The sequence below is a fragment of the Scophthalmus maximus genome, chromosome 5 (assembly GCF_022379125.1).
Source record: "Scophthalmus maximus strain ysfricsl-2021 chromosome 5, ASM2237912v1, whole genome shotgun sequence".
Classification (NCBI taxonomy): Eukaryota; Metazoa; Chordata; class Actinopteri; order Pleuronectiformes; family Scophthalmidae; genus Scophthalmus; species Scophthalmus maximus.
In genome coordinates, this window is record NC_061519.1 from 22,985,001 (window position 1) to 23,118,295 (window position 133,295).

The window sequence follows — 133,295 nt, forward strand, 5'->3', positions numbered from 1 at the left end:
CGTCCTCTGGCCTGCGGAGGCGCCACCAGCAGCATGTTCAAGGCAACACAGTCCAATCACACGCGCTCACTGACAAGTGTTATTGATCAATATGTCTGAGTGTGATTCAGAGGGGGTCTGCGTCTGAGGTCGCTCGACTCTCTCGTCTCCTGCGGCAACCGCGCTCGTCTATCACCGCGTCTTATCTGCCCGTTCATCTCGTCGGCGACTCTTTGTGCCCTTATCCATCTCTTGTCCCACTTGTCGCCGTCGAGGCTTAGCTTTGCCCCGCATCCCCACAGTCTGATTGTATCTCTGCACAGCGGCGATTAACCCCCCTGTGTGTGTGTTAACCTGGGATAACTGTGTGTGTGTGTGTCCCCCCCCCCCCCCCCCCCCCCCCCCCCAGCCTCAGGACGGCTACCGGATGGTGCAGCAGTTCCAGTTCCTGGGCTGGCCCATGTACAGGGACACGCCCATGTCCAAGCGCTCCTTCCTCAAGCTGATCCGACAGGTGGACAAGTGGCAGGAGGAGTACGACGGGGGCGAGGGACGCACCGTGGTCCACTGTCTGTAAGTTGCCCTGGCACTCGGGAGCAGGAGACGTTCCAGTCAGCGGTGGCTTTAAAGATGAAACATCTCCACCTACTGACCGAAGAGCTTTACTGCAACGAAATTTTGAAAAAAAATAAAGCATTATTTTTCTATACATTTATTTCATCTCGGCCTTTTTTCTAACGCTCGACTCACCTGTCACAATTCAAGGAACGGAGGTGGCCGCAGTGGGACGTTCTGTGCCATCAGCATTGTGTGCGAGATGCTGCAGCACCAGCACTCCGTGGACGTCTTCCACGCCGTCAAAACACTGAGGAACAATAAACCCAACATGGTGGACCTGCTGGTGAGGAGTGTTTTCAGAAGTCAGACGCTTTTACGGGATCTGAAAATAGAGAAAATACTGTTAGAGTTTGTCGTAACTTCCACAGAGAACTAAATGGGGGTACTCCACCACTTTATGATGTGGTATTCTTGTTATGAAATGGTGTTATGAGTTGTGTCTTGTGACTGGACTACAGTTTTACATCTTCATTTCAAGTCTGGCGATGGACCTTTGTTCCTAAAAAGCTCTCTGCCAATTTCCATAATTTGCTTCTTCTTCTTCTTCTTTTTTTTAAGATTATGTTTATTAAACTTTACATCCCCATGTCTGGATTAACAAAAAAGGGGAAAGCGGACAACTAGCCCCGGGGCCCTAAAAGCCAGAGCTTCACATTCATGCAAATATTTTGCGGTAATCTGATCAAGTGTATTTTTGACATCATGGTAAATGTGCACGACTAAAGCACAATATCAGCTGACGTGATATTTGTTGAAGAGGTGTCCTCTCTCAAAATGACCATTGTTTCAGTTCGGCTTATGCATGTATGATTCATTTTGCTCAAATATTCTATGCATTTAATCAAATTACCATGCAGCGAGCCTTGGGCCAGATACTGTTCTAGTATAGAAAGGAGGAGGTTAATGGGCGAGCCGCTGCTCTTTTCATTTTCTCTAATGCTTCTTCTATCTTCTACATTTTTTGTCTTCCAGGACCAGTACAAGTTTTGCTACGAAGTGGCACTGGAGTACTTGAACTCTGGGTAACTCGGAGCTTCTGAAGCCACAAGAGACTTTCAAAGTTTGGGACGTTACAGACGACTGCAGCTCACGTGTGTGCATTGTGCTAAGAGCGTGCGTGTGTGTGTGTGTGTGTGTGTGTGTGTGTGTTCCCGACCCATCAGGAGCCAGGTACACACACGACCACACATGCAGCTCCTTTGACCAACCAGCTCTTTTCTTCTTCTTCTGCTCTTCAGTTGGTGTTGATGGGAAAGCTAGCAGAGTTGTACACTGTTTAAATCGCGGCTTGTTTATTCGACTCAAGGAGCCAAGCAGGAGCACAATGAGGTTTTTTTTTGGGGGGGGGGGGGGGGGGGGGGGGGGGGTTTGGGGTTCCTCTGCAGTGAGTCGCCTCTTCTCTGGATCCCCCTCTTCCTCTCTGTCTCTATCTCGCTCAGCCGCCTGTAGTCCCGTGGATGTTGCCTTGATCCTCATCAGACGACGAGCAATGAATCCAGTTTTCTGTGGAATGCGATACACTGTACATAATGAAAAATGTGTTCATTTGATTCTCTCTGATTTCTGTTTTTTCTTTTTTCTTTTGCTCAGCTCATTATTAAAGAGTCATTAAATGCAGGCGCTCAAAAGCCTAAATGTTACTAAATGTCCTGTAAATGAATGACTTCTAGATGATTATTGCTTCATACTGTGCGTTGGGGGACGGCTGGCTCAGTCTACATCCGCTTACCCTTTTTCCTGTGCAGGGATCCAAAGCTTTATTTGCACTTCCATTGAATTTCTTGTTGTGCATATTGTACATATTTCTGTAGATTATTTATTCACGGTATGTACTTTTTTTGTGACTCGCAGTAAGTGACAATCATGTGTTCTATAGGTTTTGTTTTATGGATTGTATTGTGCTCTCTCTCTCTTTTTGTTTTTGTTTTTGGTCATCTCGTATGACGGATCGAGTTCCATTGTAAAGAAAAATGATATTATATAAATGTATCTACATTATAAACATTGGATTATGTATTTCTGCCTCTTTTCTGAGTGGAACTGGGGAATGGATGGCGTTAGGGCGACATCTGCTGGAGAGATGAGGAAAAACACACTCGCCCTCCATGTTTACGACGTTGAAAGGAGCCACAGTATTATCACTTTTCAGGAATTCGTCTTATGATTACGATTATACAAAATAGATTTTGGTTTGATGCATAGTTTTTGAATGAATGTGATGTGCTTACAGGAAGAGGAGTCATAATGCTGGACCACGATTCGACGACAACAGTTCAGAGGTAAACCGTCTGACCGCAGTCTTCGCAGCTCAAATCCTGCAAATGTGATAAAGTTGGTAGATTTCAGCAGAGGAAGCAACGCTAACAACTAATTCACTGTGATAATATTGGTGGATTTGACAGTACTTCAGTATATCATCATATACTATGTACTATATATATACAGTACATATAAACTAAGCTACTGTAACAGCCCTTTAAAGCTACAGTATAAATGCAGGGCTGCAGGGGACAGTGGCATTTTACCCAGTTTATCTTTATTTTTTAGATTAGAATTTCATTTTTCAAAGAATTGTAAAGTAAAGTGATGAAAATGGTAATGAAAACGTTGAAAATAGTCTGATCTAATTTTTGAGTTTGAGGTGATGTGATTTTTCTGCGCCTGAATGGCAAAAGACCTTCCTCAAATAAAGCTCTTTCTTACTTTCCCTGCAGGGAAGTTGAATACACGTGTAACTACAATGTCACTCATATCTCCGCCAAGGCCAAATTGTACACACTCATAGATGTCAGTCCCCTTAATATAACTTTTTCATCAATATCCATGAATTATGCCCCAATTAATCAGTGACAATCTAAGAAAGTGAAAAAGCCCCTTTGTTCCGGATCCAGGCCAAAATACAAAAGGTTCTTCTCTGGTCCATGTCCCGTTCTTTCACCAAGTTTCATGGAAATCTGTTGACACACCATTGGACAGGGGTGAAAACATTACCTCCTTGGTAGATATGATAATATAATGTTATCCAATTCAGCAGCCCAGCAACAATTACTTTCTCTTTGAGGGTTATCATAATGAATGTATAATATTTTGGTGCTGATTTAAGTCTGAAATATAATTTTTTTCGAACGTAGGGATCCATTATTTTTCTCGACTTATTTAAAAAAAAAAAAGAGATTCACAAGCAATATAACCTTGAACGCATATTTTTAATCTGACCCTCCTTTTTCAAAATGTTCTTTACAAATCCTTGTCCTCCATGTTGAGTGTGTAGTATCGTTAAAAAAAAAGTTAGAATCAAAACCGACACGGTTTCTTTTTAATTATTCAACATGAAAACTTGCTGAACAAACCGCGGCGACACCAAACTCTCCCTCTTTATTCTGACTGACAGGCTGTCATACAAAAAAACCACCTGTCAAGCACCTGAGCAGAATCAAAAAGACTTGTCTCATACACAGATGATTAATCACCAAACCAGTGGAAGGTGTTATGTATGTTCGGACGTGGATAAATATATAATGGACATGCGCTGTGGTTTTCTGGAGAATCTCTGCGTCAGACACAAAAGTTCTGCGCCCCGAAAACAACAGCTTAGAAACAAAAGCTGTGTCAGTTCACACCATTCTAAATGGGACGGAGTAGGTACAGTAGTGTAGGAGCTGACACTGTGGAAGTATAAAGATTTCCATCTGCAAACTGATGTTGGTTTACACTGTTCTCCTACAGAGCATTGCGGCGTGAGACCACTCCAGGTACTCCTGAGAAAACACATGGAAAACAGCTTGGAAACACGTTTAGTCAAAGGGGTTTGGAGTAGGGGGCTAATTCATTCATGTATAAGTGTTATGGAAGAGTATTGGGGCCACGCGTGAGCAAAGAAAGAGAGGATGAAGATCTTTTTTCCTTTCGCATTTCTGGAATAAAGTCAAATGTCGAGAACAAAGGTCAAATACATCAATAACATTGACTCCTCTGTTCCATCAAATGCAGTTAGATCAGCGACTGACCGTTGTGTTCCATCTTTCCAAGCTTGTAGTTTCTCCTTCTCAACACGCATTTCAGCACAATCTCTTCCCAAGACCCAGTTGCTGATGACCACTCTGTGGTATTTGCACAAAGAGAGTTTCCAATTTCACCAGTTCGTCCACTCAAGGCATCATGTGGAGGCAGACTTATGCTTTAATGTTGGTAGTTTGATATGTTTTTTGACTTTTATCTAATAATTTGTTGAGCTTATTTTCAACATTACAATTTTATTCGCTTAATGTACATTTTGTCTTTATTTTCAACATGGAAAGTAAAAAAAAAGAAATCTCTGATTTAGTTCAACTTTATTCTCAACATTTCAGTTTTATTCTCAAAATTTCAATTTTATTCTCAACATTTCAATTTTATTCTCAAAATTTCAATTTTATCCTCAAAATTTCAATTTTATTCTCAACATTTCAATTTCCTTCTCTCAATGTAAAATGGAAGTAAAATCTTCCTCTTCTCATTTTTTAAAGTTTTGAATAATTGCTTTTAAAAATGGCCAAATGCAGTTATTTACTTTACACTAACTGCAAAAACAGCATCTTCCAAAAAACATGTATGTAAATACTTTGTTGTATTAGAATGAAAAGTACTTGCGATAAAGCTAATATCAGTAAAAACCTGTATTTGTGCACATCTGAATTCTTGATCTATTTGGGTTTGGCTCCCCCTTGTGGCGTCCCCGAGAACCTTTCATAAACCTTCTCCTGTAATCACTGGAAGCAATACATTGTGACATGACACTTAATATTATTCATCTCCAGTTATACTGATACATGTGACATCTGGCTGTGGCCAGAATTATTGTCAAAGGGCTTCAACAACTCCCAAACTTCCCCGTTGTGTTGGACGCATAAAGGAAAATCTTATCTCTGACTGAGTAAGTAAAGAGCTGGTCATATGAAATCCAAAATATTTCATTAAGCAAAATGTGTTTTGACTAATGTTCCCTCAGGGCGCGTCAGCATCACTGATCCTTTTTTTTTGCTCAATCACCCAGATACTGCAGAGCTTTAGTCCAAACAGTGTCAGGCCCACAGACCTCTTGTCCCCCTGCCTTCGGAGCTTTACATAAATCATCACAAGCCGTGGGAAGAAACGCATGTTAAATCACATTCAAATTCAACCATTTAATAGGGAAAATAAAAACAAAGCAGAATGAGACAGGTGATAAAAGTTACAGAGTCATCATTAAATAATGAAATGTTCAAGTCCGAGACTCGTAGCTGGGCTTTAAGAACTGTGTAACATGTAATGAATTGTTTATAGATGAATTAAAACTAACAAATAATCATATGTAATATCTTTTGGGGGGGTTGAGGTGTTTATTTCTTCCTGAGGTGGTGTATGATTATAACGGTGCAACGTTCAACCACAAGAGGTCAGTAAATGATGGTTTTACATTTGATCTTATTGTTTCTCTTTTTTTAATTCTACCCTTCTGATTCAAGGTTGTTATATTCAACGCTTATATTCAATCACCTGTGTTGTCGGCACCAGAACTGCAGCACCGTGACTCACCACGTGCACATTCGGCTAACAGGATAATTCCTAAACCATGATATTCTAGCACTGTTGGTCCCTCAATTGCCCAGTTTGTCTCTGCTCGCTGCAGCATGTGCATCGAAGACGGAAGTTGGAAGGAATCGCTTGGCACATCCTCGTGGAAGCTGAAGGTCTCGTCTTTCCCCCCCCCCCTCTGCAGAATGTTCCGTCTGGTCAGGGCTACGGGCTCGGTGGCACCGGGGGACGGTCTCAAATTTCCGATGCAAGGCCGCGAGTGAATTGTTCCTCTGTTCACACACACACACACGGAGACCAGAGGAGCTGACGAGTCTCTGCTGAGGCTCGATGTGAGTCGAGGGTCCACGCCAGATGTTTGTCTGAGTTAAAAAGTCCAGAAAGCACAGGGAGGACGACATATGGACACACAAGCACGTGCACAGGCCCGTATAGTCATTTATGTCCAATGCAACATCAGCTGCTGGAGATCTGCACCACTCATCATCAGAAAATGGATGGAAGGCCAAGGAAACGACAAAGATCATTAGCTAGCTGGTTCCAGATCTGACGTTCGTCAGCGCTTGATGCATAAACACAAAAGAAGACAATCTAATTATTTTCCAACTATATTTCCAATGATCATATTTGCTGTATATGTGCCTGGAATACTTAAAAGGTCCATCTAGCCACATTTTGTGTGGTGTGCTGTAGAATTATCTAGAATAATATGTCAGCAAAACAAACAAACAGATTCAAAATAACCACAAAGACAGAAAACAACCACAATGAGATGCAAAACTTTTTTTTTTTTAAAGCAACATGACCAAATGTACCAAAATCATTTTAGCTTCTAACAGGCCACTAAGAGATGCGAAATGTTCTACAGAAAGACTCAAAACATCTACGAAAGATGCAAAAACACCTCAAAGACACTCAGAACGACCGCAATGGGATAAAGAATAACTACAACGACTTGAAAAACGATCCAACTGCTAAACACAAACACAAAGACACAGTAGGACAAAATCGAAGACTCAAAATGACCACCAAGATTTGCTAGATTTGACCAAACTACTAGAACGATACCCGAGCCTGCAAATGATGTAAAATGACAACAAGACAACAGCTACTGACTCAAATTGAGACACAAAGAGACGTTTAATGACTTCAATGTGACACAATTTCGACCACGAAGAGATTCAACATGGCTACGAACACACTCGGACAACCACACAAATCTGCAAAGGCGACTACAAATAAGCAGGAACTTTCCTTCCATGCAGCTTCATTTTTGGAAGAATCGAGATTCGCGTTTTCCCAAAATGTGAGGCAGCACATTTTGGGAATGAATTTTTCATGAGCTGCAATCGAGAAGTGCAAAGTTTGCAGTTGCAGATGCAGATGCACTGCAGGGCCTTGAGAACCGCGTCGGTGGCGTCACATGTCCAGGAGGTGGCAGTGTCGAGCAGACAGGGCCCTCTGCCGCGCTGTCTGGAGACCACTACTCACTCTGTCCCAGACTCAGTCTTCCTCTGATCCTGACCTGAGAGCTCATATTTTACCTCCGGTCATCAACATGTGATTCGCCAAAGTCAATACTTGAACAAAATGTGAAATAAGAAGAAAAAAAATAGAAGGTATTTCGTCAAAAGGGACGTGATGAATACAAGAGCCGCCCCAATGATTCAGCACTTGAACACGAAGATAGATAGAAGAGCAGTTCTCCAACCTCCACATGCAACGCTGAAGCCATTGAACACGATTTTTTTGTCTTCCTCAGACTCGGCCTCTTCTGTGCTGATGTAACAATGTAATGAATAAACCGATGAATAATTAATCGCCTCTGCAATTGCCGCTGAAAGATTAAGTGGTATGTTTTCTCATAATCAAGATGCTCGGCCGAATTACAGGCAAACAACCCTACAGCGCGCACACACACACACACACACACACACACACAGACACACACACACACACACACACACACACACTGCAGATGCCCGCACACGTGCACACGTGCAACGCAACACAAGTGCGGCTCCACACACAGGTCAAAGGGCAGCTAAAGCAACTGGAGCACAACAGCCCGTCTCCATCTCCCGCGGACTGGATGGATTATTCTCTCTCTTCTCTGCCTCTCTCTCTCCCTCTCCCTCTGCCTTCATCTCTAGACGACCGACACCTCCACCACCCTCATTTCTTTTTCGTTTTCCTGTAAATGAGAGCCGAAGTCCACATCATCTTCATTTGCCCCCATGTGGCTTTTCCGCTCTGTATGATTTAATTGGCTCGGACAGAGGAGTGTTCATGTAGAAATGTAAAAATTACCATTGCGGTCTCAAATTTGGCCAAATTTAAAAGCGTGTCGAGATTTGCCGGTGATTTCTGACGTTTTTGAAAAGCTTCTGATTGCTCCTACACCCTCGTAAATTCTTTTTGAAGCAGCTGTTTTCCAGCTGACATCCAATAATTCGGCATATTTGCTTTTCGGGTTTTGCAGCCCCCTGCCATCGAGCGTTTGCCAAGAGGGGAGCGAGTGATCAATCAATGGACCGGCTCAACATACAAAAAAAACGCCCCTGTCGAGCTCTCACATCTGCGGCAAATCAATATCTCATATTTTCATGCAGATGCACAGGGGAGATGGGAGAGAGAGAGATGTCTCCGGCCTCCTGACATTGTTCCTATCCATCCCCCCCCCGACAGTTAAGATGATGTGATTGCATTGTCAGCCTTCTGAGTCTGCTGGTGCTCTTGTGCTCTTAGTTGGAGGCAGGATGGGAGAAGCAGGATGGAGAAACGGTGTTTCTGGGCACAGACGTGACATACATTTTTCAGTAGTTTGAGGCTGCATATTTTAGAAGTTGCGAGCTTAGTGTCAACCCACCAGTGGATAGCCTACTTTGGTGAAAGGCTGGTATATTGCATCATATTTTTCTAACTGTTGTTTTTTTTTGTACGAGCATCATGCCAACACACACACACACACACAGACACATGCACATACAGTGTACGCTGCAACATTAATCCCCATCAGGTCAAAAATCTTGAAGACACGAACCGATATTGGGAATGTGCCCGAGGTCAAGTCCTCATCAAAGTCAATCCAATTTCCTGCAACTCTGGGGGGGGGGGGGAGTGACGACTTGGCCCCCACGTTGCCGTGGCAGCCAACAGCCCCTTCTCTGCATATGATCAGTCTGTTGCCATAGCAGCCCCGTGGAGCTTTAACTGCCAGTCCGTCTAGCAGAGAAGACGAGTGAACCAGCGGTGCCCCCATCCGGAGAGGCCTGCACGTCTTCATCTGTTGCCATGGCGCCATAATAGCGTTCCGGATAGACTTGGCGTGGCAGGGAGTCGGTTCCTTTACTTTCCGACACATTATATCGAGCCGAGCTCGCCTGTGTTCGCCGCTCGCAACATGGTGAGCAGACAAAGGGAGCCGAAGGGGGAGAAGGTAGATGTCAAGATCGTGTATCTATATTGAGATCTGGAGCGGCGCTGCACTTGGATGTGCGGCGCGCTCATCGGGTACTAATTAGGAGCTACACAGTGACGGTGGGTGTTAGCGAGATATGCTTGACAAGGCAACCTGGAGTGGACTCTGCAGCCGACTCATTTTCTATTAGAATGAAGCGGTGTTAGTGTGTGTGTGTGTGTGTGTGTGTGCATTTGCAATGGTGATTTACTGAGCATATTCAAACGTGTGCAAGCAACAAGGAAGTCAGAGATCCAAGCGTTTTTGCATATTCCCACTTTACAGCAACAATTATCACTGTGAAAATAACGTGAGAGTGCAAAAAGATTTGAACTCTATCACCTGAATCTGCAGCCGCCCCCCTCACCTGCACAGAACTGTATCACCAGTTGTTCAATCGGCTGAGCTACAACTTGTGCTTTGGTTCAGTTCCACTACTCTCATAGAGTCATGGCTGCTGTGTGCAGTGAAAAAATACATAATCCACATAGTCAGCACCAAACAGAAGAGAGAGCCAAGTTGGTAACGGAGTATTACTTTGCCAAATATCCCGAAAACCTTGAGAAAATGAAGCTAAATTAACAAAACATGCATTTGCACTGGGAAAATATTGCACGTAGACTTACAATGTGGATGATTAATGCTTTACCAAAGACAGGATGATAGGAGAGCCACACAATCCGTATTTTAATTAGAGATGGACAAAGCTTTCAAGGTACATTACATAATCCGGTCGAGACAGGTGTGAAATGTATGTTGTGATGTGGCGCTTTACAAATACAATTGAATTGAATTGAATTGAATTGAATAACTGTTCGCCTTGGGATGAGGGGTGTAGATCTTCGTCTCCCTCATCTCGTCACTGTGATGTACTGTCCACTGTTCACGCTCTCTGCCACGGATCCAGAGCCAGATTCGGAGGACTTGCCGGGCCTGCGCCCTGTGGTGAGATGATGGCAGTGCTGGGACCTCATCCAGAATCACTCCCACCATTTGCTAATCTGACAGTCAGGGCAAAGGGAGTAAGTGAGTCATGTTGGGCTCCTCTGACCCCGTCACAGACCAACTGTTGCTGCTGCTGCGGCGGCTGCTGCTGCTGCCTTCTCCGTCAGAGAAGACAGGCGAGAAGCAGCATCTTTGCATTTCCAAAGGATGTCTGATGAGCTTCTTCCTTCAGCTCTGCCAACGGGGGGATGTGTTTCAGAGGTTTGGATGAAGTGAGCAAACCAGTGTTCACTCTCCTGGCGTGTGCGCTTGTATCATGGCAGGAACCGCCATATTTCGAGACCCATATCTCCGTTTCTGCAGACCTCACCTTGGTGGAGGGGAAGACGGTAGTTCGGCACAGAGCTGGTCTTTCATCAGATACCCGCTTGATACCGTGAAAATGGGATACGCTTGTTTCACGGACAGACAACCTTTGGTTCTTTTAACCAAGGCATAAGCTGGTCATTTACCTAAAAGGTTATTATCACAACCATAATAACGTGTCCCAAGACCCATTTGAACACAAAAGACGGACGTAGCTAAATGTTTTAGTGTCTAAACCTAACCAGACATTCACCACAGTTGAGACCAGACCAGACGACAATTATATCTGATATTATATCTGATATTTATGTTTTTTATTTGTCGGCTTTGATGATAAGAGGATGAACAGCAGGACTAAGGTTTGCCTCCGCCCACAGTTGACATGACGCACGACGAGGGCAAAAGTTCAGCTCTCGCGCCGTCTCCTGCTTTCTCTGACAACGAGACGTGAGAGGAGAGAAATGCACATGAGAACAAAAAATGAATCCACGTCCTCTGTTTCGGCCCATGAGCACGCTTCGACCACCCCGGGGGGTCCGTGGAAAATTCTCGACGTTTTTTCTCGCCGTCAATCTGATTCTCGTTCTGCATCCACAATCCGTCCGTCATTAGAACCCCGCGGGGATGAACTCCGACACATCCTCCCATCCAACGTACGCGTCAGCTATCTGTTCTCGTCATGTCAGGCTTTTTAGAGGCCGGTCGGTCGGTCGGTCGGTCGGTCCTCGGGCCACTCTGTCTCCAGGCATTCATTTTCCTCCAATCTTAAGGGCTCCTCTCCTCCGCTCCTCAGTCGGTAGCGTGTCTTCAGCGAGGAGAGCGGCCGTTCAAATTTGAACCCCTCCGAGCAAATCCGTCACCGCTGGACGAGCCGCACCGAGCGCAAGTGACGGAACCCTGAAGATGAGAGCGATAAGGCTGCACCGGCAGCACTGATCGCCTTGACTGGACGGCGAAGTGCAAAACGTTTTGCTTGTTCGATGCGTTTGCAGTGGAGGCCGCGAGACGCTGACGGTCAGGGTCGCAATTCGCTGTTGACGGAATGAGCCGATTGATCCGTCCGCCCTTGTGTCAAACCGACGGGCTCGTGGCCCGCCGCCTAACGGGCTCCTCTTGGCGGTCGGCCTCTCGGCAAAACAACTGTGCATTGTCTGAACACGCGCAGGTTCTTTGTAAACTCGCTTGTTGACTGGAGCCTGCGATGCCTCAGTAATGCACAACGGGAACATGACAGCGACCTTCATTTCAGTGACAGCCTCAGCTCGGCGGAGATTATAGGTGCAGGACGGGGGAACAGACTCGCTTGCGTTCGGTTTTTTTCGCTGCGGGGAAAAATTTTCGGCGCTGCCTTCCAAAAAGTACCCGGGGGGGGGGGAACATTTCAATCACCGTGCAGCACCTGAAACAATTCGAGCTGTTCTGGATTTACTGGAGTGTCGACATCCATCCCCCCCCCCCCCCCCCCCCCCCGTGATGCCGTCAGTGCTATTGTGACAACGCTGCAGGGAAAATGACAAAAAGATTTCAATCTAGTGTCAAAGTTTTCAAAGTGTCGGGTTGAAATAAGATGCACAGACTAAAGTATAAAGCAGTCAGGAGAATAAATATTGATAATATATGATACAGAAATGTCACAAACTAATGAGTAAACAACATTGGGGAGTATATATTGCCAGTGTCTATCGCAAAACTATGGCAAGTGCACATTGACGGTTCATCTGTGACAGCTATCCGGAGCATTTTCCGTGAGGAAATAATTGATTTTTTTTTTTTTTTAAATAGACCGAGCATCCATTGTTTTAGTGGATAGTTGACGATGCACAAAGATGCTACGCGCATCGAAACAAAGCCAAGGGCAGAGCACCGAAGCAACTGCCAAGCTCGGCCCTGCCTGTGTCGATAACGTGGTCGAAGCAGCAGGAGTCCTCGGTCAATGCGCGTCCTGCCGCGCTCCGCCGCTCGCCGCACGTACGTTTCCAGAGACGGAGGAAAGTGATGAGTAGGCGCTGTCGCCGGACGGTTCGGTCTCCTGCCGGTGGACACCAGCCTTTGTAGTTGTGTTTCCTTCTCCCACTCGTGCTCTGCCCAGCAGCAGAAGGCGATAGTGGCAGAGCGCGCGTGGTACGTCTGAGTGATTTGTACACAACATGTTCTGCCGCCTCTGCTCATGATGTTGGGAGGCTTCTTTTTTTTTTTGGCAGTGGACTATATTTACTATAATGAGCAGTGCTGTGACGGAGCGGGCTTCTTTTTTTGGGGCCTTTGTTTCCAGGAAAATGTGATGATGAGGTTTTTCACCGAGGCCAGATACTTGGGGGGTTGTAATTGTTGACCTCGTTACTATTTGACGTAGCAAAAACACACTTTCATCACCTTAAGCAACCCACAGTGATCTCACCCACTGGTTTGTGAACGGCCATTTTGAAGCCTTGCCTTCAGTCTTTTGGCCAGCGCCATCACGGTTTGTTGAAACCAGAAGTAACCATATTTGGAGGAGCGGGGAGCCCACCCACTCGTAACCATTGCCGTCGCCCTCTGCTGGTCAGCTGAGAGAATACAGGTTTTAGGCACTTGCGCATTGGCTTCGCTTTACAGACCTCTTGGCCACGTCCATTTTCATACACGGTCTGTGAGTGAGACGCGAGTCTACAGCCACGTTCGCTGCTCTACGCGGCAGTACTTTTTAGCTAAATGCTAACATGTCATCGTGCTAACATGCTCACAATTACAACAAATTGTGAATGTACAGCTGGGACCTCCGGGTATCTCATCACTGGTATTTTGTAATAACACAAAGTATTGGACAGGTTGAATTTGAATTAGACTCTTCCAATTTATAATTTGACGTGATAGATAGATATACGTCAGTCCGAATCGATGAAAAGCTTTGGGTCACCTGCAGAAAATCCTTCAATTATCTCTGGTCCATTGTACCAATTGGAACTCGCTCTTTACTGGTCAGCCGACCGTGAATAGTAAAGAAAAAAAAAAAGGAACGGCCGAAGTACAATTAATTGAAAATGCTGGTGCCAGCATAAAAAGAGCCATTTTTTATCTCCCCCACACCTGTTCTTAGATCTCTGCGTGGTCCTGTTTAATATTAAAATTGAAAATTATAATGTAACATTTTTCTCTGTAGCACTATGGCTTTGCTCCACAGCACTTCCCCATCTTGCTCATTGAATATTAATGAGGTTTTTTCTTTTTTTACCAAGGACCAAATCAAAAAAAATGTTTTTACACCGTACGTCAGCAACATTTTTGCATTAGCTGTGCTGCAAGTCAAAGCTGCTATAATCAATAGTTTTCTATTAACAATGGATCAAATGGCACGATATTTTAAAAGGGGTCACTTGTCATTAAAACCCAGCAGCGCATTCATCACCTGACTCGTCTCCCTGCCGTTCTGCAAAGCTTTTGCTTTGTTTTCTTGGCTGCAGCCTGAAGCTGCTGTGGCTCCGTCTCACGGACTGTCATCGCTCACTGTACAGATGCAGCTCAGATAAACACGCGGCTTGTTTCTGGCCAAGCACCAGACGGCAGACGGACGAGGTTAGCAACAAGCCGGGGGAACATATAGTGGAGCATTAGAGAGGCCAGATATTTCCCCCTGGAGATGGCGCAGCAATGACGGAGGACGAGTGAATACTGGACGTACTTTCATCAGGTGGCCAGAAACTCGACTCCAAATAAAAGAGATAATTGTAGCGTTTCTGCCGGATGTGGCAAAACAAAACAAAAAAACAATTAATATGAAAAATTGAGGCTGACATTATTTCCGCCCTATAATGTTCTTTGCGAAGTACATTGTATCTCTGCTGGAATAAAAATGTCCTCCGTAAGTTCTGCTTTTTTGCTCTTTGATCAAAACTTTTCTCCGCAGCTTTTCTTTGTGTCTCTTCCTGACAATTATCGTTATTAATACAGAAGGTCAATGAGAGAACAGCGTGTGTGTCAGCGACGACTACAGCCCTTTTCTTTATGAGAAACATGAGAATAACACATTGCTGCCAGTGAGGTCTGAATCATACTTCGCTATGATCGCTTTTTTTAAGGGGTTTGTGTTGAAAAAAAGAGTCTCAATGGGTCAAATGTTGTTTAGGAATTCGACTTGCTAATCAAGATAACACAAGAATATGTTGTTGCTTAATTCGCGGCCCTCAGATGAGCTTCTCCAGTGCACGCTTGGACAGCTGGGATGTTAAACTGTCCTTCCAGCAAGTAAAGGTTAATACGCCAGATTACACAGATGAGCCCGAGCCCCCGCGAAAGCCTAATGTAATTCATGGGTACATGTTGATTAAAACATTAGCACATGAAAACGATGAATGACCTCAAAGATGATCTAGATGAAAGCGGTCAAAAGTGGCTGCGTTAGGTCGACCGCCAAGATGAAACCATTCTGATTTGGAGACAAAAAAAGGAGAGTTTTGCCGATAATCACAATGTTTGGCTGTCACATTTACACAGTCAAAGTCCAAATTATATAATTATTGTACGTCTCTCCCTTCCAGCGGTTATGTTGATAATTTTCTGATGTTTTCCCACTCTTGGCGACTCAGTGGAGCCTTTCAACACGATTAACTACCTCTATTCAGGAGTTTGCTTGTTGGTCTCCCGTCGCACCATCCAGCCTCCACAATCACCGGGTGGTCACACAAGAGTGGAGCTGTGACAAAAAAAAGATAAACTGGCCACATTGTCCTGAAACCCGCTGGAACCCGCTAGGACTGGGCTGGAAATGATGGACGACTTCTTTCGCCGTAGCCTGGATGTTTCTAAGACACTGTGTTCTGTTTTTTTTCCTCCAGACTAGTTTACATTTCTTCTTCCCAACCTGTTTGCTGGGGAACAATGGGATGGATGAATATGCAGCTTTTGCATTCCTCCATTAATCAAGCGGTGCTTTTTTTTTTTTAAGGCTGTTGAGCAAAAACCGAGAAGTGTGAAAACAGTCGGCCCCTTCTTCTGCCGAATCCTCTCGACACGGTGACGTATATGTGAAGGTCACAGAGCCTCGTGCGGCCAATGCCCAGACTCCGCATTCCTTCCGCCTGGTTCACCTGCTCAGGTAATATTGTGTGACTGCTGCCGTAGCCATGGCGATGAACACCTACAGTTGCCCTCGACCCCGGGCTGATTAGCATGCATGGATGGGGCCCGAGCCCTTCCCCTGATTGGTCCTGTCAGCTCCTGGCATGGGCTCTTGCTTACCCCTGCAGAAGGCCCAGCTGGCTCTTTGCCCGCCCCCCCCCCCCTCTCCCATCATGTTCACGCCTGCTGTATTCCACATGACTGGACTCGTCCTCCAGGACCCGGAGCCCCAATGCTCCTCTACAGCGAACGCCAGAGTGTCTCACACATGATGGCAGTCTCTCTATGTGCTTGTCACAAATGTTGCAGGCGGCAAGATTTTGACATTGCCATGAAAAAACGGACATATTCTCAAGTCCCCCCCCATCTGGTCTGTCAGGGTGAGCTCTCTGCATTATTTCACCCTTACTGTATCTGCTGCCTTTTTGCAAGTCACACCTTTTTGAGGAGGCGACTTACAAACGTGTCAAAAAATCTGATGTACAATCCCGTCAGCCGTCACTTTTGCCCTCCCGGCGCGATTCTCCGCTTGCCTCTGTCCCAGCCCTCCCGCCCAGATAAAAAGGATAACCTCTTCTGAAGGTGTTCGTTCGTTCGTGAGGCATTATAAAACGGTTGCCATGGATACCCACTCTGAACAGGCTCCGCCGAACAGGCGGCAGCGACGAGAGGGGGGGAAATGACAGATGCAATATTTCACATTTCAAAAAAAATTAAATAATAAATGTCGTCAGCACAAAAAAAAGCGAATGGGGCTCGTTGTGTTGGCAACGCAAAAAAGATCAAGACCCTCTATAAATAGGCCCGCGAGGCGGCTTGTTGTGGTCAGTCACAGGCCGCGTTCGAGGAGCCGCGTGCTTCTTGCTCCACACAGAGGTGGGGTTGAATGGTGTTTTTCCACCTCATTTGGTGTTTGTTGTTTCTCCCTGAAGAGATGACCTATATTATCTAGGATGGGAGATCAAAGAAGGCTTCCTCACTGTGATCCCATGAAGCTTGCATCTTACACACACACACACACACACACACACACACTGCGAGGATCAGCCCCCATTGCACAACTGCATGGCCGCACTGCAAAATGCGGCCATGAAGCTAAACAGCGGAAAAACTGATGCACGATCCTGCAGTTTAGGGGGAGAACGGAGCTTCTTCGGTGTTGCGGGCTGTAATTACTGTCTCCTCTTGAGATCATGCACGACTCTCCGCTCGCAGCTGTTTATTACCCGCTGCCACTGTCATACTCACAGAGAGTTGTGCTCGCAAGAAAGAGCTCGTTTTTACAATTTGTGCTTTTAGGAAAAACTTTGGCACAACTCACTTGTAGTCTGAGTTCCCCTTCCCAGGCCTGTCTTCATTTCACCGCCATACTTTACCCACGGATTCCCATTAGTGTCACGGCTGATGATACGTGAGCTAATGCTGCGTGGCCTCGATTCACGTTCGGCTCCTCGGTTGACCGTATTCATCAGCCATTTATATACTGTGCGGAAATGAAACAAGGTCGCAGGTGGGAACCGGATACCTGCTGTGAGCAAGTGTTCGCCCCGCTGCTCTCCCCTCCCACCCTCTCATGTCCTGATCCTCTGTCCTCGGCAACACAACCGCCGGTCCCACTGCCTGCTGCAACATTGTCGTCTCGATCCATCTCCCATAGAGCGCAGTGTCGTGGCTGCCGAACACAGGAAACGGATGGACCAGGCATGCCCCGTACGTCTCCGTGACCTGCACGCATCTCATTAGCCCCGCAAGCCAGAAACTGCAGATGGACCCTGGTGGTCGTTCGTCAAATAGTGGGTCTTCTTCTCCCCACAGCGCCCGGCGGACAACGGTGCAGATGATGGTGGACACGCTGGGGTGATTTATGGGGGAGGTTCCATTCCTTTCTACCGTCTGAGTCTCGACTGCGAGAGATAATGAACGCGTTGTAGCTTCAGTCTAAATGCGAAGGTCAAGAGACAGATTGATGTATTTGGATTCAATTATTAGTGATTGTATTTCAGCACATAACAATACCATGTGTTTTAACAGTCATTATGTCTCCCTCACCCTGTTTGGTTCTCCGGCGGCATCTGCACTGATTAACATATAAGGATGCTGCCGCTTGTTAGCGTGATCCTTTTGGGAATTCCGGGGAGTTTTAATGGTTATTCATGTTATAAAAGTGAAAAACCAACAACATGGGTATTGTACCTATTGTACTACACCAAAATGTATATCTTTCATGTCATCAACAAATCCCATTAAAAGACCAAAACCAAAAATGAATTGATCGAAATAAGCGAGTTCTGTGTTAATGTTAATGTTAATGTTAATGTTTACACATCCGTGTTTGGGTGGCCGTTGCATCGGGTGACATGTTTTTTTCGAGCACTCAAATGAGTTATCAATCCGCTGCTGGAAATAGACGTCAACAAATGCACAACCCTTTTTTTTGCAATGTTTGCTGAAAACAACAGCTGTTTTAGAAAAATGAATGAACCTTTTTGTCAAATAATATTCCCCCCCGATTTCCGCGGGACTTGGATATAGGGAAAACACACCAACATAAAGATATGGAATGATTCCAGGCTTGTACTCTAAGCATCGGTTGCACCTCTATCCTGGTTGTTGTAAGTATAACTGTTGACCTATCAAACCTCTCTAACGCTCTCAGCTACTGTGTCTTGGTTTTCCACGGCCCTCGGAAGGGAGCACAGCTTCTCCTTTTTCTGTTTTTTTTTTTTTATCTCTGCAGCTATAGAAGCCCTGTGACTCCTGCAGCAACCAAGGCAGTAATGATGACAACGTTTTCCTGGAGGGAGTTGATCCCTCGCTGAGCCCATATTCCAAGTTTCCACACTTCCAATTAGCCCCGCAAAGTCCAGGCTTATGAAATGAAATGAACCCCCCCCCCCGCCCCCCTCCCCCACAGCTCCTGGCGCTGCGTCAGATAGATCCCGTTGCTGTTACCCAGGGTTTTACTGAAGGAAATAATATATCTGACGAGCAAAGCCATGAGGACAAAGGGGAATAGTCTTCCTCTGTGCTGTGGCCGTGCAGATACAGTAAGAGAGATTTCAGGAGATTTCAGGAGGAGATCCACTGGAACTATTTTCGACTCCACAGTATAGCCCATGTGAGCCCTATACTGCGGTTCACTGTCTCCTGGGCCCCCGAGCCGTATCAGAAAAATGGTAAAAAGGAGCAGATCCGACACCGTTTGAATAGAACTGCGTGTAGGAGATACTGTACATTACTCACAAGCGGACAGGGTGGGCGAGGGTTGTCTTAAATAACTGACGAATGTGGTATTATATATGGAAAGAATTGAATCAGATGGATTACTGCTGCAGAGTATGAAAGCCCCTCCCGAAGATGAAACCTTACAGGAGAGAGTAACAAAAGCTCAGTCTCTCTTTTGTCCTTTCTTTCTCGGAGACAGTGAAGAAACCCACTGAACCCGTAGCTCATCAACATGCCGTAGGTGAGTTCATTCACCCGGGGATGTCTCTGTGAGATATTGTTAAGCATCCATCCATCCGTCCATCGTCTATCGCTCTATCCATTTAAGGGTCGTGGGGGGGGGCTAGAGGCGGGGTACAGGACAGGTCGCCAGCCTATCGCAGGGGCACATACAGAGACGGACAACCATTCACTCTCACATTCACACCTACGGTCAATTTATAGTCTCCAATGAACCTGACCCCATTCTGCATGTGTTTGGACTGTGGGAGGAAGCCGGAGAACCCGGAGAGAAGCCACGCATACACGGGGAGAACATTCCATCTCCACACAGAAAGGCCCTGGTTGGTTTGAGCCCAGAACCTTCTTGCTGTGAGGCGAAAGTGCTAACCACCACACCACCGTGCAGCCCCTTTTGTTAAGCGTATGAGGTCAATTTAATAGGGATGGATAGAAAGTCCGAAATAAAGTAGTCTTTCAGCTGTAGGTCATGGAAATCATACGTCCCCCATAACTGTTAGCCAATAACCGGAATATAGCCCTACGTCGTGTAAAGATGAATGAATTTCTCCTCCTTAATGACTCAAGCGGAACAGGGCCCTGGCAAGCCTTTGGCACCGGTGCACATTAGCCACTGTCAACAAAGATCCATTGGAGCGAGCTCACAGTGCGAGTCCCAGACCTTCGTGAAAACCCGACTTGGTTTTAAAATGCAGCAGGAAGTAGGACATGTGGCAGAGGGAAAGTTGTTCAATCAATCTGAGTGTGTGGGTGGCTACTCAGACTGATTGCTGATTGGAATCGAGAGTTGTTGGGGAGGAAGTCTTGGATATGGGAGATAGTAATGGGGGGAACGATGTGCCGATGACGATGTGTGTGACGTGAAAACGAGAGTTTCTTGAGTTTCTTATCCGGGTGAGATAACGGTATAAGAGCACTTCTATCTGTGCCCTTGCGAGAATGACACCAACTCCCCAACATTATCATCATGCATTATACTTCAGTCAATGATTCCGTTAGAATATCTGCTGTCTCTTTCTCTCTTGTATATCTTGGAAAAGCATGTTTGTTGGAACATTTGTTCACAGTGACAGCGTTCTGAGACACGCTAAGCCTCCGTCAGAAGCTCAGAAACATCTGTTGTGTCACTCTATCGTCCTATATTGCTACAAGCTTATAGACCTGTGCTGAAAGCTGCTCCAGACCTCCAGACCTCCAGACCTCCGCTGCACCACGGATTAAAGACATCAGCTTTACAGAAAAACCCTGCTGGATTATTTCCACACGTCCGTGCATACCCTGACTCCGACTGCAGCAATGCATGCAGGAGTTTTCTGTCTCCCCTTCCCCTTCTAATTTATGCCGTAAACAAAAACACATTTCTGGGTCACAAATTCGCAGTCAACTCTCTGGAGCATCGCAGCACAAGAGCTTTTTGTTATTCACGCGCCCCCTCTGCCCGTGAAGCTGCTGCCTCTGTGTCTCCAGTCCACCACATCACTGGAACACATCTGGACACTGTCATATTTCATTTTGTTAAACGCGGAGACGCAGCATACCAGCAATTATAGAGATGTAACCCAAGGGAGAGATGTAGCGAGAGGAAGGGGGGCATGATGCAAGAGATGAATTGGCTTCGTATGCTATATGAAATGTTGCATGCATTGTTTTGTTATGGGCATATAGTATAAATGCCATTTGTCATCGTTGGCATGAAAATTCCCTGTGTTAACAAAATGCAGATTATAGTCAAATATAATTCAGTACTATTACTGATAATTTCTGTGTCCACACGGGTATGAAAATATATGGGGGGGGGAAACGAATCTGCAAGTGTTTGGAGTATAACATGGACAATATGATAAATGTCCTGATCAGCCCTCGTTTTTTTTTTTCTTCTTCACGTTGCCCAATAATCATCACCACCAGCCAATGGAGATGCTCTTGGCCCCGCCCCTGCCGGTCTGACGAGAATCCGCGTTCGACTGGAAACCGCTCTTCCAGCGGAGGCACCCGAAGTGGCGCACCACGACCCGCGGAGCTGAGCGACAGCAGCGCGCAGCCCTTGGATGGAGACGCTCCATCGTCCAGACGCAATTTCTGGTAAGAGACGCGCTGTTATTTCTCCCCCCCCGTGTCTTTATTTTTTAACTGTAGGATACCACCAGCGTCAGTTCCTCCTCCTGCTCCCCCCCCCCCCCCCCCTTCCAGCCGAACCCAGCCGAGCTTCTTTTTGTGCATCCGATTCATCGCAGACTCCAAAAAAACAAAAAAAACCCAGGCTGTGCGTCGAAGTAACACGAGCTTCGAGAAGTCTTCATGGTTCTGTGACAGATTGATCATTATTCTTGTTTATGTGTTATTTGTGATCTTGAGTTGTGATGTCAGGGAGGACTTGGAGCATTACGCACACGCAGTCCGTTTACTTTTATCTGTGCGATTTCGCTGCAATTGTACAGGAGATCTCTGTGTTTACCAAACACATCCGGGCGTCTTATATGTAATATGTGTCAGGGACAGTAAAAAAAAAAGAAAGAAAAAGAAATAGTGAATTTGGGAACATGTAACGCATCACCATGAGATAAACTTTTTGATGACTGCACGTTGATTTTTTGGATTCTCTCTTCTAAAATAAGTTATCAGCAAATGAGAGGACCTTGTTTCGTCATGCCACAGCCAGGGCCTGTAAGTATTACAGCTCTGAGTTGTATTGTGTTAACAGATGAAGAGCATGGGCTTCGTCAGGCCGCGGACGAGGTGCGGAGGTTTGTCATCTGTGTGCGACACCCGCGAGCCCAGAATATACGCGCGCTGTTTGGCTTCGTGTTGGAGCGACGTGCGTCGCCGCGGCTCCTGGACATTTGTCAGGACACCTCTAGCAGCTCCACGGGCAGCTCGTGTTCTGCTTCACGCCCCCCCTCCTCCCCCTTTCTCCTTTTCTCCCCCCCCTCCCTGCAGAAGTGAAACAGATGCGCTGTAGTGTCAACAGTCGATTACTCACGCAACATTGCGCGAAAAATGACGCGCCCCCCGCAGCTTGGATGGACCGAGCGCTAAAAAAACCCCAAAACGCTCCCCTCCCGCCAGACGTGCCTGCTCTTTTTTTTTCGGCAGCTTCCTGTTCAGCACCGCAGACAGAGACACGGGCCGACTCGTCGTCCGCACCCACTCCACGATCCACGCCGCCGCCGCCCGCCCTTCTCTTCCCAAAACGTGGAGAGAGACGGAGAGAGGTTCCGCCCACGCGTTATCAGTTTTTAGCGCAGGTTGACGCGCGCTCACCCGGGAGGCAGTTGAGTGGTTATTGGATGTGATATACGCGCGCACACGCGCGCACACACACACACACACACACACACACTCACATACACACACACACACACACACACACACACACACACACACACAGATAGATCGTCGCTATTATAACCGCAGCTGAGCACCGGTGTGCTGTTTGCTGAAGCTCTCGGTGCACAGCTCCGTGTTCTGCTTTCCGTGGGAACTGCTCACTTGGACCATGAAGGGTTTTCAAAGTCGTCGCCCCCCCCCCCCCCCAAGACCATCATTATTTTTGACTGAGAGCAACCTCTGAAACTGTCTTATTAATTGCTGCCCTGACAGGAGTTTGTGGAATAATTTATTCATGAACCTGAGCCCTAAGTCACACACACTTAGGCGTGATTAGTCAAATTGAATAACCCATATATATATATATATATATATATATATATATATATATATATATATATATGCCAGCACAATCAAGCTGGAGCCTGTCTTAATTAATCAGCCTCATCTTTTGATTATTATTCACCACGTGGCGGAAACTCATGAGTGCCGTGTCTGCAATCAGGACAAGTGTCGGTGGCTTCATTGCCCTTTGGACCACAGCTTCTCCTATAGCGTGCGAGCAGGTGACTGGTGCGTGCTGTATAATCAGAAAACCGCGGCAGAGGAGATTGTGTTTGTGTGTAAACAAGTGGCTAATAGTTCATATTTGCCTTCGTGCAGGCGTGCTGCATCATGTGCAGGATGCTTTCATCCCGAAGGGTTGATGGTGGAGTGGATTTGGGTGGAAAGCGGGAGGGGAGAGCGTTGGAGAATCGGTGGGAGAAAAGGAGGAGGCAAGGGGGGGGGGGAGAGTCAAGGAAGCAAAGAGTGAGGTGGAGAGATACATGCCCACTGGCCTCCTGTCTGGACACATTACATTTTCATAGGCTGATATAGCACCGGCACAAGCCGAATATAGATAAATAGCAGTCCTTGTTCTCTGCTGTCAACTTGGGTATCCGTCTCCGTTTCGCTTACATCATCGTATAGATTCTGCTGCGGAAGATGGATGTTGTGTGTCGGTTTATTGTCCATCTGATGACTAATATTGCATCTGCCTTCAGCTGGGTGTTTGCACAACCTGTGGGCTTATCTCGGTTGCAGGGCAGGATTAACCCACTCGTGGGTCCTGGGGGGCAGAAATGAGCCATAGGCACCTTTTAAGTCCCCCCCTCCCCTCTTCTTCAAACCGATTTTGCATCAAAGGCCAATCAATATTCTTAAACTGGCAAATTGTAGCTTCAAATGTTATGCATTTCTCTGTAACATTGAACATTAATGGCTTTAAAAAAAAGCCACAGGATAGTAAAGAAAAAAACATCTTTAGTTATTTTTACTTAACATTTTATAAAGGGTGTCATTTGTGTGGATTTGACTGACAATGACCAAAGGCCCGATCGACTTTAATCCAAATTCTGTTTCAAAATTTCGCTTATCGCTGATATTAAATGAGATAATATTTATTCCAACTTATTGCTGACCACTTTATACATATGAAATACAGAAATCCCAAACTCGTCCAATTCTGGTTAAACGTGTACTTTTATGTTGGACTCCATCACTCATGAAGCTAATAGTAATAGTTTATTTTTGGGCCTTTAAAGGTGTAAAAAACTAGATGTTCACACTTTAAACCCCTTAACATTAATAATAATGTGCTTCAGTGGCGCATATCACAAAGCAAATTAATCATAATAGAGCAAAGTGCTTGTCACAGAGAGAACCAGGGGGCTTTGTGGTCCCGAGGGGGTTAGTTGCCGGCTTTGCCTGGCGGGTAATCCAGCCTTGTATGTATAATAAATCTGGATTACTTGTGTAATCTGTTCGTGAAATCAACATTTGCTCTGGGGCTGTTTCTATATGCCTACACTGTCTGCGTTGCCATGTATATCGTTAACGCTCGATGCCTTCTCTTATCTCGTGTCCCGCCAGGTTGAGTGACAAGCCTGCTGTCCCATCGCCGCCATGATAGCCACGGGCGGCCTGCTGCGCATGAACAGGCGCCAGGATTCCCTCCGCTCCAAGAACCGAGCGGAGAACAAGCGGAAGCGGAAATCCAAAAAGAAGAAGAAGAACGACGTGGTGGTGGTGAAGGGGAAGCTCAACCTGTGCTCCCCGGCCGGTTTCGTGGCAGCCGTTGGAGTTATGGTTCTCATGGTGGGGATTTCCATGGCCGTGCTGGGCTACTGGCCCAGCAAGAACCAGCACGAGTACCAGGAGCGCCGCCGGACAGGAGTGTACCACACCAACAGGATGGGCTACTCCAAGAGTCCACCTGTTCCCTCAAACTCGACCCGTGAGAAGTCTCCCACCGGCCAGACAAACCCAAACAACCAGAGCCATGCCAACAACAGCGCCCCCAACCCCTCCCCCAACTGTGGCTTCCTGTGTGACTTCCTGGATAATTACCTGTACTCAGACAATCTGAAAGTCTTTGGCCCGCTGGTGATGGGAATCGGCATTTTCCTCTTCATCTGCGCCAATGCCGTCCTCCACGAAAACCGAGACAAGAAAACCAAAGTCATCAACCTGAGGGATATCTACTCCACGGTGATAGATCTGCACAGCATACGCTCGAAGGAGTACACGCCCCTCAACGGTTTGGTGAACTACACTCAGTCGAGGAGTGCCGAGGCCCCGTCGGGCTCCTTGCCTGCCAGTGGGCTGCTCACCCGCAGCTCCTGGCCCTCCACCGGGATCAGTTTCCCGAGCGAGTTTGGCGGTGACGAGGTGTTTCGACGGCAGTCTTTGGCCAGCAGGCCTCGGAGCTGGTCCAGAGATGTCCAGACCTTCACAGACACTGTCTACAGCATCTACAAAGACTACAGCAATAGCAGCAAGCAGGCGCCAGAGACCCGGCAGTGGGAGACCACCTCCATCGTCACCTCCTCTGTGAACGCTTTCACCCTCCCTGTGATCAAACTGAATAACTGTGAGGTGGAGGAGTCTGAGAGGGCGGGGGCAGAGGGACACTCTGGCGAGGGGGTCGTTATCGAGGCCGCTGCTGAGAACGTGAGCGAGGAGGCACAGGCCGGCAGCAGCCGGACTGGGGAGAGGGACGCCACGGTGCGGGACGCCTCGACGACACATCAACCCCCACCCCATCATAGCCATGAGGACACAGACACAGCTGACCAGCAGGGGACGCCGCAGGCTCAGCCTCAACCACAGTGGACCCAGCTGTTTCCTCCATCACCTGTTGCCAGGGCGATGGGTTCGCGGCTGTCGCTCAACTCCCTCACGGATCAGCCCCGGTCTGCGCGGCGCTGCAGCCTGTCTGTGTCTGTGGGTAGTCAAGGCGACAGAGGCAGGCGCTTCAGCTGCCCCCGCCTGGAGCGCTCCAACAGTAAGGGCTACATCAAACTGACCGCTCTGGGGGGCGAGTCCTTCGAAGCCCCCGACACTGACACTTCTTTAGTGGACACTGAACAGGAAGTAGCAGCGGACTCAGTAGCTGCTGCAGCAGCAGCGGAGGAAGAAGCTCAGGGAGAGGACGACCTGGTGACACCCGGCACCTCTGCAGAATACTAGACGTTTCCTTCTTTTTCTTCTTTTTGCTGATGAGCCTCTTGAAACTCTTTGATGTCTTGTTCTTTGCTCCTCTCGGGTTGCTGACATGGAGCCGGCCATGTCAGAGGAAAGGACATTTGGAGAGAAAGCAGCTAAGGACTATTGAAACATAGCCATGGACACTGAAGAGCAAGGTTCTTTACAAGTACCACATCCACTACTCAATATTCAGATGTAAATTTTCTATTTTTTTCAATGTAGCAAGAGCAATACTAAAGACTTGTAAGGAGATTTAGTAAAGATTTAGAAAAGAAGAAAAATCTAATCTGATGAGTTTTGACCTTTCTTTTTTTTTATAACAGTAGGGCGAAACATTGTAGCTTGTAGAATTTGCCAAAACTGTCGCGGAGACCTGCCGTCCGACATGTTGTACTGTAGCATCAACACCTGCCGCAAGAAAAAAGGAACTAGTCTAGAAATTTATTTCTCTACATTGTTGTGTGAATATCACGTGAATAAGTGGACTGAATTGAATCTCAGGTAGACGTTTGGTTTAGGATCAGGGCCTTGAGGACAAGGTCTTCCCTATTATGTGCACACATGTTTATATGAGACATCCATGGTTGAATAAACTTGACTGTAACACCTCCCGTCGGCTCGATGAAGGGTGTCCTTGTCTGCGATTTGCAAATTGCTCTGTTTCCTTCCGAATGGTTTTGCCTGGGTTCATTTAAGGAAAAATGTAAAGAGTGAAAATGTAGAACAAGTCGGACCGAGCGCGATCAAGCTCGGGGCAAACCAACAGATATAGATTTTTGTTTTCCCTGCACTTCAGCAGCTCTATCTGCAGTGGAATCGACGTTACATTAGCTGTGCTAACTGAGCTGAGGCCAGTAATTTATAAGACACCTTTTGCAGCGGTCTTTTTAATAACTGGCTTTATACTGTGAGATGCTATGAGAAATTAGCAGAGGCCGTTATCTGCTCATTCAGATGGGTGACAAATTAAAGGGAGACTCAAGTTTTAATGATGCTAGAGGGTGAAACGCTGTAAAAAAACACGTTGATCCAAATGTTCCCATATGTCTTTAAAGGCTGTAGCATGCTCTGCATATCATGTTCATACTCCTCAATAACCTCTTCAGTGAGCCCTATAACCTCTGGGGAAGCATCTGAATATATTAGACTCATTTATGCCACATAGATTTTTTTTTTTTACCTTAAAGAGCAACTCATCTGATCAAGTATCCTTGTGAGAGTTCAACTGTGGCTACGAAAAGCTGAAGTGGTTACAGCTTATCGGTGGAGGAATGTAGTTTCATCCTTTAATGCATATTTCCAGGCTATATTATTGTCATTTTTTAAATCTATTTCTGTCTTTTACTTCAGTGTTTGTTTGACATCTAGTTATGTACTCTAGTACTCCCGCTGACATAAATTGGGTTAACAAATCACCACAAACACCTGTCAGTATAACAATGCAATTCAACACGCACCACAACCCCCCAGCCTCCAAAATGATCATAAAATTGAATCAATGCCGCCCGCCCGGAGGAAAATTAATCAAAAAACTGAACATGATAACCTTCACAAAGGTGGGATTTATTACAGTGCTTGCTGCATTAAGACTGCACTCATTTTAGCTCACTCTATACAGCAGCCTTGTTAATAGCTGAAATTAGCGGCACCTCGACAATTCTGCACCATTAAAATGCTGTTTGTACGTCGATAGAAAAAGAAATATCCCAGTGCTATAATAACAATATAACTCAGGGATCATTGTTCTGCAAAATGAGGAAGATTTCTGATACTTTGAAGTCTACTTCAACGAGAGTACCTACATAGTTTTACTTCAGTAAAACGTCATACTGAAATATTTACAGCACGTCTAAATATTTCTGTAATAAACACGAAGCATACGGCACATCAACACCACCTACAAGTTCAGGATTGTCCTCGGTTTGCAGAAAGGAATGTAACGTGGCCATCTAGTGGTCATGTGACACACAGATGTATTTATTTATTTGAGAAAAACAAAAGTTTTAAGCCCGCCTACTGCTCTTCCCGCAAGCTGCCGCCAGGTGGCGCTGGGAGAGTGCCGGTTGGCTTGTTAAGCGTGGGGCGTGCACGGTTCGTTCTTTTATGCGCCGTTTCGGAGGCGGGAGGGGCGGGGTCAACTCGCTCCGCCGCCGCCGCCGCCGCGAAGGTTTGCCAAAGCGAGCGCTCACAGGTGTCCGGTCCTTTTCCAACTCAGACGAGCCCCGCGTCGGGATTCCCGGTGCCCCGGTGTGTGTGTGTGTCTGTGTGTGCGACACGCAGTGGTCTCAGCTGGTGCTCCAGGAAGTTTCCGTGTCCCCGCATCGCAAGAACTCAGGTGAAGTGTCCGGTGTTGCGTTTCATGCGAGTCGTTGTCTCGGCGACAGTGAATTAAGTGTGTTTCGCAGAGTTTGGGGAACAAATATATGTGTGTGTGTGTGTGTGTGTGTGTGTGTGTGTGTGTGAGTGTGAGTGTGTGTGTGTGTGTGTGAGTGTGAGTGTGTGTGTGTGTGAGTGTGAGTGTGTGTGTGTGTATATATAACATCTGGCGGGGACATTTCCAGAGTGTGACACATAATGTTTCCACCCTCAGTTTTTTTTCTTCTTTTTTTTTAAAGAAGTTTAATTTATCGTTTGTCTTTCTGTTGCAACCGCCGGGCTTCCCAACTCACTGCGACCCTGCTGCTCCCTGGTGACTGGACATGTGCACTGGTGAGTACCAGCGTCCATTCACACATGAGGGGAAGTTAGTTTGACACGCGAAAGTACACACCGACAGACAGACACACCGACAGACAGACACACAGACACACAGACAGACAGACACACAGACAGACAGACACACAGACACACAGACAGACACACAGACACACAGACAGACAGACACACAGACAGACAGACACACACAGACAGACACACACACACACAGACAGACAGACAGACAGACAGACAGACAGACACAGACAGACAGACACACACACACACACACACACACACACACAGACAGACAGACAGACAGACAGACCAACAGACACACAGACACACAGACAGACACAGACAGACAGACACAGACAGACAGACACACACACACACACACACACACACAGACAGACAGACAGACAGACAGACAGACAGACACAAACACACAGACAGACAGACACAGACAGACAGACACAGACAGACAGACAGGTGAAGGAACGAATTGTCTGACACTATAATAGTCGTAGCCTCTCACATTAGGGACTCCGGGGGTCAAACAAAAGGTCAAAGTGGCACTAAGAGTTGATAGAGGTGATCACAACTCTTGCATTGCCCTACAGAGTAATGCACAAATATACATATAAAATATATATTATAACAAATAATATATATTCAATCCTCATTGTTTCTCTGTAACACTTTGGTTTCAGGGCCTTTGAATGTGCTGACCGTGTTGTCGTGGTGATGACATGCCTATTCTCTCTCTAGATCAGCATTTTTCTGTGGCTGTTTCTTAACTCAATTCTTTCCATGACTGCTGAGCAAGCACTGAGCACTGGTTTTCCTTGACGCGCACACACACACACACACACACACACACCTGAGCAAAAGTCTGCTGCGGGCAGTTCGGAAATGGGAAGTGCTCGCAGCATGTGTTTCCGCTTAGACGGCCGCCCGCAAAAATAGAAATGTGAATGAATCAAAGCAGGAGAGCTCTTTGTTTTAATACTTAGCAATGAAGTGGTCTTTCATGGACTCTTAAACACTCAACTGCAAAGTACAGTTTTGTAATTATCTAATGTCCTAAAGGACCACTTGTCTGTGATTAAGTCTTATTTGATATTTAGAGATTTACATGTATATTTTTGAAGATGGATCATAGCTTTTTGTATTTGCCACATGGCAGTTCAGTAGTTTTTTTTTACAGGTTTATGAGGTTGAATGATGAAGGTGAATGGTCAGGACCAGAGAGATAAGGTCGGGCAAAGTCCGTGGGACTCGTCATGTTCATTGGCTGTCAGTGGCGTGTGCCATCCTGCACGTTTTTATCTGTACATAGTTCATTAATGGACGATCCGAAGCAGTCCTGGCGGGGGGGGTGTCTTCAGCATGACTGAGTAACTTGTAGTGAAGAAACCCTCATATGTAAAATGTGCTTGAAGCATGTCACACCATGTATGCAGGGGAGGTATCTTTATGTCATCCCATAACCTACCTATATGATTTACAGTTTCCAGTGGATTCCCTGAAACACTTGTTTGATCACTCCTTGAAAATGTACAGAGGTACGGTTGAACTCTGACAGAGCCGCAAACCAAAACTCACATGCTGCGTTTCTAAAAACAAACATTTGCTTTCTCCAGGAAATGAAATCTTGAACCTTGAATAATTGATTTTTCTAAAGTATTTGCAGGCAACGGCAAAAAAAAAATGTGAACACAAACATTGACATATCTTCACTTTTTGAAGATAGATATGACAAAGCTTTTCACAACAAGTTGTTTATTTACACATCCAGCAGTTGTGGAGCAACGTTGTCATTCATTTGGAGCCATGTGGGAAAGTTAAGTCCAATATTCCCCACTTTTAGCTCCATTTTTGGTCACCACCAACTACTGAGGAAAATGTTTAGGTTGCTAAATGCTTCCTAACTGTGTTGATTGTGCCTGAGCATGCTGTGTACAATGTTTTTTAGAGACATTTTCTGTAACAAAGAAGATCTGTCTTCAGCAGTGAGACTGAACCAAAAGAGGGAATTTACAAACCAAACACAGTCAGGTGTAAATTTGCAGAAAATAAAAATCTCTTTTCGTGTTCTGTCACTTCAGAAGCTGACTGAGGGAAAAGAAAAAGAAAAATCAACGTGGAATTCCATTCAGGAAACCCAGGCATTATTTCCAAATAAGAGGTTTCCAAGATGGTGTCTCTTAGCACATGCAATGGCAACTCTACTTTCTTCAAATGTCATAATCCCACGATTGCAAATTCAATGGGGAAAGTTGCACTTATGCAGACTATAGCTCGTAGACACAAATTACATGATGACCAACCACAACATGGGAAAGTGTATTTAAATTTTGTGGGTGACCATGTTTCTTGCCTGTTTTTTCCAATGCCGAGCCACTGGAACACATGAAGGTTGTAATTATGGGCTGGCGGCGGGGAATTTCCAAATCCTGCCTTTAAGTGGAATGTAGCATACGTCCCAAAACATTTGTTTGTCTCATCAGGTGTAGATTCTGAAGAAGTGGTTTTGGTTGGAATCACTGTAAGGCCACTGTCGGCGACCCACAGTAGATATCACATTGTGAACTCTTTGACCTTTGCTCAGAAAGAGAAAATGATCTCCTCCAAGAGACTGGCCTTGCCCCATACATTCCTCAACCCATACTGGACGACCTAACGAGATTAAATCTAATTTCTGTGGCCAAAGGAAAGACTCATTCGCGTGGCTTCTCATTCCTCTGTGATTTCCCACTGTTGTTTTGATGGAATATTACCAGAGATAGAGCCTATCTCTGCCTGTTCATCTTAGGAATTCAAATCAATAATGCTGCTGTGATCAATAGCGCTGGCATTGTGCTGCGGGAGAACACATTACTTTACCCGCTGCTCTTTTCGATGCTGTGTGTGGCAAACATGAGGGATGTGGAAGGGCCCAGTGGGTGTGAGTGGGACAGAAGTGAGGGATTAAAGGTTACAAGAAATAGTCTGCAGATCTGTGCCATTGTCGTGATTTAGTGAGGGGACGTGCAGACGTTAAGAGTAAAGCAATATCTGCAGACATTCTTTGAAAATAAAAGGGCTGAGCCGAGTGCTGAGATATTACATTACACACCCACAACCTTCCCTCAGTGCACACAGACGCTGGAGCATTTATTGAACCCCCAGATTAAAGTGCTTTTTTGATCTCCTTAGCTACAGTAATGTCTGCCCTTTTTTTTCCTCATTATTTTTATGTATGAATCTCATGTATCTGTTTGTTAGTATGCAGCATATATAATGTTGCATACTGTTGTATATAAGAGAATATTTCAAATCAATTACAGCAGCAGCAAATAATTATTTAGGTTTTTCTCAATGTCTCTTCGAATCGGTCGCAAATGAAATGTCAGAATAAAAGTGTAACATAACCATCTTTTTTTCCCCAAACCCAAATGAACATATTCAGATATGCTGTTTCACCTAGCGCCCAAACGCAAAAAATATTAGGAATATTATCTGAAATGTCGGAACTAAATCATTGAGGTTCGGCCTTTTTTGTCTTAAGAATTGAAGGAAATATATATTGATTATCAAAAAAGTCTCTGATTAATTTACTCTTGATCAAAAGGTTTATCAGTGGCTTTATGGGTATCACCACTAAAGTCAATTGTACAATAATAGATCTTTTTTTCTTTTAATCAATTCAAAGTGACATGACCCCAAAAAATGTACAGCCAAACATCCTTATTTCTCTCTGAGACACCACGTTTGCATGCTAATGGCTCAACCTACTTGCATTAGGATATCATCTAAGATGAATTGATGAACAGAAAAATAATGATTATCTATTTTGGCAACCGATAAATCATTTCAGTCAAACAAAAATTATATGATATTAAAACGGTGAGAAGATTGAAATGAAAATGATGAGAATTCTTTAACTTGAATGTGTAATACAATCACACTTAATTTTTTACTGTAACATTAAGAACATAACATTGAAGAGAAATAAGGCTTCAGTTTTTCCCCCCCCCTCTGCTGTACAGAAGTTCACAGTCAGTCGAAGTGAGCTGACCTCCACACGTGAGTTGCCAGTGTTGCTGATCGCCAAAGTCTCCGGGGGCCTGGAGGAGATAACACGTATGACTCAATCTTGTTGAGTGGAAGGAGATAAGCTTGTTGGGAGTCGTGTTATCTCCCCGGTGATGCCTGATCACTCGGGAGCGGTGCGGGGGGCTGTCTTTGCCTTTATAGAGCCACAGCTCCTGGGATGACACCCTGAAAGTCGCAGGGTATTTATAGAGGAGTCGGAGTTGGTCTCCAAACAGTGAGGGCTCCGTTTGAAGTCCTCTTCAAATGTGCTATTGTGCAGGAACATGGGTTTGCTGCCAAAAACTCTTAAGTTCCACCCAAACTCCCCTGTGTCCCTGATTATTACTAACTAGATAACACTGAAGATGTACAGCAAACAGCAGATTTAAGGACTATATGAAGGACGTTGTAGTCTACTTTTACGGTAATATTCTTACATACTGAAATTATCAGTTTGTCTTATTTTAGGTTCACAAGATCCAATGAATAATATTGATGAAAACAGAAGCCAATTGAAAGTATTGTGTCCTTTTGATGTGAAAAAGAAAAGAGACATGATCCAATATCTTGGGACTATGCTGTCGAAATCAATCAAGCAATGTCATGAGCTTCTTCTTGGCTACTTCGTAATTGCACTCCTCTAAGCTGAAATGTCGATATCCATCGAAAAGCTCTAAAGGGGAAGAAGAGTGATTCGAAATGCCGCTGCCGTTTTTCTTTTCGACCGCGTGGATCCTTGTCTGCAGTCACTCGAAGGACACGATCATCATTCCAAAGGTTAGCAATACAGGCCTGCATTTATGATTCCTCAAGATAAGATGTGCTCCAATGCGAATAAGCTAAAATCTCGTCACACGTTAATCTTTGTACCCTTGGCTTTTACACGACAAGTGAGCCAGAGTGGAAAAGAAAGGACGTTTTTTCTAACAGGATGATGATGAAGTGTGAATAGGGTGTGTGCTCATGTTAGGGTGTTGATTTGGGAGCGTCGGTCCAGTTTGGGGGTGTCAGAATCAGACACTAATTCCGTGTGTAGTATGCTCGCTGACCCCGGCAGCCCCTTTGGGAGTGAAGGCGTTCACAGCTGAGTAGACACGGCGGTTTGGACAGCAGGGAGAAATGGCTTTGGTTAGTTAGAGGTGAATTACAAAGCAGAGAATGGTCCCTAATTCATTGCAATAACCACACAGAAATAACCATAAAGACAAACGGTTACAGATTGAAACCTCAGGTCTTAAAATGTGTTAATTAGATGCGACTTGATAGCCGCACAACACACCGCAGCCTAGGTTATTCAGCGTTATTCAGTGGAACAACGGTCTTGTAAATTCCCTGATTCTGTGTGAAAACCCGAAAGTGAAAAATGGAGTTGTTCTGCAGTTGTGCTAACACTTGGTAAAAAGTGGGAGTAAAGGCTGCGGATTCAAGGTTAATGGAGGTCAAGGTTAGGCTCGGGAGTAGATGAGCTGCCCAGGAAGTGAGTGTCTGTGTACGCAGCAGAAAAAAAGTGAAGAGTTAAGCAGCCACATAAGCATGAGTCCAGAGATCACATGTTGCCGGTCTCGTGTGGGGTTTTATCATCCTGCCGACCAAGGGGCTGTTCCTGAGGATCCGAGGAGTCATAGGTCTGAACTCTCGTTCACCTGCAGCTCGCTAAACGTACAGAGAGTAAAAAAACTCAAAGACAGCAGAAACTCGGGACGGTCAAAGATCTCTGTAAGGAGTTTGGGGCCTGACATTTCACCTGTGCAAATATTTCCCCAAGGCATCAGACATCTGCTTTTTCCATTTCATCTAAACTTTGCATAGATCATTCGACAGACGAGCGCAGAGCTTAACGTTACTTCCTGTGAGGTGGAGCATGTTTCTAAAGAAGGATGTAATCGCCAATGTACTTATTTATAGCTAACAGTTTTTTTTCATGTCAAAACAACATTCAGTGCCCTTTGTACCTGAATTAGACAGACCTATTCTGCTGACTTTGCCAGCACCACAGAGAGTCAACTAAGTCAAAGACTTATGTCTCCTGTTTGCTTCCATAGTCAACGCTTTGCAGCAGTTTTTGGGGCTTTTAATCAACTGTGTTAATTCTCCTGACTGACAAGACCAAAAACATTCAACATACAAAACTGTAGACTCCAGCATATCGGACCAGGCGGTAACACGAGCCAAAACGTTCACTAGAGCAAATGGACTTGAGTTGAAGAAAGAGAGAAATGTGGCCCAAAAACACTGGTGAATATCAGACGTGAATTCAACATGTAGACAAAAAGGACTCCCAGCAGATACCCGTGTTGTTCTGCAAACTCAATATTCATAAAAATGTGAAAACGCCAAAACAATATAAAACATATCTGCAGTGAAAATTGCCTATTTGCTTTATGGATTTTTTTTGTTGCTCCCTGGTGGTCAAAATGACTTAATGCAGCTTTAAAGGAAAATATCTAATTCATCTGGGTCTTTTCTTTCCTTTCCTTTTTTAATCTGCACTATATTGATTGTATATGCACATTGTCTGCAGGAGTCAGAAAATTGCATAAGTATATACATCTTAGCTGCGTTGTAATTTTTAACAATGCAAGCATGTACGAGTTGATATTTCCTTTGGAGACAAGTTAGTATGCAACACTTCATTTTCAAGTTTGAGGAAGATTGTTCGCTGCACTACAGGCGCACAGTCACCACCCACAGTCCAGACGGGGCCCGATGAGCAATGTCTGGGGCGATCCGTAGGGTCATCATGACAGCACTCCGCCAGACGCCATCTGCTCTAAATGTAGATAACTGTTCCCAGATCCAAGTCAGTTGTTACTGCTTTTTCGTATAGATTGTCTGCTCACGGAGCCTCGTTGTGGCGATGTACGTGGTTTATCATTACAACAGTGCTCCTGCTTTTTAAAACGACAGAGGGAGGAAGTGAAAGAGCCTCACTCTGGGGAAACGAAAGAATTACAGCATGTGAAACGTTTTAAAATGCTGAATCATTGACGTTACCAATTGTGGAATTCACAAACGTAAAAAACACAACCTTGGACTTTTTTATTGTTGATGACGGTATCACATTAAGGCTCAGGATGACGCTCGCTAAGTTATTACAGTGTCTGAGATCAGTATCCTATTGACAGCCTCCCTCAGCTAATGTGTCTCCTCCCAGCATTGAAGGTTACAGGAATATATGATTACATCTGTTGTCCTGCCGTTGTAGCTCTTTGTCTCTCTCTCTGTCTCTCTCTCTCTCTCTCTCTCTCTCTCTGCTTATTGCTGGCTGCTTCTAAGGTCTAGGAATTTAAACTTTCACATAGTGATGGGAATTATATGTCTTCAGTGTATAATGTTCATTGTTGTTGTCATTGAGCTTGTTTTTATGAGTTGTGTTACAATTAGCTCGAGGCTGAATGAGGAGCCAGCTGTCTGGCTGCTGAACACAAGAGCTGCACTGTGGTGTGTTCGGTGTGTGGGTGTATGAATGTATGTGTGTTATTACATTTACTCTCTCTACTCTGCAAAGATGCCTCCCATGTGTCTGTCACTATTTAGGGATTCCGTGAAAGAACCGCGGCAGAAGAATTCTCCGAAGACGTAACGTGCGTAACTGTGTTGCAGTATACAGTACAGTGTTGGCATGTGGTATACTACTCCTGCATGAAAGCAATTACATGAAATAAAAGTCAAACGGGTGACCGAGTTGGGTCAATTTCCCACTGGGAGGCGGGAGGCAAAAACCCACAAATCCCTCGAGGGAACAGCCCAGACACTAATTAAAACAAAGTTGCTTTTATGTCTGTGTTTGTGCGCACAGGAACAAAAGAACCCAGAGGAGGGAAGCAGATGTGTGGTAGCGGTATATTCATGTGCTTATACTGATCAACTTGTTTTAATGTCTTGAATTATGTTTTCCAATTTGCTGAACATCGTAAAAAAAGTGTCAGGAAGTATTTCTGAAATTTCAGTAGCCGCAGTTATTAGTGTTTTGTTCTGTATTCAGTTCAGTAATGGACAAAAAGTAAAATACATTTTTTTTTACAGAATTAATAACAGCCATGTCCAAAACCTAAAGAAAAAGTAGTTGTCAGTTATTATTTGTAGATCGAGCAATTGATTTAATCTACTCATCCTTTCACCTGCTGTACCTTAAGGGGTCAGGACATAGCATTTGCATGAAATAAAATAACTTCATTCATTCATATAAAGGCGGCAGCAGCATTGACGTATGTCTTTTTACTCCATGAAATCCATTCAAATAATGGACACACAAAATGGATATGGGAAATGTTTATCTGCTAAATTAAGGAAGTTAAGTACAAGGAGTAAGATAAAGACAGGAACCTAAAGCACAAGAGCCATAAGTGAAACACTAGAAAATGTGATTAAATACATTAATGAAAGTAATAATGTACAGGAGAACAATGCAGCATAATGTGGAATCATGTGGCAGCCTGTCACAAAGAGTCACAGATGTACAGCAGAGGAGAGAATATGCAAGTAATGCACTTTATTCATTCATATTATTAAAGCAGCACAAACTGGAGGTATTTAGGTGATCTTTTTTCTTTTGAACACATGGCAAATGTGCTCTGTCAAATTCCATCACTGATTCGTTTTCATATAATCCCATTTTCCCTTTAAGAGAAATTGCTTTCACTCGGTGACGCAACACAACAAACCTCGTGTCAGTGATCGGTGTGTGTGTGTGTGTGTGTGTGTGTGTGTGTGTGTGTATGTGTGTGAGAGAGAGAGTAAGTAAAGTGATGTGGGGCAGTGTGTGTGTGTGTGTGTGTGTGTGTGTGAGAGAGTAAGTAAAGTGATGCGGGGCTGTGTGCAGCTCAGATAATGCCCCGGCTGTCTCCTGATATCCCACAATCCTGCTGCGGGCCGCTCGGTGCAGTGTGATAGGCTCGCGGGCTGGCGGAGAGGGGGGGAACTGCAGCAGAGCAGCGCCGCTGTCAGGAAACACGAGCCTCGCGCCCTCTTCACGAAGCAGGCGACTCGCACAGCCGGCTGAACGAGGGACACGGTTCTTCAACCCGGTAACGAATTCATTTCTTTAATGCGTGTCTTCACAACCGACACTTTCGTGGTCGGCGGTGGTTGTGAGAGACGAGAACGCTCGCACCCCCGGTTCGGTCCACTTCCCTGTTCCGTCCGTTTCTTCTTCTTCTTCTTCTTCTTCTTCTCGGTGACAGTTACACTCGGTAGCTAACGTGCTGCTCGACCTCTGGAGAAAATGCTGCGACGGGGTGTTGTTGTGTTGTTGTGTCTGTGTGTGTGCTGTTGTTGTTTTTAGGTATTTGCTGAATGGGGGGCTGTTGTTGTTTGTGGGAGCTAAGAGTCGGAGTCAGATATTTCAAATGGAGAGAAGAAGAAGAAGAAAACCCCGCTGAAGGTACAGGGGGCTAACGTGTGCTCCCGGTCGACGCGACGCGACGCGACACGACACGAGACGCCCTTTTTTTTTTTTTTATAAATCTTTTTTTAATTCAACACTTCGACACCGAGTCACTGTCGTTACGCGGCGATGTTTGGAGACATTTTGGTGGATTTGAAAAAAAAAAAAGAAGAAGAAGAAAAACGGTTTAAACTGTCCGATCCCGAGGCGACGTACTCGGCTGTTTTTGATCTGCAGTGCGGTGGGCGTGGCCACGGCGCTGGGTCGTCTCTTTAGCATCCTCACATCCTCATCCTCCTCCTCTTCCTCCTCCTCCTCCTCCTCCTCCTCATCTTAGCAATGGCCGGAGGTCTGACTTGACAGTTTTTAATAAGGAAGACGCACAGTTAAAGCTGTTGTGGCAACATGGTGTGGGGGTGTGTGTGTGTGGGGGGGGGGTGGTCCCCTCAGCTCGCAGTTGGTTCACCCTCCAGTTTGTTGGAAAATGAAAATGAAGAAGATGGTGGTGTTTGTAGTCAACGTTACAAAAAATATGCTTTCGATATGTAGGAAGAAGCTTCTCCTGGTTTGCGTTTATTCGCCACTCTGATGATGCGGATGAGGAATAAAGGAGTAGATGGCTCTGTGGAGGTACAATGGGGTCATGCAGAAAGTAAATACAGTAGCAACAGGCCTCTTGATTAATTGGTTCTGTCCTCAAAAGGTCAACAAGGGTGACCTCTATTCTTTGGCGAATAAATGCCATATGAGTAACAAATCATCCACTGAAAAGTGTGGCTGCTCTTCCGTGGAGCAATATAGGCCCCGACAGAATGGAATAATGTTTTTGATAGTATGACATTTTAAGCAATGGAAACATAAAAACATTCATTGGCTTCTGCTGCTTTTGAACGATTTGTGCAATTGTAAAGGGAATTTGTTTGATCAGGCATGAAAAGCAACTTGATGACATCACCTCAGGCTTTTTTTTTTATTATTTAATCGAGAAGATAATAGTCAGATTGTTTGATAACGAAAACAATTGTAGCCCTGTTTTGATTAAGGAAATCTAAATAGTATATGATCACTACTGTGCACCATTAGGCAAATAGCAACAGCTTCTTTTCATTGTTTTGATTAGATTTTATACTTGTATTTCTCTTGTACAATATGCTATCATCTAAAGCACGATTGCTTTTTATAGGACTGAGCTGGCTCCAACAGAATGTAATTGTAATCTTAAGTAGTATACATGACATGTCTTCAAAAGACAAACACATAGGACTTGACCAAGCTGAGGCCAAGAGGCCAAAAGTTTCATTTTAAAAGCTAAGCTTGCGCTAGCACGAGATTTTTGAAAGCAAACTACTCTGCTCTGCCCCAAGGAGACAGTGACCTCCTCCAGCAGCCAATAATCTGTCGAAGCCTTGGTGCAAGAGGGATAATAGACAAGAAGCCCGTTCACATATTGATCCACAGCTCTGAGCTTCCTTCCTTCTCTGACTCATTGAAATATATTGTCCCTGATTGGCCGTCGACTGCACCTCTCAACGTCAAGATTTGTTTTGCAGCATATTTAATATAAAATTGACACACTGTTGCTTTGACCCTAGTTTATGCTCGCCGACAAATATAATTGGTATATCAGGTTACAGCTGATATACTGATTACCTATAGCTAATCTCATAAAAGGCTTAATCCCACACTGGTCAGCTGCAGTCGCCGCATAAGACGTTATTAGCTTCTTCATCAAGCTACCGAGAATTAGTTCTAATCTTTTACGTTAATAGGAGATTATTCCCTTTGTTAAAGGAGCAGAACAGCCAGACTTAGTGCTCGCTCCGAGCAAACATGTATATGAGAAATTGTTTTCCCCATCGGCCACATCGATGATGTTTGTGCTTTCATGAAAACGAGCCTGTCCTCAGGCAACAGCACAAGCAACAAAGACAAACCGTTGTCGCATGGGGAAGTGCAGACGAGTCGGTCAGGTTGACATGGTGGTATGTTGGCTGGTCTGTCTGCTGCTGCTGCATCTCTGGATGTCTCTCTGCAGGAGACAGTAATGTTAAGAATGTAAATGCAGCAAGCTCACAGGATTTATGAGCTCCTCAGCAAAAAAAAAAGCTCTCTGCTCGGACTCACCTTCATGTGACCTGTTTACTTTCCCCAAACTCTGTTGCTGTTGAGTCGTGAAGCGTCTTGTCCATTTTGGTCCCTACTTTGGTCCATGGTTTTATCAGTTACCAAGCTAAAAATCAATGCCGTCTGATACAGCAACAGTCCTATAATGAACTCTGCCATCCCGAAGGTTACAATGTTCAGTTTGTGCTGAAACTGTATGATACATTTGGAGGATTGTTTGTAGGATTGTTGTATCATATTGGATTAGTTTGAAGGTGTTTTATGCAGTGAAGAGATCAGTCTTGATGTTTTGCTGAGTCACTAATGTTACAATCCATCAGTGTTTCCAATTAATACCTAGTCCGTGGCAGCCCACTACATTTTTCTAATTTCTCTACCACACAGTTTCATAATGAACCACATTTGTTTTCACACTTCTCATAATAACATAAAAGATCTTTAATGTAGTTCTGCGCCATTACTTAATTTTTTAGAGCGGTGTACAGTACATTGATTTTGCTCTACACCTCTTCACTCTCCTGTAGCTCTCTCTCTCTTTCTCTCTCTCACAAACACAACCGCAACAAATCGGACCCATGAAAACGATGACATTTGTGCTCGGGAAAAGACTTTGTTCTAATAAATTCTGCATTTTATTCAAAACATAACACCACGTGTCTCCTAAGAAGTGACGCAGAGTTCTGTCATCGTCACTTTACAACTTCTAACCAGTGGTTGACACTTATGCTGGCACTCCATGCATCTAGAGGTGAATATAATGTTGCGTCTATTATAAGTTACTGCAGTAAATGGTATTCATTGAATGCCTTGAATATACTGCAAATGAAAAGTGATAATGAAAAGAAAGCCTTTCTCATCATTCGTACAAAATACAACAGGATTAAGAGTACTACTCTTGGTCGGTGGACGTATTAGTGGACAACATGTTGAAGATCAACATCATCAACCATTTTGTTTTTGTTGTTTTGACGCCCGGACTGTTAAAAAGTCTCTGGGGATCAGTGACCCCTCAGCAGAGGTGTCTCGTTTGGTTGGCCACACCAGCTCCACGGTCTCCTGTTACAGTGGCTGGGTTTCTGTGTAACAGCTGTCGGCCCCGCAGCCATGTAGAGGGGTCGCATCATGTGTACGGCAGGGCTTGTTCGGGACGGGCCCTGATGTGTCAAAAAACGCCAAACATTCCCGTCCATGAGACCTCCGTAAGCCTCCAGGCAGGGGGGTTAGGTTATGGGTGTGGGGGCAGGGCAGGGATGGGACCAGCTGTGGTGTACTTGGGGTTTAATGGCACTCAGCACAGATGGCAGCGCCCCGTCCTACAGTTTGTGTATGTGTGACTTTCCAACAGTGTGCATTACAATCACAAGTGGACCTTAAAATGGAGATTTGCATTTGCGGGGCAGCAGCACATCATTTAGTGTCAGTGATCAATTATGTAATGTAGCCACACACTGATTAGCCTCTGCTCAGCTTTTAGGATCGACAGGTACATCGACCCCAGTGGGTTTGTCTCTGCATAATGTCCTCATGTGACTCTTATCTCTGCTTTAATCAGTTTGCTCAGTGGCCGTGATAAACTGTGGTTTAGTTTTGATTCATGCCAGAAAGAAGAAATGGGTTTGTAGTATTAATTATGATGTAATGGCTCTTCTGAGGAAGGTTTGTTTCCTGCGGAAGAAGAGTAGTTCCACTCTGTGTCTCTTTCTTTCCTTAGAAGCCACATTATTTCTGAGATTATTATTTTCGATCACAGATAACAGCTGTTCAAGTGGTAATCTGAAAGACGCGTCTGATGACATTGTCGAGTGTCTTCCTGCTCTCAGCAATGTTTTAATTTGCCTCTTCAATCATAGTGGCCCTCAAGTTTTTACTTATTAATTCCTAAAATTTACTGATGCAAGAAACAAACACATAACTTCCATTGCAGGTTCCATTTTAGATCTGGTTCATGAAAATGCCCAGATTCATTACAATTAGACATAAACGGATCCTTTTTTAGTATCCTATTTTTCTATTACTAAGGGAAAATTGATAACATAGAGGCAACCACTTGTGATTTTACATTGGATATTAATCAGGATATCGCAATCTTTTTTGTTTTTGCTTTCTTTGCAAACAAAATGTGATTAGGCATCTTAAAATTGGTTTGCTTTTTTTTGGTGCAAATATTGAATTGTCAACCTGGGATATGACAGGATTTAGATTTGATAAAATTCTTTTTCTTATGTCCTCTGTGCCGCACAATTTTACTGGTAAAGACGTGAACCGTTTATGACTCTGATGAATGTAAAGGCTTTCGTGAGCCGAGAGATTGATTCTCCCTTTCGCAAGATTAATCCCACCGGCAAAGCGAGTTCATATATTGAAACTATCACCGATGATTAGGTTAAAAATTACTTTGCCTTTGTCGGTAGTGGAATCTTGCACTCAAAATGATAAAGGCTATATTTGGTGCAATCATCAACCGCTCCCTGTATGCTCAGGAGTAACCCAGGGCACTGAATGAGTTGTGAGTACAGCTTTCTGAATACATAATGTATGTGCCAGTCCATGGTGTGGGTGGCACACAAGGCCACTGTGTGGGCTGTTGTGTAGCCCTGTGAAGAGTGCCTGTCACCAGTGACTGAACGTATTCTTCCTCCATTTCTATGGTGCTAAGATGTTCCTTTCTTCCCCTCCTACCATAGTTCCTGTTTCATAGTGAGTGGGGGGGGGTTAAGAGAGGCAAAGGTTGGCTGTGCAGCCATAATCTGTCAGCTGATCACTGAACCGCTCCTCAACTCTGTTGACAGCAGGGAGGTTTTGACAGGATTTTGGTTGAGTTGGGTTCAGTGTTTTTTTTTCTTCTTAATTTCTTTTTTTTAACAGTTTGGATCTTGTCACCTCAACACACACTTCATTCACATTGCTGCCACCGACTCAGGGTTGAAGTGTAGATTTGGTAATCTTTACAGCCTCTTTATGGCGCCTGAAGTAACTCGTATTCCAAAGAGTTTGATCAGCATGTTGTGTTCAGTGACCCTTGATTCTTCGACTCACACACTTCCTGCATGATTTCTTTTGAAAGTGAAGGGAAGGAAATGCTGAAGAAACTTAAAGACTCCCAACAGTTTGGACCTTTTGAATTTAGATCATTCTCATCCACTTAAAAACTAACAACTCGCTTCTGTCATGTATTTCTGTCTTGGCAGAGATTGATTTGACTTTAATAGTGCAACCCTTTTTTACGTAATTCCGCGGGAATTCAAATGCATGCCTCATTTGCAAAGATTAATTTCCCTTTGATGTGCAAAAAGCAATTATTTTATATTTAGTCCTCTAAAAAGATTGTGTCATATTTGTTTTCTGACTAGAACATTGGATTGTGAAATATGTTGTTCCCCTCCAATTAGCTTGTGGCATTTAATAATAATTAATACCTGGTCCTTTAACTTTTTTTGGTGAGAGCCACAACTCTCCATTGTGGCGGGGGGGGGGGGTTGTCATCATGTTAGAAGTTTTGGGGATCACCTCAGCCCACAGTGTTGATGCAGAGGTTGTTGTCCTCAGTCACCGATCCTCCCAGGAATCGTCCCTACCCGGCGTAAACACGGCCCTATAAATAGTGCTAAGGGAGAATCAAGCCAACAGCAGAATGACAGGCATCTGTACTACACACCCCAGACTTTCGGCAGAGGCCCAATGTGCCCCCCACACACACACACGGACACACACACACACACACCCCAAAATCCCACACATATCAAAGCCTGTGGGTACGGTTAGCGCAGGGCCCCCAGTGGGATTTGCCCTGTCATCGTTATTTGGCAGAACTGGCCATTGGATGTTTCCTCTCATTACCCAGTTTTGTGCTTCTTGCACAGCTTCCGTTGGTGCAGGTATGCTGCTATTTACAGGGGGAGGTGAAGGTCATGCTATGAACGACGCTTACGAGCGCTGTTCAGATAGTTGGGATGGTTGTGTGTAAATACTCTACAGAGGCACCAAGGGGAGGGAGGGTTATCGTTGTGTCCTGCATCCTGCGTGTTCTACGCAGATGCCACAGAACGTTCTGCACATTTTCCTCTTGGTGTGAACGCATACCTGACTGACAATCTGCTGCTGGGTCCGTCATATGTGAAAGGCAAACCAAATTTTCAGAAAATGAAACTATCTGAAAACAGCTCAAGTTTGACTGAATTCCCCCCCAAGATTGATAATCAGTAACTTTATGTAACTTTTATGTATTAGTCGGTATTTTTCTGATATTTTACCAAATGATTCATCAAGAATATAATCGACAGATAATCCAATGATTAAAACAATCTTTAGTTGCAGCTGTAGATTAAAGCCCCAGAGTGTATGTGAATAATATGTGGCCGTCAAAGCACCAGCTGTCTAAGCACTTTCCATTATCAGCCGCTGACTCCACCGCTGAGATTATTGAAAAAGGGACTTGAGTGCACCTAAGCCACTTAAGTTAATTTCCTTTTTTTTCTGCTGTCAAACAATATCCATATGTCTGCATTTGCATCAGAGAGCAGCTTCTCATTGCAAAGGGCTGAAAAGCGACAGTAGATCAATCCATAACAAGTCAGCTGATTCATCTGTTTTTACCCTCCTCCTTTCTCCGCTGCAGCTTGATTCACCATGACGACCGAATCAGGCGCAGACTCAGAGGCCAAGCAGCCGCAGGAGAACAAGGCGGCTAACCCAGCATCCCAGCCCAGCCAGGCGGCAGCCGAGCCTGCTTCGCCTCAGAACCAGCCGGAGCAGCTTCCAGCCGCTGTCGGACACAGCACCCCGGCCAGGAAAGAACAGGTCAGCCTCTTCACGACCACATTTCACCCTATAGGCCCACCTGTGCCTTGAAAATATCCATGTATACATCTGACATTTAATGAAACATCATCCACAATAATATTCTAATAATATTAAACATGTCTTCCCACAATGAAGGATGGATTTTGAGGTTGTAAACATTGTACGTTAATTTTCTTATTTCTAATATCCATTTTCTGAAATAACAATTAAAAAAACTAAACAATACACACCATTCATCCCTCTCCTGAATGAATTATGTCTTTGTGTGAAAATTGGAAATGAACATGGCGACACGACCCTAGTGGCGCTTACAGCTCTGCATCAAAACACAGCTGCTGACAAATGGACTTTTTCCTTATCGGTGCTTTTTGCTCTGAATTTTTGGAATCGGGGGAGAAAATGCAGATTTGAGAAACCGCGGGGAGCATGTGTTTCGTTGCCAGCGTTACGTCAGCTGATTGCACTGATAAGTGCAACTACACACAGCTGCATGAAGCGAGAGTTACTGCAACTGAGCTGGATTGAAGGAATATGCAACTTTACAGTTGGCTGGCACTAAATTCTACACATGTATCTAGTTGTAAAAGGTTGTAAATGTCTTGTTTTTCCTGCACTGAAGTGATTATTATTTCCAGTTAAATTTAATGAACAATTAATATGATCCACCAGCAGGCTTGTGGACTAAAAAGGAATTCATATATTCTGCTTTGGAACAGTGGAAACCCGAGTTCAGTATTTTTTCAACCCGTATTTTCTTTTGTGTTATGAATAAAAATATAGCCTGTGGCTTGTACACGTTACATAGGCAGACAGCCCAGGTAGCTTCTGATGTTATCTGAACACTTCATTGCTTGTCTGCTGATTTCGGGCCAAACACTACTCCAGGGCTCACTATCATAACCCATCTGTGGATCGAATTCCCATCGCTTTGAAACTACTGCCTATTCCCTAATTTAGTACTTGAAATGAAAACACGTTGTCCAGCTGAACATGCACACAGATCTCGTTTTCAGTATGAGTAGTCATGGCGATCACAAATATGTTACTGGTGTAGCTCAAGGCATTATTACCCTTTAAGAACCCCATGTGTACAAGCTTTGAATCAATTCAGTTTAAGGACGTTTACTCATTACTCAAGTCATGAAACCCATTTATATCTGTATTTTTTCATCAGGCAAAAATTGCTCTGTTGATGTGAGCAGAAAGCATTTTTTAGATTCTAATGAGAAAAAGGTTGTAAGGGGTTCGACTGATGTTTGCTGTATGTAGGTTCTCAGACCAAATTAGAGTGGTTGATTATCTCTGAGCTTGCCTGTCTTATTATTGTGCCTCCGCAACAACCGTGGCCAGAGGCATTATGTTTGTCCGTTCGTCCAATTTTGATGAACATGATTTCTCAGTTACGCCGTGAGGGAATTTCCACTTTCATTTTAACTCCAAGACGAACTGGTGAAAGTCAAGTCAAGTTTATTTAATGTGCAGTAAGTAGGTCATTTCAGGCAACCAACCATGAGGCAGTAAGTCTACTTTTCACTTTTACGTGTCATCAAATGCATCTTAATGACAGTTAAACCAAACTTGTAGATGTCAATCATTTACACAAGTCAAAGTCAAGACAGCCATATTTGGAAGTGATCGAAAAAAAAGCACAGCAGATGTTGTTTTGCAAATATATTTATCTTCCTAAAACCAATATATTGGACAAATGGAAAGATGACGGTCTTGGATGGTCGGGGGATCAAACTTTTATTTTCATTTCATTTCATTCTCTGAGGAGCACAGATGAGTATCTGTACAATTTTTTTTGCCATTCATCCGATTTCTTTTTGAGATATTTCTGTCTGGACCAAAAAAACGCACTGACGTTGACATACCTTTGCTTACTAGCATTATCCCTTAAAATGCATTCATCATGGTTTCACAGGGCTTGTCATGTCTCACTAAGGGTGATGGATGATGCTCTGCCATTGTCAGAGATGTGTGAATTAGCAGAAACATTGCTGAGAGAAATCACAGCAGTGTGACAACACTGTCAGTCTTTGCTCTGACGATTCACAGATGAATGAAGTGGCCTCCGTTCACAGTTCCTCTTATGTGATTTCATAACTCTGTTGCACTTGCATCTGTCGCACATTAATTAGAGTAAATGCTTTCTTTGAAAATTTGGGGTAAATCATATCTAAATTAGGCTGTCGTTTCAATTCTCATGCTCTCTAAAAGTGACCGTAATTGTCTTGTGTGGTTAAAAAAATCCTTCTGAAGAACAAGATAAGAAATTTGCAACTAATGTAATGAAAAGGGCCATTAAATCCACTTTGTGTGCGAGCAACAAGAAAAAAAATGCCTCGGAGCTGGAGGCATCTATTTCTGCATAAAGTCAGTCAGGAAAGGCTTTGTTTTCAACCAAGTGGAAAATTGGATTTTCTCTGTTTAAGACAAAATGGCGGTACACCTCTAGGTCTTCTCAGTGGGAACTGGTTACATTCACTCAGGGTCCCAGTCTTTATTTTTAGATTTTTGAACACGTGACAGTACTGGTGGCTTTTTCAAAGATGACTACTTTAAGAGACTTGACCTTTCAGGTCTGAGGCAGTTGGGTAAGGAAATGGTGTACAGAATGTATTTTTTGTAAAATGTAAGTCTAAAAGCACAAAATTCTTGGTCAGAATTCTGTGATTCAACCAGTAGAATAAACTCACAAACCATACATACTTAAATAAGTGTTCTTTGTCTCAGGCGCAGCAGGAAGAGGACGAGGTTTCCCACAGGTCATCCATCAGTCGTCTGTCCAAGTCTCCTTTGAGAGGAGTGAAGAAGGTGAAGATCATGCAGTGTAAAGTCACTCTGCTGGACGGCTCCGACTACACACTCGATGTGGAGGTGAGATGGGCGGTGGACTTGGGTGGTTTAGGAATATTAACATTTGTCTAATCAAAGGAGCAAGGATGCTACGTATAGCATTTGAACTTAACATCCATTTTTCATTTGACATTCCATCAGCCTTTTCACTTCTCTCTCATTACCCTGTGTGACTGCATAGCTGGGAGCTGATTGAATGTAAACACATAATGCAATATGTGGCACAGTTTGACACAGCCTGTGTCCCAAAAACATCAGAATTATGGCCCAAAGAGAACAACAACTTGAATTTGTTCATTGATATTCAAATACAAAGACCATTTTTCTAAGGAACGGAAACCTTCGTGAGTATATGTCCAGATTTCTCCATATATCAGTCTTGTGACACTTGGCCTGCTGTAAGAAAATAGGATAAAACAGTGCTATTTTGGCAGCGCTTCTTCCAAGAAGGGGATTTCATGGATTTCAGTATGCGTTTACATTTGCATTGTGCCAAATGGCTTTGGGGGGATTTGTTTTTCCTCCAAAGCTTCTTCCTGGTAGTGTTGAGAATGAAAAAATAATTAATATAACAGTCCTTAAATGTTTAGTTCTTACTTCAAAGCTCATTTGCTACCCAGGAATAAATCCTATGAGGGGAAGCGAAATCAACCATCCGTGAAAAACATGTGTCTTTTGTGTTGTGAATGCGATACTTGGAAGCTCACCGTCCCAGTGGCTTTTATCATAATGTGGAAGAGTTGAACGTTGAGGAAAAGAAATAGAACATGAGTGAACATGGTTGTTTATCATACTGGGTCAGAATGAGAGAACAGGGTGAGGTGATTAATGGATTCATTACTTTCTAGGCTGGAGTCTGGACTATTTAGCAAAACTTAAAAATGAAATGTTTTAAATCTAATTGACCTAGATGTAGTTGCCCTGACTAGAGCAATTATTCTTATTATCTATGGCTCTTATGTTTCCAGTATTCTTACATATAACCCCACCAATCAAAGCAAAGCCCACGAGGAAAATGTCTTCTTGTTGTAATTGTTAGTGTTCATAGTCGCTGCTTTCTGCCTTCGAACAGTCGTTCTTTCTCAGAGCTTTATGAACCTACCTGACATTTCACTCTTGCATATTTTTTCTTCCTAACAATACAATGTGGAGCCTTTTTCTCAAAGTTTTGAGACTTTCAACTTTGTACTTTTCCCCAAAAATGTGGGCGGGCTTGAAGTAAAGAAACAGACCCTTCTTCTCAGATCTCCTCCGAGCAGATTCCTTCCCACCAGGGGGTTCGGACAGAGGGATTATCCAACTGTTTGGGTGGTGGTGGTGATCTGACCGTGAAACTGGAGCATTTGTTGGAGGGAATCAGTGTCATTGACTCTGCGTTTGGCAAAATGTCTCGATGTCCCACTGAGGCCGGGGAAGGATTCAGGAGGGGTCAGTCAGGACTTGTTGTTCTTGGGTGTTTCTGCAGAGCTGTTGATTTGAGAGGGTTTTTGCACTGAGAAATGTGCTCATACTCTGGAGATTAAGATTGAAACAGAATAATGAAGAATATTACATCTAATATCACTTCATGTGGATGTAAAATAAAAGTGTAGTCGCAACCAGGAAAACGTCTCAACATGAAGATTAACTGAATTGTATTTTAAAGGACACTAAACCAATGTATCACTGTACTTCCATAAAGTTGGGGGACGTGCTGTTGAGATAATTCAGCAAAAGCCAATACATCCATGAAGTTCGGTCCCTAATGTAGGTCAAGACACTGGATTATGGATCAACTGAGTTGAAGAGTCGCGATTCTTCAATTATCTCAATCATCGAATTTACTTTGATGTGGTTTGAGCATTTAATCAATAATTATTTCAGTTTCTCGGAGAACACATTTCTCAGAAAAAGTTGATTTAATATCCTGGAGATATGGAGTATATAACTAGATTAAATTACATACACTGCAGTTGAGCTGTCACTGTATGCAGCAACCTTCCCTAATTTATCATTTAATCTACTGGGACCCTCTTTAATGGAAGATGATTAAGCTCAAGGGGCTTATATGTTTATATAATCCGATTAATATCTTGTGATGTGTGACTTACAAAAAACACTGAAGAAATGTAAACATCGCTGTTTACAGAGTGTATTTGTGTCGTGTAGTTTTAGTATTGAATCACATCATCATTCATGTCCCATATCTTTACTCTCCTGTAACCTCTGGTCCTGTCCCCTTTACCAGAGCTAATGTATATGACCATCCACACTGTTTTCCTGAGAAAAGTTTCCTCGCAGCTCGAGTGAAACGCAGGAGACCTAAGCTATAGCTTATGCTTATGCTTATGGTGTTTGACACAGTGATACAATTGAGGTCAGAGGATCCTTACGATTGTTATTGCCAGGGAGTCTTTCTCCTCCTCCTCCTCCTCCTCCTCTAATTTGAAAAGTGATCCAGAATGTCAAGATTTGACATTTCTATCCCCCTGACCTTGTAGTTTTGCTGCTCAACTCAATTTTTATCCTCTGAAGGAAAGAAAATGTCTGCACTAATCTTTTCCTATCATTTTCTGTGTCACAGACCTGCTGAACCTCCCCCTGCTTCACCCCAGAAGCTGTTATTTTCCCAGCAGAGGGGCGGGGGATTCCCACACCTCACATTGCTGTTGTTATAAATCACAGACACATTTTTTTTCCAGTTGAGATGCACATCTTTACCCTAATTAAAAGACAATTAGTTTTGTAGATTGTGATGCAAGTTCCAGTTCCTTCATAAAATAATCATGAATTTCAATTACCCTTTTCATTTTGTAATTTAGAGATACATTTTCAACCCAGTTTCCTGCCATTTCCATTCTCCTTAACAACCGGATGTCATGCCACATCAGTCAGCTGCATCTGTTGCACTCATAACATTTACCCTGGTCACCGTATATCTGTGCTTTATCAACTCGGTGGGTGACGGAGCCTAAACAGAGGTTTGCAGATCTCACTCTGTCGTGTGCGTGCGTGTGCGTGTGTGGAGGCTCTGTCATTAAAGCCAGGGTTACATGTTGCATTGAAAAGAAGCTTGTCACAGCAAGGCAGCAGTAGTCTTGACATGACTCTGTTAATTCCCTCTGAGATGTTCTGATAGGATTAACTATCTGCCGCCAGCAGCTTAATGGCTCTGTTCAAATCACGCACATACGCCCGGGTTTTCTCACAAAGCAAGTGTGCGTATGTGTGTGTGAATAACTCGTACAAATGCCAATACCATATGTGTCGAAGGCTATATTGCTCCTATTCCCCCTGCCAGATGTGTGTTTATCCACATGGGCCTTCATGTCATGGAATGTGTGGACCTGACAGATGCAGTGGTGTGTCATGACTCCTGCTGTTGAAATGTGGCAGTGGCTTTCAGCGTATGCTGGCATGTGGAGCCGGCTTGGCTCCGTCAAGGCAGGAGGTATCTGTGTTGTGGGAACTCACTCGGGCCCTTAAAATATATCCCACGTGAGCCGGCCAAATGAGTCTGAGGAGTGACACAGCTCCAGCCGATGACATCCGGCTGCGCAGTGGATCGGCGTTAAGACTCTCACATAGCTGAGGTTCACCTCGATCTCAGGAATTTGAATGTGTGTTAATTGCTGTAGTTTTTATTCAGATGGAAGCAATTGATCCCGAGAGGTTTGGTCCAGTTGGTCGAACACCGCTCTAACAATTACAGGGTTCGCCCAGTGGCAGAAAAAGGCTCCGTTATGCAGCAGCGTAATGTGCTGTATCATCATGCTGTTATTGTAATTGAAAAATTTCACATTACTGCACTGCAGAAATGAATCACGAGTTAATTATCAGTTAATTATCTCCAGAAAAGGGGGAATATATCGGTTAATACCCTCTGCTGTTTCTTTTCTCTCTCTCTCACAGAAACGAGCCAGGGGACAAATGCTCTTTGATAAAGTCTGTGATCACCTCAATCTACTGGAGAAAGACTACTTTGGAATCACATACAAAGATATTGACAACCAGAAGGTAATTTAAAAACTTCCCAAAAGCCCTTGTGCAAGAGCATCTTTCTACAAGAACATTATACAATGATTTGCTAAACAGCGCTGAGCATCTTCGCAACGACAATGTCTGATTCATTTCATGGAGTTTATGTCGTTACATAGTGAAGATGTCCTACTTTGGGAACTTGCGGTTGTTGGTAATTTGGTCACAAAGAGGCGATGACTAATGCCTCTGTCCGCGGTCATCTGTTGCAGAATTGGCTGGACCCTTCCAAGGAACTGAAGAAGCAGATTAGGAGTAAGTCCCATATCCTACAGAATCCAGTCAAGTGTTTGTGATTCTGATTTTAAAGTGGCCAAATGAGTTGTTTCACCTGAAAAGTGCTGTTTTTTATAATTTAATGACCTTTCTTCTACCGCTCAGCTGGTCCCTGGAACTTTGCATTCAACGTGAAGTTTTACCCTCCAGATCCCGCCCAGCTTACTGAGGATATAACAAGGTGAGTCAACAGTTAATTTAGAATAGTCATTATGTGCTTGTGGATTTCTAAGCTTTAGTTTCATCAATTTGGATGAACGGAAATTAATTGATCATAGAATTAAAATTAAAACCCTTGAAAGAAAACACGAGAACATTGTCTGATTTGTGTTGTCACAGGTACTACCTGTGCCTGCAGCTAAGAGATGATGTGGTATCGGGTCGCCTGCCCTGCTCCTTCGCCACCCACACAGTGCTGGGCTCCTACACGGTCCAGTCTGAACTGGGAGACTATGACCCCGAAGAACTGGCCAGCGACTACATCGGCGAACTGCGCTTTGCACCAAACCAGACCAAAGAGCTCGAGGAGAAGGTCATGGAGCTCCACAAGACCTACAAGTTAGTCCCAACTTTATTTATAAATAAAACTCTTTTTACTACCTGTACTCTGGAGCTCAACCTTTTTAAACAGGCCTGGACCTTTGACGATTTTATCAACCAAACGTCAATGCAAATTTCAATCTGTGTAGAAAAATAGAAAAACATAAATTTGAGGTATTATTTACACTCAAACCTCTGGTAATCTGCCCTATAAAGACGGTATAGGTGTGGTTGTAATCCAATGTGGCGGCCTGACAACATAAGCATGATGCTGAACTTGTGAGACTTCACAATGAGACACTGTATCATCAAGAAGGTCACACCTCAGACTTTGCCTGTTTTTTGAAGCAGATTGGGAAACGGCGTTCTTAGTCCCTTTTATCCTTAAATCGGCTACAGTGACCTTAATATCCAGGATTATTGATCTGCTTTGAGTGGTAATTTGTCTGCAGACATTGGATTTGTGTTTTCCTATAAATGCTTTCTAGCTGTCTGTCCTTTTGTCTGAGTCCCCTCTTCTCCCTTTATCACAGTGATTTGTGTGTAATTTGATGCGGCCCCGTCTCGCCCAGTGGGTGGAGCGAGGCAATGACGGACGGTGCCGGGATCATCAGGGTTTCGCTAAAGGCCATCTATGCTAAAAATGGATGCACTCTGGCACTTCAGTTAAAAGCATCCATAAAAACAATCATTTTCCAAAGAGCTTTTGTGCAATAAATCAATTAATTATCTCTGTTTGGATCTCACGAGGGCTCGTCTTGCATATTAACGTTGGTCTGAAAGCATCAAATCTTAATTTTCATTTGCACTTGTTGACTCGTGTCTGATCTGTCCCTTCTCCTCAGGGGGATGACACCGGCTGAAGCTGAGATTCACTTCCTGGAAAATGCCAAGAAGCTGTCCATGTTTGGCGTGGACCTCCACCACGCCAAGGTAACAAACCACTAAACCCTTAACTGTGTGTATAGCGTTTACAAATTTATTGTTTCTCACAAGTCAAACTAAACTTAAAAGTTTTACATGGCAAATTGTACAAATTGACATTTTTTCAGTTGCATAATCTTAAGAAAACATACATTTTCCACTTACTTTGTTACTTAATGATAAAACAGGTTCTAGATTTAACCTAGAGTGTTTCCAGCCTTTATGCTAAGCTAAGCTAACCATCTGCCGGGTGTAGCTTCATATGTACTGTACAGAAATGGGTTTTGTTGCCCTCATGTCCCAAGTAGTGTCTCTAAGATGCACTAAGGGGTATTCAAGTAATATGTTAAATGTGTTTTGTATTCTCTATATGCAATCAGACACTAATGCATTCCAATCATGCAGTCAGTAGTGACGCTTTCCACCACAACACCGCTGCTTCAGAAACATCATGGCTGCCACAGAAATGCCTCTGCTGCACCGCTGATTGACTGACATTCTATCACTTCTGCCTCCGTGGATCTGGGGCTGAACGGTGGAGGGAGGATGGGGTGGGGTCTGGAGCCCAGCTCAACTTTTCTTTTCTTTTTTCCCCCCTAATCTGCCAGCCAGATGGGATCAAACACATCATTAGAACACAGGCAGTAAAGAGAGAGAGCTGCAGTACGACAGCAGGAGCGCTGTCAACGTAAAAGAAAATTACAGTCATTGGTCTTGATATGAATCAAAAAGCGCTTTGAAAGTCAACATGGGTGTAGATGTGCGTGAGGCGGATATTGCCTCTGCAGATTCAGATCAGAAAAGAGGAAATGACAGAGCCTTGATCAAGCTGAGCAGACATCAAAATTGCTCAGTACTGGTTCTGTGAGACACCGTTTTTTTCAATACATGAGAAAAATATGTACATATCAGACCAGCATCCCTCTTTTGTCTTCTCTCCTCTCTCATTAAATGCAAAGTTGGTAGGGAGTCTCTATGAATGCTTGGCTGCAGCTGAGGGAGAGGTAAGAGGCTGCATCTCATGTGCTTACCCAAGTGTGTGAGTGTGTGTGTGTGCGCGCGCGTGTTGTTTGTTTCTCGTGCATGGTTACATACAAATTTTTCACTTTCAGCATCCCATTGTTACTTAAGACTGGTTGTTTCCTGCTGTGGACCAGAGCCTCCCTCTCAAACCCTTTTATCAAATGGTTCCACCTGCTCATCTCATGCTTTGTGCAGTGAAGAGCGTCATCCACCATTTCCCAAGACTTCACTGTGTGCTTTGGCCAACTCTCACTCACTTTGTGCCCCTGTTGAGTCGCTGTTCAACGTCACGGCCTGCGTAGAGAAGATTGACGTTTGCCTGAAATCCATTCTCCACCTGCCTGCTTTACCCTTCTATCATCACAAGTTGACTCCGCTCAAAGTCTGTTTTGTCCTGCTGTGCACTGGCTCCTGAACACCCCTCCATCACCTTAGAGTTTGTCGAATAAGAGTTTATGTTTTGCAGAACAGGAAAAGAAGAGCAATGTTGGCTCCTGCTCTGAGATTGTCAGGGATTTTGTTACAAACGTGACATATTATGAAGGAGTTTCATTAAACTAATTTTGAATTTTTCTCTATGTGTAATGTTTCCAGGACTCTGAGGGTGTAGAAATCATGTTGGGAGTCTGTGCAAGTGGCCTACTCATCTACAGAGACCGGTTGCGGATCAACAGGTTCGCCTGGCCCAAAATCCTCAAGATCTCCTACAAGAGGAACAATTTCTACATCAAAATCCGTCCTGGCGAGGTGATGACACACTTCGTGATAAAAAATTAAAAAGATAAATAAAGTATATGAATTTATTTTTTAGGAGTGTACAGAGCTGATTTGCCCAGTAAGCCGCTCAGTCCATTTCTTACCCTTTGATTAGTGTGACACATCATTCTGTCACAGCAGTATCTTAAACTTTACTAGTGTCTCGGCAGCATTTTATAGATGCACAAGAACCCTAAAAGTGCTGCTGTTGATTGAAAAAAGTTTTTGAAGTTCTGAGCTTTCTGGGGATGAAGAGATTTATCCCTCTCTAAAATATTCTAATCCAATATGTCTGCACTGGCATCCCTCACTTGATATTTTTTTCAGGATACAGAGCAATTTAACTGTCAAACATCCTGTATTAACTGGCTTTGTTAAGTGTGTTCCTGTTTCACATGGGAAATATATGGGGATGGCATATCCCTTTTTATCTAATATTCAGTATTGAATATCTGAAATTTTTATGTACGCAACTGGCAAAACAACATACATTTATAGAAAAGGGATTAAAAACAAATAAATGACTGAAAGAGGTCAACGTTACATGTTGTGAATCTGACCACAGTTTTAATCTGTGTTGCAGTTTGAGCAGTTTGAAAGCACAATTGGTTTCAAGCTTCCAAACCACCGTGCTGCCAAAAGGCTCTGGAAGGTCTGCGTCGAACACCACACCTTCTTCAGGTAAGACAAAATAGAGGATTTCAACATAAATCTTGCAGAAAATGCAGCAGAGAGTGATGATTCAAAATCTGCCTTTGTAGCAAAGAGAGAGCATTTTTTCCTGCTGCTACCAAACAAAAGCCTCTTTTGTTTCCTACCCTCTTTGGTATCCTTTGATTAGAAGCGATCGCCACCGTGCCAGCCCTGTAAACACGCATTCACCAAAAACCACCTCAAATGATTTATTTGTAGTGAGAGATTGCTCAGTCTGTAAGTAGCTCTTGCCGTTTGGACAACACGCAGAGCTGCTTTGTTGCTGCTTTAAGCAAAAAATATTCTCCTGGGTTCTTTTGAGTAGCGGGTCAACTCCGAGGGCTCTCCGGGGAGTGTTCTAATTAGCAGGAGTACAAATTATTTTTTACAGCGCGTAGATTAAATCTGTGTTTTGTTTCTGGTTTGAATAATGTGAGCGTTTGTAACCGGCGACAGGCTCGTGTCCCCCGAGGCTCCTCCGAAGAAGTTCCTGAGCCTCGGCTCCAAGTTCCGCTACAGTGGCAGGACGCAGGCACAGACCCGCAGGGCCAGCTCTCAGATCATCCGACCAGCTCCGTTCTTTGAACGCTTCTCCAGCAAACGATACAACATGTCCCGCAGCTTAGATGGAGGTGAGGAGCAGTTTGTGTGTTTAGTGGCCACAAAGGCCACCAAATGTTGAAATTGATTTCAAACCAGGGCTTTTGTTTTTTTATCCAGTTTGTCATGAGCAGAACAATGATATTTCTTTCAAGCCCTGTTTATGTCACCTGCACAATGTAGTGTTTTTATAAATGTTCTTTTTTTCACTTTTGTTGCTTTAAAAAAACGATAGAAAAATGTGTTTTGTACGTGGAAGATGGCAACGCTAAAATGTCTGGCACACTTGCTGTTCAGTGACAAAGTCATAATGGATCCTATAACAACAATGTGCAGGAGCAAATCAAAATTTTTGATTTCAAATTTTACTCAGACCCTCGGTGTCTATAAAACATGACTGATTCGAGCCCATCGCATCCTCTTTTTTTTGTTTACAGCTCCCATCATGGAGAACCACGAGACTCTGATGAAGGACGGTGCCACTGACGGTGCGGCCAAAGTCATTGCCAAGGGAGACATTATCACCACGGTAACGACGGAGAAGAAAGCGGAGGAAGAGAAGGCGGAGCAGGAAGACGCTCGGATGGATGAAGCAGAAACGCCAGAGCCCACCGTCACGACACCGCTCCGACAAGACACAAAGGTAATCTACTCTCTACAGACGCCCTAAAACCTGCATTTAATTTAGATAAAAGAACCTTCCAGAGGCTTTGAAGGTTTTTTTTGCATTTGGTTCAAAGAGAGGTAACATATAAATGTCACTGGATTTTCAAAGAAACAGATCGCGTTTCTTAGAAGCTGCTGCGTCTCTTGCCATTTTAATCCTTTTTGGGATTTTAGTTTTGTTTTCTGTCTAATAAATTTAAATTTCTCAATAACTTAATGGCTGAAGAGAATTTCCTTGTTGCTTTCAGCTTTAACCCTCTGCAGTAGGCTAGGCCCAAGTGCTTTCATCTTGTGTGCGCTTTACTAATTAGCTTTTCTTTTCTTGTCCTTCCTTTGACCCTAAACTACACTCGTGTGTGCTCATGCGTATTCGCCCCCTCTCCCCATTACACGTCATCCCTTCGTTGACATTACCCTCCGTCAGTACTCCCCTTGTGTATACACGAACGACCCCCTCCGCTCTGAGCTCTCACTCCCCTCATCTCCCGTCTCATCAACCAAAGTACGGCGGAGGCGCAGGGAGAATGCACGAAAACGAGCCTCGTCGGTCAGTCCGGCAAAGAGCAGCAACGGGTGCCGCCGCCGGCAAGCCCACGCCGATCGCAAAGCAGCTTTGCTGAAGGAGCAGGCGCTGCTGCTCTCGGCCCGCAAGCAGAGGCTGGAGCAGGGCAAGAGCCGCGGCGGCACGCTCTTCTCCTTCTCCCTGCACCTGCCCGACCTGTCCTCCTTCCTGGATGAGGACGGCTACATCACCTTCCCCGATCTGACGGAGATGCGCTTCCTCCCCGAGTGTGCACAGAACTTCCTCCCCATTAAATCGCCTTCACTCATCCCCTGCTTCCTCTTCATCTTCTTCTTCCTGCTCTCCACTTCCTTCTCCGTCCCCTATGCCCTCACCCTGTCCTTCCCCCTGGCGCTGTGCCTCTGCTACCTGGAGCCCAAGGCAGCCTCCCTGACCGCCTGCATAGCCCAGGGCTACCATGACCATGACAGTTCAGAGGAAGAGGAGGTGTGTGTGTGTGTGTGCGTGCGCTTTTATGTTCCAGTACTTAGAAGTACTGTCCATGATAATCGTTAACCCCGTATCCTGTCGTGTAATCTCGCTCTGCTGTTTCACCAGTTCAGAGCCGACCTGGAGACCCTTTTGTGTCCCGGTGTCTGTCAGTTCTCCTACTTTCAGAACCTCATCTCTGCCCAGTCACACCCTCATCCCGTAGACTACATCCCCATCAACATCACAGAGATGAACCTGCAAGTCTCACCATCTCATATTTGATTGGCTGTATTTATGTCACCTTTATGAGAGGGTTAGAAAAAAACAGTGTCTTCTTCTCATCAGCGTGAAATATAAACCCTTTTTTGAAACTTTTTACCTTATCTGTGTCACTAACAAATCAGAATGAAATATCACGACAGTGCACAACAGTTAATCATGCAAATACTTAAATATTTAACTAAATGTTAATCATAATTTGGATATAAAGCAGTCACCTTCCGTCATTTAGTCACTAATCCCTCACCAAGCTTCATATTTAAAAAAATAGCTTGTGCCTAACCCATCTCAGTGTTATCATCTTCATTCATGGCTTTATAGAGTACAAAGTGACTGTGACAAGATCAACACCAGCTGCATGACAACATTCCCACATTAATATCAGCCTCCAGTCTCTCTGCACTGCTGCTCAAAGCAAAGCAGAACTAATTTAAATGGAAGCTCTGCCGAAAATGACTCTCAGCATTTCCACAAAGTAGCTTACTGTGGTTTGCCAAGATGCCAATACCCACTGGAATCACAGATCTGTGTAATGTAATGTAGTGTTTGCTGTGATGCAGAGAGACTGTGACACTCACCCACATCCGGATCACCTTCAGTGTCAACATGCATGGAGAGGAGGGGGGAGGGCCTGAAAGTCAGGTTACTGTTCGGCAAAAAGAAAATCGTCAAATCACATTTTTATCATCACGTGACAACACAGCAAATGCTTTATCTACCTGGACTGAATTTCATTAAATATATTTATATACCAGGATTCAGCCTTTTTCGAAACAAAGGCAAATTTAATAATATTTTTGCTTAAGTGTCAAAGTGACTGGCCGAAGGTTTCAACTTCCTCTGAGTCTGTTTTGCTTGCTTACTTTGCTTTTTATTTTTCATCTTTTGTGTCATTCTCCTGATGATCTTGTGTGTAGTGTTGTCTGATATTGGATTGTGAAGCTCACAGAAACAACCAGTGCATATCCATTTGTGTCATTTGTGGTTCTGAAGAATCTCTGTTAATGAGTCATGAATTTTTGGAGGATTTAAAAGCTGGGTCTCTTCTCATGTGATTATTTGTATTTTTTCCGCTTGCCACTTGGAATGGTTTCGGTCGGTTTGTGAAAGCAGACCGACAGCGAACAGACTGACTTTGCCTTTGATGGAGAGATGACTGCCACAGAGGTCTGTACATCAGGGAGAACTGTTACAGTTCAGGCATGAAAGACAAGCACAGACCAGGAAGAGAGAAAAAAAAGTGATGCTGGATCATAGTTGTAATGTGAAACGTACAGAAGAACTTGTGAACTTGAAGATCTGCATGTTATGCATGCATTGCATCCTGTTAACTTCTTTCCTTCTGTTTTTATATACATAAAATGAAAACTACACATACACATTCCTCCATCAATGTCTTTTCCAGTGGCATCAATGCAATTGACTGTTTGCCAAGCCCCGCCCCCCTGTAGTTACTGACTCTAATCCAAGTCTTCTATAGAATTTAAAATAGTGGCTCCTTGATTTCATACACTGGCAGACAAAATCAGGCTTCTCCTTTCTAGTCGGCAACCGTTTATTATTTTGCCGTTTGAAATTTGAAACGACGACTGCCGCCAGCAGATTTTATCAGCTGCAGTTTGCAGCCTAGTGACTCAAGCTGACTATACACCTGTCAAAAACCATAACTGGTTTGTAATGACATGGCAGATGGGTGTAGAAGGCCAGTGTTTTCAATCATTATCCATACTTTCAAACTGTTTGACTTTTAGAGTCAAACGTTTCAGGATGAGGACTAACCCATGTGTGGCACTTTCTCCAGTAACAATTGCTGGATAAGCGTCAAAGGACAGAGCTTAAACTCTAAGATCAGGAAATACTTAATGGTGGACGTTCTTGGTTGTTAAAGGGGCTTTATTTATTTTTTAGAGAACGCAAAGAAGCCAATTCCTTAAATCCAAATTGCTACTGTCAATTCATGCAGACTTAACATTATGATTATGTTATACAAAATCAAACGAGTTAGCTCAACTTGCTAATCTTTGACCAGACAAACTCGGTGACAACTCCATTCGTGTCTTGTCATAGTTGCTAAGCCGTGATCGGAGAAGTTTAGCAAACAGTCAATTCCCCTCGTCTCTCTGCTTGCCACACCCCTTGTTGCCCACTTTCTGTCCTTTGACTCTGTTTTCCCCGCTGCGACTCTTCTCTTTAACGGCTGCTCTCCTTCTCCTTGTCTCACACTCTTTGTTCTCTCCCTCTTTACGTGCCGTCAGTCGGAAGCAGAGGAGGACTCTGAGATGCGGACTCAGGTACACTGGGCTCACTTCATGGCCCCGCTCAGTGCATCACACCACCACCACCAGCAGATGCACTGAGCCTCACAGACATGAGTCATGAGTCACTTTTCGTCAACTCGCCCGCCCCGGCTTGCTTTCTGCTGCTGCTGCGGTTGTTGACACTATCACACCACACACCAGACTGACCATTCACTCCTGCCTGAATTCACTTCACAGATTGCTGCTGCTGCTGCAAAGCTGCCGCTGCTTCTGATCACACCATTCCAGTTCATTTCTCAAGTGCCACTGTGTCATTGACAGCCATGTCTGAGAAGTCAAAGCTCCCATCTCTCCTGACAAGAGTCTAAATTTAACGGGACAAAACAAACTCAACTGCGATTTCTCTCCCCTCTTCTCCTTCACAGTATAGTTTCATAAGACGAGTAAAAGGGGAGAACGTTTTTATCAAGCATAGTAACCTGATGCTAGAGGTTGGTAAGAAAACAATGCATGACTGAAATATGCACGCAGGTGATTTTGTTTTGAGGAATCCTCAACGATAACAGGTTCGATAAGATTAATGTCTAACCTGCGAGTGTCTCTGCCAGCATTAGGTGTCTCTGGAGTTCATGTGTGAACGGGAGTTATTACACATTTGCTGTGAACATCCAAATTCCTTTTTTTTGTGAGAAATAAAGCAACAGAAATGAAACCGATTAAAGTCGGTGTGTGTAGAGATCTTAACTTCTAATGAGATTTGGGAGTGTTGTGCTCGACTAAACCTTTTACTACTAAATCTGTGAACATGTGCATGACGCCATTTATTTTTTCATTGAGTTCAGCTGGTCCTAAATGCTCCGTTTGCATTTAAGTACAAGCCGCTGCTCTCGTAGTTGCAGCTGCCCCGTGGGTGGACATGTTGCTGTTGCGTTGCTGTTTGTGTGAGTTGTTGCACAGGAAGCCTGTGAACAAGAAACATAAGAATTATCAAGTGCATAATGCATCTGATTTAGGCCTGTGTTTACAATTTGGCTCCAGACCTTTTCAGAACTGCATTTTATGCCACTGACTTTTTTTGTAATTCATTGCATATGCACGCTACCATCCCGTACATAAAGCATGGCCAGTTGTTCCTTCCGCGCTGCTCCTCCCGTCCTCATACTATTTGTATCACGGTTGACCGGCTCCTGCAGGACACCGAGCCTCCGGCGGAGATGGTCAAGCACCAAACCAACATCAGTGAACTGAAGCGCTCCTTCCTGGAGACAGGCGGCAGCGCACAGGGCCTGACGGAGTGGGAGAAGCGACTCTCCTCGTCCCCTGTGCACTCACCCAGAGCGGATGAAGCACCCATGATAGAGCCCCTGGAGCCGCAGGATGTAAGCTGCAGTCCACAGCCGACTGAATGACGGCGTGTGTGTGTGTGTTAAGCGTGACATCACCAAGGAGATTTTTGTACAAACAAAGACATCAATCTGTGGAGTGATTGCGTAATGACTGCCAGTGCAGTAAATTCAGTACTCATAATGGGGCTAGGGTCGTTTCTTTTTTCTTTAATATCGCAATGAGTCTTGTGCAGTATATTTGTACTTCGAATGGTCTTAGTGCCCATTAAAGGAGAATGTGGGCACCTTGATAGAGGATATTAATTCATATAATCAAAGTAAAATAAAGTCGCACATTTAATCCTGTAAGTGTGTTTTCCTTTGCCGCTATCGTTTTGTCTTCAGTAGATCTCATCAACGGCTGATTATTAGCATATTAATTCATCTCAGTAATGGATGCTGAAGTCGTTAATCAGTAAGATATGGTTGTTCTCAGTGACAGTAGTTTTATGAGTTTCTCCTTTACTTGCGATCTGATGAACTCAGAAGTCTCTGAAGACTAATCACTGACATCAAACGCTTCCGATTCTGACTGACCGAACTCAAAAGAAGTGGATTCCTCTGGAGCAGTTTGGGACCCAGATCTTGTCCATTTGAATATGTACTCACGATGGTAATGTCCTGTCTCAATATGTGTGTGACATTTTATATTTTTTACTTCATCTGCAGGCTAAAGATGAGCCGCCTACTGGAGATGAGACAAAAGAGGAGGTGGAACCTAAAGCCACTGAGGTAAAAAAAAAAAAAAAAATTGAATCTATCACTCTAAAAAAAAAGTGTGTTTTTGTGATTGTGGTGCCGTTTGTTGCCCCTTTTGTATCGACTTCGCTCCAGACGTTTACGGACACAGAACATGGTTTGGTATTTTGGCTCTGACTGCTTCACATGTGCAGTAAAGTGAAGAGATTCCTCCGTTTATCCACTCTTCTTCTCATAACTCCAATATTAAATTCAAAGCTCAAAAGGTTGTTTGTTGTCCACTATGTTTGTGGTGGAAAAGTAAAGTATTTTATTATAATTATAGCTTTTTTTCGAACCAATATCTAATGTAATTTACCCCTGATATAAAGTCATTTAAATAAATGTACTGCCATAAATTTGCAGGTGTAAAGCCAAGCCATTTCCAAACAGTGTGTCTGTCCCAGTCCTTGTGGAGCTCATTTGAAGTGTGTGTCATTTAACATGAATTGTCTCTTAAGCTTTTTCCAGGTATTGGCTGTGTGTTGCGCTCTGTTTACTAACTTGACCGACCTGTGTACCAATAAGCCAAGTGTCTCCTCAGGCCGCAGGGTACCTGGTGAAATTGGTGGCGGATAGTATCGTAACGGATGGGGCCACGTCCTCAGGGCCTCACGGGATTAGCCTGTCAACCACTATGGATGACGACGTCTTCATGGACGCGGCCCTCCGGGAGGTGGAGGAGAAGACGCCCGACTCCCAGGACGAGAGGTTGGTGTTGAAGGTCAGCCCCGGAGCCGTCAGGCAGGAAGTGTCCCAGGCTATCAGCGACAAGAAAGGGACTCTAATTATCTTGAAGGAGGATAAAGTGGACGCCGAGGGCGACGAGCTGGGCGTTTTGAGTGAAAAAGAGGAGCCAGAAGTCCCCGGAGAGGCGGACGCTGAGAAGAATAAATTACTTTCCAGTTCCACAGAGAAAGAAACTATCGAAGAAGACGTTGCTGCCGTCATCGAAGCCCGAACGACAGTCGTCAAGACTCCGAGTTTGAAGATTGATGTAAAAGCCGATGACATCGCTCCGATTAAAGGCATTGACTCCACTAAAAAGGCCATGGCGTCGTGGATCTCCGAGGAGGCGATGACCTACGCGTCAGAGGTCCTCAGCGTGTCCACGAATGGAGTCGAAGAGATGAGGACTCCTGACGGTCTGCAGCACGAAGCAGAAATCTTCACCTTTGAAGAAGTCCAAGTTCAAACGTGCAGCCTCACTCAAAATTCAGTTTCCGAATCTTCCGCTACGTCCTTTGCCGTGGTACTGTATGAAAACTAAAAGCAACGACTCGGTATTGGCTGCCTCCCTCCATATCCCCTCCACCACCTGCAGCCTGCCCTCATTGCCTTCCCCTCCAGCAGCAGCAGCCAAACCAGTCTAACAAACGAGTGTAATCCAGCGCTGTGCATGGCTAACGGCACCTTAACCCCCGGCGTTTACTCTCACACCTGCTGAGCTGACGATTTTCTGTTGCAACCAACTGGCCGCTGCTTCTTTTTGATACCGTTTTGTGTTTGGTTTTTCTTTAGTTTGTTGACAGCTAAAACAGTCCTCCTTCCCTTAGCAGCTGGCTCCTTCAGCTGATAAGGGCGAAATGTTGTTGTTGGTTGTTTTTTTTACCATTTGGCTCAGCTGCACCATTCCTTCCTTCCTTTCTGTTTTTCAGTTTCCTGAAAGCGGTGACTTCATAGCCCTGGCTCAGTGCCACTACTGCAGCTTTTCCCCCTCCCACCTCATCCTCCAAAATCCCCTGCTGCCTCTTTAACTTGTCAGGGGGAGAAAAAAAAATGTATGGCTCTACCTGAAAAGAGATTTCATGTTGCTCAAAGAAAAAGTTTTCCAAAAGAGATTAGCTGAAATCAGCATTTTATAAAAGCAGATTTTCAGTTTGAAAAGTTGCGATTCGTTCGAATTGGCTTTAGTTTCAGCTTTATCGTGGTGCCCCATACATTCCATATTATCATTTACTTTACAGACTTTTTTTCATTTTTCCCACCCTCTCTCCCTTCCCTCTTTGTTTAGTGTTCTCTTTGTGACTTTTGACTGTCCTCTCTTTATTCTCTCTTTATCTCCGTCCGTCCATCCATCCTTCTGTCCCATCAGTCTACGCTGGGATGGGTTTCCTCCTCTCAAAAGGTGACCACTCCTCTCTGGTCTTCATAAATTACCTTTAAATATTTGTGCCTGTTTATATGTAGTGCTGTCAAGTTGAATATACTGAAATCTTCTAACCAACGAAACCATTTTCCTCTTATCAGGTTTGATGTGAAACTGCCCTATACCAGGTTTTGTTTTTGTCATCTTGATACAAAAGCATCATCTAATGGTACAATTGTCATCCACAGACATCAGCTGATCCAGAGCAGAAGGCTGCGATTGCCACGGAGACGGAGGCAGCGCCGGCCGAGTCAACAGGGCCAACGGTGAATATCCAGACCACAGAGGCTGCAAAGGCCGAACAAGTGCTCGCTACGTCAGAGCTTGCAGTTAGAACGGTGTCTGCAGAGGGAGAGTTGGGCTGTGTAACAATGTTACCCAAGGATAGTAGTGACAGTAGCTCAGCAGATTCACCGGCTGACTCAGTTAATTGTGAGAAATCTGTTATTGCTGGCTCTGCACCATCATCCTCAGAGCAACAGTGTGCGTCTGTGAAAGCAGAAGCGACGCCAGTAACAACAACGTTGGGGTTGGATGCAAGTCTCTCTGACAGCAGCGCCTTGCCAGAGTCGTCGGCGCTCAATTTAGAAGCAGAAAAAGGAAATAAGGAACCAATAGACGAGGAGGGAGAGGATGCAGGCGTTGAGGGGGAGTCGTCGGTGTCAGAAAATGAAAATATTGGTTTAACATTCACTGTAGCCCCGGCTTACATCAGAGATTGTGGAGAGGAAGAGAAGCTGTTATCAACGGAGGTGGAAGACAAAAAAGAGGAAGCAGCAGAGAGTTGTTTGGATGCTTTGGAAGATGAGTTGACAGATTTAAAATGGGCAAAGGAGAGAAAGCAGACAGAAGTAGGCAAGAGAGTCCAGTTCTCCCAGGAGGTGCAGTATTTCGAGGAAGAGGAGTTCCCCACAGAGTTGAAAGATGATATGGAGGAGGTGGATGAATGTTCACTGGCAGAAGATGAAGGACACAAGACAATTCCAGACATCCTGAAACCTTCGCCCTTTGAAAAAGAGAAATACTACTACGCACAGACGGACAGCTCCGAAGATGAACTGGAGAGGATGGAGGTGGACGAAGAGACGAACGCAGAGAAGACGTACGATGACGAAGAACTGAAATTGAAACTGGAAGAAGACAAAAAGACTTCAGAAGGGAGAGATGTGATGGAATCTGAGGGAGTTGCTAAAGAACTGGAGGAGGAGAAGGAAACAAGGGAAAACGACCAGATGTCCGGCCAGCACGAAGTGACTGGGACTGAACACCCTCCCACACAACACCCCCTCACCCCTTCATCTCCAGCCATGTCTCAGTTGGAGGTAACCCCCCCCGTGGCCCAAGCCTCAAGCCCTGTAACTTCACCTCCACCTTCCTTCTCCCGCTGACACAATCTGCCGCTAATAATCAAAGGGGCAAAACTCCACAGAACGCATGGACGTGCAACTCAACTTCCTGACTTAACCGTTTGTCACTGAGGCAGATCTGGGGTAACCTAAAAAATAATAATGTGGTGCACACTCGCTTGATCAGAACCTTGTGATTTGCACTTTCCAGTATCCTCTCCTTCACTGAATTCAGGTGGCTGTGATGCATGACTGCATGCCCATCGAGAGATTTCAGCCCCTACAATGAGTCTCTTTGGTTTTTATCCATTAGCATGCGGTATTTATGTGTCAATTTAATTTTATGTGCAACGTTGCGGTGCTATTTTTAAGAGCAGTTAACAGTGAACACCTGCAGCAATGTATTTCAGACATGACGTCTAATTTAACTGGAGCAGAAGGTTTTTGGTGCTGCTGTACTCTTTCTATATGCATATTTGTTTTATATATATATATATATATATATATATATATAAAAATATGTGTCTTTTGCCATCCAGAGTCTTGACAGCAGTGATGCTGGTACCAAAGAGATGCCTGTGGTCCACACAGAGACAAAAACCATCACCTATGAAGCTGCAGAGGTAAATATGAGCTAACTTTGATGTCACTACTTAATTTTAGGAGTTTGAATAAATAATTATTTCCTTTTGACCCTTGGGGGGGTTTGAAATGATCTGCAACCTCAACTCTGTCATCATCTTTTAAGCTGAGATATACACGCAGCAGATATACAGATCAGCATGAGCATTGATTTGCAGTCATTTGTGTCCACCCTCATGACTGTAAATCTGATGTTCCCTCACTTTTTTTAGCTGTGTTTTTATCTCCACCAACTCCTGAGGGAAATGTCATGCCTTTCATCCACTACGTTCACCAGCTTGTCTCTGTTGTTTGGTGATCAGGCAGGTAGTTTCCACTGCTCAGAGCTCTTTCGCTGGAAAGGGCTGCCTGCTGCAGCAGAAATTGGGCTGATGAGAGCAGTGAAACACGAAAGTTAAAATAAAAATAGTGAAGTGAAAGACTAAACCTCTGTAGGCCTGCGGTGACCTTGGTAATGACTTTTTTTTAAATTGATAGCTGCCCTGCTTTAGCCTGATTCAGCTCATTGTTTTGGTTTTACGGTTGTAAATAACCAAACGAGCTCTGATAAACGCACTGTACACGATCAAACTAGCTATTCAGATATTTACCCTCAGGAGATGGAATGAGAGTGAATGTTGGACTCCTCTCTCCCGTAGCCAAACAAAAAACCTCTCTGAACGTGTTTTTCCCGCATCACCAGGGTGAAACTAACGGTGACGCAGACCCCGGGGTGTTGCTGAGTGCTCAGACCATCACCTCGGAAACCACCAGCACTACAACAACCACACACATCACAAAGGTCAGCGTTCATCCGTCGTCCCTTTGGCCTTTTAGCACTCGAATCCTCAAACGTGCTTCAAGCGCCCGTGTGTCCGAGCCAAGACACAGCTGCAGAGTAGGAAGAGGAAGTTAACATATCTGACACATGCATCTTGCCTAAAATATTTGACAGTTGATTTTCTGTCAATCAAGTAATCAAATAATGTTTATTTTCACAGGCTATTCAAGCTATTTTATCAGCTCTATGTTTTATTACTTCCTGTTGCCTGATAAGCCGTTATTATTTCTATCATTTTAATGTTTGCTGGCGTATGTTTTCTGTGTATGAGCTGATGTTAGTGTCTTTCTGTTCTGTTGGTCAGACGGTGAAAGGAGGAGTATCGGAGACAAGAATCGAGAAGAGGATCGTCATCACGGGAGACTCAGACATCGACCACGATGAGGTTTTTAATTTTTCCTTCCGTTTTTCTTTTTCTTTTTTTTATCCACTATTATCATTATGTTTTCTTTGCCTTTAAAGTCGGTCGTTGAATTTGAACAATGACCGTGAATAAGTAAAATTCTCACCTTAGTGATTCTCCAGCACCTTAACTTGCCCTTGCAAAGCGCAGTACAGATATTCAGATTGGTTCAGCATGTGACATTTGAAACGAAACGGCATTAACTGGTGATGTGGCTTAACCGGAAGAATGGATACTGGAAATATGACAAAGTGTAACTAAAAATTGACTTCCCTGTTGGCACACTGACTCACAATACAAACTCCCGCTCCCTCCCGCCCCTCCCCGTTCTCTGTCTCCCCCTGGTGATCCCTTCTGGCACTGCACCCCCCATGTATAGGCTCTGGCTCAGGCCATAAAGGAGGCTAAAGAACAGCATCCTGACATGTCAGTGACCAAAGTAGTGGTTCATAAAGAAACAGAGATCACGCCAGAGGAGGGGGAGGACTGACCCAGGTAAGACAACGAGGCCCCAGTCCTAGTCCTGGTCCCCGGCGCTGTCCGGCGTAGTCTGGTGTAATCTAGTTGGACTGGGATTTTTTTTTTTCAAGCTGGTCTCCATTCTCAGGCATGCTGCTTTTCCCATTAGCACTTCTTGTCACCGGTACAGACAGCCCTGCTTCTGTAGCACTTACAGCTAATGCATCGTGCTGTTGTCATTCCAGCTCCACTCACTCTGCTGGGAAAAGGTCGGCCGGTGCGTGCGTGTACTCAGAGGATATTACAGTCTCAGCTCGCAAGGACACGAGGCTTAAAGCCCTGTACAGTAATGCTGCTGGCAGTCGCATGCGATCTCTCTTAATTTGGCTTCAACACTGCCCCCTGCTGGAAGGAAGCGCAACCCCCCCCCCCCCCCCCCCCCTTCTATTTTATGAGAGCTGCTGTAACACAGACCTCTCTCTCCTCTTGTAGACAAAATAAGAATCTAAATTGCAGACATGTGAAGGAAAGAAAATGTGGTGGAAAACTGGAGATCTTTTTTTTTTTTTTGTTCATCTGCCAAATACAGAAAAACAAGTTGTGTCGGCGCAGTTCCGCCTTCATGTCGTGCAATATTCTGTGAGACAACATCTCCATCCATTGTTGTGTCTACATTGTGTAGCCTCACAAAGGACAGCGAGTGGCAGCGACGAGCGATTAAATACCGGCTCGACCGGCTTCTGCATCTCTCACAGCGTCCGGTCTGCGCTGCAAACTGAATCTGATCTTATACACAGTTTATTCTTCTTTCAACTCATGAGCACTCATAGTTTAATTGGATTAGTCTTTTATTACCAATCCTGACAGTACAATGAGCTGAAACATAAAATGTGCATTTATGCCTGTTTTGTTTTGCATGAAAAACCAATGCTCATATACATGTAGCTTCAGGTTTTGACATGTACCATAGAAAGTGTTGTTTAATTAACATTTGAGATTAGATTAATGATTAATATCAGATTTTAAAAAACTTGTGTAACAATATTCTGCAAGTCGAAAGTCAACAAACTATCTTGTGGTTGACTTGAATAAAATGATGCAAAACAAATAATAGCCCTGCACCAAACAGCAGCTCATCTGTCGCAGTCTGAAGTGAAAGTATTCAAGCTGGGGGGTTATCACCAAAGTGTTTCTCTTATGTTTGGAACTATTTGTGATCTGCTGCTTCTCAGCTGCATTCTTCCCTTTTCTGTGTGGGGGGGAAGTAGGTCAGCGGTCCTCGTGGCAGCGATTCAAACCCATAAACTTCTCACACAAATGCAGCCATTTGTGTTCCGACATGTCCGCCGTCTGGGATTAATGTCGGGGCGTGGAGCTACGCAATGTGGAACCTTCTCATTTCACTGTCACCCCACAGCATGTCGTTTATATATCACCCCCCGCCACCTTTTCTCATAAGCATCATGTTTCCTTCTCTCTGTCTCCGGACTCCACTCATTGTCCAGTTTGTTCTGATTCATCCTTTGGCTCTAGAGCTTGTTATTTCATTAGCTGTCGACTGAAGCGATCCTAAGGTGACGGGTGTAGGATGAGCGAGCGTGCATGTGTGTACATGTGGGACGCACCAGATGGGAATGCTTGGCTTTGTTTCTGCAGCCTTTCCTCAGTCCTCTCTCTCTCTCTCTCTCTCTCTCTCTCTCTCTCTCTCTCTCTCTCTCTCTCTCTCTCTCTCTCTCTCTCTCTCTCTCTCTCTCTCTCTCTCTCTCTCTCTCTCTCTCTCTCTCTCTCTCTCTCTCTCTCTCTCTCTCTCTCTCTCTCTCTCTCTCTCTCTCTCTCTCTCTCTCTCTGTGCGTGCGTGCGTGCATTAGTGCGTGCGCACAGTCCTCTCTGTGCGTGCATTAGTGCGTGCATTAGTGCGTGCGTGCATTAGCGCGTGCGCACATCCTCTCTCTGTGTGTGCGTGCGTGCATTAGTGCGTGCGTGCGTGCGCACATCCTCTCTCTGTGTGTGCCTGCGTGCATTAGTGCGTGCGTGCATTAGTGCGTGCGTGCATTAGTGCGTGCGCACAGTCCTCTCTGTGTGTGCCTGCGTGCATCAGTGCGTGCGTGCATGCATGCGCACAGTCCTCTCTCTGTGTGAGTGCGTGACAGGGTGAGTGACAGAGTGAGTTGGTGTGTGCGTGCGAGTAGTTCTGTTAACTTAATACTAAATGTTTTCTCTGTGGTTTTTTGGACGCGTGTCTCTTTCCACTGTAGATACACACAGAATTGTGGCACCGAATCAGAAAGTCTCAGTTGCATTGTCGAGAGTCTTAAAGCAAAAATAAATTTAAAAAATTAAAAAACAACATCACAACTCTTCTCCAGTTTACCGTGCCTCATTCAACTTCATTCACCAAACATCACCTTCACTTCCTCAGCAAGTCAGAGGTTTTCTCTTGTTTCTTTTCATACAGTCCCTGGATCAGTCATGTACGAAGAAAATATATATAAATCACAATTAACAAAATGTCATTACACTTAATTTGAAATAAGTAACATAAATAAATACATCACGTATTCTGTAAGTACAATCCTTAATCAGTGACTTATATAATGCAATCAAAGCACTCATTATTCAGATTCATTTTTCATAACAGTAAATTCATATTCTTTCCACCAATTAATATTTATGAATAACCAACTGTATTTGACCTTAATATTAACATCCATAAACTAAATTTCTAGATTTCTGTGATTTGCGCTCAAATAAAATCAAGTAGACTGAAAAGAAAAGTTTAACCTTCTTAAATGACCTGATTTAGAAAAACAGACCCTCCCACTCTCCTTCTCTTTGATGAAGACGGTGTTTAAAGCGGGAGTCGTGTGCTGTGTTTCAAATCCAAAGTGGAATAAAATTCCAATTCAAAACCACATTGTGACGGAAAGATAAAGGTGGTTTTCAGTATTTGTCATTAACCGAGTCATTGATCGTCTTCACTCTTCACAGACTGTGAAATAGTTATGATTATTGATGAGGCCTGTAGCCAGAAAGTGCCCCAAGACGCCTGTGTGTATCTACATTGTGTATTTGTAGCCCAGTAGCCCCTCGCTGCATCTTTTCACGTGCGGGTGGGGGAAACTGCCATAAACTTTTACCGGTTTCATTTGCAGTCTGTGGCACTGAAGGTACAGATGGAATCAAATCTGCCGGACGTACTAACTGTTGTTTTGCTCTCGCTCTTCCAGGAGTAACACTGAGGGGCTGTTTTCTGTTCGACCTCCCGCAATCCAACATCCAGATCTCCTCCATATCACACCGGGACTCTTCAGAAGACCTCCTCATCCTCCGAATGCCGCTGCTCGCCGCTATATCGCAACCATCACCTGCGAAATAAACAAATGCATTTTGCATGAGAAAGGACGAAACGTTGCATTATCAAACAAACGGCAAGAATTAAAACAGGAAACCCGTACGATCTTTTAAAAAAAAAAAAAAAAAAGGTTCTCGATCCGTCTGCACGCCGAAATCCCTGTGTGTGTGTGTGTGTGTGCAGCGAGCAAAACCTTTTTGCTTTCACTGCCTTATGACTTTGATGCATTTTTATGATTCTTAAGAATAATTATTGTAGCAAAACCTTTTATTTATGAAATAAAGCCATCACTCCAGAAACTTTAAATCGCCATCGCTGTATATGTAGGAGAGCATACACTATTTAACCTTGCTATAGAAAGTGCCAACCTCATTTGCCAGCAAGCGTCGCCTCAACAACACCGATGATTTTTTTCCCCCGCGAGGTGCGTCACTGCAGCCCAGTACTGTACATATCAGAAGCTTTCCTAAGAAAATAGCAACTTATCTCTCTCTCTCTCTCTCTGTCGATTTCTGTCACGTCTACTTGAATTTTTTTCCTTTATGATCATTTCAGTATTTTTATTGTTTCTCATCAGCTGATTCCACCACTGAAGGTCTATTTTGGCGAACGCCAAGGAATCAAGATTTCTGTGGAAGAAATACGATTTTTATCATGTGCCTGTGCAGCCCGAGAATGTTTTCCAGGGTTTAGGTGAACGGCTGCAGCACGAGTCCCCGGGTTTGTGTGACCGTGAGGCAAAGGGCTCAGACTGCAGAGCTCTGCCCGAACCAAATGCAAAGCCAAAAGAGATCTGTCGACCCCCCCCCACCCCTGACCCACCCTCGACCTCATGGTCATGTCAGCTGTACACCTCCCTCTTCCGTTTCACTGTATCTGAATAACAACGTATCGTTCATGTGCAGCCATGTTTTCCCCTCCAAATGGTGAAATGAAAGTGGCAAATGCATTTCTTTCTTTTTTTTAAATTGGCTGCTTTCTTTTAAAATAATAAAAATGTGGATGACAGTACTCAAACTTGTGTCACCAGTGGATCTGTTGAGTGTTGATGTGCTAAAGGGCACTTCCTGTGAAAAATGCTGAGAGATCATTCAAATTATGTTGTTTTTTTCCAATTAATTGTTAGGAATAAGAAATAAAACACTTATTGTCCCAAAGATTCTATAGTTTTCATACAGTTATGGTATGTGACACTATGAACCCAGATTTAGGAAGGAGGAAGTAAGGTTAAATTAAATATTCTAAAATGATATTTTTCTAAATTTTCCCAATCGTTATTGAAAGGTTTGACTATAATCCTATCAACAAATGTTAAGCTATAGAGCAATAATAGAAAAAAACTAAAGTATCATTATATAATTGTTACGTGTGTGTGTATATTATAATTTTTTTTAATCTGAGTGGGTTTGATGTGTGAATTGCTGCTGATCTTTTATTCATTAAACCAAATGCTGTAAACACTTAATTGATGTGTTAATAGGAGCGAGGGCCCTCGGGCTGATGAACACGGGGTTTTTACTGCTGTGGGTGATTATGTTGAACGCACCGAGGCGTCTGAAGCCCCGCCCCGCTGGGTGTGTGCGTGTTTCCCACAGAGAGGCAGAAGGTGAGACGTCTCACTCCGCCTGTGTCGCTGGGTGCGGGAAAGCTCAGCCCGTGATGTGCATTAAATCTCAAGTGTGGCTTTATATAACTTTTTCCAAAAAAACGTTGCTTTTTGACTACTTGACTTAAATTGGTTTGGTTAATATTTAAAGAGGTAATTTGAAATACTTTGATTAAAATTAAACGAACAAAAGTAGGAGAAAAGGGCTGTCTTGGTTATGGCCTCCACAGTTTGTGCATTCATTTACTTAAGTATGGATTTAAGCTGCTAACGTGAAAGTTTTCTTAACAGTCTTAATATGATTAATAATATCTATAGAGTTTTAATAGTCATTGTAATCAAAGACTAGGTAAAAGTATAATGTGTTTTTATAATATTCATTGCATCCGTGTTCATGTGTTTTAGTGGTTTATGTGTTACACTGAAACACAAGGCTGCATAAACAGGTCGTCCATGTTTCTGAAACGGGTGGAGAGGCGAGAGGGAGTGGCTGTTTACCGCATAATGTTATGTGTATCAACACAACTGGACAATGAGGTGAATGTGATGTAGAACACAAACAAAAAACAATATTACATTCATCCATCGCACGTTTTAGCTACATTGATAATATTTATAAGTGCAATATAAAAAAACTAGTTAGGATAATTATAATAATAAGGTTTTCTTTGTGTTAACTCGACACAAATGCAAAATGGAAGCAAATCAATAAAAACCCAAATTAATTTTAAATTTGATTGAGCTCAAACCCGATTTTTTTCTGTGGGGCCTTCTATCTGGTATTACCCGCTTAATATCTATTTACCGAACCTTCATTTGAATGTGTATATATAGATTCATACAAACATTTTCTTAGTTACTCTGTTTTTAGCATCCATAGCCTGATGAAAAGGAATTTCGTTCCTACATCGAACCTGTCTGGTAAGGAGTTTTAAATGACAATGAAGGAATCTATCTGTCTTTCTATCTATCAGAGGTTCAACTTCATAAGATAGATAGATAGATATTTACATTATTTATCCCAAGCTGGGAAATTCCAGTGTAACAGCAGCACGTTTCACACAGCACACAAAATATATACACAAACAAATGTAAAAATATACGAATTGCCAAAATATAGAGAATAAGAATAATAAATATAAAGAATTTACATGAATATTAACAGTGGAAATAGTGCAGTAGTACAATCAGAGGAACATGGTAACATGAAGGTGCAAATGTGCAGGGATTTATGTTTTAATTTAGATTAAACAGAGTCCAGAGTCTATCTGTCAGACAGATGTACGGTGTTGCAAAGTCTTATAACAAATGATTAATTAATCAAATTATGCCGAAAGAAATGATGTGGAGGACACATGTTGCCTTTGGGGCCCTTGGTAATCCAAGCCTTGCAGAGGGGGCTGTGGAGCCTTATCGCCTACTTCCGTTACACTTTTTGTTTTCCACTCAGAGTGAGCCCTCGTCTCGAGCACAGACGATCTGGGCGCAGTACCCGCTCCGGGGCTGTAGGTGGCAGCAGAACAATGCGGCGCTTCCTGTGCGGAGCCCCCGAAGCAGTCACAACAAGAGGAGGAGGAAGAGGAAAAAAAAAAAAAAACGACCGACCGACAGCTCTGGATCGTCGTCGACTGCCTTGCGTGACAACACAAGGGGATCGCGTCCAGGCTTTTGGGGTAGGAACATTTTTTTTTCTTCAAATAATCATTTCCTCTTCTTTTGCTCCACCGACGGCGCGGAAAAGAGGACAAACAAAAAAAGAAAAAGAAAAAAAAAACCCGCCGCTAGCGCGGCGCGTTGCCCCGCTAGTTTTTTTCTCGAGCTGCCGTGAAGGCACCAGGAACATGCCAATGGAGGCTCGCCTCGACCAAAATGGCTGGGCGCAGTGAAATGTGAAATATCCCCGCTAAGGTTGTTATCTCCCCGCGGCCCGCGCCCCGCGCCCCGCGCCGCTCGACCTCGCTCCGCGCGGGCTCAGAGGAGTGCGTGTGGTTTCGTCCGCTGTATATTTTATTATTGACATTTCCGCGGCTTTCGACTCCGTCGGGCCTGTTGACGGCTCTTCTTCTTCTTCTTCTTCTTCTTCTTCTTCTTCGCAGTGGCCGAGTTACTTTTGGTGCACTTTGAACAGTCTGAGGTGGCGAAAGAGACACACAGTGTTGAAGGCGATGGATATTTGTTGCAAGTTACTCGGGTGATTGTTGCGCGGACGTGTGCGGATCACACTCTCGTGTGTGTAATCACGAGAGGCGTGCGAGCGAGGCTCCTCCCACTTTACGTGCAGCTGATCTACATTTTCGATTTTTTGCTTTAGTCGTGGAAATCAAAATATTTGACTGTTGTTTGTTTTTGTTCTTTTTCCCCCTCCTCCTCTTATGCAGGTTCCTCCTTCATGACCGGCACTATGTCTGATTTACTGAGATACATCGACTATGACCACAAAGCCACCTTTCTGAAGATGCTCAACCAGCAGAGGATGGAGGGCGAGCACTGCGACGTGGTGGTGGTGGTGGAGAACATCGAGTTCCGGGCGCACCGCTGCGTGCTGGCCGCCTGCAGCAACTACTTCAAGAAGCTGTTCAAGAAGCAGAGCGACGAGGACAACTCCATCGTGGAGCTGGACTTCATCCGCTCCGACATCTTCGAGGAGGTGCTCAACTACATGTACACGGCGCGGCTCGCCGTGCGGAAGAAGGACATCAACATGATGATGTCGTCGGGCCAGATCCTGGGCATCAACTTCCTGGACAACCTGTGCACCCAGAAGCGGGAGCTGACCAACATGAAGACGCGGGAGAACCAGGCCCCTGGTGACCACGGCATGCGGGCCCAGGACGCCATCCTGAAGGAGCTCGCCATGGAGGAGGTGAGGAAGAACAGCTTCTACGACCAGGGCATGGACGGCATGGGGCCGGGCGGCTCGCACGTGTCGCAGCCGCACAACTACAACGCCAACATCACCAACAACAAAGACCCTCACAGCCACGGCTGGGGCTCCTCCTCCTCCAGCGACATGAAGCTGGAGTACCTGCTGTACGGCCACCGCGACCACGGCTCCTGCCAGACGGCGGGCACGAAGCCCCTGGACCACAACGCCAAGAAGGAGCGGCTGCTCACGGCCAACCGGCCCTACGCGTGCGAGCACTGCCCCAAGGCGTTCACCACCGCCGCGCACCTCAAGGAGCACCTGAAGATCCACTCGGGCTTCAAGCCGCACCGCTGCGTGGTCTGCGGCAAGGCCTTCATCCGGGGGCCCGACCTGAAGAGGCACGAGCGGGTTCACAGCAACGAGCGGCCCTTCGCCTGTCAAATGTGCGAAAAGGCCTTCAAGCACAAGTCCCACCTGAAGGACCACGAGCGGCAGCACCGGGGCGAGCGGCCGTTCAACTGCGGCTCGTGCGACAAAGCCTTCATCAAGGCGTCGGATCTGAAGCGCCACTGGAACACCATGCACAGCGGGAACCCCCGCAGACAGATGTCCCTGTCCCCCGCCGCATCCCAGCACGGCCCCGCAGAGGCCACCGACCAGAGAGACTGGAAAATGGAGACCGGGCCACATTCGCACAACTCTGGGGACTGTTGAGCCTGCAAACACACACACACACACACACACACACTGACACCCACACACACACATACATACAAACATACATAAAACATGTAAACACACAACCACCACCCTGTGACGGGCCGACGGCCCGATCACGCGGACAGTGATCGGAGTGAGTAAACGAGACGAGATCATAGCATGTTCATAAGACTGTGGGGGCTGTATTATTATTATTATTATTATTATTCCGATAAAAAGTTATGTCCAAAACAATGTTTTTTCTTTCCACCTGTAAAACTCATGTAAATGTTTTAGTTCACTCTACGATACATATATTTTTCACAAAAAAGCATCATTGCTATCTAGACTTCGGGGTGTCCTCCATAACATTATTCTCTTTTACTTTTATGGGATATGTAACATTTAAATGTTTGTTTAACCTTTACTGGATTTTTATGGAGATAAAAAAAGAGAGAGACGCGGCAGAGTGTTGGGGCGGGGGAGGGACGAGGGGCGGGGGAGAAAAAGATAAAGATGTTTCTGCATAACATTTGTTGCATTAAGTATATTCATGTGGATGTTTTTAATGGATGTGTTTAGTTGTATTGATTGATATTTACACTGTAAAGAGTAAGAGTCACCATTTTGCATTTCGACGCAGATGATACCAAAGTCTTGGGCCTTTTGCCGGATTGTCTCCCTGACGACGGTCCTGCCCAAGCAACCGGCCAACTAGATTTTACTGTTATACAGTATAACTGTCATCCAGCTATCATCAGTTTATGATAGATGTCTGTATATACTGTAGCTTAGTTTGTTGCACAATTAGAGTACACAATAATGAATTATGCACATATAACGTTGTCCTACTCCTACACTTTGACAATAAACACCATTTGCTGTGTTTTATCGCTTTCTGCAAAGTTTGGTTTTTGTGACGTACAGAGTTTGTGTCCTGCAATGTTTTTGTTTTTTTTACTCCAACTCAAATCTTAAACATTTCTCTATAACAGAAAGAAATTTACTTCCAAAAGATTGTGTTTTTTGTGGAGGTTATTCGCGAAATGCTGTGTCAGTAACTTCTGCAAGTTTCCAAATGAGACGTTCATGTGTACATATGGTTTATTACAGTCGCCCTCGACCTCGATTTTAATTCAGAATGACCTACGTGTGACGTTTGTGTCCAGTTGAGTAAAAATCATAAGAATTCCAGGTTCAGATTCGTGTAAGGAAGAAAACCATGAGGGAGTTTTACTTCCACTTGAAACACGCAATGAAAGTGAACCTGCTCCTGGTGTTGATAATAATGACGTGTTCGCGGTCGACAAGGTCGGAGGGGAGCGACAGGTGTGCGGGGAAAACACACGGACTCACACGAACAAATGTGAACGTGTTTATAGTGAAATCCAGCGTCGTACAACGATATATTAACTTGCGATGCAGCTAATAACTATTTTCATGGAATGATTAATCTGCCAGTTTTTTCCCTGATTGATCTTTTGGTCAGAAAAAGTCTGTTCCACTTTCCCAAGGTGAAATCTTCAGAAACGCTGTTTTGTGCAAACAAACTGTCCGAACCCTTCAGACTTTCAGGCCATCGGCACAAAAGGACAAAGCAAAATGGAAAATCCTCACATTTGAGAAACAAACTCAATATTTATAATTCCCCCCCCCCCCCTTCCCAAAAAAATGATTGACCTTCAAAATCGTTCCAGACTCCTTTTTATATCGACAGACTATTTGATAAATCGATGAATAATAAAGGGCTGAAACGATGAGTGGACTTTGAGTTTCATCTTTACTCCTAATAATGAAACTTGAAGTTGAAGCTCTCCTCCAACCAGAGATGAAGCAGCGTCCTCGGCCTTCGGTTTGTTTATAGGCCCATGCCTTCTGCAAACAGTCGCAACTGCCGCCCATCCCCCTCCCCCCTCCCTCCCTCTCTACCCAGTCCCACTGTCCACCGCACAGGTTCCTTCAGCTCCCGTCATTTTTACTCTTACACACGAAACTGACCTCTCGCTGACCCCCGAGGGGCAAACAGACACACTTTGCACACGGCAACATGGCTGTGCCTCCTCATCCAGTGAGAAAAGTTTCCTGCACCTCTCATCCCCCCCCCCCCTCTGTCTCTCTCCCTCTCTCTCTCATACTCTGCATGCAACACTAGATGGTGCCCTGCTCATAGCAACTGACCTGTTGCTGCCCAAGTCTGACCCTGCTCGGTGCAGCAGGACTGTCCAGAAGGTAGCAGTGATGACACACACACACACACACACACACACACACACACACACACACTGGTGGTAGAGGAGGAGCAGTGGGAATAGATGTTACTGGTGTGTGTGTGTTGTATCAGTGGTGGGCGAGCACATGTGGTGGTATAGTGTTTAAATGTATGCGCCCTCACACCTCAGTGCTTTACACACATCAGACTCCGCCGGTTGGACGGAGGCCAGTGTCGTATCAGTGGTGCAACCGTTTGCCGTCCGTCTTGTTTTTGCGACCACAAATGCTCTTGTGTCTGTTGGAGACGTGTTTTGACCACCACACGGTGGTCTAGAGGTGGGAGGACATCCCCCCCCCCGGGCCCGTGTACTGTACCTCTGATTGATCTATTCTCAACCGTGGAAAGATCTTTTTTTTAAAAATAGGTTTGATCTCCTGTAAGTGCTGGGGAAAACTGACGTCAGTGTCTTAATGTTAAAAGGCCTTAATGTCCCTCTGATGTCAGGAGATGCCTGAGATCTGTATTCTGCATTTCCTGGCTCCAATGTACAGTGTAAGTGTGTGAGTGAATGTATATTGAAGCCAGTGAATGGGTTTGGATCACATTGTTGTACTGACTGGGACTGTGTGTGTGTGTGTGTGTGTGTGTGTGTGTGTGTGTGTGTGTGTACGCCTTCATGTCGTGACTGCCTGTGTGTGCGTGTGTTTGTGAAGAGGGTTTCAAATGCGATGTTTGCGTGCGTGTGCTTGTGTGCCATGGGATTTGAGTGAAGAGGGCTTATTGTGCGTGCGTGTGTGTCCAAGCATGTGCCTGAGTGCATTTATATGTGTGTGTGCATGCATGTGTGCGTGTGTATGCATGTGTAATGACCGTGGTGGAGGCGGGGGGAGGAGAGTGGAGAGGGTGCACTCATGCATGTGCGTGTGTGCGTGCATCGGAGTGTTTATATGTTTGTGTGCATATAGAAACTATATGCATCTATAATGAGTTCTGCGTTTGCACACGCACGCACATCCGTGTGTGTGCGTGCGAGTGGCAGGCGGGCGAGCGAGTGTGCATCCATGCATCTGTCCTCTCTGCGTGTACTCATCCGTGCCTGTGCGTGTGGATTGTGCATCAGTATGGAGGAGGGTGTGTGTGTGTGTGTGTGTCAGTCCTTATTTGTGTTTATGTATGCATGAGCTTGGACGCATGCATGTGAATGCAAATGCACACATCATCGCTGTTTAGTGGGTTGACGTGCAAGTAGGCTGAATTCTTTAGTGCAGGTAGTCACATGAGTGACTTTGTGCATTTGAAACCGTGTGTGTGTGTGTGTGTGTGCGTGTATGTGTTTGTGTGACTGAGTCTGAGTGTGAGAGAGAAAGGGGGGGACAAAGCTTAGTATCCTGGGGGCTGTGCATCCAAATTCATGGCTGCATAAGTTTATATGGCTATGAGTGTGTGTGTATATTCCTACCAATACTCTTCAGCTTTGCTTTATGTGTGTGTGTGTGTGTGTGTGTGTGTGTGTGTGTGTGGGCGGGCGTTTGTGTATGAGTGAGTGTATATATGTGTGTGTGTGTGTGTGTGTGTGTACAGTGCACACCCGGTTTCCATTACCCTCGGCCGGTGTGGTTCCCTCAGCCAGACCACAAACCTCCTGTCTCCACTCTGGCTCCACCCAGCGCTGCCACAGGCTTCCCAGAAAAGAACAGCGTCTAATTAAAAAAACTGTAATTACATTCATCTCATCTCTCTCTCTCTCTCTCTCCCTCTCTCTCTCTCTCTCTCCCCCTAACGCACACTCGGGGAGAATAAAACAACTGTATACAAACAATTCCATGTGATAAATGGGCATGAAAGGCAAAGCCAGCAGTTCTTCTTTTCTTTTTTTCCCCCTTTCTCCCCCCCCCCCCTCGAGCCCAATGGCTTTTAATCAGAGTTGTTGACATTCACGAGCCATATACTTCTCCTGTGATGTCGTCGTCCTCCACCCGAGCGCCATCTGGAACGTCTTGGGCTCTTCAGGACCCCTCGATCACGGTGTCTCTCTGTCTTCCCCTGGCTTTTTTAAAATTCTTTTATGTCCTGGTTCTGATCTCCGAGGCGTCTTGAATCTAACGAAAAAACATTAAATGAAACAAATCATGGTGATATCTATAGAGACGCATTGTGGGGCGACAGGGCCCCCTCGGGCACAGACGTGTACGAGTCTCCAAAGGGCGGAGAGACACGAGACGACTGCGAACGACGCGGCTTTAAATGTCAAACATTCTTTTGCGTCTCTGTCGTCGTTTCTGCCTCTTTTTTGCGGTTGTTTCGCGGCGTCGCCGCAGTTCTGGGGACTTTCTTCTGGCGCGTTGTTCGTTGCTTGCAGTGCGTTCACATTTCCTCATGTGTCTTTTTGTAGTACTCACGTGCCCCTTTTCGTAGCTTTGCATCTCTTTGAGGACATGTCGCGCCTCTGTGGACGATCTGGGCGTCTTTCGTTGTAATTGTGTGTCTTCGTATTTGTTCTTGGCCTCTTAATCATCGATTTGTGTCCATTTTTGTAGCCTTGTGTCTCTTTGCGCTTGTTTTTTGTCTTTCTATGGTTGTGTTATTGTCTGTTTGTAGATGTTTTAGTGTGCGTCTTTTGAAGGCCACTTTTTGTCTCATTTTCGGCCTTTTTGTTATAATACTATGTTCTTTGTGTCTGTTTTTGTTCTAGGTCTCGTTCGACGGTCGTGCCTGTTGTAGTTTTGTGTCTCTCCGTGACCCACCCACTCACTGATCCATGAGTATATTCCCAGTTACTGTATAAACACACACCCAGGCGATTACGCTGATTTGCGAGGCAGCACTTAAGGCATGACACAACTGTAAAAATAAAAATAACGGGAGCGATTAACGGCTCGTCTCCCGGGCGAATGTCACACCGATGCTCGGAGGATCCCTGAGGAATGTCCCCGAGGGAGCTTCACTCGTCACCTCCAACACAGGAGCGCCTATATCTGACCTTCCTCCTCCTCCTCCTCCTCCATCAGACCGCAGAGAGGCAGGTCTATGAACCGTCCGCAGACAAGGTGCGTCTTTGTTGCGGCCTGCGCGGCTCTGACCTGCACAGTCAGACCCGTGGACGTGTGGGTTATCAGGACATCTCCGCAGGTCGAGGGGGCCCGGGGCCCGGGGCCCGGGGCCCGGATCGCTGCCATCTGCCCGCGGGAGCCTTTTATATAATCCAGGCCGGACCAGGTTGTTCCAGCTGAGAGATTAGCATCATGTCACTCCTCAGTGGGGAGTCCAGGCCTGCCCGCTCGCTGTCTCCCCCTCTTCTCCATCCCCTCTCCCCTTGTCTCCTTCGCCTTATCTGCTTCTTATCTCCCTACGTTTCCCACCTGCATCACCGTCCTCTCTCCTTTCCCCCTCCATCCGTCTCTCCTCATCTATGTCTCTCTCCCTGCCCTCCTGCCCTCTCCTCCCTTTGCTCAGTCCTCCTCCTGTGTGTCCTCTCCATCCTCCCGTTTCCTCCTTCATGTCATCCCCTGCCTTCTTTCTCCCCCACTCCCTTGTTCTTTCCTTTCCTGCCCTGTCTTTGTTTTTCTCCCTTACTTTCCTCTCCTCTCCACCTTTCCTTTCCACCTCCTCTGACCTCTCTCCTTTGCCTTCTCCCTGTCTTTCCACACTTTTCTCCTCTTATCCCTCACATCACCTCTTTTTCCAACCCCACAGTTTTCCTTCCACCTCCTCTCCCCTCCGCTCTGCCCTCTCCTCACCCTCTCTCCTCTCCTCCTCACCCTCCAGCCGAGATAACAACTGAGGGCTGTCTTTGGTCAAACACAGCGCATGCTGTTCTCCCCCTTTCCTCCCACCTTCCTCCTCCTCCTCCTCCTCCTCCTCCTCCTCGGCCGTTATCAGTCCCGTCCAGGGAGGTCTCAGTCTAATGAAATTCCCCTGCTGATCACAGTGACGGATCTAAAAGGCGGCGTTTGTTGGGGCGAACACATCTGGCCACTAGCTGAGGGCATGAAAAAAGAAAAAAAGCAGCTGTAATCAGATTATTAAAAAAATGTAACCTGTAATCTGTCCCCAATCTGGAATCTGTTACTCAGACGAAAACATTTAGCAGATTCAAAGACACACTTGTGGACTCGGAGGTCATGTCCTCTGTGTTTTCTTTTCCTCTTTAGGTTTTGTCATCTCTGGAATTTCAACACCTAAAAAAAAAACATTATACACAAGGATGATTCCAAAACTTTTATGTTTTGTAAAACATTTGACCACTTTCAAGTTGTCAAGATGAAAAATTCACTGTTTCCCATCCAGAATTTTATTCCTGGTACTGATGGGAAAGTTTTGAAATGACTTCCATATTTACTTATGTACAGTATAACTGGAAGCTGAACATATATATATATATATATATATATATATATATATATATATATATATATATATATATATATATATTTTAAAATGTTTAGTGCTTTAAGATAAAGAGGTACCACATGGTTAGGGGTCTACTGCGAGAGGTAATTAAGTTTGTGCAAGTTTGTGCAAAATGAATGCATAAATTACAGCAGACATTTGTTTTTTAAAGTAATATTTTGTTCATATTTTGTTGACATTTGTGTTCAATGAGATAAAAAAGAGAAAGTAGGCCACCTGCCTGTGTGTTTCCTAACTACACCCTTGTGCATGAACACAGCAGATCTTGATCAGACTCTGTATTCCTCTCTTAAAATAGTGTTGCAACCCCTACTATTATATCATTTCATGTTTGACAATCCGCCAAAATCCGCTAAAATTTGCATATCTGCACTTTTGCATATTTTTTAAATTTTTATTTGAAACCATCCGATCAACGTCCTGTTTGACCTTAACATCGTACTCTCGTTCGTCCGAGTTCCTGTTTGAGCACGTTCCTCAGAGGAGGAACACGCCTCAGGAGAGAAAGGTACCACGAATTACTCCTCATAGCTTTTCTTTTTAACATTCTGTCAAAGGTATTTTAAATCAACCCGGGACAGAGTCGGTGCTGAATCCCCGGTGGACCATTTGACCCCGACACGCACAAACACAGCGATCTCAAACAGTGAAGGCCCCCGTGACCTCACGCTGTAGTCTGCTGTGAGACATGTGAGCAGACAACCCTGATTTACTTGCATGACATGAGAAATTATACAAACAGCATTTTGCCCTAAAAGCTTCTCTGGAAAAGTCCGATCCATTCCCAGCTTTGTAATTACTACCAGACAACGCCACGGGTGAAGACGGCCCCTTTTTCCACCTGCCGGAGGTTGACCCCCGCGCGACGTGTTGCTTTTCGTGGGTGGTTCACTGCAGGGGAACCGGCTCCCACTCTGATGCTCGCATGTCGACCCGGACAAACCCTCCGCGATATATTATCACAAAGGTCTGTGAGAGCCGGGTCGGGGGGGAAGCAAACACCTCGCTCAGCCGAACGTGAAGTGAAATCTCGGAGAACAAAAGCCGCGTTAAAACATCTCCGCATGGGAGTTGGCCCTTTGCTCGGCGGGGGTTGAAATCTCAAATGACCAGCGGTTGTTTCTTCAGTCTGAGCTTTTGTAATTTGATGTTGTTTGTTTTTTTTTTAATCTGAGGACATAAACTGTCGATAAACTCAAACGGTTAAAGGCGTCGCCTCGATATGTTTTCTTTTTCCACTCGGCCTCCTGTCGTGTCGTGTCGTGTCTGCGTCTGAGCGCGGGGGGAAACTTTGATGTCGGTCTGGGTTCATGCGAGGGGGGGGGGGGGGGGTCCTGTCTGCCAGACACTCGGACCACGCGACCTTCACCCACAGGGTCGAGGACGGAGGGAGGCCCTGACAATATTGACTCATCAAGAGACTTGAGATATGAAAGCGTCTCGTTTTCTTCTGACGTAGAATTTTTCTTTTCTTTCGACAGAACAGGACAGAATCGGAATTCAACAGCAACATCGTGCGACGACAACTAACAAAGGGGACGCGACATGTTCGTCAGTGAGCCTCGTAGGCACATCTTGTTGCCTTCAGATAGACACACGACGCCATGATGGACGGCATTGATCTTCTTATCTGACTCTGCAGCTCAGCTTAAAATACGCAAGTTCAAAGAAAAACTCCAGTTCCAGTTTGGACATTCGGTATCGCTGATCAGCATTAGACAATAGCGGTTTGATTTCGAGGTCTGGAGTCCGTCTGTCTGCTTGGTCTTTCAAAGAAAAGTTTAAAAAAAAAAACAGTCTTTCCTTGTTCCTTATTTGTTTGGAAGGAAAAGGTTGAAGAGTCAAAGAACAGAACATGATCTAAAGACCGTTCACAGTCAGTCAGAGGACGGAGACGGCTTCACCTCACTTCATAGTCAGTTCAAAGGAAACAAGTTAACGCGTACACATATGAATGTTTTCTGCAAAATATGCACGCTAACTTTAAAATACCAGACAACACAATTGGCCTAATTCTTTCAAATTAACATTTCAAAGTCGCACTCACTTTTTGAATCTGTTTTTCTGTCTTATTAAACTTCATAAGCCTCCGTATCAAAGATGAAAAACTGACTCCTAATAACCAGTCAAAACTGAAACCGTTGACGGTTTTCGTCTTTTGGCAAAAGAGCTGAAAACTGCCGACAAAACAGCTGACACATTAACATCCCAATATGACCAGCTGACCCAGAGCAAGTCGTGTTTCTGGCCAAAAGATGACAATATTAATGCTTCCTTTAGCTCTGGGGTTGTTGCTATTAACCTCCACCAACTCCTAAAAGAAATATCAGGCTCACTGGCCTCTTAATGCTCCACTATGTTCTCCAGATAGTTGCTAATGTTGCTATGAGCCTGCAGCTAAAATAAAAAATAGAGCTCTGCAACGCTGAGAGGAAACCGTAGAATGAGGAATTCTTCGCGGCTCGATTAACATGATGATTTTGTACTCTGAGAATTCATCTGCCGCTTGACGTAGATCAGATGACTTTGTTCTCCGAATTTTTGGAAAACCTCCGCTTGTTCTGCAGACCAACCAGGAGTTTAAACACTTTTGTCTCGCTTTGTCCAATCTGCATTGGAAACATTTAACCTTCACGGGAAATAAAGTCCCAGTGTGACGAGCGATCGGCGGGAAGGTGACCACCAAAAAAAAAAAAATCACCGCAGCAGAGAACCGCTCCGCGCCACGGATGTCACTAAAATCCGGGGAGGAGATCATCACTTCCAACTTCGTCCCGCGGCGCAGGCTGCCTTTCGACCCCTCGCACATGACTCGCGTCGGTCCAGAGCCGGCGTTATCGCCAGCTGCAGCCCTCCGCGGTCTGCTCTGATCCCGGCGAACAGCGGGGGGCCTTGTCCTGGAAAAAAAAACCCACGCCACAAGTGGTCATCAGCACCGCAGCCAAAGGCTCTGAACTCTCTCTGTGGCGTCGTGTCACGTGGCGGCTCAGCGGCGTCGGTCAAGCGGCTATTCAATCAGATCCAACGCTGCGGCTGATGTTCTCTTTGGGCAAACCTCTCCATGGCCCACTGACTGAGGGACAAAGAGTGGAAAGATACGAGCGGCCCGCACTTGATGGGCGCACGTTCTTCCCGAGAAACAATCCGAGTTCACCTGCCTCGAGCAGGACCTTACATTTCTTTACACTCGAAGGCTCGGGTGATGTCTTTGCCGTATCCCCACATTCTAAGATTTCAAGCCAAGGCTTAGCAATGGAAGGGGGCTCCAGTCGAAGAAAGGAAAAAAAAAACGAAAGCACTGTTTTTACATTTGGGTGTGGGACCGAGGGGCTGAGTGGCCGGGTCACATTGCTCGAGTGCCTAAAAATCCAACCTGCTGCCATAAACACCTCGCAGGAAAGACGGTTGGCCGGCCGCTTTCGGAGGCACTTCAATGCCGTCCGGCCCAGCAGTTGCCGTTTCGGGGGGGGGGGGGGGGGGGGGGGGGGGGGGGGGGGTCGGACACGCCGTGCTGGCAACAGGTGGAACGACGATGACAATGCCTTGACAGAATTCCAAAAAGAGAGAGAGAGAGCGAGGGAGGGGGTCGCCTTGCGCTCAAGAGGGGTGACCTATTTTTCTACAAACCTACGAGACACTAAAGTTAGAGATAATTCGGAGGGCACGGGGACATAAGCTTGACTTATGCTGGACCGCGAGCCGGCTCATGGGAGAGCAGCGTGTGAATGTAAACAGGATATAGCACTGACTCTAATTCTATACACACACTCACTTAGCAGATGCCTTCTCCCTCCAGTGTACACACACCTATGACACGGCCCCGTCGGCTCTCAGGGCAGGGCGTCCCGAAGGGGTTAAGGAAACATTGATTGAATGGCCAGCCCTGTAAATAATTCACCACCTTGATAAAGTCGACGCGAGTTGTCAAGTGCCCGGGGAAAAGCTGGAGGCGAGCGGCGAAAAGAGAGTGGATAAACTTTGAATGTGCACTTCCTGCTCGCCCGTCCAACGGCGCCCTCCACGCAGACACGAAGACACACACTCACATTAGTCAAAACCGTGTGCATAGGTGTCGGGCAACAAGTCTAACATCCGAGACGCTTTAAACATTAACACATGATCTCAAGTGTTTCCTCCATGCATCGTGTCATGGACACAAAATGGATGACGAAGGCGGCGGATAGGGATGTGATTTATTGAGGAATCCTCAATGACTCTCCGCGGTTCAGACGCTCAGAGGTTTAACAGTTTTGCTCGAGGTAAGGTAAAGGGACGCGGCTCTACAAATATGAGAGGGATTAATCTCTTTTAATTTGTCACATACAAATTCCTGTCACAATGGACGGCTGTTGGCTAGTTAATGATTACGTGTCTCTCTGCTTTTTACTCAGTGTTTAACGGTCCCATAATATAGAAAGACAGATTTTCATGTTTTGTTTCGATGACGCAGATCTGGTTGTTGGGGTATCAGTGTCAATTCTGCCTCTCCCTTGTTACCTTGTGTCATATTCTAGTCAGTTTCTTGTTGAACCGTCAAAGATAATTTAGGTACGGTTCCGTTAAGGTTCTCTACATTTTTGTGACCTTTAGCGAATGTTCTACGAGCCAATTTTTCAAACATCATGTTATGCCAAAAGGAAATGTTCCAAGAAGGTTAAGAACACTTTCCCGAATTATCTTCAGGTAACATATGCTGCAGAGAGGTCCAGCGTAACTTTTTTGCCGGGCAGTACGACCTTAGCTACAGTGCTAATGGTGCTAGCACTGTGTTTCAATGACTCAAACTGTGTTTTTGTAACAAAGATTTGCCTCTCCCTCGTTACCTCGTGTTATATTCTAGAACTTTCTCTAAAGGCTTTTTGTGGAACCTTCCCAAGTCATTCCGGGAATGGTCCATGGAGGTTCTCTAAAGGTCACCTTTTTGCGACCCTTCGGCAAAGGTTATTTTTAAAACCCCATGTTTTACAAATAGGAAGTGTTCACAGAACGTTGAGAATACTTTCCTCAATTAACTTCAGGGAACCTTTGCTGCGAGGGTCCAGTGAATGTTTGATGGCCGACCTTGGCTACAGTGCTAATGTTGCTAGCACTATGTTTTAATGACCGAATCTGTTTTTTTGTGACCAACCACATAGTTGAACCTGCGTGCAGATATTACATCAACCAAAGCTCTTTTGTGCGGTCTTGCACATGAGGCTAGATTGTCATTGACAGCTACTGGCTGCGCCTGACGCCAGATACACTATAATGTCCCGCTAAGTAAAAAAGCTGGTTTCTGCAATAACCTGAGGACATCACCATCAGAGTCCTTTAAAGAGAATTAGTTCACAACCATTTTACAAAATAAAGTCATATTTGGGGCTTTGAAAGGCGAACGCTCACTCCAATCTGCGTCTGTGGGTTTCGCTGCTGCACATTGAGGCGGTCGAACACTAATGAGAAGCATTCCTGCCTGAGAAAGAGCAAAAGAAGGCCGGTCTGCAAGTCCTTTAATTTTCAAGATTTGTACCTTTGATTTTGGCTTTCCCCCCTAATCACCCCATTCCAACAACGCCAGGTTTGCCTGCGTGTGTGTGTGTGTTCGTGTGTGTGTGTGTGTGTGTGTGTGTGTTCGTGTGTGAGGGTGTGTGTGTGTGTGTCTGTGTGTGTGTGTGTGGGGGGGGGGGATTCACACATGTGGTTTCGAGTAGCCTTCAAGGGCAGGCCACATGTTGCCGGAGTTGCTATCTGCTTGGCAAAGGTGGTGCTGAGGATGAAATGTGATAGGCGATGTTTTTCTGAGGAATGCAGACAGTTTCGGGTCGGGGACGTGTCATTAGTCTGAAAATACCGAGGAAATCTGATGTTGCCGCGACTGATGTCAGTGACGTCTGGCTCCTGTGTGTCGTGACGTGTGATCGCAGGCCGGTCGATCCGCGGCAGATCAGGAAGAAAATAACAAATCACAAGAATTTACCTACGAGCAACTGTCCCAAGGGCGAATCTGCCGTTGTATCAATCTGTTATGACACTAACATTTCATCGGTCACTGGTTCTGCGATGAGCTGCTCAGGGAAAGTTTTGTGTCAGGACGGATCTCATCGCTCTTTGACACCGATCCAGATGTCGACCCAGTGTGGAAAACCAAAAAGATTGTTTTTGCGGCCTGGCTTCATGCAAACTTATGACTGCATATCGGCGGTGTTTATCAAGATTAAGTAACTGAGGCCTTTCAAACGTGGACATGTTGAGGACAATTGAGACGTGTGTGAAAAGGAGGTTTTACATGTTTGTTTTTTTTACAGCAGATAAATCAGAAAAAGCCTCATGATTTTTAATCAATATTTCTCTATTAGCCTTATCCAGTGCAGGGTGGGGAGGAGCGGTGTAGTGTGGGAGAAAATGATGAGTTGATATTATGTGATATTTGCATCTTGGTATGCTGCTGACTCTTAATTAATACGACTTCAGGTTGAAATTAAAATAATCATTTTGCTTATGTTCAGAAATTAGCTACAGGACATGCTAAAGGCTGCAAAAAAGAAATGAACAATAAGTCACTCTAAGTATTTATTGACGACCCTTAGCTTTGATTTTCAGCTTAAAAAATGAAGAAGTTCTTCTAAATTACGAAGTGTACTACTCCTCGGAGGTCATGACATTAGCTTGACAAGTCTCATAAAGTCTCAGACTTTTTGGCGGGAACATCAGCCTCCACAACCTCCAGATGACCGCCTGTCTCTCCACGTGGCCTCGTCAACAGAGAGCTTCTCCGTCCAAACACGGCGCAGTAATAATTCCGACAGCGTTTGGGTTCCCGCTCGGCGCTGCTCGCGCGGCGAAGAAGCCAGCGGGCCGAGGCTCCTGCTCCTGCTCCTGCGGGTCAGAAGCCCTCAGAGCTGCGGAACAGATGCACACGATTAACTCGGGCTACTTTCGGATTAGTGGCCTTTTGAAGTTCAAGTTTCTTTTTTTTTGGTGACATTTTCTCTTGGAGACCAGCGATGCCTCGTAATCCGAGGCAGAGGGGGAGGGATGACGTGGGTGGTCCACCCCCTGAAAGAGGAATGCGGAGGGTTTGGCTTTGAGCTCGTGCAGATTGCTCTGTCGCTCCGTATCGGACTTGGCCATCTGAACCTAAACCTCACCACCTGCAGACTCGCACGTTGGACCCTCAAGCCGTCCCAAAGTGCATCATTGTATCAACACATCAATACTTCATGATCTAATATTAAGAAAGACTTTTGTTTCTCTTTCTAGGAAAATAAAGCGGCTGTGGCTCAGTAGGTCGTCCACTAATCAGATGGTTGTGGTTCAATCCCTGGTTCCCCTAGTTTGGCACTCACACACACACACACACACACACACACACACACACAAGCACGCACACACACACACACACACACACACACACACACCGTTTGCAGGGAACTTAATTTTAGTTTTACACATTCAATTTTATAATTGGACCCTAAACTGCCTATTACACACACACACACACATTTAATATCCCTTTAATTAATATCTTTTAAGACCGCCTTAATGTGAACCTACACACCTTAACTTTTTACAGCTGAGCTGCAGTTTGTCTTTCAAGTTGAGGCTTCTTCTCCCTGAAGCGTTTTAATTGTTGACAACGTTCACCTTCCAGCCAAGATGTTGAAACAAAAAATCCCCAATCAGATAGATACAGTTTAAAAAAGCAAAAGAAATATGTGTGTCCTGAAGATCAGGCTTTAAAAAACACCGAGGAGTTTACCTTAATAAATCAAGCAAAGGGCTCAGGAACCTCAGGGATGTCGTAAAATCTTTATAACTACTATAAAATCTCAACATACATATATGTTAATGATGAGGTTTTTTACAGCCTCAGAACATAAAACACTCTTTAAGCCCGTCACACCGTGCCAGTTCCTTTTGCAACCTTAACATTTTAAATAATCAACCCTTTATTTGTACAGGTAAATATGTATTTGTTTATTCATTCTTTCGTTTGTAGAGCAATGCCTGATGGCAGGTCGCGGTTGCTCGCTCAGTGTCACTGAGGTAGAAACAAGCACTTTGTGATCTCCTGCAGTCAAAACCCACATTGCTTTTTAAATCTGTCACACAATGACGCATGTGTACAGCGTGATTGACAGCTCGGACCGTCCAGTAGGTGCATGGTTGCAGGTGTAGGCCGACGTGCAGGGGACGAGCTCTCAGTCGCCCCCCCCCCCCCCCCCCCCCAAACTCCTCCAAATACTTCTGGTTAAAAAAAAAAGGCCAAGATGGCGCCGGTCGAAATACTAACCTCAGTTCACAAACCAGCGGGTGACGTCACGGTGGGTTGCCACTTGCAAGCAACACATATAATCTGCATTTTAAGGGTTCACACAGGAAAAATGCAGATTGAAAACAGATCTTAAAACTCTGTTTTTCAAGAGTGAAGTTTAAACTCGACATGAAGTTTACATGTCTGCCCTGGTGATTAACTGACTGAAAGTCTGTAGGAGGTCTGTGACATGTTGGAAGAATAGTTATGAAGTCAAATGTCCAACATACAGAATCAGTGAGACTGTTTGGAACTGATATTGCACATCGCATGATACTTTATCTGGAGAAAGAGTCCGGGTTCTCATTTGTGCATTTACATAAATCTGATCAAATGGAAACCAAATGTTTGTAAATGATTAATTACTTGGCTTTATCCACTTGCATGTGTGTCGCAGTATTTGAATAAACGCGTTCTTTCTCCTGCACCGTGCGACAAACTGTGCACGCAAGAAGAAAAGGAGACGGTACAAAACACTTAACAGTTGTGTCTTTATCTACACGGCACTAGATAAGCTTCATAAATTAGAAGGCAACTAAGTGATGGCTTCTGATGGAAAGCTGCAAGAAAATGATATCATCACTTCTCAATAAAACCTAATGAAAACACGACTGTATCCATTGACAGCAACCAAAAGGAATTTTCTGATGGTGCCCACTTCTTCTGAGGAGCCCTCTTTGGATAGGAGTTAATAGAAAAACTGTAAGATGATTGTTTTTGCTTTACAGTTATGATCATGTGGTTTTTAAACCGAATCATCGTACTCATTTCAAACCAAATACAGAGTTTCCCTTCAAAACAGAGATTTCCTCACCCTTCGCAGGGAGCTCTCTGGTTGAAGATCCATAACAACGATAACTATTATTTATTTATTTTTACTAAAATCTGCAGCTGCACTCGTGAGATTACTTCACAGATTGCAGATCACGGGCACTCTGACAGACCATGAGGCAAGTGTTCGAGATAGTTTAGATAAAGAGCGATATTTTCCTCGGTCACTCCTCCATCTGTTCCCAACCTGCTGCGGGGACCAGACGAAGCGGGGCCCCGTCCAAGGGATGGAGTCAGTGAAATGTTTGAAAGTCCGTAGCCTCACAACTCATCGGTAACGATGTGTATTTGAAACGGTGCGGGTCGGAGGGGAGGAGGGGAGGAACCGGGCCGTTTGAGGCTCTGTGATGAATCCTCCGCAGGCTCCTAATGGCCGACCGAGACATTGGTCTGATCATTAATAATCCTGTATTTAAGGCCGCGAGACACTTTTCTCAATCTGTATCTGCCAGCGTGAGGTCAGACTCAAATATTTCACTCTCGATGGCGACGGTGAAGAAATCGCAGCTGGTCTCCCTGATGGGTGGACAGTGTGGGGGCGCCAAAGTAAACCACAAGACGCTTTGCAGTTGAAATGAAATCCTCCTCGCCAGATGTAAAAAAAAAACCAACTATTGTCACAGATATATTATCATTTCCAAAGAAAACAAAAGGGAGTGTTCACCAGACGTTGGACAATGACTTTATCTGACAGTTACATCTGCATTTTCAGGTGAACCGGCACCACTTTCTACTAGAACATAGAACATGACACAAAATAATCTAAAGTCAGGGGTCCACTAACTAGCTTTCAGAGCTTTCAACTGCATCTCATGGTCTTCATCGGGTAATGAAACCGCTTCTGGTATCAACGTGAGACCAAAGTATGAATCATACACACTACATTAAACGTGGTAATATGTGGAGGCAGGTCATAACTCCTGTCTCTGTTTAGGGATTGACTCCTGGCTGATGACTTTGACCACTTCCCTGTTCTCGGCGTTAACAGCTGATGTTGGCTGTTTCCGGTGAACGTTCACTTCTTTTGTCAATGGTTCACGCTGCTGTTCCCCCGTTTGCTTTCCCGGGGTCTTCCTGCATGTCTTTGGTGTGTACCATCAGATATCCTCAGATGGTCTGTGGCTTGTGGCGACCCCTTGGCACTTGGACAACTCTGACAGTCGAGTAAACTTAACCTACTCAGCTAAGGTAAAGGACAGATTGTGGTCACGGTTAAAAAACACCAACGTTGACTGTTGGTGAGAGATGTGACGGAAACCACAATCTCGCATGTCAAGTCAGTGTTGCCGGAATGGAGGACTTTCTGCCCAGTTTGGTCTACTTTTCTATCAAATTGGGCATTCAACATCTATTTTGGATGGGTTGTTTTGAAGTGTTCGTACCATTTGGCACATGTCCACCAATGAAAAAGTTAGGCTATGAATGATATATATTAATGTACGTCCTGAATGAAATGAGTCTTTCTTGTCCTGATTCGCAAGTGGGTTTCTAGTTGTGGATTCCAGTCGGTCAGTATGAAAGAGTTGTGGTAACTGTCTAAATTGCCAACAAGTAGGATTAAGTCACTAGCATGAAAAGAAAGCTGTGCTAAAATGGCTAATTGTTCAGTTTTTGCAATCTGGACACTCAAATGTGCTCTTTTGAAGATCTGTAGCATTTTCCAAACATTTTGAAACCATTACTACCCGCTTATGAACTGTAAAATATGATTAATAATGGTACTTTTATATGTCTTTTTACTATTTGAGAATCCAATTTGATGCAGCTGACAAACAAGGCTCGTATTTTATACACGGCAACTGTCTCTGCTTCAAATTGAGTGTTCAGTGTTCCATAAGCCCCACATCACAGAAAAGAATGGGGATTATATTTTTCAATTTACTCGGCTTGTGATGTTATGCAAACAAGATGGACTTGAGATGGGGGTGGGGGGGGTGGATCTGCCTAGTTGGACACCGTGGAATCTATTTCTTGAACCGGGGAACAGCGAGATCTGACAGGCTTTCAGTCCTAATGTGCTGCAGCTGATCCCCGCAGCTTTCGCGGCCTCATTCCATCTTTCAATCATAAGATTAGAACTGATTCTTAATAGGACACAGACTCCACATTCCCCGAGTCCATGCAAAAAAGAAAAAAGAGCCCCCGGGCATCCAAATCATATTGTTCGCATTCAGCTTGAAACAGTCTGAAGATGACAAAAAGTCTGTGACACACACACACACACACACACACACACACACACACACACACTGTTCTCATCAGGCCACGGCCGGGAGGAGAGTGAGGCGATGATCTGCACATTGTGCTCACAGCTCCACTGCTATCGGTGAGCCTGAAGGGGCACAGACGAGCTGGGGAGCACAGGCCCAGATCTCGGACGGACCCGGAGGAGATGAAGTTACACCTCTGGAAAATCCAGATTCAATTTCTCGCGAGGTTTGAAATCAGTTTTAATAAGGTTTTGTTTGCCAAGTCAAGTCTAGTGCCGGGGACGGAGAGGCGTCATTTGCGTGATCCAAATTTGGCGGTTGAATTACAAATGTTTTAGTCCAAAATTCCCAATCCCTGTTTCCCCCGACAGTGTTCCTGGCTGACCGATGGAAAAAGTCAAAAGTCCTAGCGGTGGTATTTCAAAGGCAATTGATTCGACTCGCTTGAGCCGCTTTCACAAATAAACTTGGGTCTGGACATTTTCCGGGATTTGCCTTTCGCGTAAGACGCACGCAGCAGGAGTTTGTCCGAGTCAGACGCGCTCACACCACAGTAATTAGCTGTGGCCGTCTGGCTCGAGCTCGCAGGAGGCCGGACATGACGATCATTTCCTGATCGTTTCCTGATGAATTCTCACACGGGGTCACTCATTTTTCCGGAAATTTTACAAGGGGGGAGGGGTTGCAGGAAAATTCCGGGAAAATGTCCGGAGGAACATTTGCGCACTTTTGCTCACATGCAGCTCCTCTGGAAAATATCTGGAACATGTCCGGACTTCGCCGCATGTCTGAAAGCAGCTTCGGACTAACGCAGCCTCCTGTCAGCTGTTCGCTTTGTTTGTCTTTTTTGCACAGAACAGTTATTTACAGATTTTCCTGTGTCGTGGCATAAGGGAATCTCTTTATTTGCCAGTATGGAAAATATGAATGATTACAGTGACTAATAATTCTCTCAGCATATGGTCTGTTAGTATTGTAGACTTTTTTTAAAAAAATGGAAGCTATCATTTTAGGTGTCACTCTCAGTCAGACTCAATATGGACTGACGAGCCAGATACCTTTTCTTTTTTTTCAGCAGAATGATAATGGTGGCAGCCAGACCGTTCTCCAGACAGCGCTGTGGAGATATGTCTGGCCAAGTGAGACTATCCTTCAAACTGAGTTCTTGTTGGATCATCTCACACACACACACACACACACACACACACACACACACACACACACTCACACACACACACACACACACACACACACACACACACACACACACACACACACACACACACACTCACACACTCACACGCATATTTCCACCACTGGAACAGAGAGGATTGTGCCTGAAATTATTTCGATATTTTCCACTATTTACACAACTCCTTCCATCGCTTTCGACGTGCACAACCAAGTGCAACACCACAAACACCTTCAGGGAGAGACTTTTCTGAAAGTGACCTACAGTATTAGTACAATCGCTCCTTTCTTCAACCAGGTTTCCATCCAATTGTAGTGCGGAGTTTTACCCAATTTCCAGAAGATCTGCCAAAGCAAATTCAACTCACTGTTGTGTTTCCATCCAATAACTTTGTGTGAGTATTAGGACGTGGTTGCATTGACATGATGTAAAACCACTGCAGATTAAGAGCGTGCAATGAGATGACATGGTTGAAATAGGGCCGTTCAAACCTCAAACTAATGACAGCAATGTATAAAACGTGATGGAAATATGGCATATATTGTTTGTTTCAAGTGTTCTCCACATTGGTTCACACAAATCAAATAATTTGTCACGGCCATAATTCTTCATCTCTCTTCCGACTTTGGGGACAAATATGCCACATGCTTTGTATAAATAATGATTCATGAGTCTGGTCCCATTGCAAAATTTGTAGCTTTTGCTTCTATCAGCTCATAAACTTTTCCATCTCCGACTATTTTTCTTTTGATTTAAAAAAAACATTTTTGACCTTGAGAAGTGTTCAGACGTCACTTCACTCACTCGTGATAGTTTGGAATCCTGTAGTTTGGTGGATTCCTTCTTAATGTTTTCACAACTTTTGTTTGATGCGTGAATCCTGTCGTCCTGCGGATCTTTTTGACTATGTGGTGAAGCTTCATTCCTCCTGCGGCTCCAAAGAAGCTTAGTCTTAGTTTCTAATCGTGTGTTGGGCAAACACGGGGGGCTCCGCTGGGACCTAAGAACGCAGCATTTAAAGATGTTTTCTGCGTCGCTGAAGCGGAACTCAACACTCCCGCTGACATCACACACACACACCTGAGGATAAAACGAGACAGGGGGCAGAGATTGTGTGTCAGTCCAAGACGAGAGAGATTTCTCCCAAACGGGCCCTCGTGCACAAACCGGTTTCAGGTTTTTGCGGAGTTGAATTTCACACAGATCCCAAACGCGGCTTTGCGTGCACACACACACACACACACACACACACAGTGACTTATGGGAGAGTCAGACACTGCTGAGTGGTTGCATTGTCGATGACAAGGGCCCGTGAAGGAAGGACGGGCTTCCTGTCTGTGATCTTGTTGTCGTGGAGACAGCAGGGCCCCAGTCAAATAGATGACCCCGGGCCCTTTCATCTTTAAGAGGGAAAACCAAAGAGGATCCTTAAATTGGCACCGCTGCTCCACATTAAACAAGCCACTGGCACATAGTCCGGGAGTCTCTCTGCCCGACGACGACCTACGTCCGACTCGTTTGCATGCAGGGGGAAAAAATCTGCCTTTTTAAAAAAAAAAAAAAGCTCTTAAAGAAGCACTTTGTAGTTTTTACTAACGCAATGATTTGTTCGAGGCAGGAAACATTTTACTGGGTGAGGGATATATCAGCGAGCAGATTCAAAGGAGACATCTCTTTATTCGAGCATGCGGGTTACTTGGATCAACCACAGCAGCAGGCTCGATGCACATTCACACGAAACATCCTGTTGACATTTAGGAGGTGTGCGATTCAGCTCCTCTGTGACTTCGCACGACATCTGCACGAGGAACTGCATTTACACGTGTTGACATTATTCCCATTGTGTAGCACGATTGCAGGAAAATATAATATGGTCACCATCCACCTTTCATTTGTGGATCTGTAATTGCACAAACGAAGAGAAGTTGAAGGAAGAGAACGTTATTTACAGTGCAGAGATTCTGAGCAGTTTTCCTCTTGGAAAAGTGGGCGCATCAAGTCAAAGAAAATCTTTTCTTGGGGGGTATGCACCTCAATGTTGCTTTTCTACTGTAGACAAAGTTATCACGTCATTCTGCCACTCACCGTAACCTGCCTCCACCCAAAGAAATCTAATAAACAGTCATGTCAGGGAGTATGTAATCCCCCGGCTGCATCCCATATTACACATCATCCTCCTTCTCTATCACCATAGCTGCTGATTAAAAATACATCTCTTACGAACAAATATTTATTCTGTTTTAGGATGAAAACAACAGTGAAATATCATATTCAATGTATTGGTGCTTGATTGATTATATGACTGTGTAACATCTGCTTGAATAAGAATATTTCGATAAAGGTGGTTCATTGAAACAGGCAGGAACAAATTCACGTTGTATTTCAGAGAAATTCCAGCAAATTAATAAGGTAGACATAGTTTCAGTTTTGTAAAATACAGAAGAAAAAAACCTTGTGGTTTGTTAGAGCACATCTCTCTCTATATATATCTCTTATGTCTACTGTCAACAAACGCTCAGATGCCAAAAAAGCGAAATAAAATGTGTCCTTGCTCAACTTCAACTCAACCGTTCAGACCTGAACCTGCAGAGCAGCTTAACGTCCAAACAGAAATGTGATATGCTTTGTTATAATGTCTCAGCCAGTTGGACGATATCGCACTGTCCTCGTACCAGCGGAGTTGAGGTTTTGTGAAATGTCTCAGATGCGAATCCACCGACACGACACGAGAACGAACCCTGCCGTGTTTATTATCCTTGACGATTAAAAGGGGATTCTGATCCACGCTGCCCGTTTGAAAACCTCCAGATATTTCCCAGGCCGCAGTCCGTGAAGCCTGATCGCTCTCGGTATTCGTCTCCCTCTGCAATAAACAAAATCAGCTCTGTGTTGGTTTGGCTCCGGTCGCCTCCCAATCACAAACGGTCGGGGTCGTTCTATTGTGCTCGCTTGTGTCCATTACGCCCTGGTTTACTGCATAAACAGTTATCTGACGTATGAGGTAAACACTTCATGTGGTGTTTACCTCACGGAGAGAGGAAGCAAAAGGGCAAAGAAAGATGACGGAAAGACTGACTTTTCTCTCGGCTCTAATCCGTCCTTCCTCTCTGATGATGTTCCCCCAGACTGCGCTGGGAGAAAATCATTATTAGCAGTCCACAATAATCTTTCTTGTCTTCTCTCATGTACATTATCGCCCCCGGTGACCGGCGACCCGAAGGAAACTCTCAATGTACGTCCTCCGTGTTTTTTTTTGCGGGTCGGAAAGCCAAAGTCGGAGCTCTTTCCCTGCCAAAAAGTCGACCGTGTCACGTGAGGGTCATGAATCAAAACTATTATGGGGTTTTGTGTAATGGTACAGTACAGGAGCGGTCGCGGGGGAGAGACGCATTCGATTCCGCTTTGCGTCCTGTCATGCTGCTGATGCCGCTGTGGTCGCTGGTGGCCCGGTGGTCAGACGGCATGTCCTTCACACGCGGGAGCGAGCGGCGCGAACCTGCGCAGTCAGCAGATGTCAACATGGGAAAGTTCACTGGTGACGTACCGGGGATTTCAGAGAGTCCGCTCTGTTGCTGGTTTGTTTTTTTGTCTTGTTCTTGTAACTGGACAAATGTAGATGAGACAAATTCCATTTACGTACTTCCAGCGCGGCTAATGATGGAGTTTGACTTCAGAGAAAAAGTCAAAGAGGAAAGTTGACTGTGAAATGAACCAAGATAAAACTTTGTGTTCATGCTGGTGTCACTTGTCTTATTTATTCGTCCATGATCGACTAGATTCAGTTTTTTTTGCAGCAAATTCATTTTCAAAGTTTTTCATAACATGAAACTGAATTTGCCGTCTTAATTTTCATGTGCATGGCTCATGAACCTTTACTCATACCACACACGTCGGCTTTTTCAGAGGCCTTGTTGAGCAAGCAACACAATCTTCAGACCGACGTAAAAATGAAGGTGCTTTTACCTTAAAGGCAAAAATATTAAAAAGAGGAAGTGATTCTATGAATGAATGTTGCTGCCATGACCGAGATCAGCACCCGCAGCACCCGTTATATTTTGTTTGTGTGTCAGTCCGATAATGGGAAATTCTAAAAAGATTCTAAAAGGGAAAATAGAATCAGCAAAATGATCTGGCGGGCCGTATACTTTATTCTGTTATTGATTTTAATCAGCCATTTTTGCCAATCCATACTGAAAAAGTGAAAACATACTTTTAGATTATTACCTTTTGGCCAATCTACTTAAAAATCAAATGCTGAAATGTCACATTTACAAGTATTCACACCCTTAATTCAGTTCCCGAACCCCAACGACAGTACAGCAAAGAACTAAAAGTACAGCGTCTGCTGCTCGCGCGTGAGTCTCAACAGGCTCCGCCCACCTGGATTTGGGCGGTTGATCCCGTTCCTCCCGGCTTGACCTCTCCAGCTCCGTCAGATCGGAGGGGAAACGTCAGCCACCTTCCGTCCACACGTCTCTCCACTGACGCTCCGCGGGGTTCAAAGCTGGACTTTGGCCGAGGGACGGTCAGGGACTGTTCACGGCCGAAGCCACGCCCGCATGGCTTCGGCTGCGTGCTCTTCGAGCAGCTTTCGTGCCGAAGGCTGAACCGTCGCGCCCCAATCTGAGGTCGCAGGCTCTTTGGAGCCAGTTTTAATGAAAGACGTCTCTGTGTTTTTTGGGGGGATCGCGTTCACCCATCCCTCAGGTCTTGCTTCACCGTCGGGACGGTGGTAGCAGGTGATGAGCAGGGCCGGACGTTTGCCAGACATATTGTCCCACTTCTTCCACCGCCGATCCCACTATACAGAACCATAAAAGTCTGTTGTTGCAGTATGGTCGCAACAAAACAACAAGACACGCGGCATTTTGTTGAATGTCTTTTTTTCGCCTCGTTGACCAGAATAACTCTGTTTGGCTGTTTTGCTCTTACTTGCGGCCACCACTCCCTCCACCTACACAGAAGAAACTCTCCTCCGGCCGTCAGGAGCAAGTTCAGACATGTTCTGAGTGAGTGTCGTCGTCACAAGTCCTTGTGGAAAATGTAGGAAAACTGCCAGCTGAGGGATTGATAAGGGCAAAGAAAATTCAAATACAACAATCCCGAATGAGCTTTAATCAGATTCCTTGAAATTTTTTCAGTGACAGCGTGATTACCCGCCTCACGGTCTTGAGTCTGGCTTTCTTTTTGTCAGGATTTGGATTTGACTTTTTCACATTATTAAATCAACATCCTTGATATAAAACAGGATAGTGTTCTCTCCATGAGGTATATTCTCATGGAGTCACTGGATATGAATCAGATATAAATCTGATTCATATCCAGTGACAATATCCAGGCATTTTGTGAAAAAAAAACCCATCATCAAGTCACGTCCTCTGCCGTTAATATTGTTTTTTGCTCTAACTACGGCGACATCAAACAAATCTTAGAAAATGACTAAACCCTCTCACTGGACATCCGAGGCTGGAGTTTTGATGATATTGAGACTAAATGTCATGTTCCTTTTTTGTAAAAGCTGTACATGGGCGGGAAGTCTTTCTGGGCCCAATAACATCATATGACAGGAAATATCGAGTGTTGCCACCACGCTCACAGCTGGGTGCTGTTCTCTGGGGCTTGAACCCGGCGCGTTACAGGTTTTTACTGTATGCCGATGACTTGATGTTTTCCTGCTCCTAAACCCTTTTGCATGTTGCTATTTTTCTCGTTACTGATCAAACGTTTCCAGCTCATCTCTGTGGACCGTCACAGAGTCACCCCCCTCTCTGTCTGCTTTGGTGCAGGAAACTTTACAGTAAACTAGGCTGGCATGGAGGCAGCCCCCCCCCCCCCCCCCTCACCCTGCAACCATCATGTCTCTCTCTCTTTTTTTTATTTATTTATATATATAAATGTAAATGCCTCTCCACCACAAGCCAGTCCAAAGAGCATCTGGTTCCTCTTGGGCCTGCGGTCACAACACTGAGAGAGCGCCACATCAAAGGCTCCTTCCATCCAAGCCCGCAGAGCGGAGAGGAGAGCAAAGAGGGAGGACGACGAAGAAGAAGAAGAAGAAGAAGAAGAAGAAGAAGAAGAGAGAAAATCTGGGACAAATTCTGCTTTACACACACACACACGCCGCAAATCTGTCTTTGCTCATGGAAAAATTGCAGCGCGCATCAGCGGTGTTGCGTCGAGGTTCCATCAATCTCCGCGTCCCTGACCACTTCACTTGCACAGATAGTCTGACTCCGGCTCCCACGCTCATCTCTTTTACTGCCGCGTAGAGGCTCTTGGCTAGAAGGTGCTAAGCTCTAAAGTTGGCTGTCAGTTTCTGATGTATTAAGTAAGTGTTGTATTAATCTGACGGAGTTATGTCATTAAAACTGTGGTGGCAGGACTTCCAGATGAGCCTCTGAACAAACAAAGCTCGCACTGTGAAGAAGAAGAGGACCAGCGGTGATCAGAAGTGCTCTTAATGCCTTCCCCTTTGTTCAGGCTGGGGCATGTGCACGCACACACAGGCGAGGATCAAATGCTGAGGGGGTGTGATGGTGCTTTTTTTTGAAATGTGACCTTCCAGCAATTTCCTCATCACACGAAAGGCTCCAAAAACACAAACATGAGCGTACCTGCCGCTTCCTGCCGCTCCTCACGTTCCACAGCCGAAGTCTCAAAGAGCAGGTTTCACTCCAGTCTGCACAGACAAGTCGGGACAGGCGATGGCGAACGGTAATGAATTACCATCACATTCACATTTGGTCCCTTTGCCTGGAGGCGTCTGTTTCAGAGCGGGATGAAAGTGATGTGGGCCAGGGGGATGGAGAGCTGGTTAGCAGGGCTGGCGGCTGGCGGAGAAGATGTGGGCTCAAACCTGTAGCAGAGCTGCGGTGCTGTTAGGGAAGGGCACCTGCACATGTTTCTACTCACCGACACAGATGGACGTTTCAGTTCCTTAAAGCCAGAAATGACCATGAGATGATTTGATCACAGCGGAGGTCCTCGTGCAACGTTGTAGGGAACTTGGAATTCAGGAATTAATCTGAGTGATGGAGACAAACGTGATAAAGTGTGACATTTTGTATCACAAGTTTTTAGCTTACCATTAAAAACTGCAGTTACATTGATGTTGTTTTCTGCTTTATGATAATTAATATATATATTAAGTTTGTAAACTTCTTGATATGTGTCATCAACATGACTCTCACTCAAAAAGTAGTTTTTTTTCTCCTCCTAATAACATCACCCAGTTACACACTTGGGCATCATAACATTGTGATATTGAGAGCTGTCCAGATGTTGTGTTGTGATGAATTGATTTTAGTTGTTGTTTTTTTGGTTTTGTTTGTCTTTCCCGTAACTTACCTCGCCTCTTTCCTCCCACAATGCTTCTTGACATCCTCCAGAGACGAGGCCTGGACTTTTTCAGGATTGTGATCTTTTTTTCAGGTTTGAGGCAAAACAGGGCTACGAAACAAAGCATGTCCGCCGATGTCAGCTGCAGGGCTGCGGTGAAGAAATGAATATGCCGGCCACACGACAGATCCGTAACCGAGTGACCTCATCACCCTGGACTGAAAAACAAGGGAAACTGTGAGTGCCGAGGTCAGATCCACCTGTCAGTCCTCAGACTCGTGGGAAAACACATTTATACTAAGAGGAAAGCTTACGTTGCCTCAGAAATGTAATGAAGTTACAATATGCGTAGAGAAACATCTAAATCCTGAACAATAACTGGATACGTTTTGCATGATAAGTACTCGGCCCACACTTAAATATCATGCAACAGCTTCTTTTCAGGTGCCGTCGAAAGTTTAACATCACCGCCACCGCCAACCACCAATACAAACATTAATCACTTCATATGTTTAGTAATGCACTAACTGATGAATATTTTCTCCCTTAAAAGTCCATCATTAGTTTGATCACATTTTCACAGTTTCAGTGCATTTATCAGCCTCTAATGCTCAGTTTCATCACTAAGGTTGAAAAGGGATTTATGTTTGCAACAGGTTTGTTGAATGAAAGAGTCAAAGTTCACTTTTGAATTTGGACACTTGTTCTTTTTGAGGAGTTAAACTGTCGTGTCTGAGGTCGATTTCTTTCACAACTTTCAAGTCAACATGTTCAAGAATTTCCTATTTGAACATTTCCATTTCAATAGCAACCAGGCAACTGCCTCTGATGAGAGAGTTTGTGTGATACAATCAAAAGCACCAGAAACGGCTAATAAGCTTTGGTGATGCGTTGCGTTCGATGTTATTATGACCTCATGTGTGTTTTGCATTTTCCTCTGTCTAACGTGTAAATCACAAACGGCCTCCACGATTAAAAGAGCGCATCACTGCAGTGAGCAAATTCAGGACCTCCATAAAGGGCCACTGGCTGTCAAAACGAGCAATTATTCACATGAAAAGTTCTCCGTATTACTTTCAACTATCCCCCTCCCTTAAAGCCCGACCATGTGTAATAGCGTCAGCGGAAGTTCTATGAACTCAAAAGTGATGGCGTGATTTGAAAGGCGATGACGGAAACATTCTGTGGCGCTCGGAGCGCCTCGACTCCGAGCGCCGGCGAGACGCCTGGCCTGGTTTGCGAGGCCATCTTCCTGCCACCTGCGAGCCGAACGCTCGGGAGAGTCGGGGAAGCGTTTCACAGCTCGCTGTTCCTCCTCCTCCTCAGACTCGGAGCCGGAGCCTTTGATGCGTGCAGCTGCCTGTCACACCCAGGGGAAAACCACTTGGACAGAAATAAAGTTGAATCTCCATAGCTGAGTTTGGCGGCGGCAGAGCTGTTATTCGTCTGTTGTATATATATATATATATATATATATATATATATATGTATATATTTATGGTTCTTGTTTCACGTTTTGTTTACAAGTTTGCCAACTGGTGCAATTCTGCCCCTGCGAACATTATTGTAGTGAACTGATGCCATTAACACGTGTCATTGTACAGCAACCAAAAATCCAGCTGGGACAACATCTGCTATCAAAACAGATGTTTCCATCTGTTTCTAACAGTGTGAGCGCTTTGTCTCATTCCATCAGAGGCTGGGACACAAATCCTACATTAAATCAGTGCACTAGGATTACGGCACTAAAACCCAATGGCCCTACAGTGAGAAATGAAACTACAATAATTCCACATCTATCGAAAGGTTTGACCATTAACAGAGCATTACTTTAGGTGCACATTCGATTTGTGCTCAAACGCCACAAAAGCCACAGAGCTTGCTGTGTTGCAAAGAAGAAAGCAACAAAGAGCTAGAGAGGGATTTTCACACCCATCATAAGATGTTTGCAGACATGAACTCGAAAAGGAAAATGTCTGGAGAATTGGGTCAGGACGTTTACCCGAGTTTGCCGTTCACATATGAAAAAGCAGCAGGACACCGTTCAAGTTTGATGCATTCACAACAGCAGAGAACATTTTTCCGGAACGTTGAGGCGAGGGGGTGGCGCCTGGGTAGAGCGGCCACTCGCTCGCCATGAATCTTCTGCAGATTCTCCGGCTGTATTCTCACGTGGGTTTCACTCAGTTTTACTTGGGGGGGCTGGCAGGAAAAGTTCCCCAACATTTGCGGACATCCGCGTTCTCACATGCAGCCCCCGTCTAGGAAAGTTGGGGAACATGTGCGGACGTCTGAAGGCCGCTGCACCGTCTCACTTCCTTGCAGCTGACAAATCACAGTGGGATGTGTGAACGTCGCATTGTTTTTTTAAAAGTCACAGACACCGTCGGACGCTGCCTCCTCTCATCCCTATGTCGGAAATCACTTGATACCTACGGAGCTGGTTTTCTGGTCAGGCATTCACCACGCATATATTTATGGCTACGGTCATGCCTATGGCATAAATCACGTCCCTCCGCTTCCGGCCTCTGCCTGCTTTCGTACGGAGCAGGGCGGTGTCGAGCCGGAGCCGCGTGTTCACCAGGCAGCTGGCACCACAGTGGACAAACAGAGGCCTGTCAGAGAGAAGGCACGGAGGCCGGGGAGGAAAAAACACACGAATCCCGACTCCGGCTTTAGGCCTCAAGTTGTTTTAGAAGGAGACGGGGTCTTGCTTCAAGCCCCTCCTTTCATTGTCCTCACACCCGGAGCCCTTCGCTGCAGCTCCTTCATGTCCACCACGGAAAAAACAAACCTCAGCAGTCCCGAACATCGCGCCCCGAGGTAAACAATCCATCGCAGGAAACACGACAGCTCGTGGATCCTGTCGGCGCCGCAGCTTCTTCATCACTCCTCCGCTGTCGAGCGGCGGGGGTTTTCACATCGCCGCTACATCACGTTGCGCTCTGCTCACCGTCAATCACCTCGCGCCCGCAGGAAGAGCTGGAGGTCCCCTGCAGGAAGTGCTCGCTCGGGAAAAAAAAAACCTCACGAACGTTACTGTAACATCTGGCTCTCTCTGCTGGGATGATTTATTTCCAGCTACTGGAGGTTGGACGTGAAAGCCCTGGGTTTGTAAATTACATGTAGATTCACCAAATGGCCGAGGGGAGAAGAGAAGATGTAGACAGCAGTATATCAGCTTCCTCCGCCTCGGCGTCTTCTCCCTCCCTCCCCAGTTGTTTCTGGGATTTTATTTTTTGCAGGGGACAATTTCTCCTTGACCCCGCAGGCCTCTTCATTTCAAAGCACTCCTCCACAATGGGATCTCTCATTGCACATGGGAGTATTTACCAACGCAACGCAGATGAGAAAGCCCTCCCCCTCCCCTCGTCTCCGCCACCCGCCCCCCATTTCTGTCTTTCTGTTTCCCGCTCTCAGTCTGGATTGATTTAACTGTGCCGTTTCAACCGTCTCTGCAGCAGCAGATGTCGGCCCATGCTGAAACTGAACTCGGAGCCGGGCCCTGCTCAACTGGGCTCCGGGCTACTTCACATGCTTGACTCATTGTTTGGCCCGGGGGGGCAGGCAAACGGCACAGGTGGCGGACGATCGCTGTTGCGCCGTCTGCGCCGCTCGGAGCCGGCGTGGGTCGTGAAGTTATTTGCAAATACTTTTTTTTTTTATCTCACCAGATCGGCTCACCCGTGAGGAAATGTACGACTTGGCTTGTGAAAACAGTTGTATCGCGCCTGCCGTGGCGCTGGAAGAGCTCTCCACGGCCTGAGAAAATAGCCCCTCAAGATGTCATCAGGCTTATCTCACTGTGGACTCGAAGGCTTCAAATTTTGACTGCTAAGATTTATGGGCTAATACTGAGCTAATGCTTGGCTTCCATAGACATCCCCACTCAACTTCTGGCACATTTTTACTGTGTGATGATAACTCTTCCATTACAAACTTTGGTCATTGAGTTTGAAAGATGGGGGGATTTATCAGGCAGGTACGGTCTAACAGAAGGCTATTGGTCGCATTGTGGGAAACGTAGGAGGGATACAGTTTTTTTAGGGTTTTTTTAAGGAGCATAAATTCATTCCAGACATCTTCAGGAAATGGGCTGCAACTGTCTCATTCCTAGAATCAGGCCACTCTGGAACCAGAGACAACGTCAGAAGCGTCTTACCTGGGCTGTGGAGAAAAAGAACTGGGCCGTTGCTCAGAGGTCCAACGTCCTCTCTTTTCAGATGAAAGTAAATTTCACATTTCATTTGGTCCAGGAGTCTGGAGAAAAGAGATGATAAAATACGAAAAAGAGAGGAGATATATGTGAGGAAGGAACACAATCCATGAAATTAAAATGAAACACAGGGTTAGGCCACGTAGATAAAACCGTCTATAAAAATAGTCACAAAAAAAGACAAATAAATAGATAAAAAAAGTTCAATTAAAAAAAACAGACTGAAATGGTTTGTCTTGCTTTCGAAAATATGAACATCCTCTGCTGACTACAGGTCTGCAGGAAGGCTGTTCCAGAGACCTGGACCATAGTAATAAAAAAGATGCGTCATCTTGGGCTTTTGCTCTGACTTTGAGTTTAATCGACGCCCACCCCCTGTAGACCTGGGGGTTCTGGAGAGTTCATAGGATAAAAGCATGTCTGATAACCAGCAAGGACCAAGACCATTAAGAGCTTTGGAAACCAATAACAGGAATTTAAAATCAATTCTGTTGCAGACAAGGTTGCCAGTGCAGAGACTTTTAAATTGGCGCAGTGTGGACTCTGCAGATGAGTTTTGAAGCAGTTGTGGCAGAAAGTTGACCCTGAAGGTAATAAGAGCATGGAGTAGCGTCCTTGTACTGGTTTGTTCTTCGGAAGATTAAATAGAACCCACTCTCAGTTATGTTATTAATGTGGGACTTGACGCTGAACTCTGAGTCAACAGTGGGTTTTTCACTTGCTGACAGCGCTCGCCCTGCCACGTTCTCTATCCAGCACCAATGACCAAGAATTTTTGTTTGGTCAAGATTGAGCTGTAGAAAATCATCTGCCATCCTTAACTCGATATTTAAACTACAGTTAAGAAGGGAATCGATAGGCCATGGGTCATCAGGAGAAACAGCATTGTAAAGCTGCACGTCATCAGCATAGCTGTGGAGATTCATGCAGCGCTTCCTGGCGAAGACTTTTCCAAATGGCAGCATTTAAAGGTTAAAAAAAAGTGCAGGACCCAAAATTGAACCTTGAGGAACACCACAATTGATTGTATAGCTTTAAGATGCAGATTTTACCATGCTTACAAAAAGAAGATAATCTTTTTCCACTAAATGGAAGAATATGTTAGCCTCATCCCCAAAGAATTCCTGCCTGATTCATTTGATATATTTAGAATCTTTGAGATCTCTGCTGGTGTTTGAGCAAAGTACGTCACTGAAAACACATTGCTATAAATCAGTGAGTCAGTTACTCCCCTGACCTGATATATATTAACAAACAATCAACAGTTAAACAATCAACATGCCATAACTCATCGTGAGGTTTTATGTTCATTGGTTGCCACTCCCTCCTCATTCTGCCTTTTACAGCACCCTCCAGAAATGACACTAACGTCTTCAGGGAGACAAAGAGAGAGAGGCAAAGAGAAAACAGCGCCTTCTTCCAGATCTTCAGAACACGACTATAATCAAAAGCAGAGAGACAGCAAACTTTGAAATGTCCCCATTCGCATTCATCTGCTCTGGCATGTTTACAGATGATAAAGGCCTTAACGCAAGAAACATGTCAGAAAGATCCCAGAGAGAATAACAAGTTTCAGCCTTTACGGGGCAAAACCATAATCACGTTGCACAACGACAGATCTTCATGAGATAATATCACCACTCCTCAGAGGAAATGCGATATCGAAACAACTCAGACGCAGAGTTTCAATGGTCTTACTGTCTCACTGAGTCTTTTGACAATCAAAGTGGTCTTATTTCCACCTCGCATACATCACATTCCTGCCGGGACACAAAGGGAGTGCAGCGATGCTTTGATTAGCCACACAGGACAACACAGGGGTCAACACACCAGAACAAGCCTCCCAGTTTCACCTCCGTGCCTTCAGCCGCTCCTCCATACAGCCCCCTTATTAATACCCCTTCCGGGCATCTCCCAAATCCCATCAGTCTGTTTGTCCGGATCTCGCTCCGCGGCTTTTCCGGTTCCTTAGAAAAGAAGGAATTGAGAGAGAGAGGGCCGGAGTCACTCTCCCAGAGCGTGAATCCAGGATTAGAGTTAAAAGAGCAAATACCGTGGAGCGTTCCGAGGGAGGCAGTCGTGAGGGGAAAGACTCCAAACAATAGAAATTAATTAGAAATCCCTCAGTGGAGCATTGCTCTGCTGATTAAGGATTGGAGGATTACTGGATAAGCATATGAAATAGATTTTTGTGGACGGCGGAAGCCCCCTTCACTGTCACTTCTCTCCATATGTGAAAGCGCGGATTCAAACTTTACTCAGCAAAAGGTTTTTGGGAGATTTTAAAACACATGTTGGCTCGGTGCCCTCTGGCATTTTCAAAGTTAACAGAGCTGAATGCTTAAGTTTTATGGAGTCCCATTCAAAAGAGCCCCTCGTATGGTCCCATTTCCCGATTTTGGAAGTCGTTTCTTTCAACTTCAGTGTGCGCTCACATGCTTTTAAGTCAGAAAGTGGAAACAACATGGAGGCCACAAAGAAGATGTGGTTTTGTCCCAGAGTTGTTTTCTGCGCTGTCGGAAGAACGACCTCCGAATGTGGGAAATGGGACAAGTCGAGGAGAAAATGTGAATGTGACATCAACCAGTTATCCTCTCTTTTTCTGTTGAGTTTGGAAAAATAGTGTTTCTTCCGCTCTGTCTGACAGTATCATAAAAATCCAATGCACAAGTAGTGATGTGACGGAAAATGATCCGCGGCAAGTTTTCAAAAGTGAATTATCAAGCAAAACTTTCAGGCATTCACAGTTTTACTCATTTCAGTTGTAATGATGTGCTGCCTTGTATATCACGTTTAATCAAATATCTTTGGAAGCGTGTCACTTTATTCTCTAGGAGCTTGTGACATTGTGCATTTCCCAACATTTTATTGACTAAATGATCACGCGATTGTTGGACGGCTAAATCAATAATGAATATACAGTATATGTTAACGGCTGCACTATTTATGGATCAGCTTGATCCGGGTCGAGCATCATTTTATACACGTTTCACCATGAACCCTCCCTGTCATCAATGGGGATGTTGGGTTATGCACGAGAATTTAAAATACTTTTGTTTAAATGATGTCACTTGAGTCATTTGGGGTTGAAGACTGCAAGTTTAAAAAAAGGAAAAAATAAAATCCGAGGGTGTGGACTGTCGCCTGCTCCTCGCCTCTGCTGCAGGCGAACAGCTTGAGGCTCCATTAGCCTCGATTAACAGAACACACCCAGATCTCCGACCCGACTGAGTGTGGTCCCTTTGCATTGTGGGTAATGTACAGTCTTCCAGACAAGGAAGAAGAGTGAGTGGAACGGAAAAATAAGGAGACAATATCTCTGGTTCTGCTGCATTGATTTTGATCCTCATTCTTCTTTTTCAGATGATGTCAGATGATGTCAGAGGAGTGCAATGCCAAATGTGTGGAGTACTCTTTAATGGATACAGGTCAGTCTACTGTAGTAAAACTGACATCAGCAAATCATGTTGACAGATGTTTCTCTATTCTATTCTAGTTTATTTGACATGGTTTCCTTCACTGCTTTACCAGGATCGTATTCTTTATCCTACACAACTCTAAGTCAAAGCTGATTCGCGAATAAAATTCGATGTTTTTCGTGGTGATAATCAGTCATTGTGAGTTTAAATTGACCAAAAATATGGGACATGATAAAAGGAAGGGGGAGAAAAAAAGATCGGGGGCTTTTGTCCAAGTAGGATAAGTGTTCAAAGGCTCCGTCTGTGACTGGATGAAAGAAGAGGAGCCGGAGAGTCGCCTGAGGGTCAAAAGATCAGAGAGGAAACAGCAAAGGAAGAGGCAGACACTCAAGGCCAAGGTCTCTTTCTCTCTCCCTCTCTCTCTCTCTCTCTCTCTCTCACACACACACACACACACACACTCAGACAAACAGGTGTTGTTGTCGTCGTCGTCCTTCCCTCCAGGCAGACAGACTATGTGGTTTGAAGGTGTATAATTTTAGAGCCACGGTCAAGAGAAATGAGCAGCATCCGTCACGAGTGATGAGAGGGGAGAGGACGGAAACAAGCGCCATGAATGATAACTCATCGGTGAAGGCTCAGTTTGGGTGGAGGCCAAATTAACCATCAGGTGATTACAAATGAGCAAAACATTTAATCCAAATTTGGCAAATCCCTCAGGGATGTGGGAACCATTTAAACTAAATGTTGGTAAAAACAGCAGCTGATTTTCCTTTCAGAAGAGTTCAACAAAAAATATTTTGATTTTAGGTTTGTGCACCAAAAAAGTCTGTTGTTCAAGCAAACACCCAAACAAAAAGAAAGTCTCGGCTATTCCGGTTATGGTCTGCTCCGATGGCACACATACTGTAATTGTGATACTCAACTTTCAAGGTATGGTATAGACGTGAAGTGACCAATATACTAGTAAGTATCAATAGAACGGCAGGTTTGCATTGGGGCAATATGTCTAGTAAATATAACCGAGAGTTATTCGAATTAGTTCGCGGACACACCTTCTGCACGTGGGCGTTTTTTGCAGAGTGCACCTTGAAACGGGAGGAAACATCCCCGACACACACACACACACACACACACTCACTCACTCACACACACACACACACACACTCCACGCCCACTGACTCTGAGCAGAGGCGGGGGGTGAGTCCAGTCCACTCTCCGAACACACGTTCCCACACTCCTCCGGGGCGCAGGACGCACGGAGGACGCACGGAGGACGCACGTTCACAAGACGCCGAGAGGTCGAACGAACTCAGCGCAGCGACGTTCAATTACCTCGGGCTTTAGAGGCAGTCAAAAGTGTAAAGAGCTTTCCTTCCGTCTTCCTGTTCTGCGCCTTGCACCTCGGGTAGCGCGGGATCGTTCTTCCCTCCAGCGAGCCATGACGCGCGGACATCACGGGAGCGTGTGCGCAACGCTTTGGATTCATATTGTGAGGATTGGTGTCGGAACGAACGAGGACGCTGCGTAAAAGGAAAAACCTAAACTCCCCCAAGTGTGACCAGTGAAGTTTGTTTCAATCCCCCCCAGAGTAAGAATGGGGCCGTCATCCATCCTGCTTCTCCTGGCTTTTTTGGGTAAGAAACTGTTCCATGTTTTGAGTTTGAGTTATTGTTGATATGGTGATGAAAACGATGATGTTCAATGTTGCGGAACGAGTTTGGAAATGTGTAGGAGTCATTGGAAACATGTTTTGCTCCACGTGTGCTTGGAAAAAAAACAAAATGCTCATAGTAAAGAACCTTTGTTGCACAAAATGTAACTGTAACATAAAAAAAAGAAGAAGGGGATCATCCAAATGACATTACATTCACACGTTAAGAACTTCCAGGGAATTTAAAATCTTTTCCACTAAGAAGAATATTTCTCAGGTGTGAGAACCTGACATGCCTCGGCACACCTGTTTACCATCCTGTCTGTGTGTTATGTGACCAACAAGACTAATAATGTTAATATTTCGTGTTGTTTCAACGCATATCTCTCAAAGCCAGTGTGATGTGTATATACGTTTGAAAGCCATAGATAGGAAGCAATAAAAACGTGTCCTGGGGCAACTGGGCAGATGAAAGCACTGGGGGAGTAAAGAGCCACTTAAAAACACCCAGTCCTGATGAAAACCCCCGTCTGAGCAGCAGAGGATTATGGGACTGCGAGTTGACCCAATCCATCTGCTGCCAGCGACGGAGGGAAAGAAGGCAACACTTGGCTGCAACTTCAAATGACCGGGTTGAGATAAAAAAAAAAACACGACATCTTGGAGCCCACTTACCCCTTAAAGTGTGTTTAAGTGATTCTAACGTTCAATTAAGTGGTGTGTTATTGCAGCCTGTCACAGCGGCGATGACAATGCTCTGTCAGCAGCACAGATATGCGTGTGCACTGTAAATGTGGTGAGGGAGAAACCCTCATCAGGCCTTGAAGTGAGTGAAACGACAATAACTAAAAAAAAAAAAAAGGAAGTTTAAAAAGGAATTTAAAAAATCGACACCCAACGGACTCGGATCAGCAGCTGCTTGTGCTTCACCTTGTCACTGATGCAGGTCTTCTTCTGGGCCTCGACTCGAGTCTGCACGTTTTATCACATCTGTTTCTGTTCAGCAATTTCAAAATGCATGACATTGATCAAACTGTTTCGAGTAACAGCCCGTGCTACAACTATTCATGTCCATCTACAGTAGGTGATGAAGGTATGAACGAGTTTCGTTGAGTCATCGCAGCACAAAAAAATTGCCGACAAAACGCCAAACTGTTGCAACAGAATTTGTAAAAACACTTAATAGAAAAGGTTTACAGCCCTTTTAATTCCATTATGAAAAAAATAACATAACTTGGCTTTCTTCCAAACAACTTGATTGACAACATTTTTAACAATGTTCACTGAGATTTGCTTTTGAAGAAGCTTTGGTTTTGTAGGACATAACAGCTAAATAGCAAAAACTTTAATATCAAAGTTAACAGTAACGCTGGAAATAAGATCATAGCAAAGTACCTTTCCCTAGAAATTATATTACTATGATAAAAGTTCACAAATACAGGAAGTTATTTTTGAAACATTACATTAAAATGTACCCTATAGCTTTATATACTCCGAGTTAATTTGTTTATTTATTTGCAATTTTTATCTAGATACATAATACAAATATAATATAGAGTTTATTCAACATTACAAACATACCTTCATACGTATGTGTGTACATAAGGATTGCGCAAGTTCAGATTTAAAATCTTGTGAAGGCGTCTCAAGCAAAAAGAGATTAAACAAACTCCAACACACTCCAGTGCCAATATAAGACGGTATATGACGATAATATTATATATATCAAAGTAGAAACCGTGTAAAATACGAGTTGGACAAATGCCGTCAAACTGCAGCAACTGAAGGAAAGTTCAAACGCACCCGCAGAGGAAAGACGGACGGTGCTAATTGCTGTGCGGCCCAGCGGGTCCCTCTGTGTTCGCAGTGTTTCACTGGTGATTCACTCGAATTCTTCTTCACGCAGCTGAAAATAGAAACACCACAATGTGGTTGAATACTCCATTAATCTTGAAGTGGTGAATACATATTGAAGCGAGGACACTTGGAACCAAAACAGTCACACCTCAAGGTCAATTGAGGGACCTTTGATCACATCACGTGATCTTCGTCGGTTCAACGGAGTTCACCAGTTGCCGTGGCGATGCAGATGCTCAACTTTCCATTCATTTCCCAGGACAAATTGCCTCAAAAGTTGAGATTTCAAACCAAATGTTCACCCCTTGGCAATAAAAACTTGCTTGAAAGCTCCAGCACCTTTATTGAATGGACTTTGCGGTGAGACTGGATGGACCCTGTTTGTGTGCGTAACAACTCTCGACACCGTGTCAAAGTGATGTTTCAGAGTTTCCGAGGATCTTAAGAGTCTAATTCATGCTACGAGGGTCCACACTGAACCCTGTCCATTCTAATGTGGATATATTTTAAAGTCAAAATTTCTGAAGTGCTGATCTAAAAAGTAATCTGCCGTTCAGTGGATCCGTTTTGGGAACGATGACGTGTCCTCTTACTTCGCCCACTGTTGCCTTGTCTTACGGCTGTACGCCAGAAACTACAACAACAATGGCGGCTGTATACCGGTTTCCTCTGCGTTTGGTTTGCACTGCCGGGTCTAATTACAAGTTTACAGCTAAATTTAGCATTACTGCACCACATTAACAGCATTCAAAGGCGTCTGCTGGCCCAAATATTACAACTTACTGTTACACTGGAATTTCCCAGCTTGGGATAAATTAAGTAGCTATCTATCTACATTACTGATGTTGGAGAAATCAAGGTGACCAAACGGAGGGTGACCAAAAATGTTACTACCGCCAAAATGAAATAAGAACATCACAATGTTCTTCATGTACCGCTGATGTAGACTTTATCGCCACCTACTGGCCCGTCGTGTTTAAGAGGCAGACATCTTTCCTTTTTTTCCACAGAGGTGTGAAACTATTATCGTTGGACAGATGGACATGGATGTTTTTTAGATTACATTTACATTGCCAGAGGATGATTCCTACTGACTTTGGGGAAATGACTCCACCTCTAGTGCCACCTGCCTCGTTTAGTCCGTACTTTTGGACTTTTCAGTTTGGTTTCGAACCAAGAAAGCAGATGTGGCAGGTGCCCACGTACCAACGGACCCAGAATACTGTCCGACCAAAAGAGGCTGTATCGGCACGATGGTTAATACTTCACCATGGCTTCGTTTCGTTTGCAATGTGAAAAAAAACACTGTTTTGGATGGTTCCAACTTTTGGAACAATCACAGGAAGTTGAGGTAGAGGTAAAAAACAAAAAATAGCCGCGGTAGCACGTGGGGAGAGGAGGAGGAGGAGGAGAAAGATTCAGTTGTTGGAAAAAAAAGCAAAACTTACAAGTTCATTTCTAAAGAGGGTGAGAGGGAGAGAAATGTGAAACAAAAACTAACCATCATCATCTGACAAAAATAGCACAATATTTCCCTCTGAGATCCGGTACGGTAGACATCCAATGTCTCCAAAATAAAGCCACCTTTACAACAGCACCACTGTACTTTTATTTCCCACCTCTGAATTTATTTCCTTTGAATTTAAAGTCCTTAAACGTGTCATGTTATTTTGTCAACCCCCCCCCCCCCCCCCCCCCCCCCCCCCCCCCCCCCCCCCCCCCATTTCTAGTCCCGGCATTGGTCACTGCCAAAGTCTGTGAGTTAGCACAAAGAGCAGTCCTTTGTCTGGCCTCCGCTCCGCCACTCTCTCTTCCCATAAACGACGTGGAGTCTCTCTCTCCGCTTGTCCGGGGTCCCGGCGCTGTTACCTCACCGGTGGGATGGGGCCAACTGGAAATGTTCTCTGCGGTCTGGGGCTCTGGGAGTGTTGTGGGCGCTTTGATTTAGACGGAGAGCAGCAGTTTGTGAAAGCAGCCGCGTCGAGGGACCAGAGGCGGTTCGAGTCCAGCTTTTCTGATTATTGCCCTAATGAGGGAGGTTTAGTTTTTCGTTTTAATAAAGCTATTGTGGGAGAGAGAGTATAACTCCTACTACTCACACATTCGACACTCGTCAGACGCGAAGAGAAAGAGACGTGTGGCGCTTCCTGTTCAAAAGTGATCTTACAAACTTAACCCCCTTTTTAATCATTTCCCCATTCGTTCCGCCCCCAAAAGCCTGTTCTCCATTTTGAGCGGCTTCGCGTTTGGCTTTGATCTCATGAAAAGGTCTTTGGTAAAAGGATTTGTAACTGTGTTTAAAATCGCTCTAAATAAAGATCGCGTTTCATTATAATGTCTCACCGAGCCACGAGTGACTGTCAAACAAGTTGTTGGTGTGACGCGGATCGGCCGCTCACCGCTGCACACTTTCAGACAGAATGTCTTCATTTAGCCATAACTACCGGTCAAAACCAGCAAAATAAGACGCATGCCGAGCTTGTTTTTGATTGGATGCTATCAAAAGTTATTTAAAGATTAGGGTTTGTTTATTTCAATGCCCCACGTCATTTCTGAGCGAGAGCAGAGAAGAAAAGTCTGCAGTTTGTTTGAATGTTGCGCAGGAAACAAATTAAATATTGGAGACAGTTTTTTTTGTGATTTGCGGGTTTTCTGAACCTGTTCCGACTGGTTTGACAGGCAGCGTCAGGGCTTTGCAGGCAGAGTGCATCCACAATGTTCCACTGTATCTCCGTTGACAGCGGCGCACGTTTCGCCACAATCCCTAGAAAGCGGCACTAAAAACATTTGATGGATATTAACCAAGATGCATATTAATCAACCAAGATGCATATTAATGACACGTGTAAAAAGGGTGTCGTTGTTTTTTTAAATGGCTCAAGACCCCCCAAAAAAATCCCATTTGTCAGAAACCATCATAAGCATCATATAAAAAAAATCTGTCTCTCTTTCAGTTTCTGTGGCTGTTTGTAGGGCTGATATGAACTAATATGTATATCTATATATAGATATATCTATATATAGATATATATATTTCAACTATGTCAGCCGCAGCTCATCTTCAGAGACGGGGTCAACAATGTCCCCCAAACGTACGTACGTACAGCATATGTACAGTATGACCAGCTGTTGTCGTGGGCCCTGGAGCCCCACACTTAGATCATGTGATGATAAGTCCATCTGCCGAGGACGACGGGCAGCTGCCGGTTGAACTCGAGGTTACATGTCACTAGGTAATGGAGGCTACGGTGGGTTAAAAGACAGCTGTTGGAAAAAAAGATGAGCTGTTGCTATTATTATTATTGTTTTGATTATAAATTAATCGAGTGGGTCAATCACTTCGACGTCTCGTTTAGAGTTCAAAGGAATCCGAAGATACTGTATAGAAATTCATAGAAAAATCTGCAAATCTTTATATCTGGGAAAATGAAATAAAGCTTTTTGGCACATTTTTGCTCATAAGATAATTTGAAATAGGTTATTGTTATCAGAAGAGTCGTCAATAAGTTCTCTGGCGATTGACAATGATATGGAGTTGATTCATAATGTTGATAATTTCATAATTTATCTCGCCCTCGTTGTTTGTTTCTTAGTATGTTTTGTTTATATTGGATTTTGGCTTGAATTAATCTTTTTTCATGCATACTGTCAAAAAATTGTTTTCAATATGTAAATATGGCTTTTATGAGTGTTTGTATGTGTATGTTCTACCCCGTCATTCACCTGCCGTTAAGCAGTGGGAACGTCTGAGGTTCAAAGTGTGTTTGTAACACTGCAGGTTTCCCTTGTAAATTCACACACACGCACACACACACACACACACACACACACACACACACACACACACACACACACACACTGGTAGTTCCTGCTCTCATTGTGAAAACAAGCTGTTGGCAGCCACTGGTCCCTGGTCCAACCAGGCTGCAGGTGCACAACAAAAAAAAGAACAAGACTTCACACACACACACACACACACACACACACACACACATGAACGCACACACACGACAACACGCAGCACAGTATGAAGCATGTTCTTTGATTTCCAACACGACTCCGGCCACCAGCTGAGTCAGGGGGGATCAAGTCTCCCACTGTCCAGCGTTTCCACTGAGCAGCGCTGTGATGTGGCGGGTTACACACACAAACCTCAGCTAACACACACACACACACACACGAGGAGCGGCCTCAGTGCGTGTCAAACAGCTGGATGGATCTTTGTTCCTTCATGGAGCTCTTGGCTTCTTTTAATCAGTTGTTTTTGTTCCACCGCGGGCGTTATTAGTCTCAAATTAAATCGCGGAGAGGCGACCGCAGCGGCATTCCCTGGCATAAAAATGATAGTTCTGGGCAAGTCTGGTCCGTTAGAAAGAATCTGAAGCGGAGTCCTCATATTTCAAAAATAGAAACGATATTAGAACTTTGCATGGAATAAATCCTCGCTGGAATGTGAGCTGCTGCAGACTTTTGAAAATGCTTTCATTTCCGATATTTCATCCCCTTAAAGCTCCCGCTCGTTGTCGAAGGTATTGTTATTTCACGTGGTGCGTCGAGGGCACGCGGGCGGGATGGGAAATCAGAGTTTTTCGCATTTTGAACGCCAATCACGTTCCCGTTTCAACTTTTCTTTCCAGCTTGAAAAATCAAAGTCAGATTTCTTGTCTGAGGTGAGGGCAAAAAGTCACCTGCTCCACAACTTTGGCATCAAAGTTTTTCTGCCTTTTCATCACACGCTCGGCCGAAATTAACCCATAAAGGCCCCGCTCGCACCAGGTGTTGGAGGTCAGTGATAAAGCCCCGGAATCCCAGGGTGATGACACGAGTTAAAAATGATTCAATTAAACCCTCGAACACTTCAAAGTGGCACGGCATATTGAAAACACGAGAGCCGACTTCACTGCTTGATCGCGGTGTAATTAACTTTCTCATTAGTTCCCTTGAAAAGAGTCAGAGCTTCATCTATTACGACGTAAAGATCTATAAGGAAAAAAAAGTTCTGCCAAACCACAGATTCTTCAGTTGTTTTGTTTCACATTTCAACCTCAATGTGGATAAAAGCTCTGGTGGAAACGTCGCTAATAGGATATTAAAGCAGCAATTTTCTTCCTTTAAGTTCACTTTGGTCATGTTTGTGGTTTTGCATTTGTTTCCCTATATAGAACTGCAAATAACAATTAGTTTCATTATCGATTAATCTGCCGATTATTTTTCTCGATTAATCGAACAGCTGTTTGGTCCATTAAATGGTGAAATGTCTATTGTGTTTTCCAAACCCCAAGATGATGTTTTGTTTTTGTCCACACATCAAACATATTCAGTTTGCTGTCACAGAGGAGCAAATAAAACCAGAACATATTCACATTGATCATAGAATTTTATCTTTTTTTCCATAAAAACTACTACTGCTACTACGATTATCAAAATAGTTGTAGATTAATTTAGTAATCGATTAATCAATTAACTGTTGCAGCTCTAATCCTACACTTAGTGTGAACACGTATCCATACCTCTTACTCAAAGGAAATAAATTCAAGACACAAATATCCCTTAAATCTTACATTTTTCAACAAGAAAATTATTAAATTTGTAATAATAATAAATGTAAAATATGTTTCTTTGTGCAGTCTCGTTGTCATTGTGAAAGTTGCTCACAATCTTTGAATCTTCTGAATACTTGATTTTTCTCCTAATGTATTTGTTTTTGAACACCATACCTTTTCCAAGAGCAAGCAGGTGAATGTTCTCCACCGAGGTTACGTCTTCATTGTCGTCGTCGTCGTCTTGGTTTCCCACAGGTCGGGCCCAAGGCTCCTCCCTGCACTACTCCGACGGCCTCTCCAGCCGCCTCTCCCTGGAGAAGACCTTCGGCCGGGCGGTCAGAGACTCCCAGTGCCACCACATGCTGAAGCACCTTCACAACGGAGCCCGGATCACTGTGCAGATGCCTCCCAACGTGGAGGGTCACTGGGTGTCCACCAGGTAAGCAATCTACGGACAAAGAACTTTGACGTGCGTATGTTTAGGTTGTATATATGATATTTGAACACAGACCAAACGTGTTGGTTTCTAGTCGTTCAAAAGCCATAATCTTTGCGCATTGATATGAACATGCTTTGAAATGCCTTGTTGGTACATTTGTGATAGTTAATGTCTTCCTACTGAATTTTTTTTTTTTTGCATATGGTTTTCCTTTACAAAAAAAAGGCCATGCAATTGATAGACAGCAGCAAACTATCATATCTGGAATTTCTGGAGTTCCTTGAATACACCTCAGAGCTACATTTTTCATATTGGCCCGTACTGGCAACCGCACAGCATGTAACTTTGACCCCAGTTGGTCTACAAGTTTACTGTAATAGATTACAGAAGGTTTTAATTTGCTGCAAATAAATTTTTCTTACTGTACAAGAGTGAACTACAAGCGGTGGCTTCCTGGTAAATTGGAAACATTAATTAAGCCAAAACATTTTTCGTCAACTAGATAAAAACATGCAAACAGCCAGAATCTGCCTTTAGATTCTTTTATATTTGACTCAATACATTTAAGCATCCTCAGCTAATCTATATTATATCTTATGCATGTTGTTAGATAAACAATGATTGATAATAATCACACACATAATTAATGTACATACTGTTTCTGAGCTGTGTTTTCTGTTTCTGCAGGTGTGAGGTGAGACCGGGGGCGGAGTTCCTGACGCGCTCCTACAGTTTCTACGCCAACAACACCTTCCAGGCTCACCAGTTCTACTACGAGGACAACCACTGCACCAGGCCCACCTACACGCTGGTGGTCCGCGGGCGCCTGCGCCTGCGCCAGGCCTCCTGGATCATCCGCGGCGGCACGGAGGCCGAGTACCACCTCCACCGCGTCCAGATGGTGTGTCACACGGCCACCGTGGCCAAAGAGCTCAGCCAGAGGCTCAACCACAGCTGCCGCGGGGCGGCGAGGGGCCCCTGGGAGCCCGGCAGGATCTACGAGCTGTGGAGCGAGGAGGGCGGCCACGACTGCTCCCGGGAGCTCAACTTCGCCATGCACGAGCTGCAGCTGCTGCGGGTGGAGAAGCAGTACCTGCACCACAACCTGGATCACCTGGTGGAGGAGCTGTTCCTCGGAGACATCCACACCGAGCCGTCGCAGAGGCTCTACTACAAACCGTCCAGCTACCAGACGGCCCTGCAGAACGCCAAGGTGGGTCCCTGATGTCGCCTCTCTTTAAAAGTTCATTTTGTAGACTTTTTCATCTCCCTCCTGCAAGAGGCTTCAACATGAAGGGGTGGAACGGTCGTAAGATGATCACTGGGATAGGAAACAAGAAAGAAAAAAAGAATTCTGCAACTCTGAAAATTATTCTAAAAAATTGGTATACGAGAGGACGTGATATCACCCTCGATTTTAGCATTTTGACCAGCGCCATCTTGGGTTTTTTTGGAACCAGAAAATAGATTAGGGGTTGGGCCTAACTGCAACCATGCACCGACTGGACGGCACTAGCGGTCAATCACACTCCAATGCATTCTGTGCTTTATTGTCTATTTTACTCTAAATGGGACCACAGTTTACAAAATGAACATCATGCTGTGTTGAAGAAGACTTGAAACTAGAGATTGAGACCATAAACTCCTCAGGAAAATGTTTACTGACGTTATAATTCAAGTGAAAAGTAGAGTCATTTTCTCATAGACTTCTTTTTGCAAACCACTGAGTCGCCCTCTGCTGGTGATTCAGGAGAATACAGGTTTCAGACACTTCCGCATTGGCTTCATTTTCCGGACCCTGTGACTTCGTCTATTTTTATATAGTCTATGGTCCTATACCTGCTTCAAAAAACATCACTGCTCCGTAGCGCTCCTAGTGGTCAAAAACTCCAGATTACTTTTTTAGTTTTCAGCCAGCGTGCAGCATTAATGGTGGTTTGATGCTAGATTCTTTTTGCCTAATAAATCTTCTGCTAATGACGTATTATGGTAATTACCAGCTCTACTGTATATTTTGTATTCTGGGACTCCAGCACAATAGATTTGCATAATTCACGGAACCATTGAATGAGAACGAGCTGAGCTCGGAGCGGATGGATGTTGTTGTTTTTTAAACCTGTAGAAAAGGTTTAAGGTGTTCAGAGCAGACTGACGCCTGAGCTTTTGTCTCCCAGGGTTTAACTTCTACACACGCCTAAATCTTTTGCAGCGTTTTTGATGCGGGCAACCGATTCTGTACCATGATATACATTTATATGACAGGAAATGGGGAAAAGCACAATAGGTCCCCCTCTCTAACCAATCAGAATGTCTGAGCCCGGAGGTCGAATATTTGCAAAGGACCTTCACAAAGTTTGTCTTGGCCGTGAGACGGTTGCTAACAGGCAGAGAACCACCCAACCACGCAGATGCCCCCCCCCCCCCGACAGCGGGAAGAGCTGCTCATGCACCAAGCGAGGATGAGAAAAAAAACTTCCCACTGTCTTTTGTGTTCGTTGGAACTCATGACCGGTGCCCAGAGGTAGAGTTTTTGTTTTCTGTCCTGAGCGTGAGGCCAAGTGAGTGACCTCTGGTGACCTCCGCATCCCGCTGGGACCACACACACCGCAAGAACCGACGCAAACCTTTTTTTATGGGAGTGTTTTTTTTTCTTTGAAGCGAGCGTTCACTCGATCTGGGTAAAAATAATATTTGAACCAAAGTCTTAACATTTCGTTCCTGAGGTGTCACGGCGATAGTCGATAGTCCGATTGACGCCTAACAAGCAGACGATTAACTGTAATTTTGTGTAAAATCTCCGCCCTCCCGCTGCACCAGAAGGATTAAAACGCAGAGCACCGCCGTTTGATCAAAGTATGATTGATGGTTTTGTGCGTATGCCCTCGTACCCTTACACACTAAACATTTACACTTGTAGAAACCAGAAACTCTGTACATGCTGATCTCATCTCCCAAATCGGGGGGGAGGGGGCGGGGGGAAGCCGCCTGTCCTCACTCCACTGTGCGCTCGGGATGTAATTTCTCCATTTGCTCTATTTACACTGCCGAACGGCAGCTTCCCCCCCCCCCTCTGAGGTGAAACCCCAGAGTGATGTTTTCACTGTCACCCTCCGCAGAGATTACAATGAAATCCTGTTCGGGGGTCTGCCGTCTAAACAAACATTCCCCCTTGTGTCGGGACGACGGGGCTCGGTGCTGCCGATCAGAATGTAAACGGCGCGGAGTGAGATGCTGTGATCAAGACAAGCCCCCCCCCCCCCGGCCGACGGAGGGAGGCGCGACGTGAAACCCGCCCTGTATCTCTGGGAGCGATCAACATGTGGTATCCCTGGAATCATGCGGCCGTATGAATTATTCCAGTGAGCACATAGCAGCTCTGATTTCACGCATGCCTGAGGCTCGAATCAAAGTGTTGCATGTGCTCTTTTTTCCTCTGTCTTTTCTTTTTTTTTCTTACAAAAAGGAAGAAGGGGTGCTGGTGGAGTGGTGACTCACTCTTAGCTGCAGTTAGAGGTTGAACATAAATGCAGCAAGGCCTCAAAGGTTCAGTTCACCAAATGTACAAATGATACAATTTGAATATTCTGACTCCCAGCACAAACGTGGCAGACGGATAAAGTAACTTGCTGGTGAAAGTCAATGGAACATGTAGCCAAGTGGTCAAATAATAATAATAATAATAATAATAATAATACAGTTTCAAATTAATATTCTTTAGACGTCCATTGTATTTGGGTGGAAGTGTCCATCTCTGATGTAGATAATTCTTAACCTCAGCACATTAACCGAGATCCCAGTGGAAATAGGTGAGGAAATACTGTGTAGGGCTGCAAGTAACAATTATTTTCATTATCGATTAATCTGTCGATTCATTTCTCGTTTAATCGATCAGTTGTTTGGTCCATACAGTGTCATAAAATGGTGAAGAATGTCAATGGTGTTTCTCAAAACCCCCAGATGATGATTTGTTTTGTCCAGTTTACTGTCACAGAGGAGCAAAGAAACCAGAAAATATTCACATTTAAGAAGCCGAAATCAGAGAATTTGGACTTTTTTTCATAAAAACTACTTGAATCGATTAATCGATTATCAAAATAGTTGGCGATTCATTTAGTAATCGACTGACTGTTGCATCTGTTACCGTGTTGCTTCGTCATGTGGTTGAACCGACCCTGTGAGCTTTTATGGCGTTTGAACATCCGAAATGTTGAATCATTTTTTTTTTTTTATAGCTTTGGTAAATGTTGTCGCCCGACTGGTCTTCAACTGAACACAGACGGTCAATTTTCAAAACCAATATGTCTCTGGTGAACATCGGCAGTAGAGTGCCTCACTGCTTCCTCTCCACTTGACCATTTCTTGCGATTTGCCTTGTCTACTGCCACAGTGACTATCCAATCCATTAATCTTAAAACCGTGCACCCGGAGACCGGTCCCGGTCCAGGACGTCTTGGCCGGTGCCAGCAATTTGCGGTCTATTGGGTGGATCCCGGCGGCGATGCGAGGGCAAGGAATTCCTGGGAAGTCGTCTCACAGGAACGATGGCGGTCGAGCTTGTAAGGACATCGACGTAGAAAATACGCCAGCGTAGCGTTTATACTATCATCGCCAACAGGTTCCTCGGGAAGCATTTTAAAAGCCTGACCTTCTTTCTGTTCCTCGTAAAAACGTTGGATTCTGGACATTGTCCGCCTCTGAACTGTGGCGGTAATCCCCGCAACGTCCCAAACGAAAGATGGCTGCCAAAAAAAAAGGAAGAAAAAGGGAAAAAGCGAAATGTGCTCGTAAGCGTCCCGGATCCACTGCGGCTTGGATCGTGCCTCGTGTGTGTGTGTGTGTGTGTGTGTGTGTGTGTGTGTGTGTGTGTGTGTGTGTGTGTGTGTGTGTGTGTGTGTGTGTGTGTGTGTGTGTGTGTGTGTGTGTGTGTGTGTGTGTGTGTGTGTGTGTGTGTGTGTGTGTGTGTGTGTGTGTGTGTGTGTGTGTGTCGCTCGTCGGACAAAAGCATATGCCCGACGTCGTAAAACAGGAAAATGAATAAATGTAATTCATTCAGTAATATCCTGCCTCACTTCCTCATTGTCTTCAGTTCCAGTAAAGGTTTACAAAGCGATTTTGCTTCCAGCGATAAAACAGAGTCCAACGATTCAAAGCGGCACGAGCTTGTACGAGTCCCGACTGCGTAGCTGCTCCGCGGCGAGGGGACTGATGGTTTACTGCGAAACGTTATGTTAAAGTTTGTTTCGGGTTTCATTATTGTGCGAACCGTGAACGTCAGCTTAAATCCACTCCAATGAAGGGAGAGTCTGTTAGAGCTGAGATAATGAATCAATCAATTCAGTCGGTTCACAGATGAATAACCGGCAACTATTTTTGATAATGGATCAACCATTCAATTTATCGTTAAGCTCAATTTTTTTCTTTCTTATTAAATAACAAACTGAATATTGTTCTTTGGGGATTTCGGAGCGAGATTGAGGGAAAATCGAGCAATTGACAACTTGATGTTAGTTCTTCACTGAAGGAAAAAGACGTCAAACGTTTCACTCTTACGCGTGATTTGGTTTCTTCACATCCGGGCTCCGAGATGGAGCTGAGGTGATGCAAGAGAATTAAACAGATACAATTTGGGAAATGGGCTTTAAGGCCTCCTTTGCTGACATTTAGATGAAAAACAAGCCACCGCTCCTACGCGTGTCTTTTATATATGAAGCGAAAAAATATAAAGTGGGGAAAAAAGTTACGTTATGTGGCAGTTTTTTTTTTTTCCAAGACCGGAAACGTCACCGTGACGACAAGACAACAGGAAGTCACTGCATCTGGCCGGGAAGTAGTCCCACGTATATATATATATATATTATTTTAATTCCGTTTGGACCAGAACCAGGCTGGTTGTCTCTGAGCTAACCTGCTGGATGTAACTTCATATTTAATATATATTAATATATTTATATATATCTCAATATACATCAACTCTCATGCGGGACAGTGAGTGAGCATGATCAAAATGTTGGAGCCGTTCTCTTTGATATTCCCTTATTTATATATATATATATAACGTCTGTTAAATATGATATATATATATATCATATTTAACAGACGTACGTGTGAGCGCCGTCGACCTTCTCGTGAGACTCTCATGCGAGACAGTGAGTGAGCATGTTCGCCAAAATGTTGGAGCCGTTCTCTTTGATATTCCCTTGACGTAATTGCTGTTGACATCGCCAGTGAGGCGGACGTGCGATAAGTTGGTCTTTGCTTTTAGTTATTTAGTTTTAGTTTCAAACGTTTTTCCAACTACAGGTCAGATTTTCACAGAGCTTCGTCGCAACTTTCGCACATTTGGTTTGAATCATTCATCTGAATGTTTATCACCGTGTCACAGCAACGGTAATAACGGCAACTCGCTAATAATTGAACGAAATAGTAAATCTCGTGCTGAGCACATTCATCTTTTATGTACTCGTTCCTGAGCGTCTTGCCGCCAGGTTTTTTTTTCCAGTTCCAGGTTGATTTTTCTTAGTGAAATCTTTGTGAACGTGCGACTCTACCTGTCGCGCCGCCACCTTCAGTCGTTCCCATCAACTCAGAGTCGTAAACTTAAGGAGCTGCAGCTTGTGGGTTCTTTTGCCCTGAGTTTAACCTCTCAGGCTACGTACAGGAACCAGGACTCATTTATTGCTTTCTGGGGCAAAAAGAAGAACTTGTACTACTCAGGGCCGAGTTTTGTTTTTTCCTTTTTTGAGTTGGTCAGAAATCATTTTGACTATTTCAATTATTCATAGTTATTATTCTCATTAGGACACTATGATTAAACATTTGTCAAAGAGAAGCGAAGCACAGTGCTCTTTTAGTAAAGAAAGAAATACAACACTGTCATAAAGTGTCGGGTGTCTGTGAAACAATACGGGTTACAGTCCGCTACAGACTTAAACAAAGCATTTTCATTTTTTGCTATGCTGCCGTTTTTAACGGACAGCATAATAAACAATTTACATACATAATATGTTGATTTTGAATATCTATGGAACAGAAGAAAAGCAGGTTTGTTCAAAATGACTTCATCCTGTTTTCTATTGCCTCTACTTTGTTTGGTGAGATAAACCCAGACGTCGACCCTGTAAATTAATAAATAAACACAACTATATAGAATTGCGCTGTTTGGTTTTTTTTAATATTTCTTTTTCCTCGCTCACAGACTGAGCTCTACTCTGTCTGCGTATGAACATGTGTCTCACAGGAGGCCTCTCCTCCAGTCGTCCCATTGACCTCTGACCCCGAGGCCCTTATAAACCGGCACTGGGATTATCTCAACCGTAGAATGTGGTGATTCTCCATCTCTATGGTTTAGTTGTTTTTTTGTTTTTTTTTAAATCCCCATTAAATCCCACGCAGACATGATGTTGTCTGGGAAGCTGAGCGATTCTGTCGGGGGAGGTGAGCTCTTAAAACTTTGGCCACCCTCGAATGACAGAAAAAAAAACTCCCACCTCCTCCCCGGAGTCCGCTCTTTGGAAACGACGTTGTGGAACTCTACGGCACGAAGGCATCTGCCTTTTGACCGTAGGAACGATGTGATCACGCTGAGGAAAAGAAAATGCTGGAGCCTTGTCTGGCTTCCGACGCCGCAGAAGTTTCAGACTGAAGGAAATCCTTTTTTTTTTTTTTTCTTTCCTCCTCCACCTCAGAACGGACGCCAGCTGTCCCTCCGTGTGGATTTTCATGACACAATATGCCGGTGATGGATTAAAAAGGCGTCCAGCTCCGACAGATTTGAGCCGAACATGCTGGATTTCACATACAGGGATGTTGAGTTTGTGAACTGTTCACAGCAGCGTATTGATTCGGGTTCATCTCTGAACTTCTACTTATGAGGGAGTATTTTTAGAAAAGTGTTTTATTAATATTTTGTCTACCAGAAAGATTTCATACACCCCCCCTCCCCCATCTAGTTTGTTGTTTTTATATGATGCATCTTAATGTAGTCCCTTATCTTTTTTTTTTGGTAAATTTATTGTCAAAGTACAAACATAAGACAGTTTGTATTTCCTTGTGCTCATTCGAGATAAAAGTTGAATTAATCAATTTCCTTTTCGGTTTTATCAGTATTGCCTTTTTAATGCCGCCCAACAGCTGTGGCCAGAGATGATTATGTTTTCAGTTTGTCTGTCTCATTCTTGTGAACAAGTTCAGGGAATATCTTCAAATTTGCCACAGACGATCACTTGGACTCAGAGATGAACGGATTCGAGCGACGGTCAAGGTCACTATGACCTCACTATTGTATCGGAGGATTCATTTGTTTAGTTTCATCACAAATGATGACAAATGATGAAGTGGTGACATTGTATTTGCGAGAGGTTAAAGGTCAACTTCCCTGGGACATCAGTGATCTGCGAAAGCACTTTTCTGGCCACTATTCAACTATTCAACGCCATCACAAGACGTGATTCCTCACAATTTAACCTTAAATCACTACAAGCTTGTCTTTTTTTTTTTTCGATTGGCCGTCTCTCACTGCTTTTCACCCTCGCTTCTCCCTTGATATCCAGAACCACGACCACGGCTGCATCGCCTGTCGGATCATCTTCCGCTCCGACGAGTTCCACCCGCCCATCCTGCCGCCGCGGGCCGACCTCACCGTGGGCCTGTACGGCCAGTGGGTGAGCCAGCGCTGCGAGGTGCGGCCCGAGGTGCTCTTCCTCACCCGCCACTTCGTCTTCCACGACAACAACCACACGTGGGAGGGCCACTACTACCACTACTCCGACCCCGTGTGCAAACACCGCACCTTCACCATCTACGCCCGCGGGCGCTACAGCCGGGGGCTCCACTCCACGCGGGTCATGGGCGGGACGGACTTCGTCTTCAAAGGTCACTACGAACGACACTCACTCACTCTCTCTCTCACTCACTCACTCACTCACTCACTCACTCACTCACTCACTCACTCACTCACTCACTCACTCACTCACTCACTCACTCACTCACTCACTCACTCACTCACTCACTCACTCACTCACTCACTCTCTCTCTCTCTCTCTCTCTCTCTCTCTCTCTCTCTCTCTCTCTCTCTCTCTCTCTCTCTCTCTCTCTCTCTCTCTCTCTCTCTCTCTCTCTCTCTCTCTCTCTCTCTCTCTCTCTCTCTCTCTCTCTCTCTCTCTCTCTCTCTCTCTCTCTCTCTCTCTCTCACTCACTCACTCACTCACTCACTCACTCACTCACTCACTCACTCACTCACTCACTCACTCACTCACTCACTCACTCACTCACTCACTCACTCACTCACTCACTCACTCACTCACTCACTCTCATGAGAGAGAAACTTTTTTTTTAGTGACTGGAACTTTAAATGTCTTGTGTTTCTCCAAATCCTCCTCATACTTTTTTTTTTTAATTTTCCAGTATTTTCTGGTGAGCTAAGTTAGCCGTCTGCTGTTGGAGTGGGTGTTCCGACATGAGCAATGATAAAAAATATAATAATGGACAGGTCTAAAGTAGTTTTAGATTTTGTTTGTACCCAAGAAAAAAATTCTAAATATAAGAAAATTGGTTAATGCCGCAAACCCTCTCAAAGAACTCCTGCAGTACGATTTAGGAACACGTCTGTTAATTCGCTTTCGCATGGGGCCCATAATTTAAGAGCTGCAATAGTTAAGCGATTGATTGATTAATAATCAATTACTAAATTAATAATTTTATTAAAAATAAGGTAAATATTCTCTGATTTCAGCTTCTTAAATGTGAATATTTTCTGGTTTCTCTGCTCCTCTATGAAAGTAAACTAAATATCTTTGGTGTGTGGACAAAACAAAACATCATCTCGGGGTTTTGGGAAACAATAGATGAACATTTGTCATCATTTCTTGACATTTTATGGACCAAACAACTAATCGATTAATCGAGACAATAATCAACGTATTAATCGATTTTGAAAATAATCGTTAGTTGCATATTATGTCGTGGACGTTGTCCAGTTACACGAGTCTCGCGGTGTCTGTTGCATGAACTCCACCTCACGCCCCGTCTCGTCCTTCCTGCAGTGAACCACATGAGAGTGACGCCCATGGACTTGGCCACCACCTCGCTCCTCAACGTCTTCAACGGCAACGAGTGCGGCGCGCAGGGCTCCTGGCAGGTCGGCGTGGAGCAGGACGTCACCACCACCAACGGCTGCGTGGCGCTGGGCATCCGGCTGCCGCACACCGAGTACGAGCTCTTCCGCATGGAGCAGGACGCGCACGGCCGCTACCTGCTCTACAACGGCCAGCGGCCCAGCGACGGCTCCAGCCCCGACCGGACGGAGAAGCGCGCCACGTCCTACCAGATGCCCCTGGTCCAGTGCTCGGCGAGCAGCCAGCCGCCCGACTACAGCCGAGGGAGCGACGGCGACAGGCCCCTGCGGCACCACAGTGACTGCGCCGGGTGGCACGCGGGCCGCCAGACCCGCGCCGCCGCGGCTTCGGTTGCGCTGGTCACGTCCGTGCTCCTTTTCCGGCAGAGCTAGGGAGCAGTCTGACACGGGACAAAGGGTGTGGATCACGATGGCGGACTGTGGGAAGACGGCCCCGCAATGCAAACTTCCCCTTTGTGACGAGAACGAGGATGAGAAACCGGTGCCTCCGATCCTCTGAACCACCAAAGACTCTGCACCGCAGGAACTGCACTTTACAGTGGAACCAAAGACGGACTCAACTGTGTTTCCACAAATATACAAAGATGTCTATATATATATGTATATGTATATCCACACAGACCTGAGTGTATGTTTTTATACAGTGTATTTACCTACAACCATCAAGTCATTTCTTGGTTTGGGTTTTCATGACCTGGGGCGTGGAAAGGTTTTCTACGATGAACTGACAATAAGCTCCTTGTCTGGAGGAGAGATGCTCGTGAGTTACTGTTTACTGTGTAAAAAAAAAAAAAAGGGAACTACCGTACTTCTATTAAAGCAATTTCTTTAAATATAGCCTGAACTCAACAGCAGTTTTCTGTCATCTATTTCACATAAAGGTCGTACAGTTATTTCGGATACAACAGAACTCCATCTATTCCTCCTGCAGGTCATTATCTCATCACCGTTGCTGCAGCTTCACCGGTCTCCTATATGGGGAAATATGGGAAATAATAGGACTGGGAAATATGAATAGTTTTCTGATATCAGCACAGTAAATTATTCTACATCTTTTACATGTGTAAAATGCATATGGTTTTAAATTACAATTTATTTGTTATATTTTTGCAAACAATATGATCATGACATGATGACCGGATGATATTGAATCGTTACCTTGTCTTCTGTGCACTCGCGTCGCTTTTACATGGTTTAAGTACTGTATATCACACTGAGGCTTTGTTTTCATAAATCTGGGAAAAACAAATCTGTTCAATAAAAAATACAAATAAATGGCTTTTTGTGCTTGAAGGAAAAACAATGAAAATATTTTTTGTTAAGCTCCTGTTTGTGGGCTTATTACAGCTTGACTATGATTCAAATTGATAGAACTATACATTTTCACACGGGACAAAACTGGCATTCAAAGCCAGACAGATATGAAACAATTGAAAACAGGAAGTTATGATAAAGATTGCATGAACGAGTGGACATTATCGAACTTACTTCAAAAGGTGAAATCATCAAGAATGTGTTTTTTGTCTTGGTTCATCTGATAATTAAAATTGTCACCAGAGCTATTTATCGACATCTCCCTTCTAATATACGCGTATCTTTAAATACTGTAGGTACTGTAGGTTTCCATTCCGTCTCACTGTGTGGGATTGTCCTGTCTCTACTATATCAGTTATTTCTTTACAAGACTGACAAAAACTAAGACGACCGAGGTCAATCGGGAATTGGAAGTATTATTTGTTTCTGTAAATATCTCATCCTTTCATTTTTTTTCCAAGTC

General features: G+C 44.7%; 5 protein-coding genes and 1 long non-coding RNA gene across 32 annotated transcripts in view; 5 read left to right on the plus strand and 1 right to left on the minus strand.

Annotated features, from left to right (window-relative positions):
• The window catches only part of LOC118311348 (receptor-type tyrosine-protein phosphatase mu-like), a 150,274-nt gene extending 148,319 nt beyond the window's left edge, over positions 1-1,955 (plus strand). For all 15 annotated transcript variants that reach the window (XM_035635131.2, XM_035635130.2, XM_035635134.2 and 12 more), the window contains 3 exons: positions 389-552; positions 745-880; positions 1,570-1,955. In XM_035635131.2, the coding sequence (XP_035491024.2) occupies positions 389-552; positions 745-880; positions 1,570-1,623 (354 nt within the window). In that variant the 3' untranslated portion in view covers positions 1,624-1,955. The remainder of the gene's footprint in view (positions 1-388; positions 553-744; positions 881-1,569) is intronic.
• A 17,038-nt stretch (positions 1,956-18,993) lies between these two features.
• LOC118311601 (transmembrane protein 200C) lies at positions 18,994-26,949 on the plus strand. The gene is made up of 3 exons (XM_035635624.2): positions 18,994-19,481; positions 21,389-21,562; positions 24,722-26,949. The coding sequence occupies exon 3, from the start codon at positions 24,755-24,757 to the stop codon at positions 26,318-26,320; it is 1,566 nt and encodes a 521-aa protein (XP_035491517.2). The 5' UTR covers positions 18,994-19,481; positions 21,389-21,562; positions 24,722-24,754; the 3' UTR covers positions 26,321-26,949.
• A 1,504-nt stretch (positions 26,950-28,453) lies between these two features.
• On the plus strand, positions 28,454-73,618 carry epb41l3b (erythrocyte membrane protein band 4.1-like 3b). 13 transcript variants are annotated; one of them, XM_047331870.1, is made up of 25 exons: positions 28,454-28,673; positions 45,265-45,419; positions 48,159-48,302; positions 52,173-52,277; positions 52,511-52,553; positions 52,680-52,755; positions 52,914-53,132; positions 53,960-54,047; positions 55,656-55,808; positions 56,401-56,498; positions 56,967-57,142; positions 57,548-57,753; positions 58,201-58,785; positions 60,163-60,216; positions 61,305-61,340; positions 62,501-62,686; positions 63,362-63,424; positions 63,975-64,682; positions 65,526-65,558; positions 65,768-65,845; positions 67,465-67,548; positions 68,250-68,348; positions 68,692-68,772; positions 69,170-69,285; positions 72,477-73,618. In XM_047331870.1, exons 3-24 carry the CDS (start codon positions 48,249-48,251, stop codon positions 69,278-69,280), a joined length of 3,336 nt encoding a protein of 1,111 aa, XP_047187826.1. In that variant the 5' UTR covers positions 28,454-28,673; positions 45,265-45,419; positions 48,159-48,248; the 3' UTR covers positions 69,281-69,285; positions 72,477-73,618. The 13 variants fall into 13 exon arrangements, with proteins under 13 accessions (XP_047187826.1, XP_047187827.1, XP_047187831.1 ...); XM_047331874.1 differs by having other exon boundaries at positions 28,535-28,673; positions 45,238-45,419; XM_047331873.1 differs by lacking the exon at positions 28,454-28,673 and adding an exon at positions 28,899-29,047 and having other exon boundaries at positions 45,238-45,419.
• Positions 73,619-75,728: 2,110 nt separating this feature from the next.
• On the plus strand, positions 75,729-78,663 carry LOC118311319 (zinc finger and BTB domain-containing protein 14-like). The gene is made up of 2 exons (XM_035635080.2): positions 75,729-75,880; positions 76,586-78,663. The coding sequence occupies exon 2, from the start codon at positions 76,597-76,599 to the stop codon at positions 77,785-77,787; it is 1,191 nt and encodes a 396-aa protein (XP_035490973.1). The 5' UTR covers positions 75,729-75,880; positions 76,586-76,596; the 3' UTR covers positions 77,788-78,663.
• A 25,610-nt stretch (positions 78,664-104,273) lies between these two features.
• On the minus strand, positions 104,274-121,340 carry LOC118311410. The gene is made up of 3 exons (XR_004793980.1): positions 121,122-121,340; positions 108,421-108,518; positions 104,274-104,476 (listed from the first exon to the last, which is right to left on the minus strand). It is a non-coding gene; the product is annotated as an uncharacterized LOC118311410 (long non-coding RNA).
• On the plus strand, positions 113,081-132,793 carry LOC118311409 (protein APCDD1-like). The gene is made up of 5 exons (XM_035635259.2): positions 113,081-113,530; positions 121,203-121,386; positions 122,074-122,599; positions 129,936-130,257; positions 131,427-132,793. Exons 1-5 carry the CDS (start codon positions 113,491-113,493, stop codon positions 131,888-131,890), a joined length of 1,536 nt encoding a protein of 511 aa, XP_035491152.1. The 5' UTR covers positions 113,081-113,490; the 3' UTR covers positions 131,891-132,793.
• Positions 132,794-133,295: the final 502 nt, after the last annotated feature.

Excerpts from the sequence above, each read along its gene's own strand:
- LOC118311601 (XM_035635624.2), top strand. The coding sequence starts at position 24,755 with ATGATAGCCACGGGCGGCCTGCTGCGCATGAACAGGCGCCAGGATTCC.
- epb41l3b (XM_047331874.1), top strand. The coding sequence starts at position 45,249 with ATGACGACCGAATCAGGCGCAGACTCAGAGGCCAAGCAGCCGCAGGAG. Across the intron at positions 58,786-60,162 it reads ACAGTTCAGAGGAAGAGGAG|ACCGACAGCGAACAGACTGA; the intron begins GTGTGTGTGTGT and ends TTGTGAAAGCAG. Across the intron at positions 65,559-65,767 it reads GGGTTTCCTCCTCTCAAAAG|ACATCAGCTGATCCAGAGCA; the intron begins GTGACCACTCCT and ends TGTCATCCACAG.
- LOC118311319 (XM_035635080.2), top strand. The coding sequence starts at position 76,597 with ATGACCGGCACTATGTCTGATTTACTGAGATACATCGACTATGACCAC.
- LOC118311409 (XM_035635259.2), top strand. The coding sequence starts at position 113,491 with ATGGGGCCGTCATCCATCCTGCTTCTCCTGGCTTTTTTGG. Across the intron at positions 113,531-121,202 it reads GCTTCTCCTGGCTTTTTTGG|GTCGGGCCCAAGGCTCCTCC; the intron begins GTAAGAAACTGT and ends GGTTTCCCACAG. Across the intron at positions 130,258-131,426 it reads GACGGACTTCGTCTTCAAAG|TGAACCACATGAGAGTGACG; the intron begins GTCACTACGAAC and ends TCCTTCCTGCAG.